Source organism: Phyllobates terribilis, unplaced genomic scaffold (genome assembly GCF_046119375.1).
Source record: "Phyllobates terribilis strain yellow unplaced genomic scaffold, ASM4611937v1 Scaffold_2253__1_contigs__length_149528, whole genome shotgun sequence".
NCBI classification, from domain to species: domain Eukaryota; kingdom Metazoa; phylum Chordata; class Amphibia; order Anura; family Dendrobatidae; genus Phyllobates; species Phyllobates terribilis.
Genome location: NW_027365011.1, coordinates 1 through 144,179, shown reverse-complemented (window position 1 = coordinate 144,179; position 144,179 = coordinate 1). Strand labels below are relative to the sequence as shown.

Genomic DNA, 144,179 nt, shown 5'->3' with positions numbered 1-144,179 from the left:
AGATAATAAATCTCCTCCTCAGCCTGGTGTCCTGTAGATAATAAATCTCCTCCTCAGCCTGGTGTCCTGTAGATAATAAATCTCCCCCTCAGCCAGGTGTCCTGTAGATAATAAATCTCCTCCTCAGCCTGGTGTCCTGTAGATAATAAATCTCCCCCTCAGCCTGGTGTCCTGTAGATAATAAATCTCCTCCTCAGCCTGGTGTCCTGTAGATAATAAATCTCCTCCTCAGCCTGGTGTCCTGTAGATAATAAATCTCCTCCTCAGCCTGGTGTCCTGTAGATAATAAATCTCCCCCTCAGCCTGGTGTCCTGTAGATAATAAATCTCCTCCTCAGCCTGGTGTCCTGTAGATAATAAATCTCCTCCTCAGCCTGGTGTCCTGTAGATAATAAATCTCCCCCTCAGCCAGGTGTCCTGTAGATAATAAATCTCCTCCTCAGCCTGGTGTCCTGTAGATAATAAATCTCCTCCTCAGCCTGGTGTCCTGTAGATAATAAATCTCCTCCTCAGCCTGGTGTCCTGTAGATAATAAATCTCCTCCTCAGCCTGGTGTCCTGTAGATAATAAATCTCCTCCTCAGCCTGGTGTCCTGTAGATAATAAATCTCCTCCTCAGCCTGGTGTCCTGTAGATAATAAATCTCCCCCTCAGCCTGGTGTCCTGTAGATAATAAATCTCCCCCTCAGCCTGGTGTCCTGTAGATAATAAATCTCCTCCTCAGCCAGGTGTCTTGTAGATAATAAATCTCCCCCTCAGCCTGGTGTCCTGTAGATAATAAATCTCCTCCTCAGCCAGGTGTCTTGTAGATAATAAATCTCCCCCTCAGCCTGGTGTCCTGTAGATAATAAATCTCCTCCTCAGCCTGGTGTCCTGTAGATAATAAATCTCCCCCTCAGCCTGGTGTCCTGTAGATAATAAATCTCCTCCTCAGCCTGGTGTCCTGTAGATAATAAATCTCCCCCTCAGCCTGGTGTCCTGTAGATAATAAATCTCCTCCTCAGCCAGGTGTCCTGTAGATAATAAATCTCCTCCTCAGCCTGGTGTCCTGTAGATAATAAATCTCCTCCTCAGCCAGGTGTCCTGTAGATAATAAATCTCCTCCTCAGCCTGGTGTCCTGTAGATAATAAATCTCCTCCTCAGCCAGGTGTCCTGTAGATAATAAATCTCCTCCTCAGCCAGGTGTCCTGTAGATAATAAATCTCCTCCTCAGCCTGGTGTCCTGTAGATAATAAATCTCCTCCTCAGCCTGGTGTCCTGTAGATAATAAATCTCCCCCTCAGCCTGGTGTCCTGTAGATAATAAATCTCCCCCTCAGCCAGGTGTCCTGTAGATAATAAATCTCCTCCTCAGCCAGGTGTCCTGTAGATAATAAATCTCCCCCTCAGCCAGGTGTCCTGTAGATAATAAATCTCCTCCTCAGCCAGGTGTCCTGTAGATAATAAATCTCCTCCTCAGCCTGGTGTCCTGTAGATAATAAATCTCCTCCTCAGCCAGGTGTCCTGTAGATAATAAATCTCCTCCTCAGCCAGGTGTCCTGTAGATAATAAATCTCCCCCTCAGCCAGGTGTCCTGTAGATAATAAATCTCCTCCTCAGCCTGGTGTCCTGTAGATAATAAATCTCCTCCTCAGCCTGGTGTCCTGTAGATAATAAATCTCCCCCTCAGCCTGGTGTCCTGTAGATAATAAATCTCCTCCTCAGCCAGGTGTCCTGTAGATAATAAATCTCCCCCTCAGCCAGGTGTCCTGTAGATAATAAATCTCCCCCTCAGCCTGGTGTCCTGTAGATAATAAATCTCCTCCTCAGCCAGGTGTCCTGTAGATAATAAATCTCCTCCTCAGCCTGGTGTCCTGTAGATAATAAATCTCCTCCTCAGCCTGGTGTCCTGTAGATAATAAATCTCCCCCTCAGCCTGGTGTCCTGTAGATAATAAATCTCCCCCTCAGCCAGGTGTCCTGTAGATAATAAATCTCCCCCTCAGCCTGGTGTCCTGTAGATAATAAATCTCCCCCTCAGCCAGGTGTCCTGTAGATAATAAATCTCCTCCTCAGCCTGGTGTCCTGTAGATAATAAATCTCCTCCTCAGCCTGGTGTCCTGTAGATAATAAATCTCCCCCTCAGCCAGGTGTCCTGTAGATAATAAATCTCCTCCTCAGCCAGGTGTCCTGTAGATAATAAATCTCCCCCTCAGCCTGGTGTCCTGTAGATAATAAATCTCCTCCTCAGCCTGGTGTCCTGTAGATAATAAATCTCCTCCTCAGCCTGGTGTCCTGTAGATAATAAATCTCCCCCTCAGCCTGGTGTCCTGTAGATAATAAATCTCCTCCTCAGCCTGGTGTCCTGTAGATAATAAATCTCCCCCTCAGCCTGGTGTCCTGTAGATAATAAATCTCCCCCTCAGCCTGGTGTCCTGTAGATAATAAATCTCCCCCTCAGCCTGGTGTTCTGTAGATAATAAATCTCCTCCTCAGCCAGGTGTCCTGTAGATAATAAATCTCCTCCTCAGCCTGGTGTCCTGTAGATAATAAATCTCCCCCTCAGCCTGGTGTCCTGTAGATAATAAATCTCCCCCTCAGCCAGGTGTCCTGTAGATAATAAATCTCCTCCTCAGCCTGGTGTCCTGTAGATAATAAATCTCCCCCTCAGTCTGGTGTCCTGTAGATAATAAATCTCCTCCTCAGCCTGGTGTCCTGTAGATAATAAATCTCCTCCTCAGCCAGGTGTCCTGTAGATAATAAATCTCCTCAGCCAGGTGTCCTGTAGATAATAAATCTCCTCCTCAGCCAGGTGTCCTGTAGATAATAAATCTCCTCCTCAGCCTGGTGTCCTGTAGATAATAAATCTCCCCCTCAGCCAGGTGTCCTGTAGATAATAAATCTCCCCCTCAGCCAGGTGTCCTGTAGATAATAAATCTCCTCCTCAGCCAGGTGTCCTGTAGATAATAAATCTCCTCCTCAGCCAGGTGTCCTGTAGATAATAAATCTCCTCCTCAGCCAGGTGTCCTGTAGATAATAAATCTCCCCCTCAGCCAGGTGTCCTGTAGATAATAAATCTCCTCCTCAGCCAGGTGTCCTGTAGATAATAAATCTCCCCCTCAGCCAGGTGTCCTGTAGATAATAAATCTCCCCCTCAGCCAGGTGTCCTGTAGATAATAAATCTCCCCTCAGCCTGGTGTCCTGTAGATAATAAATCTCCCCTCAGCCTGGTGTCCTGTAGATAATAAATCTCCCCTCAGCCTGGTGTCCTGTAGATAATAAATCTCCTCCTCAGCCTGGTGTCCTGTAGATAATAAATCTCCTCCTCAGCCTGGTGTCCTGTAGATAATAAATCTCCTCCTCAGCCTGGTGTCCTGTAGATAATAAATCTCCCCCTCAGCCTGGTGTCCTGTAGATAATAAATCTCCTCCTCAGCCAGGTGTCCTGTAGATAATAAATCTCCTCCTCAGCCAGGTGTCCTGTAGATAATAAATCTCCTCCTCAGCCAGGTGTCCTGTAGATAATAAATCTCCCCCTCAGCCTGGTGTCCTGTAGATAATAAATCTCCTCCTCAGCCAGGTGTCCTGTAGATAATAAATCTCCCCCTCAGCCAGGTGTCCTGTAGATAATAAATCTCCTCCTCAGCCAGGTGTCCTGTAGATAATAAATCTCCTCCTCAGCCTGGTGTCCTGTAGATAATAAATCTCCTCCTCAGCCTGGTGTCCTGTAGATAATAAATCTCCCCCTCAGCCAGGTGTCCTGTAGATAATAAATCTCCCCCTCAGCCTGGTGTCCTGTAGATAATAAATCTCCTCCTCAGCCTGGTGTCCTGTAGATAATAAATCTCCTCCTCAGCCTGGTGTCCTGTAGATAATAAATCTCCCCCTCAGCCTGGTGTCCTGTAGATAATAAATCTCCTCCTCAGCCTGGTGTCCTGTAGATAATAAATCTCCTCCTCAGCCAGGTGTCCTGTAGATAATAAATCTCCCCCTCAGCCTGGTGTCCTGTAGATAATAAATCTCCCCCTCAGCCTGGTGTCCTGTAGATAATAAATCTCCTCCTCAGCCAGGTGTCCTGTAGATAATAAATCTCCTCCTCAGCCAGGTGTCCTGTAGATAATAAATCTCCTCCTCAGCCAGGTGTCCTGTAGATAATAAATCTCCTCCTCAGCCAGGTGTCCTGTAGATAATAAATCTCCTCCTCAGCCAGGTGTCCTGTAGATAATAAATCTCCTCCTCAGCCAGGTGTCCTGTAGATAATAAATCTCCCCCTCAGCCAGGTGTCCTGTAGATAATAAATCTCCCCCTCAGCCTGGTGTCCTGTAGATAATAAATCTCCTCCTCAGCCAGGTGTCCTGTAGATAATAAATCTCCCCTTATATACACCACCCTATAAAGTGCCCCTGTGCCTCCTTACAGGTATACACCACCCTATAAAGTGCCCCCTGTGCCCCCTTACAGGTATACACCACACTATAAAGTGCCCCTGTGCCTCCTTACAGGTATACACCACACTATAAAGTGCCCCCTGTGCCCCCTTACAGGTATACACCACCCTATAAAATGTCCCCTGTGCCTCCTTACAGGTATACACCACCCTATAAAGTGCCTCTTTACAGTTATACACCACCCTATAAAGTGCCACCTGTGCCTCCTTACACGTATACACCACCCTACAAAGTGCCCCCTGTGCCTCCTTACAGGTATACACCACCCTATAAAGTGCCTCTTTACAGTTATACACCACCCTATAAAGTGCCCCTGTGCCTCCTTACAGGTATACACCACACTATAAAGTGCCCCCTGTGCCCCCTTACAGGTATACACCACCCTATAAAGTGCTCCCTGTGCCTCCTTACAGGTAAACACCACCCTATAAAGTGCCCGCTGTGCCTCCTTACAGGTAAACACCACCCTATAAAGTGCCCCCTGTGCCTCCTTACAGGTAAACACCACCCTATAAAGTGCCCCCTATGCCCTCTTACAGGTATACACCACCCTATAAAGTGCCCCCTATGCCCTCTTACAGGTATACACCACACTATAAAGTGCCCCCTGTGTCTCCTTACAGGTAAACACCACCCTATAAAGTGCCCCCTATGCCCTCTTACAGGTATACACCACCCTATAAAGTGCCCCTGTGCCTCCTTACAGGTATACACCACCCTATAAAGTGCCCCCTGTGCCTCCTTACAGGTAAACACCACCCTATAAAGTGCCCCCTATGCCCTCTTACAGGTATACACCACCCTATCAAGTGCTCCCTGTGCCTCCTTACAGGTATACACCACCCTATAAAGTGCCCCCTATGCCCTCTTACAGGTATACACCACCCTATAAAGTGCCCCCTGTGCCTCCTTACAGGTATACACCACCCTATCAAGTGCTCCTGTGCCCCCTTACAGGTATACACCACCCTATAAAGTGCCCCTGTGCCTCCTTACAGGTATACACCACCCTATCAAGTGCTCCTGTGCCCCCTTACAGGTATACACCACCCTATAAAGTGCCCCCTGTGCCCCCTTACATGTATACACCACCTTATAAAGTGCCCCCTTACAGGTATTCACCACCCTATAAAGTGCCCCCTGTGCCCCCTTACAGGTATACACCACCCTATAAAGTGCCCCCTGTGCCCCCTTACATGTATACACCACCTTATAAAGTACCCCATATGCCCCCTTACAGGTATACACCATCCTATAAAGTGCCCCCTGTGCCTCCTTTCAGGTATACACCACCCTATCAAGTGCTCCCTTTGCCCCTTTACAGGTATACACCACACTATAAAATGTCCCCTATGCCCCCTTTCAGGTATACACCACCCTATAAAGTGCTGCCTGTGCCCCTTTACAGGTTTACACCACCCTATAAAGTGCCCCCCTGTGCCTCCTTACAGGTATACACCACCCTATAAAGTGACGCCTGTGCCTCTTTACAGGTATACACCACCCTATAAAGTGCCCCCTGTGCCTCCTTACAGGTATACACCACCCTAAAAAGTGCCCCCTGTGCCCCCTTACAGGTATACACCACCCTATCAAGTGCTCCCTGTGCCCCTTTACAGGTATACACCACCCTATAAAGTGCCCCCCTGTGCCTCCTTACAGGTATACACCACCCTATAAAGTGACGCCTGTGCCTCTTTACAGGTATACACCACCCTATAAAGTGCACCCTGTGCCTCCTTACAGGTATACACCACCCTATAAAGTGCCCCCTGTGCCCTCTTACAGGTATACACCACCCTATCAAGTGCTCCCTGTGCCCCTTTACAGGTATACACCACCCTATAAAGTGCCCCCTGTGCCTCTTTACAGGTATACACCACCCTATCAAGTGCTCCCTGTGCCCCTTTACAGGTATACACCACCCTATAAAGTGCCCCTGTGCCTCCTTACAGGTATACACCACCCTATAAAGTGCTCCCTGTGCCTCCTTACAGGTATACACCACCCTATAAAGTGCCCCCTTACAGGTATTCACCACCCTATAAAGTGCTCCCTGTGCCTCCTTACAGGTATACACCACCCTATAAAGTGCCCCCTATGCCCTCTTACAGGTATACACCACCCTATCAAGTGCTCCTCTGCCCCCTTACAGGTATACACCACCCTATAAAGTGCCCCCTGTGCCCCCTTACATGTATACACCACCTTATAAAGTGCCCCCTTACAGGTATTCACCACCCTATAAAGTGCCCCCTGTGCCCCCTTACAGGTATACACCACCCTATAAAGTGCCCCCTGTTCCCCCTTACATGTATACACCACCTTATAAAGTACCCCATATGCCCCCTTACAGGTATACACCATCCTATAAAGTGCCCCCTGTGCCTCCTTTCAGGTATACACCACCCTATCAAGTGCTCCCTTTGCCCCTTTACAGGTATACACCACACTGTAAAATGTCCCCTATGCCCCCTTTCAGGTATACACCACCCTATAAAGTGCTGCCTGTGCCTCCTTTCAGGTATACATCACCCTATCAAGTGCTCCCTGTGCCCCTTTACAGGTTTACACCACCCTATAAAGTGCCCCCCTGTGCCTCCTTACAGGTATACACCACCCTATAAAGTGACGCCTGTGCCTCTTTACAGGTATACACCACCCTATAAAGTGCCCCCTGTGCCTCCTTACAGGTATACACCACCCTATAAAGTGCCCCCTGTGCCCCCTTACAGGTATACACCACCCTATCAAGTGCTCCCTGTGCCCCTTTACAGGTATACACCACCCTATAAAGTGCCCCCTGTGCCTCTTTACAGGTATACACCACCCTATCAAGTGCTCCCTGTGCCCCTTTACAGGTATACACCACCCTATAAAGTGCTCCCTGTGCCTCCTTACAGGTATACACCACCCTATAAAGTGCCCCCTTACAGGTATTCACCACCCTATAAAGTGCTCCCTGTGCCTCCTTACAGGTATACACCAACCTATAAAGTGCTCCCTGTGCCCCTTTACAGGTATACACCACCCTATAAAGTGCCCCCTGTGCCTCCTTACAGGTATACACCACCCTATAAAGTGCTCCCTGTGCCTCCTTACACGTATACACCACCCTATCAAGTGCTCCCTGTGCCCCTTTACAGGTATACACCACCCTATAAAGTGCTCCCTATGCCCCCTTACAGTTATACACCAACCTATAATGTGCCCCCTTACAAGTATACACCACCCTATAAATTGCCCTCTGTGCCTCCTTACAGGTATACACCACCCTATAAAGTGCCCCTTGTGCCCCCTTACAGGTATACACCACCCTATAAAGTGCTGCCTGTGCCTCCTTACAATTATACACCAACCTATAATGTGCCCCCTTACAGGTATACACCACCATATAAAGTGCCCTCTGTGCCTCCTTACAGGTATACACCACCATATAAAGTGCCCCCTGTGCCTCCTTACAGGTATACACCACCCTATAAAGTGCCCCCTGTGCCTCCTTACAGGTATACACCACCCTATAAAGTGCCCCCTGTGCCTCCTGACAAGTATATACCACCCTATAAAGTGCCCCCTGTGCCTCCTTACAGGTATACACCACCCTATAAAGTGCCCCCTGTGCCCCCTTACAGGTATATAACACCCTATAAAGTGCCCTTTGTGCCTCCTTACAGGTATACTCCACCCTATAAAATGCCCCCTGTGCTCCCTTATGACGCGCCCCCTGGGCCAGTGTTGTTTGGGGGATACCCGGAGCCGGATCAGATGGGGGTTGTAGTCTCCGAGTGGCGGTGACCCGGTCCGTGCCCAGGGTGTTAAGCTCAGTGTGTGGCAGTCCTACAGATGTTGCTGGATGTTCTTTCGTGTCGACTACGCCACCCGTTGATTTGCGGTCAATACGGCCGCTGCTGCAGCAGGGTCCGCTGAGGCTGGTGGTGTGTGTGCAGCTTCGGGTAGTATAACCCCCAACGGGAGGGGTATAGCCTCAGGGGGTCAGTTGTAGAGGGTGGTGGTTGTGGTGGTGCAGTGAGGGTGGTAATAAGACTCAGAGTCGGGCTGTGCAGTTCAGGGTCTTTACTTACTGCTGTTGTTCTGGTCACTCCGGCCTTGAGTGACTGCCCGAGCCGTGCTGCGTCCACCAGGTCCTGGACTCGGCCAACCCCCAGGTGATTCTGGAGCGTGTTCCTGAGCTCCCTTTCTGACTTGTCCTTCTCTCTGGCCTTCCCCACCAGGGATCCACCTAAGTCCGGCTCCCTCGGGCCTCTTGTTGGTAAAACCCTTGTCTCTGGGTTCCCTGACCCTATTCTTGGTTTGCCTTCCGGGTGGATTTAGTGGGTGGTCGTGGCAGATCCTGCCCACGACCTCCGGTCTCTGGCTAAGGATTAGTGCCCTCCACCAGCTTGGGATCCGGTACCCTTGTGCCAACTCTTCACCCTCTGGTCTAATTTTGGGTTCTTGGAGTTCCCTCTTCTCCCCCTCTGGGTCCTTCTTTTTTCCCTCTCTCTCTCTTGGCCTTGGAGCTGGCTGTTGACTTTCAGACCAAACCTCTACAAAAGACCCTGTTCTAAGATGGTTCCCACCTTATATACTCCCTCTATGTGTGAGCTCAGGTGACCAGCACCCAATGAGCTCCTAGCATTACCCAGACTGCTCCCCCTATCTGCCCCTACACTACTGGGATGTTCCACCCCCCCTCCCACTCCAGCCAGGGACAGACACTGTCATACCTGCACATTTCTCTAGTGGGAGTACCATTGGTCTGTCCCCCGGAAATGGGATGTGTGTAGTGCATGCAGCCTACTGAGCTCAGTTCCACACTCCATCCTTACCCGGGAGTGGAATACCACACCTCTGGCTGAGGTGCAATACCCCTGTAGCAGCCGAATCCTCAGGGTGCTACATTCCCCCCTGGTAAATCACAGCACGTCCTCGGGCTGTAAGATATAAAAAACATCCAAAACATACAATTTTTTTTTTTCATAAACATAAACATATAAAACATCACATATATCAGCATAAAACTTTTTCATATAAACATTCTTGTTCCTCCGGCCACGGTGCAACTTGTGACCGGGTAAAGTGCAACAGTCTCTTCAAGAAAAACAACAGTTTCCTATAAAACCGGTAGGGGGCGCCTTAGAAAGCGCAACTATATACAAGGGAAGGTATGGCCGCTCTCAGTCCTCGGCCAGGTAATGGGAATAGGGACACACGGGTTAACAGTTCACTCTTGTCCCAACGGGGACATATTTAAAACAGCAACAGTTCACTGTACCCCGATGGGTAACTATTTACAGTCTCTTTACCGTACTTTAACGACGGCGTCCTCCTGCTCCTTCTTTGGATTCAGACCCGTCCGGGTCCTCCTGCTCCTCCTCACACCGCAGCTCCTCCTCCGTCAGGCGATGTACATGGAGGGCGTAGGGTCCTTTGGCACACTTGTGCCGGGTGAAGGTGACCTCGTCCCCTACATACAGGTCACGACCTCTGTGTCCCTCCGGCAGATGGCTCTCTACGTCTCTGCGGGTGACAAAGACGTCGCCGGGGGTGTGGTGGTCTCTTATGAAGCCCCACCCATGCTGCAGGTTGAATTTAATCACAGTCCCGGTGGTACGGGGACCATGAGCTGCACGGGGGTTCCTCCTGGTCCGGCTCTTCTGCCCTGCGCTCTGTTCTTGCAGCCGCTGCTCTCGGACCCGCCTCTCTCTCCGTTCTCGCTCGAAGTCTGCCAACTGCTGGCGGCAGCACTCCACTCGCTCTGCTGCGGCTGCCCGCGTTTCTTGAGTGAACCCCATGAGATCTCCTCCGGTGGGGTCCCACTCGAATTGTGCTTCTTCTAGCGGGAGCGGGGTTCTCCTGACGGGCTTCGGAACCGGAATCAGGGGCTCATCTAGGGGTCTTTCTTTCCGGAGTCGGGGATGGTGAAACTCCGGTGGCCACACAAAGGGCTGCCCATCCGGGCACGTATGCTGGGCGAACAGGTCCTCACCCAGGTGCGGTACTTTAGGTGTTATGGGCGCTGTGGTGGTAGCGGCGCCCGGGTTGACCAGGCCTTGCGACCAGGCTTGGGGCTCCGCGGAGGTAGGGGGCGCTGTTGGAATGGCGGCGCCCGGGTGTACTAGGCCTTGCGACCAGGCCGATGGTATTTCCTGCTTTGCCGCGCTCAGAGTCGAAGCGCGTGACGTCACAGGGGGTCGCGGCCGCGGTTTCCGGTTGAGGCCTAGTCTGCGGCGGTGACGATGCAGCGACGGGCACGGCAGGGGGAATTTCGGGCTCTGCGACGGGGAGCTGGGGCAGGCACGCGGTTTCCCGGCTCGGGGTAGAGACGTCCCCTTTACCTGCCTCCATTTGTTCAGCTCCCTTCTCGGCGCCGTCTCCGGCCTTGAGTCCTCCTGCACCATCCTCAGAGGCGGTCTGTCTCCTCGTCTCGGGTGGCGTGCTCCGCTGACGGGTTTCGGTCCGCTGGGCCATCTCTCGGCTCCACTCCGCCAACGTCTCTCGCTGCACCTGGGCCATCCTCCGTGCGAGGCCCTCCAGCGCAGTCTGTGCACACTCCCGGTCTCGGGGGAGCTGTGCCAGGACCTCCACTAGGCCTAGTGGGGTTGTGGCTTGTAGCAGGCTCCTGACCACTGGGTCGGTGCTGCCTGCCTCTCCCTCCATCTCCGGGTAGGCTTTCTCTGGACTCCTCTCCAGACTTCTTGTCTCCGGGTGCGCTCTCTCCAGACTCCTCCAGGCGACACCCATCTTTGCTCTCTTGTTCTGTCTCCGCCCACACTTAGGGTGGTCCCGGGGCAACTTTGTGATTGTTAGTTCCAGGGGCAGTTCTCTCACGCTGATGGACACTTCCAGCATCACAGTCTCTGTTGGTGGGCGCGGTTTCCGCTTTTGGCGCCATTCTTCGACCTGGCCCACGATGGGAGGTGGCCTCTTGCCACCCTCTGGCACGCCCATAATGGCGTCCGCTCTTCCAAGGCGGGAAATCTTTGGAAATGGCGGGAATCGTCTCCCAGTGGCGGGAAACTCCATGGATGGCGAGAAAAAGCTGCAAATGGCGGACAACCGGCGGGAAACGACCTGTGATGGGGTCCGTTGGCGGGGACCCTCCGGAACCGGCGGGAGACTTCTTTTTGAGGTAACGGTGAACTTTTCTTCAGGCACGCAGTACCCGGTTGTTGCGGGCACGTTATCCTGCCGACTACGCCAAAGTTGACGCGCCCCCTGGGCCAGTGTTGTTTGGGGGATACCCGGAGCCGGATCAGATGGGGGTTGTAGTCTCCGAGTGGCGGTGACCCGGTCCGTGCCCAGGGTGTTAAGCTCAGTGTGTGGCAGTCCTACAGATGTTGCTGGATGTTCTTTCGTTTCGACTACGCCACCCGTTGATTTGCGGTCAATACGGCCGCCGCTGCAGCAGGGTCCGCTGAGGCTGGTGGTGTGTGTGCAGCTTCGGGTAGTATAACCCCCAACGGGAGGGGTATAGCCTCAGGGGGTCAGTTGTAGAGGGTGGTGGTTGTGGTGGTGCAGTGAGGGTGGTAATAAGACTCAGAGTCGGGCTGTGCAGTTCAGGGTCTTTACTTACTGCTGTTGTTCTGGTCACTCCGGCCTTGAGTGACCGCCCGAGCCGTGCTGCGTCCACCAGGTCCTGGACTCGGCCAACCCCCAGGTGATTCTGGAGCGTGTTCCTGAGCTCCCTTTCTGACTTGTCCTTCTCTCTGGCCTTCCCCACCAGGGATCCACCTAAGTCCGGCTCCCTCGGGCCTCTTGTTGGTAAAACCCTTGTCTCTGGGTTCCCTGACCCTATTCTTGGTTTGCCTTCCGGGTGGATTTAGTGGGTGGTCGTGGCAGATCCTGCCCACGACCTCCGGTCTCTGGCTGAGGATTAGTGCCCTCCACCAGCTTGGGATCCGGTACCCTTGTGCCAACTCTTCACCCTCTGGTCTAATTTTGGGTTCTTGGAGTTCCCTCTTCTCCCCCTCTGGGTCCTTCTTTTTTCCCTCTCTCTCTCTTGGCCTTGGAGCTGGCTGTTGACTTTCAGACCAAACCTCTACAAAAGATCCTGTTCTAAGATGGTTCCCACCTTATATACTCCCTCTATGTGTGAGCTCAGGTGACCAGCACCCAATGAGCTCCTAGCATTACCCAGACTGCTCCCCCTATCTGCCCCTACACTACTGGGATGTTCCACCCCCCCTCCCACTCCAGCCAGGGACAGACACTGTCGTACCTGCACATTTCTCTAGTGGGAGTACCATTGGTCTGTCCCCCGGAAATGGGATGTATGTAGTGCATGCAGCCTACTGAGCTCAGTTCCACACTCCATCCTTACCCGGGAGTGGAATACCACACCTCTGGCTTGAGGTGTAATACCCCTGTAGCAGCCGAATCCTCAGGGTGCTACACCTTACAGATATACACCACCCTATAGAGTGCCCTCTGTGCCTCCTTACAGGTATACAACCCCCTATAAAGTGCCCCCTGTGCCTCCTTACAGGTATACACCACCCTATAAAGTGCCCCCTGACAGGTATACACCACACTATAAAGTGCCCCTGTGCCTCCTTACAGGTATACACCACCCTATAAAGTGCCCCCTGACAGGTATACACCACACTATAAAGTGCCCCTGTGCCTCCTTACAGGTATACACCACCCTATAAAGTGCCCCCTTACAGGTATACACCACCCTATAAAGTGCCCCATGTGCCCCCTTACAGGTATACACCACCCTATAAAGTGCCCCCTGTGCTCCCTTACAGGTATACTCCACCCTATAAAGTGCCCCCTGTGCTCCCTTACAGATATACACCACCCTATAGAGCGCCCTCTGTGCCTCCTTACAGGTATACAACCCCCTATAAAGTGCCATCTGTGCCCCCTTACTGATATACACCACCCTATAAAGTGCCTCCTTACAGATATACACCAATCTATAAAGTGCCGCCTGTGCCTCCTTACACGTATACACCACCCTATAAAGTGCCTCCTTACAGATATACACCAATCTATAAAGTGCCCCCTGTGCCTCCTTACAGGTATACACCACCTTATAAAATGTCCCCTGTGCCTCCTTACAGGTATACAACCCCCTATAAAGTGCCCCCTGTGCCTCCTTACAGGTATGCACCACCCTATAAAGTACCCCCTGTGCCTCCTTACAGGTATACACCACCCTATAAAGTGCCCCCTGTGCCTCCTTACAGGTATACACCACCCTTTAAAGTGCCCCCTGTGCCTCCTTACTCATATACACCACCCTATAAAGTGCTCCTGTGCCTCCTTACAGGTATACAACCCCCTATAAAGTGCCCCTGTGCCTCCTTACAGGTATACACCACCCTATAAAGTGCCCCTGTGCCTCCTTACAGGTATACACCACCCTATAAAGTGCCCCTGTGCCTCCTTACAGGTATACACCACCCTATAAAGTGCCCCCTGACAGGTATACACCACACTATAAAGTGCCCCCTGTGCCCCCTTACAGGTATACACCACCCTATAAAGTGTCCCTATGCCTCCTTACAGATATACACCACCCTATAAAGTGCCCCCCTGTGCCTCCTTACAGGTATACACCACCCTATAAAGTGTCCCTGTGCCTCCTTACAGATATACACCACCCTATAAAGTGCCCCCCTGTGCCTCCTTACAGGTATACACCACCCTATAAAGTACCCCCTGTGCCTCCTTACAGGTATACACCACCCTATAAAGTGCCCCCTGTGCCACCTTACAGGTATACACCACCCTTTAAAGTGCCCCCTGTGCCTCCTTACAGATATACACCACCCTATAAAGTGCTCCCTGTGCCTCCTTACAGGTATACACCACCCTTTAAAGTGCCCCCTGTGCCTCCTTACAGATATACACCACCCTATAAAGTGCCCCCCTGTGCCTCCTTACAGGTATACACCTCCCTATAAAGTGCCCCCTGTGCCTCCTTACAGGTATACACCTCCCTATAAAGTGCCCCCTGTGCCTCCTTACTGGTATACACCACCCTATATAGTGCCCCCTGTGCCTCCTTAGAGGTATACACCACCCTATAAAGTGCCCCCTACAGGTATTCACCACCCTATAAAGTGCCCCCTGTGCTTCTTTACAGGTATATACCACCTTATAAAGTGCCCCCTTTGCCTCCTTACAGGTATACACCACCTTATAAAGTGCTCCCTGTTTCTCCTTACAGGTATACACCACCCTATAAAGTGCCCCCTATGCCCTCTTACAGGTATACACCACCCTATCAAGTGCTCCCTTTGCCCCTTTACAGGTATACACCACACTATAAAGTGCCCCCTGTGCCTCCTTACAGGTATACACCACACTATAAAGTGCCCCCTGTGCCTCCTTACAGGTATACACCACCCTATAAAGTGCCCCCTGTGCCACCTTACAGGTATACACCACCCTATAAAGTGCCCCTGTGCCTCCTTACAGATATACACCACCCTATAAAGTGCCCCCTGTGCCTCCTTACAGATATACACCACCTTATAAAGTGCCCCCTGTGCCTCCTTACAGATATACACCACCTTATAAAGTGCCCCTGTGCTTCCTTACAGATATACACCACCCTATAAAGTGCCCCCTGTGCCTACTTAAAGATATACACCACCTTATAAAGTGCCCCTGTGCCTCCTTACAGATATACACCACCTTATAAAGTGCCCCTGCGCCTCCTTACAGTTATACACCATCCTACAAAGTGCCCCCTGTGTCCCCTTTCAGATATACACCACCCTATAAAGTGCCCCCTGTGCCTCCTTACAGGTATACACCACCCTATAAAGTGCCCCCTGTGTCCCCTTTCAGGTATACACCACCCTATACAGTGCCCCCTGTGCCCACTTACAGGTATACACCACCTTATAAAGTGTCCCTGTGCCTCCTTACACGTATACACCACACTATAAAGTGCCCCCTGTGCCTCCTTACACGTATACACCACCCTATAAAGTGCCCCTGTGCCTTCTTACAGGTATACACCACCCTATAAAGTGCCCCTGTGCCCTCTTACAGGTTTAGACCACCCTATAAAGTGCCCCCTTACAGGTATACACCACCTTATAAAGTGCCCCCTTTGCCTCCTTACAGGTATACACCACCCTATAAAGTGCTGCCTGTGCCTCCTTACACGTATACACCACCCTATAAAGTGCCCCCTGTGCCTCCTTACAGGTATACACCACCCTATAAAGTGCCCCCTTACAGGTATTCACCACCCTATAAAGTGCCCCTGTTCCTCCTTACAGGTATACACCACCCTATAAAGTGCTGCCTGTGCCTCCTTACACGTATACACCACCCTATAAAGTGCCCCCTGTGCCTCCTTACAGGTATACACCACCCTATAAAGTGCCCCCTTACAGGTATACACCACCCTATAAAGTGCCCCCTGTGCCTCCTTACACGTATACACCACCCTATAAAGTGCCCCCTTACACGTATCCACCACCCTATAAAGTGCCCCTGTTCCTCCTTACTCATATACACCACCCTATAAAGTGCCGCCTGTGCCTCCTTACACGTATACACCACCCTATCAAGTGCTCCCTGTGCCTCCTTAATCGTATACACCACCCTATAAAGTGACCCCTGTGCCTCCTTACAGGTATACACCACCCTATAAAGTGCCCCCTGTGTCCCCTTTCAGGTATACACCACCCTATACAGTGCCCCCTGTGCCCACTTACAGGTATACACCACCTTATAAAGTGTCCCTGTGCCTCCTTACACGTATACAGCACACTATAAAGTGCCCCTGTGCCCTCTTACAGGTTTAGACCACCCTATAAAGTGCCCCTGTGCCCTCTTACAGGTTTAGACCACCCTATAAAGTGCCCCCTTACAGGTATACACCACCTTATAAAGTGCCCCCTTTGCCTCCTTACAGGTATACACCACCCTATAAAGTGCTCCCTGTGTCTCCTTACAGGTATACACCACCCTATAAAGTGCTCCCTGTGTCTCCTTACAGGTATACACCACCCTATAAAGTGCCCCCTTACAGGTATACACCACCCTATAAAGTGCCCCCTGTGCCCCCTTACAGGTATACACCACCCTATAAAGTGCCCCCTTACAGGTATTCACCACCGTATAAAGTGCCCCCTGTGCCTCCTTACACGTATACACCACCCTATAAAGTGCCCCCTATGCCTCCTTACACGTATACACCACTCTATAAAGTGTCCCCTGTGCCTCCTTACAGGTATTCACCACCCTATAAAGTGCTCCCTGTGCCTCCTTACACGTATACACCACTCTATAAAGTGTCCCCTGTGCCTCCTTACAGGTATTCACCACCCTATAAAGTGCTCCCTGTGCCTCCTTACACGTATACACCACTCTATAAAGTGCCCCCTGTGCCTCCTTACACGTATACACCACTCTATAAAGTGTCCCCTGTGCCTCCTTACACGTATACACCACCCTATAAAGTGCTGCCTGTGCCTCCTTACACGTATACACCACCCTATAAAGTGCCCCCTTACAGGTATACACCACACTATAAAGTGCCCCTGTGCCTCCTTACACGTATACACCACACTATAAAGTGCCCCCTGTGCCTCCTTACACGTATACACCACTCTATAAAGTGCCCCCTGTGCCTCCTTACACGTATACACCACTCTATAAAGTGTCCCCTGTGCCTCCTTACACGTATACACCACACTATAAAGTGCCCCTGTGCCTCCTTACACGTATACACCACCCTATAAAGTGCTCCCTGTGTCTCCTTACAGGTATACACCACCCTATAAAGTGCCCCCTGTGCCCCGTTACTCGTATACACCACTCTATAAAGTGCCCCCTGTGCCCCCTTACACGTATACACCACCCTATAAAGTTCCACCTGTGCCTCCTTACTCGTATACACCACTCTATAAAGTGCCCCCTTACACGTATACACCACCCTATAAAGTGTCCCCTGTGCCTCCTTACAGATATACACCACCCTATAAAGTGCCCCCCTCTGCCCCCTTACAGGTATACACCACCCTATAAAGTGCTCCCTGTGTCTCCTTACAGGTATACACCACCCTATAAAGTGCCCCCTGTGCCTCCTTACAGGTATACACCACCCTATAAAGTGCCCCCTGTGCCTCCTTACAGGTATACAACCCCCTATAAAGTGCCCCCTTACAGGTATATGACGCGCCCCTGGGCCTGCTGTGTCGCGCAGCGTCTCGCGCACGGGGCTTACCCGGAACCGGATCAGATGAGGGTTGTAGTCTCCGAGTGGCGGGGACCCGGTCCGTGCCCAGGGAGTCAAACTCAGTGTGTGGCAGTCTTGATAGATGTTATTTGAGTGTCGACTACGCCACCCGTTGATTTGCAGCTATGGAGCTGCCGCTGCAGGGCAGACCGCTGAGGCCGGTGTAGAATTGTGCAGCGTGATAGTATAACCCCCAACGGGAGGGGTATGGCCTCAGGGCAGCCGACGTGGAAGATGGGGGTAGCAGGAACCACTCAGAGACGGTGCGGTGTAATTCAGGGTCTTTACTGGTAACAACGATAGACCCTCCCGGAGTACTTGCTAGCGAACGGGGCCTGGTCAGTCCTTGAGCAGATGGGATCTCCCCTGGCCAGGCGGAGTTGTAGTCCTCCCAAACTGACTGTACTCTTCTGGCTACCTTGCTAGAAGCGGATATAAGTAGCCCACGTCCCTGAGTGTACCGTGTGGTGCTCACCCGTATGGCCGGTGACTCGGGGCCTTCTAGTAGCTTCCGCTCCACGACGGCGGTGCTGGTCCCATGCGTGTGACCGTGCCTTCGGGTTTCTTGGCCAGAGGACCTGAAATTCCCTGCCTGACGGATTCTGCTGCTGGGTAGGAGTTAGTCCCCACAGCCTCGGACTCCGGGTCCGGTAAGAAATCTTCTCAGTCAGGGCGAGCTCTGCAGCTGCCAGCCCCTGACTCTTTGTAACACTGCTCCCACAGAGCTCCTGTTGTTTCTTCCTATGCTGCTTCTCTTCTCTACTTCTGGCATGGCCCAGGAGCTGGGCCCGGCCGGAGCCACAGCTCCCTGTCAGCCCTCCTGGCTGAACTCTCCCTCTCAACTCTCTAACCCTGCCTCAGCCCCAGGTTTATACAGGGGAAGTTCTTCCCCTCCCAGGACTGGGCAGGAGGTGTGGCATGCATAGGATTCCTGACCAAGAGACCTCCCACCTGCTCTCAGACATAACATTGCTGTTACTGTGGAAACCAGACCCCTGGGGTGCCACATTCCCCCCTAGTGAAATTTAGTACTCCGGAACTAAACATATTTTTAAACATAACAAGGTATAAACAATAATAGTATAATAAGAAAAACACATAAAGATGGTTACGGCGTGTCCGCAACCGGGCGCAGTCTTTGAAGAAAAGCAAGGTGTCCATTTCACCAAAACAGGGAGACGTAACCAGGTAGGGGTCTGTCCTGCCCCGAGTCCTTAACAGTCTTTAGTCCGTCCTGGGTTACGCTCCAACTATGTACAAAGGATTCCCGGCAAATCCACCAAAGACTCCCATAAATTACTAGAAACACATAATTATTTACAGGATATGGCCGCTCTCAGTCCTCGGCCAGTGGGGATAAGGAATGGCTGCTCACAGTCCTCAGCCTGGTTTAAGATAGGGGCACATGGGGAACAATTCACTAATCCCAACGGGGACCATATTTTAATTAGAAGCAGTCCTTGTACCCTTACGGGTAACTATTTACAGCTCTTTATTCACGCTACTTCCCTTCAGTAGCTATGTCCTCTTTGTGCTCCCTCCTGAGGGTAGTCCTCAGACCCGTCCGGGTCCTCTTGGCTTTCCTCGTATTGGTAGTACTGCAGCTCCTCCTCGGTTAGCTGGGTTAGTATCTCTGCGACAGTCCTCCTCCCAGGTGGCCAGGACTTTACCTCCCTTTGGGCTGCCCCGGTTAATTGGGCCACCAGGATGCTCACTTTTGCTCCTCTGTGAGGGGGTACACCTGGAAGAGGCTATCCAGCTTTTCTCTAAAGTCATGCAGGGTATGTGACTCCCCTGAGTACTGGGGTAGCCAAGCTGCTCCCGGGATATAGGGCATGGTGAAGGGCATAACTGCAGCAGCGGTGGCGCTGGCGGGGGTTGAGGCAGTGAAGCTCTCCTCCGCATCCGACATCTTCCTCCCCCCTAGTGGACCGTGGCCTACCTTGCGATGATCCTGTTCCGTAGGCCGCGGCTCCGCAGTAGATCGTCAGGGTTGAGGACCTTCCGTCGCGCTCCGGTGACGTCGGCGTCTGCTGGGCTCCTTCCAGGACCTTACGCAACGTCCGGACGTGAGGCGGGGCTTCAGTTCTCGCGCGCTTTCGGAGTCCACGCCCCTCTTCTTCCCGCGCGGCGTCCTCAAGATGGCGTCCAATGGCGGGAAAACTCCACGGATGGCGGGAAGAAGGCCGAAGATGACGCCGGATGGCGGGAAAACTTCGCGGATGGCGGGAAGAAGGCAGAAGATGGCGCCGGATGGCGGGAAACCTCACCACTGGTAAGTTTGAACAGTCTTTGCTTTTCAGGCACGCAGTACCCGGTGGTTGCGGGCACGAGATCCTGCCGACTACGCCAAAAGTTGACGCGCCCCTGGGCCTGCTGTGTCGTGCAGCGTCTCGCGCACGGGGCTTACCCGGAACCGGATCAGATGAGGGTTGTAGTCTCCGAGTGGCGGGGACCCGGTCCGTGCCCAGGGAGTCAAACTCAGTGTGTGGCAGTCTTGATAGATGTTATTTGAGTGTCGACTACGCCACCCGTTGATTTGCAGCTATGGAGCTGCCGCTGCAGGGCAGACCGCTGAGGCCGGTGTAGAATTGTGCAGCGTGATAGTATAACCCCCAACGGGAGGGGTATGGCCTCAGGGCAGCCGACGTGGAAGATGGGGGTAGCAGGAACCACTCAGAGACGGTGCGGTGTAATTCAGGGTCTTTACTGGTAACAACGATAGACCCTCCCGGAGTACTTGCTAGCGAACGGGGCCTGGTCAGTCCTTGAGCAGATGGGATCTCCCCTGGCCAGGCGGAGTTGTAGGCCTCCCAAACTGACTGTACTCTTCTGGCTACCTTGCTAGAAGCGGATATAAGTAGCCCACGTCCCTGAGTGTACCGTGTGGTGCTCACCCGTATGGCCGGTGACTCGGGGCCTTCTAGTAGCTTCCGCTCCACGACGGCGGTGCTGGTCCCATGCGTGTGACCGTGCCTTCGGGTTTCTTGGCCAGAGGACCTGAAATCCCCTGCCTGACGGATTCTGCTGCTGGGTAGGAGTTAGTCCCCACAGCCTCGGACTCCGGGTCCGGTAAGAAATCTTCTCAGTCAGGGCGAGCTCTGCAGCTGCCAGCCCCTGACTCTTTGTAACACTGCTCCCACAGAGCTCCTGTTGTTTCTTCCTATGCTGCTTCTCTTCTCTACTTCTGGCATGGCCCAGGAGCTGGGCCCGGCCGGAGCCACAGCTCCCTGTCAGCCCTCCTGGCTGAACTCTCCCTCTCAACTCTCTAACCCTGCCTCAGCCCCAGGTTTATACAGGGGAAGTTCTTCCCCTCCCAGGACTGGGCAGGAGGTGTGGCATGCATAGGATTCCTGACCAAGAGACCTCCCACCTGCTCTCAGACATAACATTGCTGTTACTGTGGAAACCAGACACCTGGGGTGCCACATATACACCACCCTATAAAGTGCCCCCTTTGCCTCCTTACTCGTATACACCACTCTATAAAGTGCCCCCTTTGCCTCCTTACAGGTATACACCACTCTATAAAGTGCCCCCTGTGCCTCCTTACAGGTATACTCCACCCTATAAAGTGCCCCCTGTGCCCCGTTACTCGTATACACCACTCTATAAAGTGCCCCCTTACATGTATACACCACCCTATAAAGTGCACACTGTGCCTCCTTACACGTATACACCACCTTATAAAGTGCCCCCTTACAGGTATACACCACCCTATAAAGTGCCCCTGTTCCTCCTTACACGTATACACCACCCTATAAAGTTCCACCTGTGTCTCCTTACTCATATACACCACCCTATAAAGTGCCCCCTTACAGGTATACACCACCCTATCAAGTGCCCCCTTACAGGTATACACCACACTATAAAGTGCCCCCTGTGCCTCCTTACTCATATACACCACCCTATAAAGTGCCCCCTTACAGGTATACACCACCCTATCAAGTGCCCCCTTACAGGTATACACCACACTATAAAGTGCCACCTGTGCCTCCTTACTCATATACACCACCCTATAAAGTGCCCCCTGTGCCTCCTTACAGGTATACACCACCCTATAAAGTGTCCCTGTGCCTCCTTACACGTATACACCACCCTATAAAGTGCCCCCTGTGCCTCCTTACACGTATACACCACCCTATAAAGTGCTGCCTGTGCCTCCTTACAGGTATTCACCACCCTATAAAGTGCCCCCTGTGCCTCCTTACACGTATACACCACCCTATAAAGTGCCCCCTGTGCCTCCTTACACGTATACACCACACTATAAAGTGCCACCTGTGCCTCCTTACTCATATACACCACCCTATAAAGTGCCCCCTGTGCCTCCTTACAGGTATACACCACCCTATAAAGTGTCCCTGTGCCTCCTTACACGTATACACCACCCTATAAAGTGCCCCCTGTGCCTCCTTACACGTATACACCACCCTATAAAGTGCCCCCTGTGCCTCCTTACAGGTATACGCCACACTATAAAGTGCCCCCGTGCCTCCTTACACGTATACACCACCCTATAAAGTGCTCCCTGTACCTCCTTACAGGTATACACCACCCTATAAAGTGCCCCTGTGCCTCCTTACAGGTATACACCACCCTATAAAGTGCCCCCTGTGCCACCTTACAGGTATACACCACCCTATAAAGTGCCCCTGTGCCTCCTTACACGTATACACCACACTATAAAGTGCACCCTGTGCCTCCTTACAGGTATACACCACCCTATAAAGTGCTCCCTGTGCCTCCTTACAAGTATACACCACCCTATAAAGTGCCCCCTGTGCCACCTTACAGGTATGCACCACCCTATAAAGTGCACCCTGTGCCTCCTTACAGGTATACACCACCCTATAAAGTGCCCCCTGTGCCTCCTTACAGGTATACACCACCCTATAAAGTGCTCCCTGTGCCTCCTTACAGGTATACACCACCCTATAAAGTGCCCCCTGTGCCACCTTACAGGTATACACCACCCTATAAAGTGCCCCTGTGCCTCCTTACAGGTATACACCACCCTATAAAGTGCACCCTGTGCCTCCTTACAGGTATACACCACCCTATAAAGTGCCCCCTGTGCCTCCTTACAGGTATACACCACCCTATAAAGTGCTCCCTGTGCCTCCTTACAGGTATACACCACCCTATAAAGTGCCCCCTGTGCCTCCTTACAGGTATACACCACCCTATAAAGTGCCCCTGTGCCTCCTTACAGGTATACACCACACTATAAAGTGCCCCTGTGCCTCCTTACACGTATACACCACACTATAAAGTGCCCCCTGTGCCCCCTTACAGGTATACACCACCCTATAAAGTGCCCCTGTGCCTCCTTACAGGTATACACCACACTATAAAGTGCCCCTGTGCCTCCTTACAGGTATACACCACCCTATAAAGTGCACCCTGTGCCCCCTTACAGGTATACACCACACTATAAAGTGCACCCTGTGCCTCCTTACAGGTATACACCACCCTATAAAGTGCTCCCTGTGCCTCCTTACAGGTATACACCACACTAGAAAGTGCACCCTGTGCCTCCTTACAGGTATACACCACCCTATAAAGTGCCACCTGTGCCTCCTTACAGGTATACACCACCCTATAAAGTGCCCCCTGTGCCTCCTTACAGGTATACACCACACTATAAAGTGCACCCTGTGCCTCCTTACAGGTATACACCACCCTATAAAGTGCCCCCTGTGCCTCCTTACCGGTATACACCACCCTATAAAGTGCCCCTGTGCCTCCTTACACGTATACACCACCCTATAAAGTGCACCCTGACAGGTATACACCACACTATAAAGTGCCCCTGTGTCTCCTTACAGGTATACACCACCCTATAAAGTGCACCCTGTGCCTCCTTACACGTATACACCACCCTATAAAGTGCCCCCCTGTGCCTCCTTACAGGTATACACCACACTATAAAGTGCACCCTGTGCCTCCTTACACGTATACACCACCCTATAAAGTGCCCCCCTGTGCCTCCTTACAGGTATACACCACCCTATAAAGTGCCCCTGTGCTTCCTTACAGGTATACACCACACTATAAAGTGCCCCCTGTGCCTCCTTACACGTATACACCACCCTATAAAGTGCCGCCTGTACCTCCTTACACGTATACACCACCCTATAAAGTGCCCCCTGTGCCTCCTTACAGGTATACACCACCCTATAAAGTGCCGCCTGTACCTCCTTACACGTATACACCACCCTATAAAGTGCCCCCTGTGCCTCCTTACAGGTATACACCACCCTATAAAGTGCCCCTGTGCCTCCTTACAGATATACACCAATCTATAAAGTGCCCCCTGTGCCTCCTTACAGGTATACACCACCCTATAAAGTGCCCCCTGTGCCACCTTACAGGTATACACCACCCTATAAAGTGCCCCTGTGCCTCCTTACAGGTATACACCACACTATAAAGTGCACCCTGTGCCTCCTTACAGGTATACACCACCCTATAAAGTGCCCCTGTGCTTCCTTACACGTATACACCACCCTATAAAGTGCCCCTGTGCCTCCTTACAGATATACACCAATCTATAAAGTGCCCCCTGTGCCTCCTTACAGGTATACACCACCCTATAAAGTGCCCCCTGTGCCACCTTACAGGTATACACCACCCTATAAAGTGCCCCTGTGCCTCCTTACAGGTATACACCACACTATAAAGTGCACCCTGTGCCTCCTTACAGGTGTACACCACCCTATAAAGTGCCCCTGTGCTTCCTTACACGTATACACCACCCTATAAAGTGTCCCCTGTGCCTCCTTACAGGTATACACCACCCTATAAAGTGCCCCCTGTGCCACCTTACAGGTATACACCACCCTATAAAGTGCTCCTGTGCCCCCTTACAGGTATACACCACCCTATAAAGTGCCCCCTGTGCTTCCTTACAGATATACACCAATCTATAAAGTGCCCCCTGTGCCTCCTTACAGGTATACACCACCCTATAAAGTGCCCCCTGTGCCACCTTACAGGTATACACCACCTTATAAAGTGCACCCTGTGCCTCCTTACAGGTATACACCACCCTATAAAGTGTCCCTGTGCCTCCTTACAGGTATACACCACCCTATAAAGTGCACCCTGTGCCTCCTTACAGGTATACACCACCCTATAAAGTGCCCCCTGTGCCTCCTTACAGGTATACACCACCCTATAAAGTGCCCCCTTACAGGTATACACCACCCTATAAAGTGCCGCCTGTACCTCCTTACAGGTATACACCACCCTATAAAGTGTCCCCTGTGCCTCCTTACAGGTATACACCACCCTATAAAGTGCACCCTGTGCCTCCTTACAGGTATACACCACCCTATAAAGTGCCCCCTCACAGGTATACACCACCCTATAAAGTGCCCCCTGTGCCTCCTTACAGGTATACACCACCCTATAAAGTGCCCCCTTACAGGTATACACCACCCTATAAAGTGCACCCTGTGCCTCCTTACAGGTATACACCACCCTATAAAGTGCCGCCTGTACCTCCTTACTCGTATACACCACCCTATAAAGTGCTCCCTGTGCCTCCTTACAGGTATACACCACCCTATAAAGTGCCCCCTGTGCCTCCTTACAGGTATACACCACCCTATAAAGTGCCCCCTGTGCCTCCTTACAGGTATACACCACCCTATAAAGTGCCCCCTTACAGGTATACACCACCCTATAAAGTGCACCCTGTGCCTCCTTACAGGTATACACCACCCTATAAAGTGACGCCTGTACCTCCTTACTCGTATACACCACCCTATAAAGTGCTCCCTGTGCCTCCTTACAGGTATACACCACCCTATAAAGTGCTCCTGAGCCACAAATGCAATGCAGCAGAGGAAGGGGAACACTGTCAATGTTCTGGGACAGTTTTTTCAGACCCTCCCATCGCACATTCTCTGAGGTGAGGGGTACTCTCTCAAGGAGTGCAAAGTTTTGTCCTCCGTGATTCCTCTGTGCCTTATAATTATTGGGTATCCAAGCTGGACACGTGGCATGAACTGGGTCTCTACGCCTTGGAGGTCCTGGCCTGCCCTGCCGCCAGCGTTTTATCAGAGCGGGTTTTTAGTGCCGCTGGTGGAATTATAACCGACAGGCGCATCCGTCTGTCATCTGAGAATGCTGACAGGCTGATTCTTCTAAAAATGAAGAAGGGCTGGATTGGGCCAGACTTCTCAACACCACCGAATGATAACAGGGTAACATAAACTCAGATCCAGTGTCTTTTTTTTGGTAGGTCTAACTCTATTCCCATGCACCCCTTCACACCCACACATGGGTATATGTAGCACCCTGAGGATTCGGCTGCTACAGGGGTATTGCACCTCAACCCAGAGGTGTGATATTCCACTCCCGGGTAAGGAAGGAGTGTGGAACTGAGCTCAGATAGACTGCATGCACTACATACATCCCATTCCAGAGGAGCAGGCCGACGGTACTCCCACTTAGAAATGTGCAGGTACAACCGAGCCTGTTCCTGGCTGGAGTGGGAGGGGGGTGGTACATCCCATGTAGTGTAGGGGCAGATAGGGGGAGCAGTCTGGGTAGTGATAGGAGCTCATTGGGTGCTGGTCACCTGAGCTCACACATAGAGGGATATATAAGGAGGGCACCAACTTAGATCAGGGTCAGACGCTGAGAACAAGTAGAGAGAAGGAAACAGCAGCCCTGGAGAGAGAGAGAGGAGAAAGAAAGAGAAAGACCCAGAGGGGGAAGACTGAAGGGACCCAAGAACCCAAAATTAGAGCACCGGGTGAGGAGTCAGCAAGAGGGTACCGGAACCCAAGCTGGTGGGGGCAAAGACATTCCCCAGCCAGAGACCGGAGACCGTGGGCAGTGTCTGTCACGGTCACCCACCACATTCACCCCGAAGGCACACCACATGGAGGGTCAGGGAACCCAGGGCCAAGGGTGTCCCAAAAGAAGGCCCGAGGGAGCTGGACCTAGGTGAATCACTGGTGGGGACGGCTGAAGAAAGGACAGAGGGAGAGCTCAGGGCCACGCTCCGGACTTGTTTGGGGGTTGGCTGGATCCAGGACCTGGTGGACGCAGCACGGCTCGGGTGGTCACTAACAGCTGGAGTGACCGAAACATCAGCAGTAAGTAAACTCCCTTAACTGCATAACCCGAGTCTGTCTTCATTGCCGGCTGCACTGCACCACCACAACCCCCATCCTCTGCGCCTGTCCCCTCTGAGGCTATACCCCTCCCGTTGGGGGTTATCCCACCAAGCTGCACATCCACCATCAGCCTCAGCGGACCCTGCTGCAGCGGCGGCCACAGTGACCGCATCACAACGGGTGGCGTAGTCGACACAAAAGAACTTTTATAACATCTGTAGGACTGCCACATAACACTTAGCTTGACGCCCTGGGCACGGGACCGGGTCACAGCCGCTCGGAGACTACAACCCCCCATCTGATCCGGTACCGGGTATTCCCCTCAAAAAGGAATATGTCCCAGGGGGCGCGTCAACTTTGGCGTAGTCGGCAGGATTACGTGCCCGCAACACCCGGGTACTGCGTGCTTGAAGAAAAGTGCAAGTTTACCTCAGAAAGAAGTCTCCCGCCGGTTCCGGAGGGTCCACGCCATCGGACTCCATCACCAGTCGTTTCCCGCCGATTGTCCGCCATTTCCAGCTTGTTCCCGCCATCTGCAGAGTTTCCCGCCACTGGGCGACGCTTCCCGCCAAAACCGCAGATTTCCCGCCTTGGAAGAGCAGCGGACGCCATTATGGGCGTGCCAAAGGAGAGCAAGAGGCCACATCCCATCGTGGGCCAGGACAGAAAATGGCGCCAAAAGTGGAAACCGCCCCCACCAACAGAGACTGTGATGCTGGAGGTGTCTGTCAGCGTGAAAGAACTCCCCCTGGAGCTGACAGTCACCGAGTTGCCCCGGGACCGCCCTCGAAGTGGGAGGAGACGAAAGGGAAGAGAGAAGATGGGTGTCGCTTGGAGCAGTCTAGAACGAGCGCACCCGGAGGCAAGGTGTCCAGAGCGAGAGCACCCGGAGTCGAGGAGAGGAAGAGTAGACCCGGGAATGGAGCGGCAGCAGCGCAGCACCGGCCCGCTGGCCAGGAGCCTGCAAAAGGAAGAAAGAGGAGAGCAGAGCAGCACCGACCCGATGGTCAGGAGCCTGCTGGAGTCAACAACCCCGCTAGGCTTAGCGGAGATCCTGGCGCAGCTTCCCCGAGATCGGGAGTGCGCGCGGAGTGCCCTGGAGGGCCTCGCGGGAAGGATGGCCCGAGTGCAGAGGGAGATCCTGGCGGAGTGGGGCCGGGAGATGGCCCAGCAAGCTGGAACCCGTCCACGGAACCCGCTCCCTTGGAAGAAGACACCGACTGCCTCTGCGGATGACGCGGGAGGACCCAAGGCCGGAGACGGCGCAGAAGAGGGAGCGAGACGCATGGCAGCAGGTAAGGGGGACGCCTATACCCCATACCGGAAGACCGCTTATCTGCCCCAGCTCCCCGTCGCAGAGCCCGAAGGTCCCCCGGCCGTACCCGAGACCGCCATGACACCGCCACCGACTAGGCCCCGACCGGAAGCCGCCGTCGCGACCCCGGTGACGTCACGCGTCGTGACCCGGAGCGTGGCGAAGGAAGAGGAGCCTCCGGCCTGGTCGCAGGGCCTAGCGTTTCCGGGCGCCGCATCCCCAGCCGAGCCATCTACCTCCGCGGAGCCTCCGGCCTGGTCGCAAGGCCAGGTAGCCCAGGGCGCCGCCGTGTTAACAGTTCCATTTACCTTCCAGATGCCCCCGGCCTGGCCGCAAGGCCTGGGTAACCTGGGCGCCCCCACCATGGCGCCCGCACCCGAAACACCAAGGGTGCCATATCTGGGAGAGGACCCCTTCAGCCAGCTAGCGTGGCCGGACGGGCGGCCTTTCATCTGGCCCGAAGAATTCTTGGAACTGGAGCGACAAAAGAAGTTAGGTTCCCTGTGTGAGCCCCTGATCCCGGCTCCAAAGCCCGTGACTCGGGTCTCGCCTCCTCTAGCAGAAGCCCAATTCGTGTGGGACCCCACGGGAGAAGATTTGATGGGGTTCACCGGAGAGACTCGGGCAGCTGCAGCTGAACGCACAGAGTGTTGCCGTCAACAGCTGGCAGAGTTTAAGAGAGAACGGGAGGAGAGGCGGGTCAGAGAGAAATGGACCCAGACCCGCAGCGCGGAGCAAAAGAGTCGGACCAGAAGGGACCCCTGTGCAGCAAATCGTCCCCGTACCATCGGGACGGTAATAAAGTTTAATGCGCAGCATGGGTGGGGCTTCATAAAGGACCGGAACACCATGGGTGACGTCTTCGTTACCCGACGGGATGTCGAGTCCCACCTGCCGGAGGGTCACAAAGGCCGTGACCTCTACGTCGGTGACGAGGTAACGTTCACCCGGCACAAGTGTGCCAAGGGACCTTACGCCCTCCACGTGCATCGCCTGACAGAGGAGGAGTTGCGGTGTAGGGAGGAGGAGCCAGAAGACCCGGACGGGTTCAAGGCTAGAAGGTACTATGACTGAGATAGTACAAAGGACTGTATATAGTTACCTGTCGGGGTACCCAAGTAACCGTGGCTGCTTTAAAGTTTAGTCCCCGTTGGGACCAGTGAACAGTTTAACCCGTGTGTCCCCTACCCAAACCAGGCTGAGGACTGTGAGCAGCCATCCCTTTCCCTTTACTTGGCCGGGGACTGAGAACGGCCAAATTCCCCTGTACATAGTTGCGCTTTCTAGGGCGCCCCCTACCGGTTTTATAAGAAAACCAGATTTTTCTAAGAGACTGTCGCACTTTTCCCGGACACACGTTGCACAGTGTCCGGAGGAGGAACCAGAAACAAGAGACGACGAGAATGTTATTTATATATATATATTTACTGTTTTATATAATGTTTTATATGGTTATGTTTATGAAAAAAAAAAATTTGTTTGTTTTTGGTGTTTTATGTCTTACAGCCCGAGGACGTGCTGTGATTTACCAGGGGGGAATGTAGCACCCTGAGGATTCGGCTGCTACAGGGGTATTGCACCTCAACCCAGAGGTGTGATATTCCACTCCCGGGTAAGGAAGGAGTGTGGAACTGAGCTCAGATAGACTGCATGCACTACATACATCCCATTCCAGAGGAGCAGGCCGACGGTACTCCCACTTAGAAATGTGCAGGTACAACCGAGCCTGTTCCTGGCTGGAGTGGGAGGGGGGTGGTACATCCCATGTAGTGTAGGGGCAGATAGGGGGAGCAGTCTGGGTAGTGATAGGAGCTCATTGGGTGCTGGTCACCTGAGCTCACACATAGAGGGATATATAAGGAGGGCACCAACTTAGATCAGGGTCAGACGCTGAGAACAAGTAGAGAGAAGGAAACAGCAGCCCTGGAGAGAGAGAGAGGAGAAAGAAAGAGAAAGACCCAGAGGGGGAAGACTGAAGGGACCCAAGAACCCAAAATTAGAGCACCGGGTGAGGAGTCAGCAAGAGGGTACCGGAACCCAAGCTGGTGGGGGCAAAGACATTCCCCAGCCAGAGACCGGAGACCGTGGGCAGTGTCTGTCACGGTCACCCACCACATTCACCCCGAAGGCACACCACATGGAGGGTCAGGGAACCCAGGGCCAAGGGTGTCCCAAAAGAAGGCCCGAGGGAGCTGGACCTAGGTGAATCACTGGTGGGGACGGCTGAAGAAAGGACAGAGGGAGAGCTCAGGGCCACGCTCCGGACTTGTTTGGGGGTTGGCTGGATCCAGGACCTGGTGGACGCAGCACGGCTCGGGTGGTCACTAACAGCTGGAGTGACCGAAACATCAGCAGTAAGTAAACTCCCTTAACTGCATAACCCGAGTCTGTCTTCATTGCCGGCTGCACTGCACCACCACAACCCCCATCCTCTGCGCCTGTCCCCTCTGAGGCTATACCCCTCCCGTTGGGGGTTATCCCACCAAGCTGCACATCCACCATCAGCCTCAGCGGACCCTGCTGCAGCGGCGGCCACAGTGACCGCATCACAACGGGTGGCGTAGTCGACACAAAAGAACTTTTATAACATCTGTAGGACTGCCACATAACACTTAGCTTGACGCCCTGGGCACGGGACCGGGTCACAGCCGCTCGGAGACTACAACCCCCCATCTGATCCGGTACCGGGTATTCCCCTCAAAAAGGAATATGTCCCAGGGGGCGCGTCATATACGCTTCCTGATTTTGTCTATTTGCTCTTGCCCACCCTCTTCTCCGCATTCCCATCATTCATCACCATATCAGCATATCACCACCATATGTACCATATCAGCGTATCTATGTCTCTTGCAAGAGGCATTGGAGTTCCTGCAAATTTTTCGCAGTCGTTGCTTCACTGCATAGGCAAACAGTATGGGAGACCCACTTCCTATTAATGGGAACATTGTTTTTAGGAGTCTTTCTGACCTCTACGTCTCTTGCAAGCGGCATTGGAGTGCCTCCAAATTTTTGGTAGCCCTTGCAGTCACTGCATATGCAATAACAGTATAGGAGACCCACTCGTTAATAATGGGAACAACAAAGCATAGCCGGCTGATGGCTCTATAACAACAGCGAGGGCCGACTGATGGCCCTTTAAGAACCGTAAGTGCCGCCTGATGGCCCTATAAAAATAGGCTTTGTGACTTTCAGAGTCACTCCATCATAAATGAAACATGTCTGATGATGTGTCACACACCACATGGCCAGATAAGGTTGTAAAATGTTAAAATGAGATTTCCCACTGAATGCATTTGTCTTAAAAAATAACGTAAAAAAAACACAGTAGGATCTTTGTTTAGTATAAAAACCAGAGTCGCCAATGTAACCGCCCGAAAAATGCTCAAGTTTCCCATAGACTTCCCATAGAGTTCCCCACAGCCCTCATATAGTATGATGGTCCCCCACGGTCCTCATGTAGTATGATGGCCCCCACAGCCCTCATATAGTATGATGGTCTCCCACAGCCCTCATATAGTATGATGGTCCCCCACAGTCCCATATAGTATGATGGTCCCCCACAGTCCCATATAGTATGATGTTCCCCCACATCCCCCATATGGTCCTCCATATTCCCCATCTAGTGTAATGATCCCCCACAGCCCCCATTTTGTATGATGGTCCCCCATATACCCAATATAGCATGATGGTCCCCCACAGCCTTCATATAGTATGATGGCCCCCCACAGCCCTCATATAGTATGATGGTCCCCCACAGCCTTCATATAGTATGATGGCCCTCCACAGCCCTCATATAGTATGATGGTCCCCCACAGCCCTCATATAGTATGATGGCCTCCCACAGCCCTCATATAGTATGATGGTCCCCCACAGTCCCATATAGTATGATGGTCCTCCATATTCCCCATCTACTGTAATGATCCCCCACAGCCCCCATTTAGTATGATGGTCCCCCATATTCCCAATATAGTATGATGGTCCCCCACAGCCCTCATATAGTGTGATGGCCCCCCACAGCCCTCATATAGTATGATGGTCCCCCACAGCCCTCATATAGTATGATGGTCCCCCACAATCAGCCCCCATATAGTATGATGGTCCCCCACAAACAGCCTCCATATAGTATGATGGTCCCCCACAACCAGCCCCCATATAGTATGATGGTCCCCCACAGCCCTCATATAGTATGATGGTCCCCCACAATCAGCCCCCATATAGTATGATGGTCCCCCACAATCAGCCCCAATATAGTATGATGGTCCCCCACAACCAGCCCCCATATAGTATGAAGGTCCCCCACAGCCCTCATATAGTATGATGGTCCCCTACAGCCCTCATATAGTATGATGGTCCCCCACAGCCCTCATATAGTATGATGCCCCCCCACAGCCCTCATATAGTATGATGGTCCCCCACAGCCCTCATATAGTATGATGGTCCCTTACAGCCCCCATATAGTATGATGGTCCCCAACAGCCCTCATATAGTATGATGGCCCCCCACATCCCTCCTTTAGTATTCTGCGACCTGCCAGAGTAAGGGATGGAGCACGGGGCTGATATGGCCCATGGCTGGACCGGCCCATCCGGTATTTGCCATATTTACCCGATGGCCAGTCCAGCCCTTCTGACTGATGGATCCTGGTGTGTCCTATCCCTTGTTCCATTTCACATCCGTACATCACAACGTGTCTCGCAGCCGGTGATGCTGTGGTCACAGGTGTGGAGCAGAAGATGTTCTCCTATCTCCGTTGGTCCAGTCCATGTTAAACAGAAATAAATTCAATTTTGCTTTTTACAAGAGAGAATGAAGGAGGACTCTGCTTCCAGCGATGTCAGGACCTCTGTGGGTGGCATCTGCGTCCGTACTCCGGTCAGCGAGGGCTTTATACTGTCTTCCATAATAATGAGAGCCCTCGCTGCCGCCTGTCTTGATGGAGATATTAATGGTTTCTCAGCGTGGGCTGTTGGTGGTTGGAACTTAAGTGTTGGATAAGCAGGGCCCTCTGGCGCCGCTCATCTCCATGCTTTTCTAATTTAGTAATCAGTGCACATGATCCAGTGCAATCGTTTAATGCGGGGTGAGAGGATCGGGCGCTTGTCGTAGGCCTCATGGACCTCCAAATGATCTGGGGATTATGTCTTCATCCGCAGGTGATGGATTCAGGAGACCAGGAATCGGTCATGACACATCGTTCCACAGAACACGGTAACGTACCACAGCAGATACTGATGTGTTACAAATAAGGGGGCGCTAATGATTGGGTGGGGTACCCAGTGCTCCGAGTAGCACCCTGAGATCTGTACGTAGACGCTCACTGCATTATTCAGAATGGAAGCTTCTGTTTTAGGACCTCCTGTGCCCCCCATCCTTGGTGGGCAGAATCTTCGTCAGGTTGTTTCAGCGGCTGCCCTGCCACCTGGTGAATGCAAAGAAATGCCAAAACTGGGAGAGCTGAAGATTGAGGGCCACCAGCAGAGGGCGCATTACCTCCCCCAGAACTTCCAGTGTCTGCCCCACATGCTCCACATGGACGGCTCTATCCAGGAGGCTCAAGAGAAGCTGCAGAGACTGCTCGAGGTGAGAAAGAGGGCTCACAAAAGCATCATGTTCAAGAGAGACTGCTGAGAGCAACTGAGCATTAGAGGAAGAGGCTGCAGGGACAGTGTGTGGTCAGGAGAGGCTGCATGGACAGTGTGTGGTCAGGAGAGGCTGCAGGGACAGTGTGTGGTCAGGAGAGGCTGCAGGGACAGTGTGTGGTCAGGAGAGGCTGCAGGGACAGTGTGTGGTCAGGAGAGGCTGCAGGGACAGTGTGTGGTCAGGAGAGGCTGCATGGACAGTGTGTGGTCAGGAGAGGCTGCAGGGACAGTGTGTGGTCAGGAGAGGCTGCAGGGACAGTGTGTGGTCAGGAGAGGCTGCAGGGACAGTGTGTGGTCAGGAGAGGCTGCAGGGACAGTGTGTGGTCAGGAGAGGCTGCAGGGACAGTGTGTGGTCAGGAGAGGCTGCAGGGACAGTGTGTGGTCAGGAGAGGCTGCAGGGACAGTGTGTGGTCAGGAGAGGCTGCAGGGACAGTGTGTGGTCAGGAGAGGCTGCAGGGACAGTGAGTGGTCAGGAGAGGCTGCAGGGACAGTGTGTGGTCAGGAGAGGCTGCAGGGACAGTGTGTGGTCAGGAGAGGCTGCAGGGACAGTGTGTGGTCAGGAGAGGCTGCAGGGACAGTGAGTGGTCAGGAGAGGCTGCAGGGACAGTGTGTGGTCAGGAGAGGCTGCAGGGACAGTGTGTGGTCAGGAGACGCTGCAGGGACAGTGTGTGGTCAGGAGAGGCTGCAGGGACAGTGTGTGGTCAGGAGAGGCTGCAGGGACAGTATGTGTGGTCAGGAGAGGCTGCAGGGACAGTGTGTGGTCAGGAGAGGCTGCAGGGACAGTGTGTGGTCAGGAGAGGCTGCAGGGACAGTGTGTGGTCAGGAGACGCTGCAGGGACAGTGTGTGGTCAGGAGAGGCTGCAGGGACAGTGTGTGGTCAGGAGAGGCTGCAGGGACAGTATGTGTGGTCAGGAGAGGCTGCAGGGACAGTGTGTGGTCAGGAGAGGCTGCAGGGACAGTGAGTGGTCAGGAGAGGCTGCGGGGACAGTGTGTGGTCAGGAGAGGCTGCAGGGACAGTGTGTGGTCAGGAGAGGCTGCAGGGACAGTGAGTGGTCAGGAGAGGCTGCAGGGACAGTGTGTGGTCAGGAGAGGCTGCAGGGACAGTGTGTGGTCAGGAGAGGCTGCCGGGACAGTCTGTGGTCAGGAGATGCTGCAGGGACAGTGTGTGGTCAGGAGAGGCTGCAGGGACAGTGTGTGGTCAGGAGAGGCTGCAGGGACAGTGTGTGGTCAGGAGAGGCTGCAGGGACAGTGTGTGGTCAGGAGAGGCTGCAGGGACAGTGTGTGGTCAGGAGAGGCTGCAGGGACAGTGTGTGGTCAGGAGAGGCTGCAGGGACAGTCTGTGGTCAGGAGAGGCTGCAGGGACAGTGTGTGGTCAGGAGAGGCTGCAGGGACAGTGTGTGGTCAGGAGAGGCTGCAGGGACAGTGAGTGGTCAGGAGAGGCTGCAGGGACAGTGTGTGGTCAGGAGAGGCTGCAGGGACACTATGTGTGGTCAGGAGAGGCTGCAGGGACAGTGTGTGGTTAGGTGAGGCTGCAGGGACAGTGTGTGGTCAGGAGAGGCTGCAGGGACACTATGTGTGGTCAGGAGAGGCTGCAGGGACAGTGTGTGGTTAGGAGAGGCTGCAGGGACAGTGTGTGGTCAGGAGAGGCTGCAGGGACAGTATGTGTGGTCAGGAGAGGCTGCAGGGACAGTGTGTGGTCAGGAGAGGCTGCAGGGACAGTATGTGTGGTCAGGAGATGCTGCAGGGACAGTGTGTGGTCAGGAGAGGCTGCAGGGACAGTGTGTGGTCAGGAGAGGCTGCGGGGACAGTGAGTGGTCAGGAGAGGCTGCGGGGACAGTGAGTGGTCAGGAGAGGCTGCGGGGACAGTGTGTGGTCAGGAGAGGCTGCAGGGACAGTGTGTGGTCAGGAGAGGCTGCAGGGACAGTGAGTGGTCAGGAGAGGCTGCGGGGACAGTGTGTGGTCAGGAGAGGCTTCGGGGACAGTGAGTGGTCAGGAGACGCTGCAGGGACAGTGTGTGGTCAGGAGACGCTGCAGGGACAGTGTGTGGTCAGGAGACGCTGCAGGGACAGTGTGTGGTCAGGAGACGCTGCAGGGACAGTGTGTGGTCAGGAGACGCTGCAGGGACAGTGAGTGGTCAGGAGATGCTGCAGGGACAGTATGTGTGGTCAGGAGAGGCTGCAGGGACAGTGTGTGGTCAGGAGAGGCTGCGGGGACAGTGAGTGGTCAGGAGAGGCTGCGGGGACAGTGTGTGGTCAGGAGAGGCTGCAGGGACAGTGTGTGGTCAGGAGAGGCTGCGGGGACAGTGAGTGGTCAGGAGAGGCTGCGGGGACAGTGTGTGGTCAGGAGAGGCTGCAGGGACAGTGTGTGGTCAGGAGAGGCTGCAGGGACAGTGTGTGGTCAGGAGAGGCTGCAGGGACAGTGTGTGGTCAGGAGAGGCTGCAGGGACAGTGTGTGGTCAGGACAGGCTGCAGGGACAGTGTGTGGTCAGGAGAGGCTGCAGGGACAGTGTGTGGTCAGGAGAGGCTGCAGGGACAGTCTGTGGTCAGGAGAGGCTGCAGGGACAGTGTGTGGTCAGGAGAGGCTGCGGGGACAGTGAGTGGTCAGGAGAGGCTGCGGGGACAGTGTGTGGTCAGGAGAGGCTGCAGGGACAGTGTGTGGTCAGGAGAGGCTGCAGGGACAGTGAGTGGTCAGGAGAGGCTGCGGGGACAGTGTGTGGTCAGGAGAGGCTTCGGGGACAGTGAGTGGTCAGGAGACGCTGCAGGGACAGTGTGTGGTCAGGAGACGCTGCAGGGACAGTGTGTGGTCAGGAGACGCTGCAGGGACAGTGTGTGGTCAGGAGACGCTGCAGGGACAGTGTGTGGTCAGGAGACGCTGCAGGGACAGTGAGTGGTCAGGAGATGCTGCAGGGACAGTATGTGTGGTCAGGAGAGGCTGCAGGGACAGTGTGTGGTCAGGAGAGGCTGCGGGGACAGTGAGTGGTCAGGAGAGGCTGCGGGGACAGTGTGTGGTCAGGAGAGGCTGCAGGGACAGTGTGTGGTCAGGAGAGGCTGCAGGGACAGTGAGTGGTCAGGAGAGGCTGCGGGGACAGTGTGTGGTCAGGAGAGGCTGCAGGGACAGTGAGTGGTCAGGAGAGGCTGCGGGGACAGTGAGTGGTCAGGAGAGGCTGCAGGGACAGTGAGTGGTCAGGAGAGGCTGCGGGGACAGTGTGTGGTCAGGAGAGGCTGCAGGGACAGTGTGTGGTCAGGAGAGGCTGCAGGGACAGTGAGTGGTCAGGAGAGGCTGCGGGGACAGTGAGTGGTCAGGAGAGGCTGCGGGGACAGTGAGTGGTCAGGAGAGGCTGCAGGGACAGTGAGTGGTCAGGAGAGGCTGCAGGGACAGTGTGTGGTCAGGAGAGGCTGCAGTCACCTGTGTTCACACATGGGCATGAGAGGCTGCTCACAGAGGGTTTACTCAGGGACCTCCTTGCCTGGTGGGTTTCAGCTCTTGGCCTCCCGATATCTCTTTTTCTGCAGGACTCTCTTCTAGAGGTCAGGGCGTTTTGTGAGGAGCACTCCTGGCTGTCTGACATCCACCGCTATGTCAAGTCCTGGTCTCCTCACATTCTGGAGAATCTACGAGGAAGTTCTTCTCGAGATTATGAAGACCTGATTCTTAAACTTCAGCAGTGGGAACGACAAGTCCATGGACTGAAGGATTATGTTACCACAGCCATGATGAAAGTCAGCTGCGAGCTCCTCCACACACTGACTGGTAAGAAGGATGATCGCTGCTCAGACAGATCAGAGGACACTCATACATGGGGTAGAAAGAACCCACCGAGAATTTGTAGTGACACCATATCTGTCAGGTCCAGGCCTGGCTATCATATTACAGGATATCCTGGTCTTCCTGACCTCAGAGGTGGATGACAAGTCTCATTCCCTGATCTACGACCTAGCACAAGCTCTGGAGATCTTCAGAGGGGTCTCCACTGAAATCTCATCATTTTCTACATGTGCACACAAGGTAAGATATCAGAAGCCAAGGGTAACAGCACCGGGGTCAGCAACATTTGAGGAGAATGATAGAGGCCTCAGGAAGAGATATCTGTATGGTGCGGTATGAGAATGACGTTTGTGTGTGTGTATATGTTACGCACCTGGTAGTGGAAGCACTGTGCCACAGTCTGGGGAGAGCCTGGAGGGGCTTAACTAAGTGACCACCTGGTTCTTCACTAGAGCCCCTGATGGTGAAGTTAGGCTTGAACCCAGGTAGATGCCAGGTGCTACTCCAGGATAGACTCCGGAGCCGATTCAGCTGTCCCCCAAAGGGGCAGGCAAGCAGAACCGGCCAGGAACTGGTTAACAGGAGGAAGTGCAGCTGGTAAACAGAACAGATTCCGGGTCAGGACTGCCCGGCTGGCAGACAGGACAGGTACTGGGTCAGGAATGGACAGGATAAGTTCAGGAACACAGGATGGACTAGAGTACAGGATCACAGGTGTAGGTTCAGACTGGACTAGTGAGAGTAGCGGTATAGATGCAGACAAGATGGATTAGGTCCTGAACGTCGTACGACGAACAGGATCAGGTTCACACAGGGCAGGCAGGACGGACAGGATCAGGTTCAGACAGGGCAGGACGACCAGGATCAGGTTCAGACAGGGCAGGTAGGACGGACAGGATCAGGTTCAGACAGGGCAGGCAGGACGGACAGGATCAGGTTTAGACAGGGCAGGACGACCAGGATCAGGTTCAGACAGGGCAGGCAGGACGGACAGGATCAGGTTCATACAGGGCAGGACGACCAGGATCAGGTTCAGACAGGGCAGGCAGGACGACCAGGATCAGGTTCAGACAGGGCAGGCAGGACAGACAGGATCAGGTTCTGACAGGGCAGGCAGGACGGACAGGATCAGGTTCAGACAGGGCAGGCAGGACGGACAGGATCTGGTTCAGACAGGACGAACAGGATCAGGTTCAGACAGGGCAGGTAGGACGGACAGGATCAGGTTCAGACAGGGCAGGCAGGACAGGATCAGGTTCAGACAGGGCAGACAGGATGGACAGGATCAGGTTTAGACAGGGCAGGCTGGTTGGACAGGATCAGATTCAGACAGGGCAGGCAGAACGGACAGAATAAGGTTCAGACAGGGCAGGCAGGACGGATAGAATAAAGTTCAGACAGGGCAGGTAGGACGGACAGAATAAAGTTCAGACAAGGCAGGCAGGACGCACAGGATCAGGTTCAGACAGGGCAGGTCAGATGGTCAGGATGAGGATGAGGTTCAGGAAACACAGGTACCGGGACCTTACAACTAGGTAGCAGGAAACAAACTGATTACTAAAATTGCTAAGGCACCTCTCAATAGGGGATGGTGCCTTAAATATCAGACTTCTCCCAGGCATTGGCTGGGGATGTTTAAAGAAGGGCATGCACTGCCCCATTAAGAGGCAGGCAGTGTGCCCTAAACACAGTCCCAGGAGACCTGCATGCCGTGCACAGGTCCTGGGAGGAAACAAATGCCGAGGGAGCGGGGGCGGGTAAGTGAACACGCCGGCATCCCTGCTGGGAGGATGAAGGGGACTCGTGCAGGGTCACCGCCGCTGTTCTAACATTGTATATATATATATAAATTTTAGGGTTTGTACTCACTCCGCTGCTTTTAGGTAGGTGCAGGAAGCGATTTCATTAGCATGTTCAAGCAGATTTATTAAGACTGCAGAAATCGCTCAGGAAACCAAACAAAAAAAACAGCAGTTCCCGGCATAATTTCCATACAATATTGCGGGTTCACCTGCTCAGGTCAGTGTCCAGTTCTAGGTCCTTAGCACAGACCAACATACTGGAGATCTACACGGCTCCAGACACACACACTGAATGAGACACTTGGTCTCCATTTTCTCTGCCAAACCACGCCCCTGGGGTGGGGATATGTGAGCAGCCACTGCCACCCATCTCTATGACTGCTCGTAAAACCCAGCCCTGATACAGCCTCTTAGCCCTCTCAGCACTATATGTGCTGGAGCATGCTTTCTCAGGCTTACATCACTGAAGCTGACCTCTATGATACTTATCTCCACTCAAGGACAATATCTACTGTATATACATCAGGTGAAATAAAGTATTGAACGTGTCACCAATTCTCAAATTAGATCCACGACGAGGTGCTCCCCACAAGATTTCACAATAAACCGACCGCGGCCAGGTGCTTCCCGCAAAATGTCACAATAAACTGGCCACAGCCAGGTGCTCACCGCAAAATTTCACCATATACTAGCCATGACCAGGTGCTCCCTGCAAGATTTCACAATAAACTGGCCACGGCCAGGTGCTCACTGTAAGATTTCACCATATACCAGCCACGTATAGGTACTCACCACAAGATTTCACCATATACCGGCCATGACCGGGTGCTCCCAGCAAGATTTCACCATAAACCTGCTACGGCCAGGTGCTCCCAGCAAAATTTCACTATAAACCGGCCATGACCAGGTGCTCCCTGCAAGATTTCACCATAAACCGGCAACGGCCAGGTGCTTCCCGCAAGATTTCACCATAAACCAGCCACAGCCAAGTGCTCACCACAAGCTTTCACCATAAACCGGCCACGACCAGGTACTCACCGCAAGATTTCACCATAAACCAGCCACGACCAGGTGCTCCCAGCATGATTTCATCATAAACCGGCAATGACCAGGTGCTCCCCGCAAGATTTCACTATAAACTGTCCACGGCCAGGTGCTGTCACGCACACTCTATGGAAAGGGGGGAGTGGAGACCTCCTAGCTGATAGAATATCAACCTGTCTCCCCTAACGTCCCTATATTGTCTCTTCACCAATTGCCGCACGCATTCCTCGCCCTGTCTTTCCCTAGCATTTTGCCCTGGCTAGGGAAGGAAGAAGATGAGCACTAGTCAATCCCCACTGAACACTAAAGACAACAAGGGAGGACAAACAAGGGAAAATTGCTTAGCTTTAGACAACTCCAGACAAATGCGCATACGTCCTCAAGCACCAGAGAGGAAGTGCTGCTCTCTCAAGCCTTCACAAGGAGTAATGAATATCGCCGCACCTCCCTCTGACACACAGCAGGTATTTATACACCCAGGCCAGGATGTTAATTAGCCAGAGGAAGGTAGCTGCTGGGTCCTAGAGACAGCCTCTAAGAGGGTGTCTGTACTGTAATGCCAAACGTAGAGATCTCCTGCAACCAACTGCAGGACGACTCTCACTTCTGACACACCCGTGACATTACCCCCCCCCCCCCCCTCTACAAGTGGCCTCCGGACACTCAGGACCGGGTTTCTCAGGATAAGAGGTGTGGAATGAACAAACCAACCTGGGAGCGTTCACCTCTGATGCTGAAACCCACATCCTCTCCTCTGGACCATAGCCTTTCCAGTGCACCAAGTATTGTAGAGAATGACGTTGGAGACGAGAATCTACAATCCTCGAAATCGGCAACTCCAGATTACCATCAACCATTACTGGGGGCGGTGGTAGAGGTGATGGCTCAAGAGGTTCCACATACTTCTTGAGTAAGGACCTGTAGAACACATTGTGGACCTTAAGAGCCTGAGGAAGTTCAAGATGAAACGCTGCTGGGTTAATGATGGCGGTTATTTTATAGGGACAAATAAACCTAGGTCCCAGCTTCCAAGAAAGAACTTTCAATCTTATATTCCTGGTAGACAACAACACAAAGTCATTCACATTCAGGTCCGGACCTGGCAAGCGTTTTCTGTCAGCCATACGTTTATACCTGTCTCCGATGATCTTTAAATTACTCAGAACACCCCCGCCACACCGAGGAGAGCGACGAAGCAAAACGTTCCTCCTCAGGAACTCATGAAGCTTCTCCCCCACTAAAGGTACCAAACTGTGGGTAATAACCGTATGCACCGAAGAACGATGACCTGCCAGTGGATTCTTGACGATGATTATTAATTGCAAATTCTGCCAGTGGTAAGTAGGATGCCCAATCCTCCTGATTTTCGGAGACGAAACACCTGAGGTAGGTCTCCAAATTCTAATTGACACGCTCAGGCTGTCCATTCAACTGAAGGTGGAAGGCAGAGGAAAAGGACAGCTGCACCCCCAGGCGAGAACAGAATGCCTTCCAGAACTTGGAAAATAACTGGAACCTCGTGAAGCTTCACAATCTCATTTATGAACACCTGTGCCTTGGCATTTGGAAGTGCAGGTAATGCGACGAAATGAAAAATTTTACTGAACCTATCTACTACCACCAAAACCACCGTTTTGCCTGCAGAAACCGGTAGGTCAGTAATAAAATCCATGGACAAGTGTGTACATGGCCTACTAGGGATAGGTAGCGGAAGAAGAGTACCAGACGGACGGGTATGCGACACCTTAGAACGCGCGCAAATACTACAAGCAGCTACATGTTCAATCACATCCCGATGCAACCCCGGCTGCCAAAAATGATGAGCGATGAGAGATGAGACCCCTTCTTAGTCATGTCAGTAAGAGGTTTCACCGTTACAGAGTAATTTTGGATGAATTTCCTGTAAAAATTAGTAAAGCCCAGAAAACATTGTAGAGCCTTCAGATTCTTGGGACGGTCCCAATCAAGGACTGCACGGATCTTCTCTGGATCCATCCAAAAACCCGAAGATGACAACAAGTACCCCAAAAACTGTACCTCCTGAACAGCGAAAAACACATTTTTCCAGTTTGGCATAAAGTTTCTTATCCCTTAATATCTGGAGAACCTGCTTAACATGCCCCCGATGTGTCTCAAAATCAGATGAGTAAACCAAAATATCGTCCAGATAGACCAGGGTTCCCCAACTCCAGTCCTCAAGGCCCACCAACAGGTCATGTTTTCAGGATTTCCTTAGTATTGCACAGGTGATGGAATTATTGCCTGTGCAGGTGATGGAATTATCACCTGTGTAATACTAAGGAAATCCTGAAAACATGACCTGTTGGTGGGCCTTGAGGACTGGAGTTGGGGAACCCTGAGATAGACCACCACAAACCTCCCCACTAAATGGTGGAAAATATAATTTATGAAATGCTGGAATACCGCAGGTGCATTGGTCAAACCAAAAGGCATAACCAGACTCTCGAAATGTCCTTCCGGGGTATTGAACACTGTTTTCCATTCATCTGATTCTAACCAGGTTGTAGGCTCCCCTTAAATCCAACTTGGCGAATACCTTAGCGCCTACAACCTGGCTGAACAAATCAGGAATCAGAGAAAGAGGGTATGGATCACGGATGGTAATTTGATTTAATTCCCAGAAATCTAAACAGGAACATAGACCAACATCTTTTTTCTTCACAAAGAAGAACCCTGCCGCCATGGGCGAAGATGAGGTTCTGATATGTCCCTTCTCCAGACTTTCCACAATGAAATCCTTCATGGCTTGTCTCTCAGGGCCAGAAAGATTATTCAGTCTGGACTTCGTTGGATTAGCTCCGGGGGTCAGGTTAATAGGATAGCCATAAGCACGATGAGGAGGCAAATCCTGACCCCCCCTCTCAGAAAAAACATCCTCAAAATCAGACAGAAAAGCAGGTAATATTTCCGTAGAGACAGTAGCAAGGGAAATATCTAAACAGTTCTCATGGCAGAAATCTCCCCATTCAATAATCTCCCCGGTTTGCCAATCCACCAATGTATTATGTTTAACAAGCCAAGGAATACCCAAAACAATCGGTGTGGGAAGATTGTCCAGGACATATCAAGGGATTATTTCACAATGAACTGACCCCACCCTCAGTTTTACATTATGTTCAATCTGAGTTAATGCTTTCTGTGCAAGTGGCGCCGAGACGATATTGAAGGACGGGTCCCAACAAAATGTCCCTTTTTCCCACAAAAACATACGCCTTTTCTCTTGCGAATCTCCAGGGAGATATATGATGGAGCGACACCCCCTAACTGCGTGGGTTCCTCCACCTCCCCCAGTACTTACTCACCCCCAGACCGCTCCCCCAGCAGAGGTACTCGACCCCGACAAGAAGGCCCAGGAGAAGGTGGTCTCACCCGTCTATCCCAAAGGCGTCTATCAAGACGTATGGCCAACGACATGGCAGCCTCCAAGGACTGAGGGGTTTCATATACTGCCAATGCATCTTTCAACCTTTCAGTAAGACCCTCATAAAATTGACTGCTAATGGCTGAGTCATTCCATTTGGAATCTGTTGCCCATCTACTTAATTCTGAACTGTACGTCTCCACTGACCGATTCCCCTGCTGAAGGCGACATAGCCTAGACTTAGCCAAGGCAACTCGGTCAGGGTTATCATAGATGAGTGCCAGAGCCCCGAAAAACCCCTCCACAGACTGGAGACAAACCAAGTCCTGTGTTAAAGAAAATGCCCATGACTGAGGATCTCCCTGCAGTAGAGAGATCACAATTCCAACCCGTTGCTCTTCATATCTGAAGGAGTAAGGACGAAGCTTAAAATACAATTTGCAGGCCTCCTTGAAAGCAAAAAACTTGTCCCAACCTCCTGAAAACCTGTCCGGGAGGGCAACCTTTGGTTCAGGCTGGACAGGCCTACCTGCAGACCCCCACATTGGCGACTTGTAGCCGCTGATGCTGCGGCTGAACCTCACAGCGGAGGTCATTTACCTCCAGAGACAGGCGGCAAACTGCTCTGCAACTGAGCTCATACCAAGGAGAAAGGAAAAAAAAATGTCGAAGCCCAAAAACACACAGAGAAAAAAAAAAAAAGTGTCAGTTTTTTTATCCCTTTTCAAAATGTGCTTGGCCGGCGATAATGTCATGCAAGGTGTTGGAAAGACTTAAGTCAACACAAAGGGAAGAGAGAAAGGGAGCCCAGACTCTAGGGAAAGGGGGGAGTGGAGACCTCCTGGATGATAGAATTGCACCCTGTCTCCCCTAACATCCCAGTATTTTCTCTTCACCTATCGCCGCACACGTTCCTCGCCCTGTCTTTCCCTGGCGTTTGGCCCTGGCTAGGGAAGGAAGTGGATGAGCACTAGTCGATCCCCACTGAACACTAAAGACAACAAGGGAGGACAAGCAAGGGAAAATTGCTTAGCTTTAGACGACTCCAGACAAATGCGCATACGTCCTCAAGCACCAGAGAGGAAGTGCTGCTCTCACTCAAACCTTCACAAGGAGTAATGAATATCGCCGCACCTCCCTCTGACACACAGCAGGTATTGATACACCCAGGCCAGATGTTAATTAGCCAGAGGAAGGTATCCGCTGGGTCCTAGAAACAGCCTCTAAGAATGTGTCTGTAATTCCGAACATAGAGATCTCCTGCAACCAACTGCAGGGCGACTGTCTGTCACTTCTGACACACCTGTGGCAGGTGCTGCCAGCAAAATGTCACCATAAACCAGCCACAACCTGGTGCTCCCCACAAGATTTTGCCATAAACCGGCCACGACCAGGTGCTACCCGCAAGATTTCACCATAAACCGGTCACGACCAGGTACTCCCCACAAAATTTCACCATAAACCGGCCATGGTCAGGTGCTCACCGCAAGATTTCACCATAAACTGGCCACGGCCAGGTGCTTTCTGCAAGATTTCACCATAAACTGGCCACGGCCAGGTGCTTTCTGCAAGATTTCACCATAAACTGGCCACGGCCAGTTGCTCACCGCAAGATTTCACCATAAACTGGCCACGACCAGGTGCTCCCTGCAAGATTTAACAATAAACTTGCCACGGCCAGTTGCTTACCACAAGATTTCACCATAAACTGGCCATGGCCAGGTGCTTTCTGCAAGATTTCACCATAAACTGGCCACGACCAGGTGCTCCCTGAAAGATTTAACAATAAACCGGCCACGACCAGGTGTTCCCCGCAAGATTTCACCATAAACCGGACACAGCCAGTTGCTCACCGCAAGATTTCACCATAAACCGGCTTCGGGCAGGTGCTCACCACAACATTTAACCATATACCAGCCACGACCAGGTGCTCCCCGCAAGATTTCACCATTTACCGGCCACGGCCAAGAATTTACCACAAGATTTCATCATAAATCAGCCATGACCAGGTGCTCCTCGCAAGATTTCACCATAAACCAGCCACGACCTGGTGCTCCCCGCATGATTTCACCATAAACCGGCCACGGCCAGTTGCTCCCCGCAAGATTTCACCTTAAACCGGCTACGGGCAGGTGCTCACCGCAACATTTAACCATATACCAGCCACGACCAGGTGCTCCCCGCAAGATTTCACCATATACCGGCCACGGCCTGGTATTTACCGCAAGATTTCACCATAAATCAGCCACGACCAGGTGCTCCCCGCATGATTTCACTATAAACCGGCCATGACCAGGTGCTCCCCGCAAGATTTCACCATAAACCGGCCACGGCCAGGTGCTCCATTCAAGATTTCACAGTAACCTGGCCACGGCCAGGAGCTCACCGCAAGAATTAACTATATTCCAGCCACGACCAGGTGCTCCCCGCAAGATTTCACCATATACTGGCCACGACCAGGTACTCACTGCAAGATTTCACCATAAACCGGCCACGACCAGGTGCTCCCCGCAAAATTTCACCATAAACCGGCCACGGCCAGGTGCTCCCAGCAAGATTTCACCATAAACCGGCCACAACCTGGTGCTCCCCGCAAGATTTCACCATAAACCGGCCTCGACCAGAAGCTCCCCACAAGATTTCACTATAAACTGGCCACGGCCAGGTGCTCCCTGCAAGATATCGCCATAAACTGGCCACAGCTAGGTGCTCATCGCAAGATTTCACCATAAACTAGCCATGGCCAGGTTCTCTCTGCAAGATTTCACCATAAACCGGCCATGACCAGGTGCTCACCGCAAGATTTCACCATAAACCGACCACGCCCAGGTGCTCCCCGCAAGATATCACCATAAACTGGCCACAGCCAGGTGCTCATCGCAAAATTTCAACATAAACCGACCATGACCAGGTGATTTCTGCAAGATTTCACCATAAACTGGCCACAACCAGGTGCTCCCCGCAAAATTTCACCATAAACCGGCCACAGCCAGGTGCTCCTAGCAAGATTTCACCATAAACCGGCCACAACCTGGTGCTCCTCGCAAGATTTCACCATAAACCGGCCACGACCAGGAGCTCCCCGCAAGATCTCACAATAAACCGGCCACGGCCAGTTGCTCCCCGCAAGATTTCACCATAAACTGGCTACGGGCAGGTGCTCACCGCAACATTTAACCATATACCAGCCACGACCAGGTGCTCCCCGCAAGATTTCACCATATACCTGCCACGGCCAGGTATTTACCGCAAGATTTCACCATAAATCAGCCACGACCAGGTGCTCCCCGCAAGATTTCACAATAAACCAGCCACGACCAGGTGCTCCCCGCATGATTTCACCATAAACCGGCCATGACCAGGTGCTCCCCGCATGATTTCACCATAAACCGGCCATGGCCAGGTGCTCCATTCAAGATTTCACAGTAACCTGACCATGGCCAGGAGCTCACCGCAAGAATTAACTACTGTATATTCCAGCCACGGCCAGGAGCTCACCGCAAGAATTAACTATATTCCAGTCACGACCAGGTGCTCCCCGCAAGATTTCACCATATACTGGCCACGACCAGGTACTCACCGCAAGATTTCACCATAAACCGGCCACGACCAGGTGCTCCCCGCAAAATTTCACCATAAACCGGCCACGGCCAGGTGCTCCCCGCAAGATTTCACCATAAACCGGCCTCGACCAGGAGCTCCCCACAAGATTTCACTATAAACTGGCCACGGCCAGGTGCTCCCCGCAAGATATCACCATAAACTGGCCACAGCCAGGTGCTCATCGCAAGATTTCACCATAAACCAGCCATGGCCAGGTTCTCTCTGCAAGATTTCACCATAAACCGGCCATGACCAGGTGCTCACCGCAAGATTTCACCATAAACCGACCACGCCCAGGTGGTCCCCCCAAGATATCACCATAAACTGGCCACAGCCAGGTGCTCATCGCAAGATTTCACCATAAACCGACCATGACCAGGTGATTTCTGCAAGATTTCACCGTAAACTGGCCACGACCAGGTGCTCCCCGCAAAATTTCACCATAAACTGGCCACAGCCAGGTGCTCCCAGCAAGATTTCACCATAAACCGGCCACGACCAGGAGCTCTCCGCAAGATCTCACAATAAACCGGCCACGGCCAGGTGCTCCAAGCAAGATTTCACCATAAACCGGCCACGCCCATGTGCTCTCTGTACGATTTCACCATAAACCGGCCACGGCCATGTGCTCTCTGTATGATTTCACCATAAACTGGCCACGGCCAGGTGCTCTCAGCAAGATTTCACCATAATCCAGCCACAACCTGGTGGTCCCCCCAAGATTTCACCATAAACCGGCCACGCCCATGTGCTCTCTGTACGATTTCACCATAAACCGACCACGGCCAGGTGCTCTCAGCAAGATTTCACCATAATCCAGCCACAACCTGGTGCTCCCCGCAAGATTTCACCATAAACCAGCCACGATCAGGAGCTCCCCGCAAGATTTCACCATAAACCAGCCATGACCAGGTGCTCCCCGCAAGATATTGTGAAGCCCAGCTGTGCTTGGTATCACAACTCCTAGAAGGGTGTATTGAAGGATTCCTCCACAAGAGGCCCCCATAACTATTCACACATCTCCACCTTCTACCTCAGACCACCAGAGGGAGCCCGTTAGGGAGATATAAAAGGGAAGGTGGAGCCAGGCAGCAGTCAGTCTATTCTGGTATAGCAGTGAGTCCATTACAGCCTGATTGGAGTTACCTCAGAGGACAAAAGCCTGTTCCAGCTCCTGCAATTGCTATCCTGCAGTGGAGCTTATCCAGATCAAGACTCGGCGCAGCTCAGTGAGGTGAGCTTTGGGTGTGCCGGCGCCATAAGATCGGTGAAGAGTGGCACGCTGCCGTTAGTGTGAGTAGCCTATTGAGGGTCCGAGTAGGCCGTTGGCGAAAGAGTAGAGAGAGTTAGTTCATAGGGGGCAGAGGAGCTTAACTATCTCACCCCGAAGAAGTAGTTACCGGGCACCGGGTCCGAAGCTTGCCGGGATCTCCACGACCCAGTAAGATAAACCGGAATCCCTGGAGAACTACAGGTCCCAGGATCGCTAAAGTGCTGATACGTACCAGAGCCAGGAGACACATAGGCCCCGTAGGTCGGGAGCGTGCACTCCAAGACAAGGCCCTACCACAAGGTCAGCCAGCGCAGGACAGAGACAAAGTTATGCCTAGCTCCAGGCAGGTCAGAAACTTACTACGCAGAGGCAAGTAACAGGAGGCCCAGAACCCGCTCATTGGGGCGGATCCGGACATGCACCCTTCACCCTACAGTGTTCCGGGGAGTGCCTGAATTTCCATCAGTAAAAGGTACTGAAGTGACTACCGTGTCCGTCCCTGTTCTTGCTCCGACTCGGCTGGGTCTCGCCTGTCCTGCATCCCCGTTCTTATACTGCCCTGAGGCCTAGCTCCACCTGTGGGGAGCCATACCATCAAGCTGCCTTATCACCGGCCTCAGTGGACTGCGCAGCGCTGGTGATCCTCACCAGAAGCCACAGGTGGCGTCACAAACTTTTTAATAAAACTTAACATCTATCAACGCCTTTTTAAAGAGAGACCCCAGAGTACGGGCCCGGGAGCCGACCACCGCGACCCCCTTACGGCTAAAGGCCCGGGTAACCGAGTCATCCCCATCCCCTGGCCTTGTCACTGGGCACGGAACGGGTCCTGGCCATGACTGCCTCCCCCAACATCTGACCCGGCTCCGAGTACCCCCAATTCCCAGGGAGGGCTATGAGCGTCACACACTCACACCTGGCTTGACTCTCTGTGTTGCACTCACACCTGGCATGACACCAACGCCAAGTACAATGCAACAACAGTCTCAGACTAAGTCTTCAAATCCAGCAGGGTGGCAAGACATCACAATCCCACGTGGCAACTGATCTCCAATGTCCAATAGCCCAATGGATCTCCAATAATCCATACACGTCACTAGGATCTGTCCTCAGCACAGGTCCTAGCCCTTCACACAGCACAGCACCAACTAACTAAAAAACATGTGTCTTATTAGAATCATAGAATCATAGAATGGTAGAGTTGGAAGGGACCTCCTGGGTCATCTGGTCCAACCCCCTGCTCAAAGCAGGATTCACTAAATCATCTCAGACAGATGTCTGTCCAGCCTCTGTTTGAAGACGTCCATTGAAGGGGAACTCACCACCTCTCGTGGCAGCCTGTTCCACTCATTAATCACCCTAACTGTCAAAAAGTGTCTTCTAATATCTAATCTGTGTCTCCTCCCATTTAGTTTCATCCCATTGCTTCTAGTCTTTCCTTGTGCAAATGAGAATAAAGATGATCCTTCTACAATGTGACAGCCCTTGACATATTTGTAGACAGCTATTAAGTCTCCTCTCAGTCTTCTTTTTTGCAGCTAAACATTCCCAAATCCTGTAACCGTTCCTCATAGGACATGGTTTGCAGACCGGTCACCATTCTGGTCGCTCTTCTCTGAACTTGCTCCAGTTTGTCTATGTCTTTTTTAAAATGTGGTGCCCAAAACTGTACACAGTATTCCAGATGAGGTCTGACCAAAGAGGAGTAAAGTCCGATAATGACTTCACGTGATCTAGACTGTATGCTTCTGTTACTACATCCCAGAATTGTATTTGCCTTTTTTGCTGCTGCATCACACTGTTGACTCATGTTCAGTCTATGATCTATTAGTATACCTAAGTCTTTTTCACATGTACTGTTGCTTAGCTCTATTCCTCCCATTCTGTATATGCTTTTTTCATTTTTATTGCCCAGATGTAGGACTTTGCATTTTTCCCTATTAAAAACCATTCTGTTGGTTGCTGCCCACTCCTCCAGTTTATTTAGGTCTTTTTGAAGCCTCTCTCTCTCTTCTCTAGTATTAGCTATCCCTCCTAGCTTTGTGTCATCAGCAAATTTAATCAGTTTACCCTCAATTCCTTCATCTAAATCATTGATAAAGATGTTGAACAATACAGGTCCCAGGACGGAGCCCTGTGGTACCCCACTTGAGACATTCATCCAGCTGGATGTGAAGCCATTTACAACCACCCTTTGAGTCCGATCACTAAGCCAGTTATGAATCCACCTAACAGTTGCCTGGTCCATTGCATACTTGGTTATTTTTTCAATAAGGATGGTGTGAGATACTTTGTCAAATGCTTTGCTGAAGTCAAGATATACTATATCTACAGCATTTCCCTGATCCACCCAGTCAATGATTCTGTCATAGAAGGAAATTAAGTTAGTCTGACATGACTTGTTAGTTACAAACCCATGCTGACTCTGGTTAATCACGTCATTCTTATCCAGGTACTTACATACATGTTGTTTAATAATTTGTTCAAAGATCTTTCCTGGTATAGAAGTCAGACTCACCGGCCTATAGTTCCCTGGGTCCACCTTCTTCCCCTTTTTGAAGATAGGAACAACATTTGCTCTTCTCCAGTCTTCTGGGACTTCTCCTGTTCTCCAAGAATTTTCAAAGATTATGGAGAGTGGTTCTAAAATTTCTTCTACAATCTCCTTCAGTACTCTGGGGTGTAATTCATCTGGACCTGGAGACTTGAACTCATTTATGTTAGCTAAATATTCCCTCACAATCTTTCTGTTTACCGATAACTTGGATTCCTCTATTCCTTTAAAAGGACAGTGAAGATCAGTTGATGTTACATTTTCTTTCTGAGAGAAAAGAGATGCAAAATAGGAATTAAAAAGTTCGGCCTTCTCAACATCCTCTCTTACCATTTTTCCATTTTCATCCTGTAAAAATCCTATAGCATCTTTGACTTTTCTTTTACTTTTGACATACCCCCAAAATCCTTTTTTATTGCTTTTGACATCTCTTGCAAGCCTTAATTCATTGTCAGCTTTAGCTAACCTGATACGTGCCCTGCAGGATCTGCAGACTGCATTATAATCTTCTTTAGATATGCCTCCCTCTTTCCATTTAATAAACATTTCTTTCTTTCTTTTTAGCATGTGTTTAAGTTCTGTGTTCATCCATCCTGGTTTCCTTAAATGCTTCCCATTCTTCCTACTTTTCGGGATTGTTAACGATTGTGCTTTGAGAATCTCATTTTTAAAAATTTCCCATCCTTCCTGGACATTTTTGTCCTTAAGGACATCCAGCCATTGGATCCCTCCTATTCTCTTTCTGAGTCTCTTAAAATCTGCCTTTCTAAAATCTAACCTTGAAGTTTGAGTCTTCACATGTCTTCCTCCTCTAGTTATCCAAAATTCTATAATAGCATGATCGCTGCCTCCTAGGGTCCCAGCCACCTTTACCTCCTCAACCATTTCCTCCCTGTTTATAAGGATTAGATCCAAAGTAGCAGATCCCCTTGTTTTCTCCCCTACCTTTTGGAAGATAAAGTTGTCAGCAAGAGAGGATAAGAATTTGCTTGACCTGTTAGTTTTACTTGAGAGAGATTCCCAACAAATGTCTGGATAGTTGAAATCTTCCATGACCACTACGTCATATTTTTTGGAGAACTTGGTCATTTGATACATAAAGAGCTCATCCATATCTTCAGCTTGCCCAGGTGGCCTGTAGTAAATGCCTACAATGGTGTCCTTTCCGTTGTTCTCTCCTTGTATTCTTACCCAAACAGTTTCCACAGATCTCCCAGTCTCTGAAGCTTCAATCTCTGTGCAGATATTCGCTTTTCTAACATACAATGCGACACCTCCTCCTCGTTTATCAAGTCTGTTTCTTGCAGATAAGTTGTATCCTTTTAGCCTTTTATTCCAATCATGTGTATCGTCCCACCAAGTTTCAGTGATTCCAATGACATCATATTTCTTTTCCTGCGTTAGTAGTTCCAATTCTCCTTGTTTGTTGCCCATGCTTTGTGCATTTGTATAAAAACATTTTAGTTTGTGATTGGTTTCTCTTCCTCCCATATTTTTATTATTTAGATTTTTTTGTCTTTGTTCTTCCTTTCCACTTCCAGTAGCAGAGATCTCAATAGTATTTGTCAGCTGTATGGCTTTTTCTGGTCTTTTGTTTCCCTTCCCACATTGTTCTGGTATAAAGCTCTTCTGATGAGTGTAGCAAGGCGACTTCCAAATACATGTTTTCCAGTCTTCGTAAGGTGCACCCCATCTCTAGCAAGTAGTCCATCGTATAGGTAATTCATTCCGTGATCCAGAAATCCAAATCCTTGTTGACGGCACCATCGACGTAGCCAGTTGTTCACCTGTAGAATCTTATTCCACCTCATTGTTCCATGGCCATCCACTGGGAGGATGGATGAGAAGACCACCTGCGCTCCCAATTCTTTCACTTTCTTGCCTAAGTCTTCAAAGTCACTGCAGATGGTTTCCAGGTCCTTTCTTGCGGTGTCATTTGTCCCCACATGTATTAGCAGGAATGGGTAGTGATCTGTAGGTCTGAAGAGTCTTGATATCCTGTCAGACACATCTGTAATTTTTGCTCCTGGAAGACAGCACATTTCTCTTGAGGTTATGTCTGGTCTGCAGATAGCGGCCTCTGTTCCTCTTAACAGGGAATCCCCCATGACCACCACTCTCCGTTTTTTCTTCACAACATTCTTCTTTCTCCATCCAGGAGGATTCTGAGGGCTTACAAGGTTCTTCATTGCTGGCAAAGTCTTATCTTGCTGTATTTCTTCATGGTTCTCCTGCGTGAGAGCCTGGTACTGGTTCCTGAGCAGTATGGGTGCTGACTGCCTCTCGATCCTCCGGCTTCTCTGGGTCACAGGCTTCCATTCCTCTGTTTCCTCAGGTGCAGAGAGAATTTCTTCTCTTTCTGAATCATGAAGAGATAATTCTGCTCTGTCTAAGAACTCTTCACCTTCCTTAATGATTTTCAAGGTAGTTATTATTATTCTCCTTCTCTTGGGATCAGCCCCCTGGTTGGGCAGAGATACCCACACCCCACACCCCTTAAACATGTACTTCCGGTAACTCTAAGGCTGTGTGCCCACGATGCGTTTTCCAAGCGTTTATGCTGCGGATCTTTGAGCACAGCATAAACGCTTGGGAAACGCTTGGTAAACCTTCCCCCATGGTCTCCAATGTCAATGCCCATGCTGTGTATATTTCCGCAGCGCTTATGCTGTGCTCAAAGATCCGCAGCACGTCCATTAATTTTGCGGAAGCGCAGCGTAATCGCCGCCATTGACTTGCATTAGAACGCATGAAAAGCGCATCACTGAATCTGTACATGCAGAATCCATGCGTTCTAATGTGCGGATGGTACCGGGGTGTGGAGGACAGGAGACTCATCCAGACCCGGGGACCATAGAACCTGTAAAAAAAAGAATAAAATAAAGATTATATTCACCTTCCGACGGCCCCCGGACTCCTTCTCTTCGCTTGCCTACAGATCGCGCAGGACTGAAGGACCTGCGCTGCCGTCATAGTCATGTGACGACAGGTCTTTGAGTAACGCGTACCGCGATCTGCCGGCAGCCAGGACAGGAGCGCAGCAAGACACCCCGGGCCATCAGAAGGTAAGTATAGCTTTATTTTTTACCATTCTCTCGGTCACACTATATATGCCGGTTGCCGGTTGTCGGTTGCATGGATTTATATTGTGTGAACAAGTTGTCAAGAACTTTCCAGGTGATGCTAAAATCACAACCCGCATGCGGAAATGCAAGGAAAAACGCATGTACAATCCGCACGTACAATCCACATGTACAATCCGCATGTACAATCCACACGTACAATCAGCACGTACAATCAGCACGTACAATCCGCATGTACAATCCACACGTACAATCCGCATGTACGATCCGCATGTACAATCCGCACATACAATCCACACGTACAATCCGCATGTACAATCCGCACGTACAATCCGCACGTACAATCCGCATGTACAATCAGCACGTACAATCCGCACGTACAATCCACACGTACGATCCGCATGTACGATCCGCATGTACAATCCACACGTACAATCCACACGTACAATCCGCATGTACAATCCGCACGTACAATCCACACGTACAATCCGCATGTACAATCCGCACGTACAATCCGCACGTACAATCCGCATGTACAATTCGCATGTACAATCCGCACGTACAATTAGCACGTACAATCCGCACGTACAATCCGCACGTACAATCCGCACGTACAATCCGCACGTACAATCCGCACGTACAATTCGCATGTACAATCCGCACGTACAATCAGCACGTACAATCCGCACGTACAATCCGCACGTACAATCCGCACGTACAATCTGCACGTACAATCCGCACGTACAATCCGCACGTACGATTCGCACGTACAATCCGCATGTACAATCAGCACGTACAATCCGCACGTACAATCCGCATGTACGATCCGCATGTACGATTCGCACGTACAATCCGCACGTACAATCAGCACGTACAATCCGCACGTACAATCCGCATGTACGATCCGCATGTACAATCCGCACGTACGATCCGCATGTACGATCCGCATGTACAATCAGCACGTACAATCCGCATGCACAATCCACATGTACAATCCGCATGTACGATCCGCATGTACAATCCGCACGTACAATCCGCATGTACGATCCGCATGTACGATTCGCACGTACAATCCGCACGTACAATCAGCACGTACAATCCGCATGTACAATCCGCACGTACGATCCGCATGTACGATCCGCATGTACAATCCGCATGTACAATCCGCACGCACAATCCACATGTACAATCCGCATGTACAATCCACATGTCCAATCCGCATGTACAATCCGCATGTACAATCCGTACAGACAATCCGCACGTACAATCCACATGTCCAATCCGCACGTACAATCCGCATGTACAATCCGCATGTACGATTCGCATGTCCAATCCGCATGTACAATCAGCACGTACGATTCGCATGTCCAATCCGCATGTACAATCCGCATGTACAATCCGCACGCACAATCCACATGTACAATCCACATGTCCAATCCGCATGTACAATCCGCATGTACAATCCGCATGTACAATCCGTACAGACAATCCGCACGTACAATCCGCATGTACAATCCGCATGTACGATTCGCATGTCCAATCCGCATGTACAATCCGCACGTACGATTCGCATGTCCAATCCGCATGTACAATCCGCATGTACAATCCGCATGTACAATCCGCATGTACAACCCGTACAGACAATCCGCACGTACAATCCACACGTACAATTCGCACGCACAATCCGCATGTACAATCAGCACGTACAATCCGCATGTACAATCAGCACGTACAATCCGCATGTACGATCCGCATGTACAATCCGCATGTACAATCCACATGTACAATCCGCATGTACAATCCGTACAGACAATCCGCATGTACAATCAGCACGTACGATCCGCATGTACGATCCGCATGTACGATCCGCATGTACAATCCGCATGTACAATCCGCATGTACAATCCGCATGTCCAATCCACATGTACAATCCGCATGTACAATCAGCACGTACAATCCGCATGTACGATCCGCATGTACGATTCGCATGTACAATCCGTACAGACAATCCGCATGTACAATCAGCACGTACGATCCGCATGTACGATCCGCATGTACAATCCGCATGTACAATCCGCATGTACAATCCGCATGTCCAATCCACATGTACAATCCGCATGTACAATCCGCATGTACAATCCGCACGTACAATCCGCACGTACAATCCGCACGTACGATTCGCATGTACAATCCGCACGTACGATCCGCATGTACAATCCGCACGTACAATCCGCACGTACAATCCGCACGTACAATCCGCATGTACAATCCGCATGTACGATTCGCATGTCCAATCCGCATGTACAATCAGCACGTACAATCCGCATGTACAATCCGCATGTACAATCAGCACGTACAATCCGCATGTACAATCCGCACGTACGATCCGCATGTACAATCCGCATGTACAATCCTCATGTACAATCCGCATGTACAATTCGCACGTACAATCCGCACGCACAATCCACACGTACAATCCGCACGCACAATCCGCACGCACAATCCACATGTACAATCCGCATGTACAATCCACATGTACAATCCGCATGTACAATCCGCATGCGTTTTTTCGGCCAGGAAGATGCAGAAATGCTCAGGAAAAAATCCTGAGCATTTCTGCATCGTGGGCACATCGCCTTAGAATAAGGAATCTTGTAGAGCTCCAGTCTCCAGCCGGTCTGCAGAGTTGTGTATTTAAGGGAAGCCTCATGCAGAGAGGAAAAAAGACCCCCAGGCCCCCATTAGATGCAGGACAGAAAATGCTGATATAGGCCTGAGTCCAGTATGGTCCATGAAAACAGGCTGAGGTGGGGGGGCACTCTGTTAAACCTTCCAACTCTAACATTCTAGGATTCTGTGATTCTATGATGCAGAAATGAGTACACCCCCCATTAGTAACTCCTCCATTTAGTGTTATATGTGACCTCCATGATGTGTAAGGACAGCACTGAGTCTTCTAGGCCTGAAAGGAACAAGGTGGTGACATATTACAGCGACCATCTTTCTCCATCTCCAGAACGAGCTCTAGAACCTGGATGCCGGATGGCGAGTGGTGACAACTTGTCTCCAGAACTCCTCATAGGCGTCACTGTCACATCAAGGTCTCACTGTGGGCACCAGACCTGGTGGTGTCCACGTCCTTATGTTGGGCACATGAGCTGCTGGTGTCGGGGGGCACATGAGCTGCTGGTGTGGGAGGGCACATGAGCTGCTGGCGTCGGGGGGCACTTGAGCTGCTGGTGTCGGGGGGCACATGAGCTGCTGGTGTGGGAGGGCACATGAGCTGCTGGCGTCGGGGGGCACTTGAGCTGCTGGTGTCGGGGGGCACATGAGCTGCTGGCGTCGGGGGCACATGACCTGCCGGTGTCGGGGGCACATGAGCTACTGGTGTCAGGGCCAATTGAGCTGCTGGTGTCCTGGGGCACATGAGCAGCTGGTGTTGGGGGAGCACAGGAGCTGCTGGTGTCAAGGGGGCACAGGAGCTGCTGGTGTCAAGGGGGCACAGGAGCTGCTGGTGTCGGGGGGCACATGAGCTGCTGGTGTCCAGGGGCACATGAGCTACTGGTGTCGGAGGGCTACATGTCATTGATGGGATCATGAAGTCACAGATGTCCTGCTCTATAGTGACAGAGAAGATGCCGCCATCACTTCGGCCCTCGGTAGACGGCATTTTTCCTGCATGACAATGATACGAAACATCTGCTGCATTTCTGGAGAAGGTCAGGTGACAGTGACTCAGTGGCCAAGTGTCTCCTGACAACCGGACACCTATGAGGAGTTCTGGAGATAAGTTGTCAACACTCTCCATCCGGCATCCAAGTTCTAGAGCTCGTTCTGGAGATGAGATGTCACCACTCGCCATCCGGCATCCAGGTTCTAGAGCTCGTTCTGGAGATGGAGAAAGATGGAATATATCGCCACCTTGTTCCTTCCAGGCCTAGAGGCCTTGGTGCCGTCCTTACACATCATGGAGGTCAGACACAATACTAGATGGAGGAGTTATTGATGGAGGGTGTACTGATTTTTGCATCAACTAATTTGTCTAACAGTGAAGCTTTTGTAGAGAGTTATATTATAACCTCACTGTCCTGTTATGGGGGAAAATGTTCTATGAAACTCAATTGTCAGAAAGTGGAAACTGTTCTCGTGTCCAGTGAGATATTGTTTAAAATGTTACTTTTCACAGGGGGTGTACTGATTTATACTGAGCACTGTATATGTGGTGCGGCATGAGAATGATGTGCATGTAAGGAGTGACGCTTTTAAGAAGTCAAGAAGCTGTCTCCATATTTCCATGACCCTCTTACCATCCTGCCACTCATACTTAATGGCCTCATTCACGCCATATCTTGTGTGTGCTTTCTGGGGGGTTTCTTTATGTGGTTTACTTGAGATTTCTTCACGTGGTCTCTGGGGGGTTTCTTTCATGTGACCTCTTGAGGTTTCTTAACATGGCCTCTTGGGGTGTCTTCATGTGGTCTCTAGGGGTTTCCTTCGTGGTCTCTGGTTGGTTCTTCACATGCTGTCTCAGGGTTTCTTTCACGTTGTCTCTGGGGGTTATTCACATGATCTCTTGGGGGTCTTCACATAGCCTCTGGGGGTTCTTCACATGGGCCTGAAGGTTTCTTTTACATTGTGTTTGGGGATTTCTTTCATGTGGCCTCTGGAGGTTTCTTAACATGGCCTCTTGGGGTATCTTCATGTGGTCTCTAGGGGTTTCCTTCGGGGTCTCTGGTTGGTTCTTCACATGCTGTCTCAAGGTTTCTTTCACGTTGTCTCTGGGGGTTCTTCACATGATCTCTTGGGGGTCTTCACATAGCCTCTGGGGGTTCTTCACATGGTGCCTGAAGGTTTCTTTTACATTGTGTTTGGGGATTTCTTTCATGTGGCCTCTGGAGGTTTCTTAACATGGCCTCTTGGGGTATCTTCATGTGGTCTCTAGGGGTTTCCTTCGTGGTCTCTGGTTGGTTCTTCACGTGCTGTCTCAGAGTTTCTTTCACGTTGTCTCTGGGGGTTCTTCACATGATCTCTTGGGGGTCTTCACATAGCCTCTGGGGGTTCTTCATGTGGTGCCTGAAGGTTTCTTTTACATTGTGTTTGGGGATTTCTTTTATGTGGCCTCTGGAGGTTTCTTAAGATGGCCTCTTGGGATATCTTCATGTGGTCTATAGGGGTTTCCTTCAAGTTGTCTGTTGGGTTCCCTCATGCAGTTGGGCTGCTTTGTCACATCTGTATCACACTTAATTTTATACGTTTAGTCATCATATTATTTCTTAGGTTGCTGAGTGCAAAATGAAAAAACGTGAATTAGATGAACGACTAGAACATGTACGCTCCCTCCATGAGGTCATCCGCATGAACTACCGGCAACAAACAGCAAAAGAGCAGGAAGTCAGCAACAAGGTAGATATCAATAATGCATCCCCATGTACCAGCCACAGTAATGGAGATCTTGTGTAGGCAGTGACCTGTGAAACTGATGGAAGCCTCATGTGGACGGCGACCTGTGTCATTGGTGGATGGTTTGTGTACGCGGTGACCTGTGTCATTGGTGGAAATCTTGTGTAGGTGGTGACCTGTATTACTGGTGAAGACCTTATGTAGACAGCGACCTGTGTCATTGGTGGATGGCTTGTGTACGCGGTGACCTGTGAAACTGATGGAAGCCTCATGTGGTCGGCGACCTGTGTCATTGGTGGATGGCTTGTGTACACGGTGACCTGGGTCAGTGATGGAAATCTTGTGTAGGTGGTGACCTATATTACTGGTGAAGACCTTATGTAGACGGCGACCTGTGTCATTGGTGGATGGTTTGTGTACGCGGTGACCTGTGTCATTGGTGGAAATCTTCTGTAGGTGGTGACCTGTATTACTGGTGAAGACCTTATGTAGACGGCGACCTGTGTCATTGGTGGATGGCTTGTGTACGCGGTGACCTGTGAAACTGATGGAAGCCTCATGTGGTCGGCGACCTGTGTCATTGGTGGATGGCTTGTGTACACAGTGACCTGGGTCAGTGATGGAAATCTTGTGTAGGTGGTGACCTATATTACTGGTGAAGACCTTATGTAGACGGCGACCTGTGTCATTGGTGGATGACTTGTGTACGCGGTGACCTGTGTCATTGGTGGAAATCTTGTGTAGGTGGTGACCTGTATTACTGGTGGAGATCTTATGTAGACGGCGACCTGTGTCACTAGTGGAAGCCTCTCTTGTGAGTGTGGTCAATTTACTCAAGAACTTTCTTCCATGACTTCTCTTTAGCTGACAGAAACCTGGGACATGTACCAGCATTTTCTGAAGACATCATCTGAGTTCCTCAGGGGTCACCTCCCATCCATGTCTGGCAACTTGGAACAGTCATTCCAGGCTTGTTATAAAGAGGCTGAAAATCTGATTGCAGCCTCTTCCACCTCACATTTTCGAGATCCCAACCAGAATGTGGCCCTAATTCTGAGCAATCTGGGAACACTACATCACAAGTTGTGTTCTTCTCTGTCTCAGCTGCGAGACTTCAGTCAGTTACGCCAAGTCTTACAAGGTAATAACAAAATGTTCCCTTGTTTTAATGTCCCATTTTCTTTGTGCTCCACTCTCTCCATGTCTAGTCCTCCAGTCTACATGCCGCCACCAAATTCTCCAGGTTGCATGTTCTCCACCACATGTTCTCCAGGTTGCATGTTCTCCACCATGTGTTCCCCAGGTTGCATGTTCTCCAGCACGTGTTCCTCAGGTTGCATGATCTCCACCACGCGTTCTCCAGGTTTCATGTTTTCCACCACATGTTCCCCAAGTTGCATTTTATCCACCATGTGTTCCTCAGGTTGCATGTTCTCCACCACAAGTCCTTCAGGTTGCATGTTCTTCACCTCGCATTCCGTAGATTGCATGTTCTCCACCACATGTTCCCCAGGTTGCATGTTCTCCACCACATGTTCCCCAAGTTGCATTTTATCCATCATGTATTCCTCACGTTGCATGTTCTTCACCACAAGTCCTTCAGGTTGCATGTTCTTCACCTCACGTTCCGTAGATTGCATGTTCTCCACCACGTGTTCCCCATGTTGCCTGTTCTCCACCACATGTTCCCCAGGTTGCATTTTATCCATCATGTATTCCTCAGGTTGCATGTTCTCCAGCACAAGTCCTTCAGGTTGCATGTTCTTCACCTCGCATTCTGTAGATTGCATGTTTTATTCCACGTGTTCTCCAGGTTACATAATCTCCACCATGTGTCCTCCCGGTTGCATGCTCTCCGCTATATGTCTTCCAGGATGCATTTTCTCCACCACGTGTCCTCCAGGTTGTCTGGTCTGCACCACGTGTCTCCAGGTTGCATGTTCTCCATCATGTGTCCTCCAGGATGCATTCTCTACACCATGTGTTCCCAGGTTGCATATCCTCCACTTCTTGTTCTCCAGGTTGCATGTTCTCCACCACGTGTTCTCAAGGTTGCCTGATCTCCAAAACAGCTGCTTCTTATCTGTCCTGACATGTTTTCAGTCTTTCAGGCTAGTGGACAGTTAACTAATTTGTCTATTTTTAGGAAAAAGCTTCGACTTCTCTGTGATTTCTCTTGGGGAACAGTTAATTCAGGCACAACAAGACTCATGGAAGCTGCTGACCAGATGCCGGGAGCAGATTGCTGCCTGGAAGCTCAAACCCCTCATGATGGTAATTTAGACACTTATGCCCCAGACACGGTGTCCCCCGAGATGAATACCCCCCTGTGCTCACCCACCTAATGATTACTCGTCTATAGGTGAAGGAGAACATAAAGCAGGTGGGAGTGAAGCTGCAGCAGTGGGAGAAGAGTCTGCAGGACCTGCTGCTGATCCTCCCGGACGAAGACCCCGTCCTACAAGCTGTCAAGGGCGACCTTCAGGATTTCTCCCAGCACCTTCCCCTGCTCCAGGCACTTCTGGACCCCGCTGTGGAGCACAAACACTGGGTGGCCATCTTTGCTGGTAACTTCAGGGGTGGAGTGCCTGTGTCATAGCTCTCACTGCTGACTATTAACCAGATCATGTCATTTTAGCTGTAGGGAAGGTCTCTGACGGGCCAGAAACGCTGACGCTGGAGGAGCTGCTGTCCTTCCCCCTATATAGAGAGCAGGAAGACATCCAGAAGGTGAAGGGGACAGGGTACTGCTGGAGATACTCCACTCACCTCCAGAGCTGCACTCACTATTCTGCTGTTACATCGTGTCTATCCTCCAGTCACCTCCAGAGCTGCACTCACTATTCTGCTAAGACATCATCTCTAATCCTCCAGTCACCTCCAGAGCTGCGCTCACTATTCTGCAGTTATATCGTGTCTTATCCTCCAGTCACCTCCAGAGCTGCACTCACTATTCTGCTAAGACATCATCTCTAATCCTCCAGTCACCTCCAGAGCTGCAGTCACTATTCTGCTGTTACATCATGTCTTATCCTCCAGTCACCTCCAGAGCTGCAGTCACTATTCTGCTGTTACATCATGTCTTATCCTCCAGTCACCTCCAGAGCTGCAGTCACTATTCAGGTTACATCATGTCTTATCCTCCAGTCACCTCCAGAGCTGCAGTCACTATTCTGCTGTTACATCATGTCTTATCCTCCAGTCACCTCCAGAGCTGCAGTCACTATTCTGCTGTTACATCATGTCTTATCCTCCACTCACCTCCAGAGCTGCACTCACTATTCTGCAATTATATAGTGTCTTATCCTCCAGTCACCTCCAGAGCTGCAGTCACTATTCTGCTAAGACATCATCTCTAATCCTCCAGTCACCTCCAGAGCTGCACTCACTATTCTGCTAATACATCATCTCTTATCCTCCAGTCACCTGCAGAGCTACACTCACTATTCTGCAGTTATATCGTGTCTTATCCTCCAGTCACCTCCAGAGCTGCACTCACTATTCTGCTAAGACATCATCTCTAATCCTCCAGTCACCTCCAGAGCTGCAGTCACTATTCTGCTGTTACATCATGTCTTATCCTCCAGTCACCTCCAGAGCTGCACTCACTATTCTGGTTACATCATGTCTTATCCTCCAGTCACCTCCAGAGCTGCAGTCACTATTCAGGTTACATCATGTCTTATCCTCCAGTCACCTCCAGAGCTGCAGTCACTATTCTGCTGTTACATCATGTCTTATCCTCCAGTCACCTCCAGAGCTGCGGTCACTATTCTGGTTACATCATGTATTATCCTCCAGTCACCTCCAGAGCTGCAGTCACTATTCTAGTTACATCATGCCTTATCCTCCAGTCACCTCCAGAGCTGCACTCACTATTCTGGTTACATCATGTCTTATCCTCCAGTCACCTCCAGAGCTGCACTCACTATTCTGCTGTTACATCGTGTCTTATCCTCCAGTCACCTCCAGAGCTGCACTCACTATTCTGGTTACATCATGTATTATCCTCCAGTCACCTCCAGAGCTGCACTCATTATTCTGCTGTTACATCATGTCTTATCCTCCAGTCACCTCCAGAGCTGCAGACACTATTCTTCTGTTACATCATGTATTATCCTCCAGTCACCTCCAGAGCTGCACTCACTATTCTGCTGTTACATCATGTCTTATCCTTCAGTCACCTCCAGAGCTGCAGTCACTATTCTGCTGTTACATCATGTCTTATCCTCCAGTCACCTCCAGAGCTGCACTCACTATTCTGGTTACATCATGTATTATCCTCCAGTCACCTCCAGAGCTGCACTCATTATTCTGCTGTTACATCATGTCTTATCCTCCAGTCACCTCCAGAGCTGCAGACACTATTCTTCTGTTACATCATGTATTATCCTCCAGTCACCTCCAGAGCTGCAGTCACTATTCTGCTCTTACATCGTGTCTTATCCTCCGGTCACCTCCGGAGCTGCAGTCACTTTTCTGCTGTCACATCGTGTCTCATCCTCCGGTCACCTCCGGAGCTGCAGTCACTATTCTGCTGTTACATCATGTCTTATCCTCCAGTCACCTCCAGAGCTGCACTCACTATTCTGGTTACATCATGTCTTATCCTCCAGTCACCTTCAGAGCTGCAGTCACTATTCTGGTTACATCATGTCTTATCCTCCAGTCACCTCCAGAGCTGCAGTCACTATTCTGCTGTTACATCGTGTCTTATACTCCAATCACCTCCAGAGTTGCAGTCACTATTCTGCTGTTACATCATGTCTTATCCTCCAGTCACCTCCAGAGCTGTACTCACTATTCTGGTTGCATCATGTCTTATCCTCCAGTCACCTCCAGAGCTGCACTCTTTATTCTGCTGTTACATCATGTCTTATCCTCCAGTCACCTCCAGAGCTGCACACACTATCCTTCTGTTACATCATGTATTATTCTCCAGTCACCTCCAGAGCTGCAGTCACTATTCTGCAGTTACATCATGTCTTATCCTCCAGTCACCTCCAGAGCTGCAATCACTATTCTGCTGTTACATCATGTCTTATCCTCCAGTCACCTCCAGAGCTGCACTCACTATTCTGCTGTTACATCATGTCTTATCCTCCAGTCACCTCCAGAGCTGCGGTCACTATTCTGCTGTTACATCGTGTCTTATCCTCCAGTCACCTCCAGAGCTGCAATCACTATTCTGCTGTTACATCATGTCTTATCCTCCAGTCACCTCCAGAGCTGCAGTCACTATTCTGCAGTTACATCATGTCTTATCCTCCAGTCGCCTCCAGAGCTGCAGTCACTATTCTGCTGTTACATCATGTCTTATCCTCCAGTCACCTCCAGAGCTGCAGTCACTATTCTGCTGTTACATCATGTCTTATCCTCCAGTCACCTCCAGAGCTGCAGTCACTATTCTGCAGTTACATCATGTCTTATCCTCCAGTCACCTCCAGAGCTGCAATCACTATTCTGCTGTTACATCATGTCTTATCCTCCAGTCACCTCCAGAGCTGCAGTCACTATTCTGCTGTTACATCATGTCTTATCCTCCAGTCACCTCCAGAGCTGCGCACACTATTCTGGTTACATCATGTCTTATCCTCCAGTCACCTCCAGAGCTGCACTCACTATTCTGCAGTTACATCGTGTCTTATCCTCCAGTCACCTCCAGAGCTGCAGTCACTATTCTGCAGTTACATCATGTCTTATCCTCTAGTCACCTCCAGAGCTGCAGTCACTATTCTGCTGTTACATCATGTCTTATCCTCCAGTCACCTCCAGAGCTGCAGTCACTATTCTGCTGTTACATCGTGTCTTATCCTCCAGTCACCTCCAGAGCTGCAGTCACTATTCTGCTCTTACATCATGTCTTATCCTCCAGTCACCTCCAGAGCTGCAGTCACTATTCTGCTGTTACATCATGTCTTATCCTCCAGTCACCTCCAGAGCTGCAGTCACTATTCTGCTCTTACATCATGTCTTATCCTCCAGTCACCTCCAGAGCTGCAGTCACTATTCTGCTGTTACATCATGTCTTATCCTCCAGTCACCTCCATAGCTGCAGTCACTATTCTGCAGTTACATCATGTCTTATCCTCCAGTCGCCTCCAGAGCTATAATCACTATTCTGCTGTTACATCATGTCTTATCCTCCAGTCACCTCCAGAGCTGCAGTCACTATTCTGCGGTTACATGGTGTCTTATCCTCCAGTCACCTCCAGAGCTGCAGTCACTATTCTGCTGTTACATCATGTCTTATCCTCCAGTCACCTCCAGAGCTGCAGTCACTATTCTGCTCTTACATCATGTCTTATCCTCCAGTCACCTCCAGAGCTGCAGTCACTATTCTGCTGTTACATCATGTCTTATCCTCCAGTCACCTCCAGAGCTGCAGTCACTGTTCTGCTGTTACATCATGTCTTATCCTCCAGTCACCTCCAGAGCTGCAGTCACTATTCTGCTGTTACATCATGTCTTATCCTCCAGTCACCTCCAGAGCTGCAGTCACTATTCTGCAGTTACATCATGTCTAATCCTCCAGTCACCTCCAGAGCTGCAGTCACTATTCTGCAGTTACATCATGTCTTATCCTCCAGTCACCTCCAGAGCTGCAGTCACTATTCTGCAGTTACATCATGTCTTATCCTCCAGTCACCTCTAGAGCTGCAGTCACTATTCTGCTGTTACATCATGTCTTATCCTCCAATCACCTCCAGAGCTGCAGTCACTATTCTGCTGTTACATCATGTCTTATCCTCCAGTCACCTCCAGAGCTGCAGTCACTATTCTGCAGTTACATCATGTCTTATCCTCCAGTCACCTCCAGAGCTGCAGTCACTATTCTGCTGTTACATCATGTCTTATCCTCCAGTCACCTCCAGAGCTGCAGTCACTATTCTGCAGTTACGTCATGTCTTATCCTCCAGTCACCTCCAAAGCTGCAGTCACTATTCTGCTGTTACATCATGTCTTATCCTGCAGTCACCTCCACAGCTGCAGTCACTATTCTACTGTTACATCGAGTCTTATCCTCCAGTCACCTCCGGAGCTGCAGTCACTATTCTGCAGTTACATCATGTCTTATCCTCCTGTCACCTCTAGAGCTGCAGTCACTATTCTGCTGTTACATCATGTCTTATCCTCCAGTCACCTCCAGAGCTGCAATCACTATTCTGCAGTTACATCATGTCTTATCCTCCAGTCACCTCCAGAGCTGCAGTCACTATTCTGCAGTTACATCATGTCTTATCCTCCAGTCACCTCTAGAGCTGCAATCACTATTCTGCTGTTACATCATGTCTTATCCTCCAGTCACCTCCAGAGCTGCAGTCACTATTCTGCTGTTACATCATGTCTTATCCTCCAGTCACCTCCAGAGCTGCAATCACTATTCTGCAGTTACATCATGTCTTATCCTCCAGTCACCTCCAGAGCTGCAGTCACTATTCTGCTGTTACATCATGTCTTATCCTCCAGTCACCTCCAGAGCTGCAGTCACTATTAGCTGTTACATCATGTCTTATCCTTCAGTCACCTCCAGAGCTGCAGTCACTATTCTGCTGTTACATCATGTCTTATCCTCCAGTCACCTCCAGAGCTGCAGTCACTATTCTGCTGTTACATCATGTCTTATCCTCCAGTCACCTCCAGAGCTGCACTCATTATTCTGCTGTTACATCATGTCTTATCCTCCAGTTACCTCCAGAGCTGCAATCACTATTCTGCAGTTACATCATGTCTTATCCTCCAGTCACCTCCAGAGCTGCAGTCACTATTCTGCAGTTACATCATGTCTTATCCTCCAGTCACCTCCAGAGCTGCAATCACTATTCTGCTGTTACATCATGTCTTATCCTCCAGTCGCCTCCAGAGCTGCAATCACTATTCTGCTGTTACATCATGTCTTATCCTCCAGCCACCTCCAGAGCTGCAGTCACTATTCTGCAGTTACATCATGTCTTATCCTCCAGTCACCTCCAGAGCTGCAATCACTATTCTGCTGTTACATCATGTCTAATCCTCCAGTCACTATTCTGCAGTTACATCATGTCTTATCCTCCAGTCACCTCCAGAGCTGCAGTCACTATTCTGCAGTTACATCATGTCTTATCCTACAGTCACCTCCAGAGCTGCAGTCACTATTCTGCTGTTACATCATGTCTTATCCTCCAGTCACCTCCAGAGCTGCAGTCACTATTCTGCTATTACATCATGTCTTATCCTCCAGTCACCTCCAGAGCTGCAATCACTATTCTGATGTTACATCATGTCTAATCCTCCAGTCACCTCCAGAGCTGCAGTCACTATTCTGCAGTTACATCATGTCTTATCCTCCAGTCACCTCCAGAGCAGCAGTCACTATTCTGCAGTTACATCATGTCTTATCCTCCAGTCGCCTCCAGAGCTGCAGTCACTATTCTGCTGTTACATCATGTCTTATCCTCCAGTCGCCTCCAGAGCTGCAATCACTATTCTGCTGTTACATTGTGTCTTATCCTCCAGTCACCTCCAGAGCTGCACTCACTATTCTGCTGTTACATCATGTCTTATCCTCCAGTCACCTCCAGAGCTGCAGTCACTATTCTGCTCTTACATCATGTCTTATCCTCCAGTCACCTCCAGAGCTGCAGTCACTATTCTGCTCTTACATCGTGTCTTATCCTCCAGTCGCCTCCAGAGCTGCAGTCACTATTCTGCTGTTACATCATGTCTTATCCTCCAGTCGCCTCCAGAGCTGCACTCACTATTCTGCTGTTACATCACGTCTTATCCTCCAGTCACCTCCAGAGCTGCACTCACTATTCTGCTGTTACATCATGTCTTATCCTCCAGTCGCCTCCAGAGCTGCACTCACTATTCTGCTCTTACATCATGTCTTATCCTCCAGTCACCTCCAGAGCTGCAGTCACTATTCTGCTGTTACATCATGTCTTATCCTCCAGTCGCCTCCAGAGCTGCACTCACTATTCTGCTCTTACATCATGTCTTATCCTCCAGTCACCTCCAGAGCTGCAGTCACTATTCTGCTGTTACATCATGTCTTATCCTCCAGTCACCTCCAGAGCTGCAGTCACTATTCTGCTGTTACATCATGTCTTATCCTCCAGTCACCTCCAGAGCTGCAGTCACTATTCTGCTGTTACATCATGTCTTATCCTCCAGTCGCCTCCAGAGCTGCACTCACTATTCTGCTGTTACATCATGTCTTATCCTCCAGTCGCCTCCAGAGCTGCAGTCACTATTCTGCTGTTACATCATGTCTTATCCTCCAGTCGCCTCCAGAGCTGCAGTCACTATTCTGCTGTTACATCATGTCTTATCCTCCAGTCGCCTCCAGAGCTGCAGTCACTATTCTGCTGTTACATCATGTCTTATCCTCCAGTCACCTCCAGAGCTGCAGTCACTATTCTGCTGTTACATCATGTCTTATCCTCCAGTAGCCTCCAGAGCTGCACTCACTATTCTGCTGTTACATCATGTCTTATCCTCCAGTCGCCTCCAGAGCTGCAGTCACTATTCTGCTGTTACATCATGTCTTATCCTCCAGTCGCCTCCAGAGCTGCACTCACTATTCTGCTGTTACATCATGTCTTATCCTCCAGTCACCTCCAGAGCTGCAGTCACTATTCTGCTGTTACATCATGTCTTATCCTCCAGTCGCCTCCAGAGCTGCACTCACTATTCTGCTGTTACATCGTGTCTTATCCTCCAGTCGCCTCCAGAGCTGCACTCACTATTCTGCTGTTACATCATGTCTTATCCTCCAGTCGCCTCCAGAGCTGCACTCACTATTCTGCAGTTACATCATGTCTTATCCTCCAGTCGCCTCCAGAGCTGCACTCACTATTCTGCTGTTACATCATGTCTTATCCTCCAGTCGCCTCCAGAGCTGCACTCACTATTCTGCTGTTACATCATGTCTTATCCTCCAGTCGCCTCCAGAGCTGCAGTCACTATTCTGCTGTTACATCATGTCTTATCCTCCAGTCGCCTCCAGAGCTGCACTCACTATTCTGCTGTTACATCATGTCTTATCCTCCAGTCACCTCCAGAGCTGCAGTCACTATTCTGCTGTTACATCATGTCTTATCCTCCAGTCGCCTCCAGAGCTGCACTCACTATTCTGCTGTTACATCATGTCTTATCCTCCAGTCGCCTCCAGAGCTGCAGTCACTATTCTGCTGTTACATCATGTCTTATCCTCCAGTCGCCTCCAGAGCTGCACTCACTATTCTGCTGTTACATCATGTCTTATCCTCCAGTCACCTCCAGAGCTGCAGTCACTATTCTGCTGTTACATCATGTCTTATCCTCCAGTCGCCTCCAGAGCTGCACTCACTATTCTGCTGTTACATCGTGTCTTATCCTCCAGTCGCCTCCAGAGCTGCACTCACTATTCTGCTGTTACATCGTGTCTTATCCTCCAGTCGCCTCCAGAGCTGCACTCACTATTCTGCAGTTACATCATGTCTTATCCTCCAGTCGCCTCCAGAGCTGCACTCACTATTCTGCTGTTACATCATGTCTTATCCTCCAGTCGCCTCCAGAGCTGCACTCACTATTCTGCTGTTACATCATGTCTTATCCTCCAGTCGCCTCCAGAGCTGCACTCACTATTCTGCTGTTACATCGTGTCTTATCCTCCAGTCGCCTCCAGAGCTGCAGTCACTATTCTGCTGTTACATCACGTCTTATCCTCCAGTCGCCTCCAGAGCTGCACTCACTATTCTGCTGTTACATCATGTCTTATCCTCCAGTCGCCTCCAGAGCTGCACTCACTATTCTGCAGTTACATCATGTCTTATCCTCCAGTCGCCTCCAGAGCTGCACTCACTATTCTGCTGTTACATCATGTCTTATCCTCCAGTCGCCTCCAGAGCTGCACTCACTATTCTGCTGTTACATCATGTCTTATCCTCCAGTCGCCTCCAGAGCTCCGCTTGGTGCATTCGGTCTCACAGTCACACTTTCTTCGGTCAGGTGCTGCTCGGGGCTCGTGCAGAATTTTCCATCTTGCAGGAATTTCAGAAGATTCAGACGTTCTGGAGACAGAGGGAATTCCGTCTGGTCAGATTGTTCTTTTGTGTCTCCAGAGAAGATCCTACATGTGATGCATCCAAGAGGCCGACGAGCGGCAAATCCAGGGACAACGCCAAAGGGCTGAGCAGCCCGGAGAGCAGCACCTTCCTCCTGACCGGTGAGAGGACACGAGCACAGCTGTATCCTGCTCTACATCTCATCTGCCTTCTCCTCCTCTTCCATGATGTGACCCGGCTGGTGATGTCCTGACAGTCTTCCGCCACATTTCCTGCTGGTGCATCCTCATCTCTTTCATCTCTTCTCTCCTCTAGAATGGCGTTCTCTCTGCGGTCTCATTGATGACAGTCTGCTGTCTCTTCAGACCATCAGGAGCTCTCCATATTCTGCTGTTCAGCAAGATGAAATCTCCGCATGGATCCAAAAACTTCGCAGTCTTGGTAAAAATAATATGACCCACTGCATAAGATGAAACCTCATTTCCTGCCGCTGTGTTCCTCCGGTGATAGGAGGACGTGGAGCATCTGTCACCAGGTTTCTCCGGTGATAGGAGGACGTGGAGCGTCTGTCACCAGGTTTCTCCAGTGATAGGAGGACGTGGAGCGTCTGTCACCAGGTTTCTCCAGTGATAGGAGGACGTGGAGCGTCTGTCACCAGGTTTCTCCAGTGATAGGAGGACGTGGAGCGTCTGTCACCAGGTTTCTCCAGTGATAGGAGGACGTGGAGCGTCTGTCACCAGGTTTCTCCAGTGATAGGAGGACGTGGAGCATCTGTCACCAGGTTTCTCCAGTGATAGGAGGACGTGGAGCATCTGTCACCAGGTTTCTCCGGTGATAGGAGGACGTGGAGCGTCTGTCACCAGGTTTCTCCAGTGATAGGAGGACGTGGAGCGTCTGTCACCAGGTTTCTCCGGTGATAGGAGGACGTGGAGCGTCTGTCACCAGGTTTCTCCAGTGATAGGAGGACGTGGAGCGTCTGTCACCAGGTTTCTCCAGTGATAGGAGGACGTGGAGCGTCTGTCACCAGGTTTCTCCAGTGATAGGAAGACGTGGATATTCTGCCTCCACGTTCCTCCGGCGATGGGAGGACATGGAGCACCTGCTACCGTGTTCCTCTGGTGATAGGAGGATGTGGAGCGCCTGTCGCTGCGTTTCTCCGGTGATAGAAGTACATGAAGTTTCTGCCGTGTTCCTCCGGTTATAGCAGGATGTGGAGCTTCTGCCGCCATGTTCCTCCGATGATAGAGGAATGTGGCACATCTGTCGCCAGGTTTCTCTGGTGATAGGAAGACATGAAGCACCTGCTGCCATGTTCCTTTGGTGATAAGAGGATGTGGAGCACCTGCTGCCATGATCCTCCTGTGATAAGAGGACGTGGAGCGTCTGTCACCACGTTTCTCCAGTGATAGGAAGACGTGGAGCGTCTGCCGCCATTGTTCTCTGGTGATAGGAAGACGTGAAGCGCCTGCCGCCGTTTTTCTCTGGTGATAGGGGGACATGGAGTGTCTGTCTCTCTGTTCCTCTGGTGATAGAAGGATGTGTAGCGCCTGCTGCCATGTTCCTCAGATCATACGAGGACGTGTAGCACCTACAGTCATGTTCCTCAGGTGATAAGAGGACGTGGAGCGCCTGCTGCCGCAATCCTCAGGTCATAGTAGTACGCTGAGTGCCTGCTGCCATGTTCCTCAGGTCACAGGAGGATGTAGAGCACCTGCCGCTATGTTCCTCCAGTGATAGGAGGACGTGGAGCGCCTGCTGCCATGATCCTCCTGTGATAAGAGGACGTGGAGCGTCTGTCACCAAGTTTCTCCAGTGATAGGAAGACGTGGAGCATCTGCTGCCATTGTTCTCTGGTGATAGGAAGACATGAAGCGCTTGCAGCCATTTTTCTCTGGTGATAGGGGGACATGGAGTGTCTGCCGCTGTGTTCCTCTGGTGATAGAAGGATGTGTAGCGCCTGCTGCCATGTTCCTCAGGTGAGATAAGAGGACATGTAGTACCTACAGCCATGTTCCTCAGGTGATAAGAGGACGTGGAGCGCCTGCTGCCGCAATCCTCAGGTCATAGTAGTACGCTGAGTGCCTGCTGCCACGTTCCTCAGGTCACAGGAGGATGTAGAGCACCTGCCGCTGTGTTCCTCCAGTGATAGGAGGACGTGGAGCGTCTGTCACCAGGTTTCTCCAGTGATAGGAAGACGTGGAACATCTGCTGCCATTGTTCTCTGGTGATAGGAAGACGTGAAGCGCTTGCAGCCATTTTTCTCTGGTGATAGGGGAACATGGAGTGCCTGCCGCTGTGTTCCTCTGGTGATAGAAGGATGTGTAGCGCCTGCTGCCATGTTCCTCAGATCATACGAGGACGTGTAGCACCTACAGCCATGTTCCTCAGGTGATAAGAGGACGTGGAGCGCCTGCTGCCGCAATCCTCAGGTCATAGTAGTACGCTGAGTGCCTGCTGCCATGTTCCACCTGTGATAGGATGTGGAGCGCCTGCTGTCATGTTCCTCAGGAGATATGAGGATATGGAGCACCTACGGCCATTTCCTTCTGGTGATAAGAGGACATGGAGCGCCTACCACTGCGTTCCTCAGATCATATGAGAACGCTGAGTGCCTGCTGTCATGTTCCACTGGTCATAGGAGGACGTGGAGCACCTGCTGCCGTGTTCCTCAGGTCATAGGAGGATGTGGAGTGCCTGCTGCCGTGTTCCTCTAGTGATAAGAGGATGTGGAGCACCTGCTGCCGCGTTCCTCAGGTCATAGAGGATGTGGAGCACCTGCTGCCGCGTTCCTCAGGTCATAGAGGATGTGGAGCACCTGCTGCCGCGTTCCTCAGGTCATAGAGGATGTGGAGTGCCTTCTGCCGTGTTCCTCTAGTGATAAGAGGACGTGGAGCACCTGCTGCAGTTTTTCTCAGGTCATAAGAGGACGTGGAGCACATGCTGCCGTGTTCCTCAGTTTATAGGAGGACGTGGAGCACATGCTGCCGTGTTCCTCGGGTCATAGGAGGATGTGGAGCACCTGCTGCCGTGTTCCTCGGGTCATAGGAGGATGTGGAGCACCTGCTGCCGTGTTCCTCGGGTCATAGGAGGATGTGGAGCACCTGCTGCCGTGTTCCTCGGGTCATAGGAGGATGTGGAGCACATGCTGCCGTGTTCCTCGGGTCATAGGAGGATGTGGAGCGCCTGCCGCGTTCCTCTAGTGATAAGAGGATGTGAAGCACCTGCTGCAGCCTTCCTCAGTTTATAGGAGGACGTGGAGCACATGCTGCCGTGTTCCTCTAGTGATAAGAGGATGTGGAGCACATGCTGCCATGTTCCCCGGGTCATAGGAGGATGTGGAGCACCTGCTGCCGCGTTCCTCTAATGATAAGAGGATGTGGAGCACCTGCTGCAGCCTTCCTCAGTTTATAGGAGGACGTGGAGCACATGCTGCCGTGTTCCTCTAGTGATAAGAGGATGTGGAGCACATGCTGCCGTGTTCCCCGGGTCATAGGAGGATGTGGAGCACCTGCTGCCATGTTCCCCGGGTCATAGGAGGATGTGGAGCACCTGCTGCCATGTTCCCCGGGTCATAGGAGGATGTGGAGCACCTGCTGCCGCGTTCCTCGGGTCATGGAGGATGTGGAGCGCCTGCTGCCGTGTTCCTCCAGTGATAGGAGGACTTGGAGCGCCTGCTGCAGACTTCCTCAGTTTATAGGAGGACATGGAGCACATGCTGCCGCGTTCCTCAGGTCATAGAGGATGTGGTGCGCCTGCCGCTTTGTTCCTCCAGTGATAGGAGGACTTGGAGCGCCTGCTTTTGCCTTCCTCAGTTTATAGGAGGACGTGGAGCACCTGCTGCAGTTTTTCTCAGGTCATAAGAGGACGTGGAGCACCTGCTGCAGTTTTTCTCAGGTCATAAGAGGACGTGGAGCACATGCTGCCGTGTTCCTCGGGTCATGGAGGATGTGGAGTGCCTGCTGCTGTGTTCCTCTAGTGATAAGAGGATGTGGAGCACCTGCTGCAGTTTTTCTCAGGTCATAAGAGGACGTGGAGCACATGCTGCCGTGTTCCTCAGTTTATAGGAGGACGTGGAGCACATGCTGCCGTGTTCCTCGGGTCATAGGAGGATGTGGAGCACCTGCTGCCGTGTTCCTCGGGTCATAGGAGGATGTGGAGCACCTGCTGCCGTGTTCCTCGGGTCATAGGAGGATGTGGAGCACCTGCTGCCGTGTTCCTCGGGTCATAGGAGGATGTGGAGCACATGCTGCCGTGTTCCTCGGGTCATAGGAGGATGTGGAGCGCCTGCCGCGTTCCTCTAGTGATAAGAGGATGTGAAGCACCTGCTGCAGCCTTCCTCAGTTTATAGGAGGACGTGGAGCACATGCTGCCGTGTTCCTCTAGTGATAAGAGGATGTGGAGCACATGCTGCCATGTTCCCCGGGTCATAGGAGGATGTGGAGCACCTGCTGCCGCGTTCCTCTAATGATAAGAGGATGTGGAGCACCTGCTGCAGCCTTCCTCAGTTTATAGGAGGACGTGGAGCACATGCTGCCGTGTTCCTCTAGTGATAAGAGGATGTGGAGCACATGCTGCCGTGTTCCCCGGGTCATAGGAGGATGTGGAGCACCTGCTGCCATGTTCCCCGGGTCATAGGAGGATGTGGAGCACCTGCTGCCATGTTCCCCGGGTCATAGGAGGATGTGGAGCACCTGCTGCCGCGTTCCTCGGGTCATGGAGGATGTGGAGCGCCTGCTGCCGTGTTCCTCCAGTGATAGGAGGACTTGGAGCGCCTGCTGCAGACTTCCTCAGTTTATAGGAGGACATGGAGCACATGCTGCCGCGTTCCTCAGGTCATAGAGGATGTGGTGCGCCTGCCGCTTTGTTCCTCCAGTGATAGGAGGACTTGGAGCGCCTGCTTTTGCCTTCCTCAGTTTATAGGAGGACGTGGAGCACCTGCTGCAGTTTTTCTCAGGTCATAAGAGGACGTGGAGCACCTGCTGCAGTTTTTCTCAGGTCATAAGAGGACGTGGAGCACATGCTGCCGTGTTCCTCGGGTCATGGAGGATGTGGAGTGCCTGCTGCTGTGTTCCTCTAGTGATAAGAGGATGTGGAGCACCTGCTGCAGTTTTTCTCAGGTAATAAGAGGATGTGGAGCACCTGCTGCCGTGTTCCTCTAGTGATAAGAGGATGTGGAGCGCCTGCCGCCGCGTTCCTCGGGTCATAGGAGAATGTGGAGCGCATGCTGCCGCGTTCCTCGGGTCATAGGAGGATGTGGAGCACATGCTGCCGCGTTCCTCAGGTCATAGGAGGATGTGGAGCACCTGCTGCCGCGTTCCTCGGGTCATAGGAGGATGTGGAGCACATGCTGCCGCGTTCCTCAGGTCATAGGAGGATGTGGAGCACCTGCCGCCGCGTTCCTCGGGTCATAGGAGAATGTGGAGCGCCTGCCGCCGCGTTCCTCGGGTCATAGGAGGATGTGGAGCACCTGCTGCCGCGTTCCTCGGGTCATAGGAGGATGTGGAGCACATGCTGCCGCGTTCCTCGGGTCATGGAGGATGTGGAGCACCTGCTGCCGCGTTCCTCAGGTCATAGGAGGATGTGGAGCGCCTGCTGCCGTGTTCCTCGGGTCATGGAGGATGTGGAGCACATGCTGCCGTGTTCCTCGGGTCATGGAGGATGTGGAGTGCCTGCTGCTGTGTTCCTCTAGTGATAAAAGGATGTGGAGCGCCTGCCGCCGCGTTCCTCGGGTCATAGGAGGATGTGGAGCACCTGCTGCCGTGTTCCTCTAGTGATAAGAGGATGTGGAGCGCCTGCTGCCGTGTTCCTCGGGTCATAGGAGGATGTGGAGCACATGCTGCCGTGTTCCTCGGGTCATGGAGGATGTGGAGCACCTGCTGCCGCGTTCCTCGGGTCATGGAGGATGTAGAGCACCTGCTGCCATGTTCCTCTAGTGATAAGAGGACGTGGAGCACCTGCTGCCGCGTTCCTCGGGTCATAGGAGGATGTGGAGTGCCTGCTGCTGTGTTCCTCTAGTGATAAGAGGATGTGGAGCACCTGCTGCCGCGTTCCTCGGGTCATAGGAGGATGTGGAGCACCTGCTGCCGTGTTCCTCTAGTGATAAGAGGACGTGGAGCACCTGCTGCCGCGTTCCTCGGGTCATAGGAGGATGTGGAGCGCCTGCTGCCGCGTTCCTCGGGTCATAGGAGGATGTGGAGCGCCTGCTGCCATGTTCCTCGGGTCATAGGAGGATGTGGAGCGCCTGCTGCCGCGTTCCTCGGGTCATAGAGGATGTGGAGCACCTGCTGCCGCGTTCCTCGGGTCATAGGAGGATGTGGAGCACATGCTGCCGCGTTCCTCGGGTCATGGAGGATGTGGAGTGCCTGCTGCTGTGTTCCTCTAGTGATAAGAGGATGTGGAGCACCTGCTGCCAGTTTCTTTGGAGCTTTTCATTTATTCTCTGTCTCTTCTCTCATTTTCAGGCCATGTTCTGGATCTGTGGGTAACTTTTCAGAGATTCTGGGTTTTCCTGACTAGCGTTCAGCATGAGCTGGAGATGTCCGTACTGCAGTCTGAGACGGTGAGTGCTGGTCTTACAGTCTGTATACTCTTAACATGGTGACCACCTCCGCACTGACCTCCTTGTGTTGTTCTCAGGTCTCGGGATTCCAGTCTGTGGACCGGAGTTATCGCTCCTTCCTGGAAGTAACGCTCCTCGATCCCCTGGTATTGTCTGTCCTGACCCCCAGCCAGAGGCGAGAGTGGCAGTTCTATGGTGATTCTTTGTGCTCTGACCTTCAAAGGGGCATCATTGTCATGGAGGAGATGATGGAGATGACGGGGGCGGTGCTGAGCGCCTCCCGTCGGGACTTCCCGCGACTCTTCTTTCTCAGTGATCAGGACGTGGTTGATGTCCTCGCTGCCTCTCCTGATGCTCCTGATCGGCTGTCCAGCGCTCTTCTCTGCTTTCCACAGTTAACTGATGTTCTCTTCCTCACTGAGTCCACTGAATCTTCCCCCTTTCCGCTTATTGGCAGCCATGTAACTATGGCCGTGATCGGGAAATATGGAGAGGCCCTGGAATTAACAGCGCCCATCCCCTGGAACCCAAGGACGGTCTCGTGGCTGATAGAACTGGAGCACAGAGTTGGAGAAAGTCTTAAAGAAGAGCTGACATCATGTCTGACTGATGGCCGGCAGAGTGGCCTCCACCGGGCTGCTGACAACGAAGACCTGAGGCGGTGGATACTACACGGCAGGTCCTATCACCTCCAGTGCCTGATGGTAACAGAGGAGGTGGTGTGGTGTGAAGATATGGAGAAGATGATTCTCACTGACCAGAGGTCACAGCTCAGAGACCGGCAAAGTATGAAGGTGGAGATCCTGACACAGTCGCTAAGAGAAGGGGATAGGACGAGGCCTCAGGAGCAGACCTTCTTATCTACATGGATCAGCCTGGCCATTCTGCAGCGGGACAGGACATCGTTCCTGCTGGATTCGGGGATACAGACACTGGATTCCTTCTCTTGGGCCAAGCTGCTGAAGTACCGGGTGCCAGACAAGCAGGGAGATGTCAGTGAGACACAACCTACAGCCAACACAGAAGATTTGGTGGTGTCTGCATCTCCCCTGTGTGTTGTGGATGTATTGGGGCTTCTATTACCATATGAATATGAGTATGTCGGGTTAGACATGAAGGTCGTGGACACGGCGGTCTCGGACAGGACATCTCTGGGTGTGATCCTGGCACTAGAGTCCTATCAGTGTGGAGCTGTGATTGGGCATGATGAAGGCCTCATGACCAATACGCTGCTGTCTCTCGGCAGTGCCCTTGGGCGTCAGGTCGTGGTGCTGAAGTGCTGGGCTGGGCTGAATATTGATCGACTGGTGCTTCATCTGCAGGGCGCCCTTCAGGCCGGTGCTTGGCTTGTTCTGGACAATGCCCACAAGCTGAAAGGCCAAGTTCTTGCATCACTGGGGCAAACACTGGGTGACATCCAGACATCTTGCCAAGCTTTGATGAAGGAAGAAGGCTGTTCAGGGCATATCAGCAGAGGAGTGGAGAGACTAGGACACATCCAGATAGAGGATACACCATGGTCAGTGATGAGGGGCTATGGCTGCTTTATGACTCTTCCTCACATAGACTCTTCTCTTGCCCTACCGGGTAACCTCCGTCTTCTTCTCAGACCAGTATCGTTCTGCCCTCTGGACCTGCAGAACGTCGCAGAACTTGCTCTTCTGTCTGCAGGTTTCCAAGAACCTTTGGTTTTGGCCAAGAAGTTGTCCTGCTTCCTCAGACTAGCCCAGGAATCAGGAACAGTAACTGCGGCGAGCACCCTTCCTCTCCTGAACAGCATAGTCCAGAAAGCCATTGTGTCACTAAGGTCAGATGGCGGATCCACAAGAGCGGCCAGAGACTCGGGCCAGCGACCATCACCCCCAGACTTGGATTCTGATGGCAGCAAATGGAGTGCCGGTGTCCGGGAGGAGTCGAGTGTGGTGAGCTCTCTCCTGGCCTCAGCCCGTTGGTCCAGACATCTGATGGACATTCTGAGACTTGTGTTCCCTGTGTCCGTGTCCTCACTTCCCTGCAGTCAGACCACGGCTGAGCTGTCCCACGCAGTGCAGCTTCACCTTCACGAGTCTGGGCTGGAAGGTCACACAGAACTCAGTCATAGCATTAGCAGGCTTTATTGGGCCATACAGCAGAGTCCAGGAGTCCTCCTGACCGGTCCTCCAGGCAGTGGTAAGACAACATGCTGGAAGGCTCTGCAGCAGGCCCTCAACCATCTGACTGACAGTGGAGCGGGCACAAGAGCAGCAGTGAATGCGGCCGTCGGCCCATCCTACCAATCTGTGCACTGCGTTCATCTCTTCCCTAATAGTCTAAGTCCCACTGAATTCCTCGGAGGAGGGACAGACCGGGATGGTGTGATCACCAGAATCCTGCACAGATCCAACTCTGCAGTCCAGAAGTGGGTAATACTGGATGGGGCTGCCGCCCTCGAGTGGGTGGAGCCCATTTCTTGCCTGTTTGGCCCACAGCCCGTTTTAACATTGGCCAGTGGTCAGCGACTACACCTTAGTGACAGAATTAGGTTGATTTTCGAGATGACCGATACCTCTGCCCTTAGTCCTGCTCTCTCCTCACTCTGCAGCATTGTGCACTGTGGGGGGCAAGAAACATGGCGGGCAATACTGTCGGCCTCGCTGTCCGGCGTGTGCATGAGATACGGCGTCACACGCAGCACTCAGCACAAGCTGCGATCTCTGAGTGACTACCTGATACCCAGAACCCTCCGCTTCCTGGAGGAACATGGCGCCTCGGTCCTGTCTCCTCACCACAGTGCACATAGAGTCCACCACGTCTCCTCCTTCTGCTCCATCCTGCAAGCTCTACTGGACCAACATCTCCGTCGGGACAACTCCCACCGTGTGCCAGAGCCGACAGATCCCGAGGCAGATGGTGAGGATCCGCAGGGAACACACGGATCTGAAGGTAGATTGGTGCAGTAGAAATAATGGCCGACGACCTGGGTGCAGGGTTCATTCATCTACTCTGTCTATCTGCAGGTGGAGCGTGTTCTCCGTCCAAAGTATCGTCGCTCCCTGACAACGACCAGAGCGTCCGGTCTGACAACCACCAGCGGGCACAGACCTGCTTCCTCTACGCCTTCATCTGGGCTTTTGGGGGTCACCTCAATCTGAGGTAAGAGAACAGTGCCACAAGTATATATAGTATGTCGATATGCTCATGTGAATGGGGGAGCGGCAGTTAAGGGGATTGTACAGGTGTGACATAAATGTCTGCAGTGACTTTATGTGACTGCAGACCTCTGAATCCTTACAGCTCGCACACCGCACACTGTCAGGATTCTTCAGTGCCGGAGGTGAGAGCGGGCGGTTGTGTGACTTCAGCCCCGCAATTTCCATACTTCCAGCCCCATTCCGACTAGACGGACGCAGCCTCTCTCATTACAAGTGAACTGAGCGAGGTCCAGCACTTCTAGTCGGCAGGTGACTACATGCATGCAAATCACATACCTGCGGTCACATGACTGCTTGCTCTCACCATCGGCATCGGAGAATCCTGACAGTGTGCAGTGTGCGAGCTGTAAGGATTCAGTGGTCTGCAGTCCCATAGAGCGACTGCAGACTTTCATCCTACACCTGGATAACCCCTTTAATGCTCATTTACATGGACTCATGCCGCTCACCATCACGGATCGTAAATATTCTAGTATCGACAGCAGATAGCCCATGTGTACAGCTGTATAGTGGCAGTGAGATCGTGCTGCACGGGGACGGAGCCGTCCTGTTACCCCTCATTCTGTCCGGGCTCATGTCATGGAGCGCTGATTGACTTGTCTGTGGCGGATCAGCTCTTGTGATGGAAGATGTCGCCCGTGTGAACGGGCCTTTACTTTGTGGGTTTATCTCTTGGTGCGGCCACTCCTGGGCCGCAGGCTCTGGATCCATCACTCTCCCAGGTACCTGCTCGGTATGGACCAGGACCATCATCAGGATGGCAGTCGCTCATCAGGGAGACCTGGAACAGCCGGACCTGACACGGGCGGCACCACCAGAAGGCTCCGGACATTTCTGTTTCCTCTTATCAGCCACCCCCTCCTGTCATTCTGTATTCCCACAGATTCTCGCCGCCCGCACCGTTCTAGCAATGGCTGATGTCCCGGGACTTGCAGGACATTGTTATGCCATGTGAGCGATGCAGCCAATCAGCTATGGAGAAAACTTGGTCATAGCTAGAACAGCGCCGATGCGGGAGGGGACTGGTATTTGTATTTTACGCCAGGGAATACGGTATGTTATTATACTCACTTATATAGCGCCATCATATTCCACAGCGTTGTACAGACATCGCTGTCCCTATTGGGGCCACAATCTTCATTCCCTATCAGTCCTTGGGGTGCGGGAGGAACCGGAGGAAACCCACGAGCTACAGAGAGAACGTACAAACCCTGTGTCCTCGGTGGGATCTGAACCAAGGACCCCAGTGCTATCCACTGAGCCATATGTGCTAACCACTGAGCCACAATAGAATCCTAACCACTAAGCCACTGTGTGCTAACCATTGGGCACCGTGTTCTTACCACTGAGCTCCATGTGCTAACTACTGAGCTACCGTGTGTTAATCACTGAGTCACCATACAATCTTAACCACTGAGCCCCACGTGTCAGCCACTGTGTGTTAACCTCTTAGTCACCATACGAACTTAACCACTGAGACACCATTTGTTAACCACTGAGTCATTACACAATCTTAATCACTGAGCGATTGTGTGTTAACCACTGACCTACCATACAATCCTAACTACTGAATCACCTGTGATAACCGCTGAGCCACTGTGTGCTAACTACTGAGTTTTATGTGCTAACCACTGAGCCACCATACAGTATTTACCCCCTTCCAGACATACGGGTCTTGTATGCAGGCTCAGGATCTCAGCCCGCCCTATTCACCTGCTGATGGCTGATCTCCACCCGCTGCTGTTAACCTCTTCCTGACTGATCTCCACCCGCTGCTGTTAACCTCTTCCTGACTGATCTCCACCTGCTGCTGTTAACCTCTTCCTGACTGATCTCCTCCCGCTGCTGTTAGCCTCTTCCTGACTGATCTCCACCTGCTGCTGTTAACCTCTTCCTGACTGATCTCCACCCGCTGCTGTTAACCTCTTCCTGACTGATCTCCACCCGCTGCTGTTAACCTCTTCCTGACTGATCTCCACCCGCTGCTGTTAACCTCTTCCTGACTGATCTCCACCCGCTGCTGTTAACCTCTTCCTGACTGATCTCCACCTGCTGCTGTTAACCTCTTCCTGACTGATCTCCACCTGCTGCTTTTAACCTCTTCCTGACTGATCTCCACCCGCTGCTGTTAACCTCTTCCTGACTGATCTCCACCCGCTGCTGTTAACCTCTTCCTGACTGATCTCCACCTGCTGCTGTTAACCTCTTCCTGACTGATCTCCACCCGCTGCTGTCAACCTCTTCCTGACTGATCTCCACCTGCTGCTTTTAACCTCTTCCTGACTGATCTCCACCCGCTGCTGTTAACCTCTTCCTGACTGATCTCCACCTGCTGCTGTTAACCTCTTCCTGACTGATCTCCACCTGCTGCTTTTAACCTCTTCCTGACTGATCTCCACCCGCTGCTGTTAACCTCTTCCTGACTGATCTCCACCCGCTGCTGTTAACCTCTTCCTGACTGATCTCCACCCGCTGCTGTTAACCTCTTCCTGACTGATCTCCACCCGCTGCTGTCAACCTCTTCCTGACAGGGACAATTTCCATTTTTGTGTTTTCGTTTTTTCCTCCCCTTCTTGTCAAGAGCCAGAATTATTTTATCTGCCTGCCGCATAGATGTAGGGGCTTGGTTTCTGCAGGATGAGTTGAACTTTTGATTGACATCATTTGTTTGATCACACAGTGGACAGGCAAACAGGAAAAAATGAAACCTGCATCAAAATTGGTGGTAGAAAGGCAATTCTGACGGCGTTCATTGTGCGGTGAAAATGCCCCGGCCATAGGACCCTCCTCGTTAGTCAGTTTACGATGACGCCAAACCTGTGCAGCGCCTTTAGTTTATTATAGTGGTGAAAAGAAAATCTAACAGAATTAGGGGATAGGACGGGTGAGTAAGGGGGTGAGAAAAGGTTCCCACCCCAAAAACTGGTCGATTGTCAGCGCCGTGTTGTCAGGATGAAGCAGCCGATCCCCCGATCGCCTCCGGTGGTTCTTTCCTCTGTGCCTCACAAAATCGCTCCAACACCGGCAGATAGTAATGTCCGTTCACTGTGGGGCCCTGAGGAACAAAGTCAATCAAGACACAAACCATCAAGGATGTCAAATGGGATTTCACTGGCCGGGCTGTTTTTGGTCGGGTGATGGCGCCGTCTTCCTCTGGCTAGACTGCTGTTATGATTCAGGATCATAGACGTAACACCAAGATTCATCCCCTGTTATGACTTTTGACAAAAAAAATCAGGGTCACCGCCCCTTACTCACCCGACCTAGCCACCCTGCAACGTCCTCTTATTCCCAAAAATTAAGAAAAACCTAAAGGGAAAGCATTTTCAGAATGTAGACGAGGTTACGAAAAAATCACTGAAGGCATTTAGCATTAGTTCAGAAGAATATAAAAACTGTTTCCAACAATGGAAAAACCATTGGGACAAGAGCAAATCACCTAATGGACGGGACTGTGAAGGGGGTTCATGTCCTCAAGACGTTATCTTGAATAAAAAAAATCTAAATAAGTAATTCTCATCTTTGAGGTACCCCTTGTAGATACATATATTCCATGCGTTGGAATTGGAGATGTACAGTTGTGCTGGAAAGTTTACATACCTCGGCAGAGTTTTTCCTTTCTTGGTCTTGTTTCAGAGAATATGAATGATAACAAAAAACTTTTTCTCCACTCATGGTTATTGGTTGGGTGAAGCCATTTATTGTCAAACTCCTGTGTTTTCTCTTTTTAAATCTTAATGACAACCAAAAACATCCAAATGACCCTGATCAGAAGTTCCCATACCCCAGTTCTTAATACAGTGTATTGCCCCCTCTAACATCAATGACCGCTTGAAGTCTTTTGTGGTAGTTGTGGATGAGGTTCTTTATTTTCTCAGACGGTAAAGCCGCCCATTCTTCTTGGCAAAAAGCCTCCAGTTCCTGTAAATTCCTGGGCTGTCTAGCTTGAGCTGCACGCTTGAGCGCAGTATGGGTGAGCGAGGGTTACTGCAGGCTGTACGCATGTCGCAAGAGGTGGGTCTTCAGGTGCTTTTTGAAGGTTTCAACAGTAGGTGAGAGTCAGAAATGGTGGGGTAGAGAGTTCTAGAGTAGGGGGGATGCACGGGAGAAATCTTGTATGCGATTGTGGGAAGAGGAGATAAGAGGGGAGAAGGAGATCTCGTGAGGATCGGAGGCTGCGTGCAGGTATGTACCGGGAGACTAGGTCACAGATGTATGGGGAAGACAGGTTGTGGATGGCTTTGTATGCCATGGTTAGAGTTTTGAACTGGAGTCTCTGGGTAATGGGGAGCCAGTGAAGGGATTGACAGAGAGCAGAGGCCGGGGAATAGCGGGGGGACAAGTGAATTAGGATAGATTGGAATAATGCGAGAGTGTTAGAGGGGAGGCCACAGAGCTGGAGGTTACAGTAGTCGAGGCGGGAGATGATGAGTGCGTGCACCAGTGTTTTTGCAGATTCATGGTTGAGGAATATGCGGATCCAGGAGATTTTTTTTTACTTGGGGTCGTCATCTTCCTCACCCTGATCCTCCTTCCTCTCACCATTCCGAGTGCCCTGAGGCAACTGATCCCACACTTGGACACTCCTAAGAGCTGTTTTGTTCATCTTTCCATTTGTAGATTCTGGCCTCTCGCTCGGTCCGCTCAGAAGTGGAAAGAGCTTGGATATGTGGTTTGAAGGAGAGATTAGACTCCTGGGTTACCCAAGAGCTGTTCACTTTTCCATCGATAAATTCGGTCCTCTCAACCTGCCAGCTTCGAGCAGGGAAACAGAAGATCACGTGTAGCGATTTGAGCAGCCATGGTCACCCGAAGGTGACGGTGGGAAAGTGCAATTACTGTCGCAAGCGGTGGATAATGATGAGACATAATGGAAAGAAAGTCAGGAGGAGGTCCAGGGTGGGGAAGCGGAAAACGAAGCGGTGGACGATGAAGTCACCAACCTCATCTCCAGGCCTCCCGCCTTGCACCTGTTGTTGCAGACTTGCAACCATCACCGTCCATGTCCTTGTCCCTTTGCAGCGTTCAGAGTCCTTGGAATGCAATTGTAAATATGCCGCCAACCATGCACCCACAGGCCGCAATACTAAACTGTCACATTTCTGGACTGCTTGCACTTGAAATGTTGCCTTTTAGGCTCGTGGAGGCAGAAGCTTTCCACAACCTGATGGCGGCGGCCGAGTGTCCATACTCGGTCCCCAGCCGCCAATTTTTCTCCCGGTATCATCTCCGCCTTCTACAAACGCTGGACCCAGAACATTACCCGTGCCCTCCCCAGTGGACTTAGTGGGAAGGACCGCCGAACCACAAACATGTGGACAGGTGAATGTGGCCAGGGACGGTACGGAGCCAGTCCACAGTAAAACAACAGCCATAGAGTGTCCGGGAACCCTCAAACACACTTTTCTTAGCCAGGGCTGCTTCTCGGCAGGGTTGGACCGGCCCACCAGAGAATCCTCCGATGGGCCCTGGCTTCTCCTTCAAGAGAGTTCATAGGGCAAACCTTTCAGGTTGTGATGATGATGAGTCCATCCATCTCCTTAGTTTTCTGTTATTTGGAATGCAAGTGTGCAGCCAGCCACTCACCCACAGGCCACAATACGAAACTGCCACATTTCTGGACTGCTTGCACTTGAAATGTTGCCTTTTAGGCTCATGGAGGCGGAAGCTTTCCAAAACCTCATGGTGGCGGCGGCTGGGTGTCCATACTCGGTCCCCAGCCGCCACTATTTATCCTGGTATCATCTCCACCTTCCACAAGCACGGGTCCCAGAACATTACCCGTGCCCTCCCCAGTGCACTTAAGTGGCAAGTACCGCCTAAGCACAAACACGTGGACAAGTGAATGTGACCGGGGACGGTTCATCTTGCTGACGCATTCCACTGGGTTAATATTGGACTCAGAGGATTGTGGGCCCTGGGTCAATCAGGGTTACCCCTACATTTTACTGCTCCTGCACCACCTCCTCCTCCTCCTCTTCAGCCTCCATATCTTGATTCATTTTTTCAGGACTTATTCCAGATTATTTACTTAAACTTCGTGTGTGCCAATAACATTAATCAGGACTGTATGCTTAGGCGACAAACCGCACACCGTTGCAGAGTTGTTGAAAGCTGTATCAGAGAACCTGCTGGTGGCTCTGAAGCCAGGCAAGCTCACACATGTACCATGCCTGGCACATTTGCTCAACTTAATGGTTCTGTGGCTTCTCAAAATGTACATGTATCTCCCAGAGCAGCTTGTGAAAGTACGCCGCGTGTGTGCCCATTTCAGAAAGTCAGCTACAGCTTCTGCCGCCCTGGCAGGGCTTCAGTAGTGTTTGCGGCTACCAGCTCACCGACTGGTGTGCGATGTGACTACGCTTTGGAAATCAACATTGCAGATGTTTGGAATAATTTTGAGCAGCAGAGAGCAGTTGTTGAGTTCCAGCTTCAACTTGTCCGTCTGCATTCAGGTCAGCCTCCGCACATAAGAGCAGAGATGTCTGACATCTGTGCCCTCCTCCAAAACTTTGAGGACTCCACCAAGGTGGTGAGCGGCAATGACGCCATAATTAGCATCACCATCCCGCTTCCCTGTCTACTGAAACGCTCTCTGCTCACAATTAAAGAGGATGCATTGCAGGAGGAGCACAATGAGATGGAGCAAGGAACAATACAGGGTGATTACGCACAGCCCAGCCTCATCTCATCACAACACGAATTGGGTGATAATGAGCAGGAAGGAGAGAACATAGACAGTCATACTCTTGGTGAGAACAGGGAAGTCTTGGCTGTTGGCAGTCTGGCACACAAGGCCGACTTTATGAGGGATGAGATATAGGCCGGTGCAGAACTGTGGAGAGCTTGGTGGGTGAGAGAGATGAGTTCTTATTGTATTCTATAGTGATTGTTTAACCTAACCTGTGCAATGACTGGCACAGGGTAGTGGCGTCGGTGAAGCTGCTTGATAGAAATACGACCCTGGCTGCTGCATTCAGAAGAAATTGGAGAGGAGACAGTTTGTTTAGAGGGAAACCGATTAGAAGAGAGTTTCAGTAGTGAATAAGAGCGACAGTAAGAGTTTTTGCAGTATCAAAGGCGAGAAAAGGTCGAATTCTGGAGGTTACATGGGCGAGTGAGTGATTTTACACATTGAATAAAGGAAAGTTGTGTGTCAAATATGACTCCAAGACACCAGGCGTGCCGAGTGGGAGTTATGGTGGCACCACCTAAGGGAAATTTCAAAGTCAGGTATAGGTAGGTTAGTAGAGGGAGGAAACCAAAGGAGTTAATTTTTGGAGATATTAAGTTCAGGCTCTTGTTGAAGATAGAATTATAACAAACCAAAAAATTCCCATCTGACAACACTGGTGGCAGAGGTCACAGTTCATTGGACAACCAAGGAGTACAAGCGAAGGAGACACAAACCAGATGCGGCAGAGGCAGAGGAACGCTGTCAAAGGTCTGGGACAGTTTTCTCAGACCCTCCCAGCACCCAGGCCCTGATGCGTGGGGTACGCTGACAAGGAGGGAAAAGTTTTGGAAGATGCTGAAGGAGTACCTTGGCGACCATACCAGCATCCTCCATGATTCCTCTCTGTGCCTTACAACTGCTGGGTACCCAAGCCGGACATGTGGCATGAACTGGCTCTCTACGCCTTGGAGGTCCTAGCCGCTAGCGTTTTGTCAGAGCTGGTTTTTAGTAACAGGAGCATTATAACTTATGTGAACTGAAAATGCTGACAGGCTGACTCTTATCAAAATGAACAAGGGCTGGATTGGGCCAGACTTCTCAACACCACCAGATGATAGCAGCGTAACATAAACTCAAATCCAGTGGTTATTTTTTTGGGGGGTCTATTCCCATACACCCCTTCACACCCAGACATGGGTATACGCTTCAGGAATTGTTCTATTTTCTGTTGTCCTTCTCCTTCTCCTCATCCTCCACCACCATATCACTAAGGTGACTGTGATGCAACACCCTCATAAGTTTTTTGTAAGGGTGTTTATGATGCCCGAAGGAAATTTTTTTACAGGCCTACCTCTAACATTCTGTATGTTATACAGTATGTTCATGTATACCCCCAGGGGTAAATGTAAATGTCTTTCAGCCCATGCACTTACTGCATGAGCATTACCAGTATAGGAGACCCACTCCTTAACAATGGTAACAATCATGCCATGCCCACATCATTTTCTTAAGGGTGTTTCTGATTAGAGACGAGCGAATATTTCAATATTCGTTTCGGATTACAATCGCCGTTTTTGCAATATTCGCCAATGTAATTGTGAAATATTCGCCGAACATTGCCTAACGCCATTGCATTCAATGGGTGACAAAACCAAACGCATACACAACACCTTCAAACTGGACCAAAAGCTGCCAAAACACATCAATTTAGGGGCAGACACCAGGAAAGTGCCATCAATTGACCCAGAGTACAAGTACTATAATTATTATTATTTATTATTATAGCGCCATTTATTCCATTGCGCTTTACATGTGAACAAAGTCACTGACTGGTACAAACAGTCTATAAGGGATGGGTGAGGATACAGTAGGTGAGGGTACAGCTGGTCGTGCAGCGGTATGGTGGAGCGAGGACCCGGCCCGCGAGGGCTCTCAGTCTACAAGGGATGGGTGAGGATACAGTAGGTGAGGGTAGAGCTGGTCGTGCAGCTGTATGGTGGAGCGAGGACCCTGCCCGCGAGGGCTCACAGTCTACAGGGGATGGGTGAGGATACAGTAGGTGAGGGTAGAGCTGGTCGTGCAGCGGTATGGTGGAGCGAGGACCCTGCCCACGAGGGCTCACAGTCTACAGGGGATGGGTGAGGATACAGTAGGTGAGGGTAGAGCTGGTCGTGCAGTGGTATGGAGGAGCGAGGACCCTGCCCGCGAGGGCTCACAGTCTATAAGGGATGGGTGAGGATACAGTAGGTGAGGGTACAGCTGGTCGTGCAGCGGTATGGTGGAGCGAGGACCCGGCCCGCGAGGGCTCTCAGTCTACAAGGGATGGGTGAGGATACAGTAGGTGAGGGTAGAGCTGGTCGTGCAGCGGTATGGTGGAGCGAGGACCCTGCCCGCGAGGGCTCACAGTCTACAGGGGATGGGTGAGGATACAGTAGGTGAGGGTAGAGCTGGTCGTGCAGCGGTATGGTGGAGTGAGGACCCTGCCCACGAGGGCTCACAGTCTACAGGGGATGGGTGAGGATACAGTAGGTGAGGGTAGAGCTGGTCGTGCAGTGGTATGGAGGAGCGAGGACCCTGCCCGCGAGGGCTCACAGTCTATAAGGGATGGGTGAGGATACAGTAGGTGAGGGTACAGCTGGTCGTGCAGCGGTATGGTGGAGCGAGGACCCGGCCCGCGAGGGCTCTCAGTCTACAAGGGATGGGTGAGGATACAGTAGGTGAGGGTAGAGCTGGTCGTGCAGCGGTATGGTGGAGCGAGGACCCTGCCCGCGAGCGCTCACAGTCTACAAGGGAAGGGTGAGGATACAGTAGGTGAGGGTACAGCTGGTCGTGCAGCGGTATGGTGGAGCGAGGACCCGGCCCGCGAGGGCTCTCAGTCTACAAGGGATGCGTGAGGATACAGTAGGTGAGGGTAGAGCTGGTCGTGCAGCGGTATGGTTGGGATGCGGACCCTGCCCGCGAGGGCTCTCAGTCTACAAGGGATGGGTGAGGATACAGTAGGTGAGGGTACAGCTGGTCGTGCAGCGGTATGGTGGGGCGAGGGTTACTGCAGGTTGTAGGCTTGTCGGAAGAGGTGGGTCTTCAGCTTCCTTTTAAAGGTTTGAACAGTAGGCGAGAGTCTGATATGTTGGGGTACAGCGTTCCAGAGTAGGGGGGAAGCACGGGAGAAATCTTGTAGGCGATTGTGGGAAGAGGAGAGAAGACGGGAGTAGAGAAGGAGATCTTGTGAGGATCGGAGGTTGCGTGCAGGTATGTACCGGGAGGCTAGGTCACAGATATATAGAGCAGGCAGGTTGTGGATGGCTTTGCATGTCATGGTTACGGTTTTGAACTGAAGTCTCTGGCCAATGGGGAGCCAGTGAAGGGATCATAGATTGCAATCTTATAGATTGCTGGAGCCAGTCCACAGTAAAAAAGCAGCCATAGAGTTTCCGGGAACCTTCCCACAGACTTTTCTTAGCCAGGACTGCTTCTCTGCTTCTCGGCAGGGTTGGACGGACCCACCTGAGAACCGGAGACTCCTCCAGTGGGCTCCGGCTTCTCCTTCAGGAGAGCTCATAGTGCCGAGGTCCTGATGATGATAGAGGTCTTGATGATGATAGAGGCCACCATCTCCTTAGGTTGCTGCTGGTACTTTTCTATGGGAATCAACTTGGCTCCAACTAGTCTGGAATATTTCCAGTGAACTATGGCATGATGCCATGGTATTAGCACTGCCCCCAGTACCAGTAGCGAAGCCATCCACAATTTCCTTTTCTTCTGCCCAAATACATTAGTTTCTCACAAAGGAGCTGAAGATAGAGTGGCAGTAGGTGCAAGTTTCTCCAGCCTGTTACACATCAGAGGGAGAACAGAGAGGGCAGCACAGTGGCTCAGTGGTTAGCACTGAAGCCTTGCAGTGCTGGGGTCCAGGGTTTAAATCCCTCAAGGGCAACATCTGCAGAGATTTTGTATGTTCTTCCCATGTTTGCGTGGGTTTCCCCCTCAGTAAATAAACAGCCATAGAGTGTCCACGAACTTTCCTACAGACTTTTGTTAGCCATGGCTGCTTCTCGGCAGGGTTGGATGGTCCCCTTGCTTCTCCATCACGAGAGTTCATGATAGCACAAACTTTGCAGCTGCTATGGGGCTTTTGAGCGGGGGAGAAAGGTGGGCCCTCAGAATCAAATCCTCTGGTGGGCAGAATGTTTTTCAGTCTGACCCTGTTTCTCGGTGAGAGTTGTATTTCACCACAACCATATTCTTTAGCTTGGTGTAAGGACTGGCATAGAGGGAAAACATATCTACTCCGGCTGTCATTTCTCCGCCACCAGGTTCTGCCCATTGTCACACACGACCATGCCTGGCTGTATGTTCAGCGGTGAGAGCCACAGATCAGGCTGCTGTGTTACAACTTTCAACAACTCTGCAGCGCTGGGCGGTTTGTCACCTAAGCATTAAGCATATTTTCTTCAGCACAGCCTGTTGCCGCTAGGTCAAGGCAGTGCTGCAGTGCTGTCAGCTTGTGACTGATGTCGTCATTTCGGAGATGGAGGCCGAACTGGAGGAAGAGGAGGTGCTGGAGTTGAATAATGTGATTACACTGAGGTTACATTGGCGAGTCTGGTTTTTATTCTAAAGAAAGATCCTACTGTGTTTTTATTATTATTTTTTTACATCTCTTCAAATGTGTGTTGGAGTTTGTTCTAATTTTTAGCAGCCCTTGAAATTGCTGCATATGCAATAACAGTATAGGAGACCCACTCCTTAATAATGGGAAGGACAATTCAAATAGATTCTATATTCTAGAATACTAACTGTCTATTAACTGTCTTATCTGAAATTCTTTTACGGATGAGGTATGGCAGTTTGGATAGCATATTACACTGATCCAGCCAGGTATTATTGCCTTATACTGAGTACTGCCCAAAAAATGTAAAATCTATTCTATTCCCTATTTATAATTCTGTCAGATGCATTTACAATAGGAACAGGTGCTGCTGCTAGGTGGTATCCTCACCAGCTACAGATGAGTGTTCATTCTGGTCGCATAAATGTCTTCCACAGTCCATAACTTAATTTTTGTTTTATTTCTTTGGCCTTATATACAAGTCATTAATCTGGAAAGAATGTTTCTTAACATTTTTTCCATTTTAGCTTGCTTTTTGTATGTTTTTTTTGTCAGTGCACAAAATTGGCATCATACTCTGATAACATTGTTCACAGATATGCTATTTGTCAGCGGCCAACTGAAAATAGGTTTGAACCCACAACTGCAGTACTTTAAATGGAGTTTAATATTTGACACGCTCACAATAATTGCTGGATTATTAGGGCAGTCATATGGGATCACATCTGATGGCCACGGTTTCAGGCAGTCGCCTAATAGTATGGTATTTGTCAGCGACCAAGTGTCAATTGGATCAACAAAACACAGGTGGCTGACTTTAAATGGCGTGGAATATTTGGCACGCTCCACAAAACTTCTGTATTATTACGGCAGTCATATGGATCACGTTCGTCTGATCACGGAAAAAAGTTCTTCTGCTTCCACAATACAGTAATTATTATTATTTATTATTATAGCGCCATTTATTCCATGGCGCTTTACATGTGAAAAAGGGGGTATACATAGCAAAAACACTTACAATAATCTTAACAAAACTAGTCAGCGACTGGTACAGGAGGCGAGGACCCTTCCCGCGAGGGCTCACAATCTACAAGGGATGGGTGAGGATACAGTAGGTGAGGGTAGAGGAGGTCATGCAGCGGCATGGTGGAGCGAGGGTTACTGTAGGTTGTAGGCTTGTCGGAAGAGGTGGGTCTTCAGGTTTTTTTTTAAGGTTTCCGTGGTAGGCGAGAGTCTGATGTGTTGGGGTAAAGAGTTCCAGCGTACGGGGGAAGCACGGCAGTAATGTTGTATGCGATTGTGGGATTAGGAGATAAGAGGGGAGCAGAGAAGACGGATCTTGTGAGGATCGAAGGTTGCGTACAGGTAAGTATCGGGAGACTAGGTCACAGATGTATGGAGGAGACAGGTTGTGGATGGCTTTGTATGTCATGGTTAGGGTTTTGAACTGGAGTCTCTGGGCAATTGGGAGCCAGTGAAGGGATTGACAGAGGGGAGAGGCCGGGGAATAGCGGGGGGAAAGGTTGATTAGTTGGGCAGCAGAGTTTAAGATAGATTGGAGGAGTGCGAGAGTGTTAGAATGGAGGCCACAGAGCAAGAGGTTGCAGTAGTCGAGGTGGGAGATGATGAGGGCATGCACTAGTGTTTTTGCAGAGTCTATGCTGAGGAATGCTCGGATGTGGGAGATGTTTTTGAGTTGGAGTCGGCAGGAAGTGGAAAGGGCTTGGATATGTGGTTTGAAGGAGAGTTCAGAGTCCAGGGTTACCACGAGGCAGCGAGCTTGCGGGTTAGATAGGTCGATTGGGGAGATGAATGAGATGGAGGAAAGATGATGAATTCTGTTTTTATCCATGTTAAGTTTTAGAAATCTGTCAGAGAACAAGGATGAGATAACGGACAGACATTGTAGGATTTTGGTTAGTAAGGAGGTGATATCAGGTCCAGAGAGGTAGACCTGTGTGTCATCAGCATAGAGGTGATAATGAAAGCCGTGAGACTCTGAGTTGTCCCAGGCCGAAGGTGTAGATGGAGAAGAGCAGAGGACCAAGAACTGAACCTTGGGGGACACCGACAGATAGGGGGTGAGATGAGGAGGTGGTGTGTGAGTGGGAGACACTGAATGTCCGGTCTGTTAGGTATGAGGAGATCCAAGATAGGGCCAAGTCTGTGATGCCGAGAGATGAGAGAATCTGTAGTAAGAGGGAATGGTCCACTGTGTAGAAGGCAGATGACAGGTCCAGGAGGAGGAGGACGAAATAGTGTCGCTTGGATTTGGCGGTTAGTAGGTCATTGGTGACTTTGGTCTGGGCAGTTTCAGTCGAGTGATGCAGTCAGAAGCCAGATTGTAAGCAGTCGAAGAGGGAGCATGAGGAGAGGTTGGAGAACAGTTCAAGGTGGATGTGTTGTTCCAGTAATCTTGAGGCAAAGGGGAGGAGTGATATGGGGCGATAGCTAGTCAGAGAGGATGGGTCAAGGGAGGGCTTTTTGAGGATGGGTGTGATTGAGGCGTGTTTGAAACATGAGGGGAAGACACCAGTTGTTAGTGAAAGGTTGAAGAGGTGGGCTAGGGTTGGAATGAAGACTGTGGTAAGGTTAGGGATGAGGTGGGACAGGATTGAATATACAGTAATATGAATAAAACTAAAAATATCTGGCTGTATTCTGCGAACAAGCAAATGGAGCTGTAAAATGGTGTACACTGACACACTGCTACAATCTATAAATGGAGGGCAGTATTTTCCACGTTCACTACAAATGGCTGGATTTGAACCCCAGTTATATGTGATACGTCTGACAGAGAACCACGGTTTTAAATAGCGGGCCTGTAGTTTACTAATATTATTCTACACAGAGACCTAGTGTGAATAGCTTGACCGACACACTGCAACAGAATGAAAATGGAAGAAATGGCTGATTTTGGAACAGTCTTATAGGTGATATGTCTGACAGAGAACCACGGTTTTAAATAGCTGGCCTGTAATTTACTTATATTATTCTACATTGAGACACAGTGTGAATAGCTTCACCGACACACTTAAACAAAATGAAAATGGAGGCCAATATCTTCCACGTTCAGTTCAAATTTCTGGATTTTTATCACTGAAATATGGAACAGATCTGTCTGTATTCTACAGTGAGAACAAGCAAATGGAGCAGAAAAATGGGGTACTCTGGATTGCTTTTTAAGCAAGTAACCAGGATTAAGATAAAAAATAAATTTGCCCCAGCCCCTGATATCTGGGGCTATGTCTAGAAATATCTGTAATTATTACAGCAGCAGCAGACAGGACGTTCAATGGACCCTCCTGTGCTGCATCATACACTGCAGTCTGCCACATACACTGCCTGCCTGCCTGCCTGCCTGCCTAACTCCTGCTATCACCACTGAATATATGCAGCTGGATTAGTCCTTAGAAGGACTCTTAGTTCAGATGGATATATATATATATATATATATATATATATATATATATATATAGTGGAATACGTACACTAACTATAAACAAGGAAATCTCTCCCTAGCTCAGCAGCAGCTCTCCCTACTCTGCCTGATCCGGAGTGACTGTGACGAGCATGGCGGCGCCAGGTCTGATATAGACCTGATGACGCTGTGCGGCCAGCCAATCACTGTAATGCCACAACCAACATGGCTACGGCATTACAATGAGTGACAGGCAATCCCTGCATGTTCATTGGCTCTGTAAAGAGCGCCAAACATGCAGTGTGGGCACCCGAGTTCCTGACCTAACAACCTGGAAATACTCTGCGAGCTTGTCAAGCACCGTGATGCTCGGGCGAGTAGCAAGCAGTAGCGAGCACGTTCGCTCATCACTACTCGTCGCTCAATTGTGTAATTGTCCTGAAAATTACTGGAAGCAGCGGAGTTGTGTACCCCTGACAAACTGGTGGCAGCAGTGGGCTCTGCATGATCTCTCCAGTGTTCGCCTTGACACCAACATAACCATGTCCCAACGTAACCACATCCCGACTTATCCGCTTCCTGATATCCCAACGTAACTGCGTCCCAACGTAACCGCGTCCCGACATCCCGATGTAACATGCCCTAGTTTGCAGGAGATGGAGGTGGTGATGACGCGATGACAGTCCCCACCACTCCACCTTCTGTGACAGAAGTCCTCTGTAACAGAACCCCTGATGAAGCTCTGAATGTGTAGAGGGGAAACGCGCTGGGTGAGATATTATTGTGGAGCCCTGTTAATGAGCATATCGGCTGAGTGTACGGAGGCAGAGGGGCGTCCTGTAGTGTTTATGAAGCAGCTTCTATTGACCGGCGATGGGACACCACTGCTCACTGCCGTACATCCTGATGACTGGTCATAGACGCAGACCGTCCTGGATATTTTCTCCATCACTGAGTATCATCCTGCATGTACTCTAAGATGGCTGACCAGGGAAAGGTGCAGACGGCAGAGGACGTGGAGGGGGGCCCAACTGCACATCTGGTTATATCTGGGCGATCATCTCTGGCAGCTCTTATCCCCCCAGTATACCGCTCAGCATATCACATTGCTCTTTAGGATGCAGATACATACATGTCCCACGCTTGCTCAGATACAGTCAATAATTCAATGATTTTGGTTCCATTAATGAAGATTTTTATACATAATAATAAAACATAAACTTTAAAGGGTTCTTTTCATAGGGGTTTAAAACCTTATAGAGATGATATTCTCTCCTTCCCACAGACTTCGTGATAAATTTGATGTATTTTTGAGGAAATCTCTTGGACAGTGTGTCCTGCAGGCTGAAATTCCACAAGACACTTCTTTTTTTGAGCTCAGCCCGGCACATGATGGTCTGACTCTCACAGCAAATCCTGGAGCGGGACGGCCACAGGTAGGTGGTGAGTGTTCTTCCCACTCACCTGTGTCCCCTCTGCTTGCCTGTGTCCCCTCCGCTTGCATGTGTCCCCCTTCGCTCGCCTGTGTCCCCTTCGCTCGCCTGTGTCTGTTTTCTGCTCGCTTTGTCCTCTGGGCTTGCATGTGTCCCCTTCGCTCGCCTGTGTCCCCTTCGCTCGCCTGTGTCTGTTTTCTGCTCGCTTTGTCCTCTGGGCTTGCATGTGTCTATCTTCCTCTGACCTGGGTCCCCTCTGCTTGCCTGTGTTTCTCCTCTGCTCACCTGTGTTTGTCTTCTCAGCTGTGTCCCCCTCTGCACGCCTTTGTCCCCTCCGCTCGCCTGTGTTTCTCTTACACTCACCTCTCTCTTCTGCTCGCCTGCATCCCCTCCACTTGCCTGTGTCCCCTCTCCTCTCCTCTTTCCCCTCCTCTCGCCTGTGTCAGCTCCTCTTGCCTGTGTTTCTCTTACACTCACCTCTCTATTCTACTCCCCTGCATCCCCTACACTTTCCTGCGTCCCCTACGCTCGCCTCTGTCCCCCTCCGCTTGACTGTGTCCCCTCCGCTCGCCTGTGTTTCTCTTACACTCACCTCTCTCTTCTGCTCGCCTGCATCCACTCCACTTGCCTGTGTCCCCTCCGCTCGCCTGCATTCCTCCCACTCTCCTGTGTCCCCTCTGCTCGCCTGTGCCCCTTCCACTCACCCGCAGCTCTTCCACTTGCCCGTGTCTCTGTTCCGCTCGCCTGTGTCTCTCTCCTGCTTGCTCGTGTCTTTCTTCCACTTGTCAGTCTCCCATCCACTCAACTAGGTCCCATCTGCTCACAATCTGTCTCCCCTCCGCTCGCCGGTGACTCTCTTCCTCTCGTCAGTCCCCCATCCACTCACCTGTGTCCACTCGGTCGTGTTTCTATTCCGCTTTCCCGTGTCTCCCTTTCCCTTGCTTGTGTCTCTTCCACTTGTCAGTTTCCCTTCCACTCACCTGTGTTCCCTCACCTGTGTCTGTCTTCCACTCACCTATGTCCCCTCACCTGTGTCTCTCTTCAACTCACCTGTGTCTCTCTTGCACTCACCTGTGTCCCCTCACCTGTGTCTCTCTTCCACTCACCTGTGTCCCCTCACCTGTGTCTCTCTTCAACTCACCTGTGTCCCCTCACCTGTATCTCTCTTCCACTCACCTGTGTCCCCTCACCTGTGTCTCTCTTTCACTCACCTGTGTCCCCTCACCTGTGTCTCTCTTCCACTCATCTGTGTCCCCTCACCTGTGGTTCTCTTCCACTCACCTGTGTCCCCTCACCTGTGTCTCTCTTCCACTCACCTATGTCCCCTCACCTGTGTCTCTCTTCCACTCTCCTGTGTCTCTCTTCCACTCACCTATGTCCCCTCACCTGTGTCTCTCTTCCACTCACCTGTGTCTCTCTTCCACTCACCTGTGTCCCCTCACCTGTGTCTCTCTTCCACTCACCTGTGTCTCTCTTCCACTCACCTGTGTCCCCTCACCTGTGTCTCTCTTCCGCTCACCTGTGTCCCTCTTCCACTCACCTGTGTCCCCTCACCTGTGTCCCTCTTCCACTCACCTGTGTCCCCTCACCTGTGTCTCTCTTCCACTCACCTGTGTCTCTCTTCCACTCACCTGTGTCCCCTCACCTGTGTCTCTCTTCCGCTCACCTGTGTCCCTCTTCCACTCACCTGTGTCCCCTCACCTGTGTCTCTCTTCCACTCACCTGTGTCCCCTCACCTGTGTCTCTCTTCCACTCACCTGTGTCCCCTCACCTGTGTCCCCTCACCTGTGGCTCTGTTCTGCTCCCTCTATCCCCTCCGCACGCCAGTTTCCCATCCACTCACCTATGTCCCTCCGCTTGCCTCTGTTTTCTCTATACCCCCACTTACTTTTTTATTTCTCCTCCTATATCCAACCATAATCCACTCCCCTGTAAATATTTCAGAGTGAAGGTCTCCTCTATGCTGCTCGATCCATTGTCCAGTCTGGACGACCATTATTATTAGTAGGGTCTCCTGGTAGTGGAAAGACCACCCTGGCCGAATCATTGGTCCCTCCTGGAGCCACATCTACCCGAATTCCAGTTAATTCATTGCTACAAGCCACACATCTCCGACAAATTTTGAAAACCCAACATGAAGCTCCTTACACCATCGAGCTGACAAGAGTAAGGGCTCTTCGTGGGAGACGACTCTTCTTACTGGATGATCTGCACGAAGCCCATGCTGGTAGGTCAGATATTTGTGTAGGTTGGTTAATTTTGATGGTCAGTAGGTCAGATAGTTGTTTTGGCTTGTAAGTGGGATAAGTGTGCAGGCTGAGAGGTGGGATAAGCGTGCAGGCTGAGAGGTGGGATAAGCGTGCAGGCTTAGAGGTGGGATAAGCGTGCAGGCTGAGAGGTGGGATAAGGGTGCAGGCTGAGAGGTGGGATAAGCGTGCAGGCTGAGAGGTGGGATAAGCGTGCAGGCTGAGAGGTGGGATAAGCGTGCAGGCTGAGAGGTGGGATAAGCGTGCAGGCTGATTGGTGGGATAAGCGTGCAGGCTGAGAGATACTCTCCTTCACCCTCTCCTTCAGCTTCTCCTTCACCCTCTCCTTCAGCTTCTCCTTCACTGTCTCCTTCACCCTCTCCTTCAGCTTCTCCTTCAGCTTCTCCTTCACTGTCTCCTTCAGCTTCTCCTTCACCCTCTCCTTCACTGTCTCCTTCACCCTCTCCTTCACCCTCTCCTTCATCCTCTCCTTCACCTTCTCCTTCACTGTCTCCTTCACCCTATCCTTCACCCTCTCCTTCACCCTCTCCTTCACCCTCTCCTTCAGCTTCTCCTTCACTGTCTCCTTCACCCTCTCCTTCACCCTCTCCTTCAGCTTCTCCTTCACTGTCTCCTTCACCCTCTCCTTCAGCTTCTCCTTCACCCTCTCCGTCACCCTCTCCTTCACCCTCTCCGTCACCCTCTCCTTCACCCTCTCCTTCAGCTTCTCCTTCACCCTCTCCTTCACCCTCTCCTTCAGCTTCTCCTTCACCCTCTCCTTCACCCTCTCCGTCACCCTCTCCTTCAGCCTCTCCTTCATCCTCTCCTTCACTATCTTCTTCAGCTTCTCCTTCACCCTCTCCTTCAGCTTCTCCTTCACTGTCTGCTTCACCCTCTCCTTCACCCTCTCCTTCACTGTCTCCTTCACCCTCTCCTTCAGCTTCTCCTTCACTGTCTCCTTCACCCTCTCCTTCACCCTCTCCTTCAGCTTCTCCTTCACCGTCTCCTTCACCCTCTCCTTCACCCTCTCCTTCAGCTTCTCCTTCACCCTCACCTTCACCCTCTCCTTCACCCTCTCCGTCACACTCTCCTTCAGCCTCTCCTTCATCCTCTCCTTCACTATCTTCTTCAGCTTCTCCTTCACCCTCTCCTTCACCCTCTCCTTCACCCTCTCCTTCACCCTCTCCGTCACCCTCTCCTTCAGCCTCTCCTTCATCCTCTCCTTCACTATCTTCTTCACCCTCTCCTTCACCCTCTCCGTCACCCTCTCCTTCAGCCTCTCCTTCATCCTCTCCTTCACTATCTTCTTCAGCTTCTCCTTCACCCTCTCCTTCAGCTTCTCCTTCACCCTCTCCTTCACCCTCTCCGTCACCCTCTCCTTCAGCCTCTCCTTCATCCTCTCATTCACTATCTTCTTCACCCTCTCCTTCACCCTCTCCGTCACCCTCTCCTTCAGCCTCTCCTTCATCCTCTCCTTCACTATCTTCTTCAGCTTCTCCTTCACCCTCTCCTTCAGCTTCTCCTTCACTGTCTCTTTCACCCTCTCCTTCACCCTCCACCCACACCATTTACCGCTATGTATTTCCCCATTTCCCATCTCATTCACCATTATTCTCTCCCTCACATTCTTTGTAACGTAGGTAGAATAAAGACCTCGGTCCATCCAGTTCAGCCTTTCTCCCCCAGTTCTCCTCCCTACACTAACACTACAATAACTTACTGTTATTACTAAACTCCCTATATCTAAATCTGTTGATCCAGAAGAAGGCAAAAACCCCATGTATCTAAATCCCATTCCACCATCTGATACATTAGATACATCAGACCTCATTATTACACTCATTCACCATACACATAGTATTTCATTTATTCACAACAATATAATCACATATTACAACAGGATTTAACACTTACACTCTTTGGAAAGGTTCATGCCTTTTCTATACATTAACTCATCAATAGCCATCTTAACACCGTGGTTTTGGAGGAACCACCCACATTTATCTTGACCGCCACACCACGCCCCTTTTGTACAACTCCACGTCTGTATGTAGACGCCTCTGACTCATACACTGATGTCCGGACTATGCGCATGTGTGATTTGCCGCCATCCTTACCTTCCCGTCATGCGTTCCACACATGCGTTCCACCGCAGCTGGCTGGAAGTTATCTCTGACATAGAGGCTAACGTGGCAGGCGCTGAGACCGCCGGTCGTCATCACACCGGACCCTATCACACAGGGGCCTGACCCCATCACCCCAGGGGCCTGACCCCATCACCCCAGGGGCCTGACCCCATAACCCCAGGGGCCAGACCCCATCATCACACGGGCCAGACCCCATCACCACAGGGGCATGACCCCATCACCACAGGGTCCAGACCCCATCATCACACGGGCCAGATCCCATAACCCCAGGGGCATGACCCCATCACCACAGGGTCCAGACCCCATCATCACACGGGCCAGACCCCATAACCCCAGGGGCCTGACCCCATCGCCACAGGGGCTTGACCCCACCCAGGGGCCAGACCCCATCACCGCAGGGGCTGTGAGATTTAGGAAGTACCGGGACACAGTTGGGTTGTGCTCCTTGGAAAAAGCTGAGACGAATCGGCGGCGTGGGGTGGCAGCCCAGACAGCCATAGGTCCGCAGCAACTGGAGGTAAAACCTTTAACAACTAGATTTATTAATTTTTTGTCATTTTGTCTCATTTAAAGTATTGAGTATATTTCCATCAGGATGAGACAGAATGTATAAGGAGCTTGTGGAAATCCTGATAGATCACCGGCACTTTATGTAGAAACTAACTATTCCCACCTCCAAACTGGAAACCGGCACGTGCACTTTATGTAGAAGCTAACTATTCCCACCTCCAAACTGGAAACCAGCACGTGCATTTTATGTGGAAGCTAACTATTCCCACCTCCAAACTGGAAACTGGCACGTGCACTTTATGTAGAAACTAACTATTCCCACCTCCAAACTGGAAACCAGCACGTGCACTTTATGTAGAAGCTAACTATTCCCACCTCCAAACTGGAAACCAGCACGTGCACTTTATGTAGAAACTAACTATTCCCACCTCCAAACTGGAAACTGGCACGTGCACTTTATGTAGAAACTAACTATTCCCACCTCCAAACTGGAAACCAGCACGTGCACTTTATGTAGAAGCTAACTATTCCCACCTCCAAACTGGAAACCAGCACGTGCACTTTATGTAGAAACTAACTATTCCCACCTCCAAACTGGAAACCGGCACGTGCACTTTATGTAGAAGCTAACTATTCCCACCTCCAAACTGGAAACCAGCACGTGCACTTTATGCAGAAACTAACTATTCCCACCTCCAAACTGGAAACCAGCACGTGCACTTTATGTAGAAGCTAACTATTCCCACCTCCAAACTGGAAACCAGCACGTGCACTTTATGTAGAAACTAACTATTCCCACCTCCAAACTGAAAACCGGCACGTGCACTTTATGTAGAAGCTAACTATTTCCACCTCCAAACTGGAAACCAGCACGTGCACTTTATGCAGAAACTAACTATTCCCACCTCCAAACTGGAAACCAGCACGTGCACTTTATGTGGAAGCTAACTATTCCCACCTCCAAACTGGAAACCGGCACGTGCACTTTATGTAGAAACTAACTATTCCCACCTCCAAACTGGAAACCAGCACGTGCACTTTATGTAGAAGCTAACTATTCCCACCTCCAAACTGGAAACCAGCACGTGCACTTTATGTAGAAACTAACTATTCCCACCCCCAAACTGGAAACCGGCACGTGCACTTTATGTAGAAGCTAACTATTCCCACCTCCAAACTGGAAACCAGCACGTGCACTTTATGCAGAAACTAACTATTCCCACCTTCAAACTGGAAGCCAACACGTGCACTTTATGTAGAAGCTAACTATTGCCACCTCCAAACTGGAAACCAGCACGTGCACTTTATGTAGAAGCTAACTATTGCCACCTCCAAACTGGAAACCAGCACGTGCACTTTATGTAGAAACTAACTATTCCCACCTCCAAACTGGAAACCGGCACGTGCACTTTATGTAGAAGCTAACTATTCCCACCTCCAAACTGGAAACCAGCACGTGCACTTTATGCAGAAACTAACTATTCCCACCTTCAAACTGGAAGCCAACACGTGCACTTTATGTAGAAGCTAACTATTGCCACCTCCAAACTGGAAACCAGCACGTGCACTTTATGTAGAAGCTAACTATTGCCACCTCCAAACTGGAAACCAGCACGTGCACTTTATGTAGAAACTAACTATTCCCACCTCCAAACTGGAAACCGGCACGTGCACTTTATGTAGAAGCTAACTATTCCCACCTCCAACCTGTAAACCAGCACGTGCACTTTATGTCTAAACCTCAATCCTAAATCCCGCACTTTACAGATAAACGACTTCATCATAATATTGACTACCTCACAATAATGTAAAGGGGATGGAGCCGTGATAACTTTATTGGATTATGTTGGTGTCTGTTTCGATTGATGCTTAATTTTAACAAGGATTTTTTATATTTATTACACCAAGAAAAATCTAAGATTTTAAGACCCTTTTTTGTGCTTCTTTTGCAGAGATGAGCGATTCTCTGGTGGTGTTGTATCCATTATTATTATGGATTTATTTGTTATCACTTAATATTGATTAGCATTGAGTCTGGTGCTTCGCTGCTAATACACGTTACCGGGGGGCTTACTGTACCCTGTATTCTTATCTTATCGAATCAGCAGCAGATAATGTGCTGCTTCTTATCAATTTATAAATCATCTCCTGTTAATCACTTAGATCAACAGCCCCCAATACAGTGTGAAGCCCCCAAATTCCCCATACATATTATAAGGTCACCAATTGGCCCCTCAGACAGTATTATGTCCCCACACGGTGCCTTGCACAGTATTGTGTCACTCACCTTCCTCCTCCTCTATAGATTAGCACTCACCATCCTCCTCTTCTATAGATTAGCACTCACCATCCTCCTCCTCTATAGATTAGCACTCACCGTCCTCCTCCTCTGTAGATTAACACTCACCTTCCTCCTCCTCTGTAGATTAGCACTCACCTTCCTCCTCCTCTGTAGATTAGCACTCACTGTCCTACTCCTCTGTAGATTAGCACTCACCGTCCTCCTCCTCTGTAGATTAGCACTCACCGTCCTCCTCCTCTGTAGATTAGCACTCACCTTCCTCCTCCTCTGTAGATTAGCACTCACTGTCCTACTCCTCTGTAGATTAGCACTCACTGTCCTACTCCTCTGTAGATTAGCACTCACCATCCTCCTCCTCTATAGATTAGCACTCACCGTCCTCCTCCTCTGTAGATTAGCACTCACCGTCCTCCTCCTCTGTAGATTAGCACTCACCGTCCTACTCCTCTGTAGATTAGCACTCACCGTCCTACTCCTCTGTAGATTAGCACTCACCGTCCTCCTCCTCTGTAGATTAGCACTCACCGCTCTCCTCCTCTGTAGATTAGCACTCACCGTCCTCCTCCTCTGTAGATTAGCACTCACCGTCCTCCTCCTCTGTAGATTAGCACTCACATTCCTCCTCCTCTGTAGATTAGCACTCACCATCCTCCTCCTCTGTAGATTAGCACTCACCGTCCTCCTCCTCTATAGATTAGCACTCACATTCCTCCTCCTCTGTAGATTAGCACTCAACATCCTCCTCCTCTGTAGATTAGCACTCACCGTCCTCCTCCTCTGTAGATTAGCACTCACCGTCCTCTTCTTCTGTAGATTAGCACTCACCGTCCTCCTCCTCTGTAGATTAGCACTCACCATCCTCCTCCTCTGTAGATTAGCACTCACCGTCCTCCTCCTCTGTAGATTAGCACTCACCGTCCTCCTCCTCTGTAGATTAGCACTCACCGTCCTCCTCCTCTGTAGATTAGCACTCACCGTCCTCCTCCTCTGTAGATTAGCACTCACGTTCCTCCTCCTCTGTAGATTAGCACTCATCGTCCTCCTCCTCTATAGATTAGCACTCACCGCCCTCCTCCTCTGTAGATTAGCACTCACCGTCCTCCTCCTCTGTAGATTAGCACTCACCGTCCTCCTCCTCTGCAGATTAGCACTCACCGTCCTCCTCCTCTGTAGATTAGTACTCACCGTCCTCCTCCTCTGTAGATTAGCACTCACCGTCCTCCTCCTCTGTAGATTAGTACTCACCGTCCTCCTCCTCTGTAGATTAGCACTCACCGCCCTCCTCCTCTGTAGATTGTCACTCACCGTCCTCCTCCTCTGTAGATTAGCACTCACCGCTCTCCTCCTCTGTAGATTGTCACTCACCTTCCTCCTCCTCTGTAGATTAGTACTCACCACCCTCCTCCTCTGTAGATTAGCACTCCCCTTCCTCCTCCTCTGTAGATTAGCACTCACTGTCCTCCTCCTCTGTAGATTAGCACTCACCGTCCTCCTCCTCTGTAGATTAGCACTCACCGTTCTCCTCTGTAGATTAGCACTCACCGTCCTCCTCCTCTGTAGATTAGCACTCACCGTCCTCCTCCTCTGTAGATTAGCACTCACCGTCCTCTTCTTCTGTAGATTAGCACTCACCGTCCTCCTCCTCTGTAGATTAGCACTCACCGTCCTCCTCCTCTGTAGATTAGCACTCACCGTCCTCCTCCTCTGTAGATTAGCACTCACCGTCCTCCTCCTCTGTAGATTAGCACTCATTGTCCTACTCCTCTGTAGATTAGCACTCACCGTCCTCCTCCTCTGTAGATTAGCACTCACCGTCCTCCTCCTCTGTAGATTTGCACTCACCTTCCTCCTCCTCTGTAGATTAGCACTCATCGTCCTCCTCCTCTATAGATTAGCACTCACCGTCCTCCTCCTCTGTAGATTAGCACTCACCGCCCTCCTCCTCTGTAGATTGTCACTCACCGTCCTCCTCCTCTGTAGATTAGCACTCACCGCTCTCCTCCTCTGTAGATTGTCACTCACCTTCCTCCTCCTCTGTAGATTAGTACTCACCACCCTCCTCCTCTATAGATTAGCACTCCCCTTCCTCCTCCTCTGTAGATTAGCACTCACTGTCCTCCTCCTCTGTAGATTAGCACTCACCGTCCTCCTCCTCTGTAGATTAGCACTCACCGTCCTCCTCCTCTGTAGATTAGCACTCACCGTCCTCCTCCTCTGTAGATTAGCACTCACCGTCCTCCTCCTCTGTAGATTAGCACTCACTGTCCTACTCCTCTGTAGATTAGCACTCACCATTCTCCTCCTCTGTAGATTAGCACTCACCTTCCTCCTCCTCTGTAGATTACCACTCATCGTCCTCCTCCTCTGTAGATTAGCACTCACCGTCCTCCTCCTCTGTAGATTAGCACTCACCGTCCTCCTCCTCTGTAGATTAGCACTCACCGTTCTCCTCCTCTGTAGATTAGCACTCACCGTCCTCCTCCTCTGTAGATTAGCACTCACCGTCCTCCTCCTCTGTAGATTAGTACTCACCATCCTCCTCCTCTGTAGATTAGCACTCACCGTCCTCCTCCTCTGTAGATTAGCACTCACCGCCCTCCTCCTCTGTAGATTAGCGCTCACCTTCCTCCTCCTCTATAGATTAGCACTCAATGCCCTCCTCCTCTGTAGATTAGCACTCACCATCCTCCTCCTCTGTAGATTAGCACTCAACATCCTCCTCCTCTGTAGATTAGCACTCACCATCCTCCTCCTCTGTAGATTAGCACTCACCTTCCTCCTCCTCTATAGATTAGCACCCAACTTCCTCCTACTCTGTAGATTAGCACTCACCTTCCTCCTCCTCTATAGATTAGCACCCAACTTCCTCCTCCTCTGTAGATTAGCACTCACTGCCCTCCTCCTCTGTAGATTAGAACTCACCATCCTCCTCCTCTGTAGATTAGCACTCAACATCCTCCTCCTCTGTAGATTAGCACTCGCCTTCCTCCTCCTCTGTAGATTAGCACTCACCTTCCTCCTCCTCTGTAGATTAGCACTCACCTTCCTCCTCCTCTATAGATTAGCACTCACCTTCCTCCTCCTCTATAGATTAGCACCCAACTTCCTCCTCCTCTGTAGATTAGCACTCGCCTTCCTCCTCTTCTGTAGATTAGCACTCGCCTTCCTCCTCCTCTATAGATTAGCACTCACCTTCCTCCTCCTCTGTAGATTAGCACTCGCCTTCTTCCTCCTCTGTAGATTAGCACTCACCTTCCTCCTCCTCTGTAGATTAGCACTCGCCTTCTTCCTCCTCTGTAGATTAGCACTCACCATCCTCCTCCTCTGTAGATTGGCACTTACCGTCATCCTCCTCAGTAGATTGTCATATACCGTCATCCTCCTCAGTAGATTGTCACTCACCGTCCTCCTCCTCAGTAGATTGTCACTCACCGTCATCCTCCTCAGTAGATTGTCATATACCGTCATCCTCCTCAGTAGATTGGCACTCACCGTCATCCTCCTCAGTAGATTGTCACATACCGTCATCCTCCTCAGTAGATTGTCACATACCGTCATCCTCCTCAGTAGATTGTCACATACCGTCATCCTCCTCAGTAGATTGTCATATACCGTCATCCTCCTCAGTAGATTGTCATATACCGTCATCCTCCTCAGTAGATTGTCACATACCGTCATCCTCCTCAGTAGATTGTCACATACTGTCATCCTCCTCAGTAGATTGTCACATACCGTCATCCCCCTCAGTAGATTGTCACATACCGTCATCCTCCTCAGTAGATTGTCATATACCGTCATCCTCCTCAGTAGATTGTCACATACCGTCATCCTCCTCAGTAGATTGTCACATACCGTCATCCTCCTCAGTAGATTGTCACATACCGTCATCCTCCTCAGTAGATTGTCATATACCGTTATCCCCCTCCGTAGATTGTCACATACCATCATCCTCCTCAGTAGATTGTCATATACCGTCATCCTCCTCAGTAGATTGTCACATGCCGTCATCCTCCTCAGTAGATTGTCACATACTGTCATCCTCCTCAGTAGATTGTCACATACCGTCATCCTCCTCAGTAGATTGTCATATACCGTCATCCTCCTCAGTAGATTGTCATATACCGTCATCCTCCTCAGTAGATTGTCATATACTGTCATCCCCCTCAGTAGATTGTCATATACCATCATCCTCCTCAGTAGATTGTCACATACTGTCATCCTCCTCAGTAGATTGTCATATACCGTCATCCTCCTCAGTAGATTGTCACATACTGTCATCCTCCTCTGTAGATTGTCATATACCATCATCCTCCTCAGTATATTGTCACATACCGTCATCACCCTCAGTAGATTGTCATATACCATCATCCTCCTCAGTAGATTGTCACATACCGTCATCCTCCTCAGTAGATTGTCACATACTGTCATCCTCCTCTGTAGATTGTCATATACCATCATCCTCCTCAGTAGATTGTCACATACTGTCATCCTCCTCAGTAGATTGTCATATACTGTCATCCTCCTCAGTAGATTGTCACATACCGTCATCACCCTCAGTAGATTGTCACATACCGTCATCCTCCTCAGTAGATTGTCATATACCGTCATCCTCCTCAGTAGATTGTCACATACCGTCATCCCCCTCAGTAGATTGTCACATACCGTCATCCTCCTCAGTAGATTGTCATATACCGTCATCCCCCTCAGTAGATTGTCACATACCGTCATCCCCCTCAGTAGATTGTCACATACCGTCATCCCCCTCAGTAGATTGTCACATACCGTCATCCTCCTCAGTAACTTGTCATATACCATCATCCTCCTCAGTAGATTGTCATATACCGTCATCCCCCTCAGTAGATTGTCACATACCGTCATCCTCCTCAGTAGATTGTCATATACCGTCATCCTCCTCAGTAGATTGGCACTCACCGTCATCCTCCTCAGTAGATTGTCACATACCGTCATCCTCCTCAGTAGATTGTCACATACCGTCATCCTCCTCAGTAGATTGTCACATACCGTCATCCTCCTCAGTAGATTGTCATATACCGTCATCCTCCTCAGTAGATTGTCATATACCGTCATCCTCCTCAGTAGATTGTCACATACCGTCATCCTCCTCAGTAGATTGTCACATACTGTCATCCTCCTCAGTAGATTGTCACATACCGTCATCCCCCTCAGTAGATTGTCACATACCGTCATCCTCCTCAGTAGATTGTCATATACCGTCATCCTCCTCAGTAGATTGTCACATACCGTCATCCTCCTCAGTAGATTGTCACATACCGTCATCCTCCTCAGTAGATTGTCACATACCGTCATCCTCCTCAGTAGATTGTCATATACCGTTATCCCCCTCCGTAGATTGTCACATACCATCATCCTCCTCAGTAGATTGTCATATACCGTCATCCTCCTCAGTAGATTGTCACATGCCGTCATCCTCCTCAGTAGATTGTCACATACTGTCATCCTCCTCAGTAGATTGTCACATACCGTCATCCTCCTCAGTAGATTGTCATATACCGTCATCCTCCTCAGTAGATTGTCATATACCGTCATCCTCCTCAGTAGATTGTCATATACTGTCATCCCCCTCAGTAGATTGTCATATACCATCATCCTCCTCAGTAGATTGTCACATACTGTCATCCTCCTCAGTAGATTGTCATATACCGTCATCCTCCTCAGTAGATTGTCACATACTGTCATCCTCCTCTGTAGATTGTCATATACCATCATCCTCCTCAGTATATTGTCACATACCGTCATCACCCTCAGTAGATTGTCATATACCATCATCCTCCTCAGTAGATTGTCACATACCGTCATCCTCCTCAGTAGATTGTCACATACTGTCATCCTCCTCTGTAGATTGTCATATACCATCATCCTCCTCAGTAGATTGTCACATACTGTCATCCTCCTCAGTAGATTGTCATATACTGTCATCCTCCTCAGTAGATTGTCACATACCGTCATCACCCTCAGTAGATTGTCACATACCGTCATCCTCCTCAGTAGATTGTCATATACCGTCATCCTCCTCAGTAGATTGTCACATACCGTCATCCCCCTCAGTAGATTGTCACATACCGTCATCCTCCTCAGTAGATTGTCATATACCGTCATCCCCCTCAGTAGATTGTCACATACCGTCATCCCCCTCAGTAGATTGTCACATACCGTCATCCCCCTCAGTAGATTGTCACATACCGTCATCCTCCTCAGTAACTTGTCATATACCATCATCCTCCTCAGTAGATTGTCATATACCGTCATCCCCCTCAGTAGATTGTCACATACCGTCATCCTCCTCAGTAGCTTGTCATATACCATCATCCTCCTCAGTAGCTTGTCATATACCGTCATCCTCCTCAGTAGATTGTCATATACCGTCATCCCCCTCAGTAGATTGTCATATACCATCATCCTCCTCAGTAGATTGTCACATACTGTCACCCCCCTCAGTAGCTTGTCATATACCATCATCCTCCTCAGTAGATTGTCACATACCGTCATCCCCCTCAGTAGCTTGTCATATACCATCATCCTCCTCAGTAGATTGTCACATACTGTCACCCCCCTCAGTAGCTTGTCATATACCGTCATCCTCCTCAGTATATTGTCACATACCGTCATCCCACTCAGTAGCTTGTCATATACCATCATCCTCCTCAGTAGATTGTCACATACCGTCATCCCCCTCAGTAGCGTGTCATATACCGTCATCCTCCTCAGTAGATTGTCACATACCGTCATCCCCCTCAGTAGCTTGTCATATACCATCATCCTCCTCAGTAGATTGTCATATACCGTCATCCTCCTCAGTAGATTGTCACATACCGTCATCCTCCTCAGTAGATTGTCACATACTGTCATCCTCCTCTGTAGATTGTCATATACCATCATCCTCCTCAGTATATTGTCACATACCGTCATCACCCTCAGTAGATTGTCATATACCGTCATCCTCCTCAGTAGATTGTCACATACCGTCATCCTCCTCAGTAGATTGTCACATACTGTCATCCTCCTCTGTAGATTGTCATATACCATCATCCTCGTCAGTATATTGTCACATACCGTCATCACCCTCAGTAGATTGTCATATACCATCATCCTCCTCAGTAGATTGTCACATACTGTCATCCTCCTCTGTAGATTGTCATATACCATCATCCTCCTCAGTAGATTGTCACATAACGTCATCCCCCTCAGTAGCTTGTCATATACCGTCATCCTCCTCAGTAGATTGTCACATACCGTCATCCCCCTCAGTAGCTTGTCATATACCATCATCCTCCTCAGTAGATTGTCACATACCATCATCCTCCTCAGTAGATTGTCACATAACGTCATCACCCTCAGTAGATTGTCACATACCGTCATCCTCCTCAGTAGATTGTCATATACCGTCATCCCCCTCAGTAGATTGTCATATACCGTCATCCTCCTCAGTAGATTGTGACATACCGTCATCCTCCTCAGTAGATTGTCACATACCGTCATCCTCCTCAGTAGATTGTCATATACCGTCATCCCCCTCAGTAGATTGTCACATACCATCATCCCCCTCAGTAGATTGTCAAATACCATCATCCCCCTCAGTAGATTGTCACATACCGTCATCCTCCTCAGTAGCTTGTCATATACCATCATCCTCCTCAGTAGCTTGTCATATACCGTCATCCTCCTCAGTAGATTGTCATATACCATCATCATCCTCAGTAGATTGTCATATACCGTCATCCCCCTCAGTAGCTTGTCATATACCATCATCCTCCTCAGTAGATTGTCACATACCGTCATCCCCCTCAGTAGATTGTCACATACCGTCATCCCCCTCAGTAGATTGTCACATACCATCATCCCCCTCAGTAGATTGTCAAATACCATCATCCTCCTCAGTAGCTTGTCATATACCATCATCCTCCTCAGTAGCTTGTCATATACCATCATCCTCCTCAGTAGATTGTCACATACCGTCATCCTCCTCAGTAGATTGTCATATACCGTCATCCCCCTCAGTAGCTTGTCATATACCATCATCCTCCTCAGTAGATTGTCATATACCATCCTCCTCCTCAGTAGATTGTCACATACCGTCATCCCCCTCAGTAGCTTGTCATATACCATCATCCTCCTCAGTAGATTGTCATATACCGTCCTCCTCCTCAGTAGATTGTCATATACCGTCCTCCTCCTCAGTAGATTGTCACATACCGTCATCCTCCTCAATAGCTTGTCATATACCGTCATCCCCCTCAGTAGCTTGTCATATACCGTCATCCTCCTCAGTAGATTATCACATACCGTCATCCTCCTCAGTAGATTGTCATATACCATCATCCTCCTCAGTAGATTGTCACATACCGTCATCCCCCTCAGTAGATTGTCCTATACCATCATCCTCCTCAGTAGATTGTCACATACCGTCATCCTCCTCAGTAGATTGTCACATACTGTCATCCTCCTCAGTAGATTGTCATATACCATCATCCTTCTCAGTAGATTGTCACATACTGTCATCCTCCTCAGTAGATTGTCACATACTGTCATCCTCCTCAGTAGATTGTCACATACCGTCATCCTCCTCAGTAGACTGTCACTCACCGTCCTCCTCCTCAGTAGATTGTCACATACTGTCCTCCTCCTCAGTAGATTGTCACATACCGTCATCCTCCTCAGTAGATTGTCACATACTGTCATCCTCCTCAGTAGATTGTCATATACCATCATCCTTCTCAGTAGATTGTCACATACCGTCATCCTCCTCAGTAGATTGTCACATACCGTCATCCTCCTCAGTAGATTGTCATATACCATCATCCTTCTCGGTAGATTGTCACATACCGTCATCCTCCTCAGTATTTTGTCACACACCGTCATCCCCCTCAGTAGCTTGTCATATACCATCATCCTCCTCAGTAGATTGTCATATACCATCATCCTCCTCAGTAGATTGTCACATACCGTCATCCTCCTCAGTAGATTGTCACATACCGTCATCCCCCTCAGTAGCTTGTCATATACCATCATCCTCCTCAGTAGATTGTCACATACCGTCATCCTCCTCAGTAGATTGTCACATACCGTCATTGTTATGTTCTGCTACCAAAGCTAAGGAAAGAGAGGAGATCTGTCCCTACTATAGGACTCAGCTGAATCCCTACGATGTAACAGGGAACCTGATCCTGCGATCAGACCTGCTAAAGTCCTAATCTAGTCTGTACGGAGACCTATAGATGTGGGGAGGGAATCCCTACAAGTACTAAGGACTGGAAGGAATATGGGACACCTCCTAACAGAAATAGTAGCAGACAGACGAACAAACAAAATAGATAGAACATAGAGGTCCGTAGACCAAGCAAACTAACAGAGATAGATACAGAGCACAGGCTAGCTAGAAAGTAGATATACAATGAAGTCCAGCAAAGCCAGAAGGGCGGAGCAGGATTAAATAGGCCAACAAGGTCATGTGACCAGCAAAGGAAAAAAAACCTAACAGCAAGGTTCTAACAGTACCCCCCCTTCTAAGAGGATCCTCCGGATCCCCTAGGACCAGGCTTATCAGGAAATCTCCTGTGAAATGCTCTGATAAGTCTGGACGCGGAAACATCATCTGACCTCACCCAAGAGTTATCCTCGGGTCCGAAACCTTTCCAGGCCACAAGATACTGCAAACTACCTCTATACCGTCTAGAGTCAAGGATGCGAGAAATTTCATATTCCCCGTCCTCCACCACCGGAGGAACAGAGGCAGAGGCGTCACCATCCGACACAACAGCTTTTTTTAACAGAGAGACATGAAAGACCGGATTAATTCTCCAGGAGGTAGGAACCTCCAACCTAACAGCAGATTGGTTGACAACCTGAAGCACCTTAAAGGGCCCTACAAACTTGGGACCCAATTTCTTAGAAGGAATCCTCAACCGCAGATTCCTAGAGGACAACCAAACCATGTCACCAACAGCGAACAAAACCTCCTGTCGTTTCCTATCAAAGTAGTCTTTAGATTTTCTGTTGGCCTCCTGAAGATTACCACGCACATCCGTCCAAACTCTTTCCAAATCACCGGAAAAATTCTCCTCCTCAGGCACGGCAGATCCCAACTTGGAGAACGACCCAAACGACGGATGTCTCCCAGAACAACAAAAAAAAGGCGAACAACCAGCAGAAGAAGATGTATGATTGTTCAGAGCAAATTCGGCAAGTGGCAGAAACTCAGACCACCCCTCTTGATTGTCTGCCACAAAGCAACGCAAGAACTGCTCAACATCCTGGTTTTTCCTTTCTGTCTGGCCATTAGATTCAGGATGATATCCGGACGAAAACGACAAATGAATTCCCAACCTGTCACAAAAGGCACGCCAAAAACGAGCCACGAACTGAGGACCCCTATCAGAAACAATGTCAGTAGGAACGCCATGAAGTCTGACAATTTCTTTGACAAAGGTCTTAGCGAGAGTTTTAGCGCAGGGCAGTTTGACGAAGGGAACCAAGTGACACATCTTGCTAAAACGATCCACGACCACCCAGATGACAGTAAAACCCTCAGAGGGGGGAAGGTCAGTTATAAAGTCCATAGCCAAATGTGTCCAAGGAGCACTGGGGACCTCCAAAGGACAAAGCAACCCCGCAGCAGGAGTATGTGAGGACTTAGATCTAGCACATATAGTACATTGGCGCACCCACTTAATGACTTCCTTCTGCCATCCAGGCCACCAAAAACTGCGACCCACCAGTCTCTTGGTCTCAGAGATTCCGGGATGACCTGCCAACCGAGATTCGTGACACTCAACAAACAAATCTCTCCTAAAGGTCCCAGGCACAAACAACCTCCCATGAGGAGTGTTAGATGGGGCATTCTCCTGAGCTTTAAGAATCTCATCTTCCAAAACGGAGTCTAAAGCAGCTATCACAACACCTTCTTGTAAAATGTTTTCCTCTTTCTCAGCACCGACTATGGGAGAAAAACTGCGAGACAAGGCATCCGCCTTAACATTCTTAGTACCAGGGATGTAAGTAACGGAGAAATTAAACCGCGAGAAAAACAGTGCCCACCTAGCCTGACGGGCATTCAGGCGCTTGGCAGCATCAAGATATATCAGATTTTTATGATCCGTAAGAACCTGAACGGGAAATTCCGCACCTTCCAAGAAGTGGCGCCAGTGTTCAAATGCGAGTTTAATAGCCAATAATTCCCGATTACCAACATCGTAATTCAATTCAGTCTCCGAAAATTTTTTTGAAAAAAAGGCACAGGGATGTAATCCATCCCCGTTATCCTGAGACAATACTGCGCCAACCCCCACAGAGGAAGCATCAACCTCAACCAAAAACGGCCTAGTAACATCAGGCTGCATAAGGATGGGAGCAGAGGTGAACCTCTCCTTGAGATACACAAAAGCTTCAATGGCCTCAGAAGACCACTGAACCGCATCAGCACCTTTCCTGGTGAGATCGGTCAGAGGTTTGACAATACTTGAAACATTTTTTATGAATTTTCTATAGTAATTGGCGAAACCCAAAAACCTCTGTATCGATTTCAAACCAATAGGCCTAGGCCATTCCTGCACAGCCTGAACCTTAACCGGATCCATCTCAAAACCTTTGCTGGAGATAATGTAACCCAAAAAACTAATTCTCTGTACAGCGAACTCACATTTCTCCAGCTTAGCAAAAAGCGAATTGTCCATTAATAACTGTAATACCTCACGCACGCTCCGCCAATGAGACTCCAGATCTGGCGAATAAATCAAAATGTCATCCAAATACACAACCACATTTTTACCGATCAAAGGTCTAAGGATGTCATTAATAAGATTCTGAAAAAATGCTGGAGCATTAGTAAGACCAAAAGGCATAACCAGATTCTCAAAATGACCCACAGGAGTGTTAAAAGCAGTCTTCCATTCATCACCCTCCTTCATGCGCAACAGATTGTATGCCCCCTTAAGGTCAATTTTAGAGAACCACTTGGCCCCCAATAACTGGTTAAACAGATCAGGAATCAATGGCAGTGGGTAAGGATTGCGTACCGTAATTTTGTTAATCTCACGAAAATCCAGACAAGGACGTAAACCGCCGTCCTTTTTTTTTACAAAAAAAAATCCAACCGCCACAGGAGACTTAGAGGGCCTAATGTGACCGGCGGCCAAACTTGTCTGTATGTATTCCTCCAAAGCCTTCCTCTCAGGAATAGTAAGGTTAAATAAACGACTTTTAGGAAGAGTCGCTCCAGGGACAAATTCAATGGTACAATCATAGTCTCTATGGGGAGGCAAAACCTGCGACTCCTCCTCAGAAAAAACTCTCCAAAAATCCTGAATAGGAACAGGCAATTCTCCCCTATCCAAAGCTGCAATACGCCCGTTACAACACTTGTCATAACATTTATGGCTCCAGGATTTAATTTCACTGGTAGACCAATCCAGTACAGGATTGTGAAATTTTAACCAGGGCAATCCCAATATTACTGGAGAAGGCAAGTTATTCAAAACTACCAAATCCAATTTCTCATGGTGAACACCATTAATAGTGAGAGGAAATTCACTGACCTTGAGAGTAATATTCTTCAAAGGGGAACCATCCACAGAAACCACAGCAATGGGGGATGACAAAGGTTCGGGTTTTAAATTGAGTTTTTCCACGAATCCCCCATCAATTACATTCAGTGTAGACCCACAATCAACAAACACCCGAAATTCCATTAATTTTTTCTGAGCAATCGTGGAAGCAGCTAAAAATACACCCTTGGAATTTAAACAGGCAATACGGGCGTGACTGACCATTTTTTTTTCTTTCTTCATACGAAGCTCACAGCCTTTAATCAAATGACCAGATTTTCCGCAATAGAAACACAAGCCTTCCGAAAATCGACGGTCTTTTTCTTGAGAGCGAGGTGCCACCGATCCAATCTCCATCGGTTCACCACTGTTAGTACACACATTATCATAACCAGAAACTGACATAGCAGAGGATTTGCTCTCATTAACCCTAGCACGCAGTCTTCTATCCACCCGTATAGCTAATTGCATAGCCTGTTGCAAATCCTCAGGTGTAGGATAAGCAATTAGCAGGTCTTTAACCCTTTCACTGAGCCCAGCAAGAAATAGACTTTTCAGAGCAGAATCGTTCCACCCTGTTTGAGTGGACCAACGACGAAAATGAGTACAATATTTTTCCACATTACCTGATCCTTGCTTTAAACGTCTCAACTCAGTCTCAGCTGATGCCACACGGTCAGGATCATCATATAATAGTCCTAAAGCAGAAAAAAAAACTATCCACTGATCTGAAGCATGTATCACTAGGTTGCAAAGAAAAGGCCCACTCCTGAGGCTCTTTGCGCAAAAGTGACATTATGAACCCTACGCGCTGGGATTCATCCCCAGAGGACTTGGGTCTCAAATGAAAATACAATAAGCAAGCATTTTTAAATGAAAAAAATTCTCGATGTTCACCAAAAAATAAATCCGGCAAACATACCTTAGGCTCCAAGAAATATGCTCCAGGACAGTTACTCACGTGCTGACGGAGCTCGGCCACTTCCAGAGAGAGTCCCTGCAGGCGATGAGCCAAATCCTGAACCGACACCATGATGGAACAGAAAAATCTTTCCTTAGAGAATTTGCAGGCTGGACTTACTGTTATGTTCTGCTACCAGAGCTAAGGAAAGAGAGGAGATCTGTCCCTACTATAGGACTCAGCTGAATCCCTACGATGTAACAGGGAACCTGATCCTGCGATCAGACCTGCTAAATTCCTAATCTAGTCTGTACGGAGACCTATAGATGTGGGGAGGGAATCCCTACAAGTACTAAGGACTGGAAGGAATATGGGACACCTCCTAACAGAAATAGTAGCAGACAGACGAACAAACAAAATAGATAGAACATAGAGGTCCGTAGACCAAGCAAACTAACAGAGATAGATACAGAGCACAGGCTAGCTAGAAAGTAGATATACAATGAAGTCCAGCAAAGCCAGAAGGGCGGAGCAGGATTAAATAGGCCAACAAGGTCATGTGACCAGCAAAGGAAAAAAACCTAACAGCAAGGTTCTAACAGTCATCCTCCTCTGTAGATTGTCATATACCATCATCCTCCTCAGTATATTGTCACATACCATCATCCTCCTCAGTAGATTGTCACATACCGTCATCCCCCTCAGTAGATTGTCACATACCGTCATCCTCCTCAGTAGATTGTCACATACCGTCATCCTCCTCAGTAGATTGTCATATACCATCATCCTCCTCAGTAGATTGTCACATACCGTCATCCTCCTCAGTAGATTGTCATATACCATCATCCTCCTCAGTAGATTGTCACATACCGTCATCCTCCTCAGTAGATTGTCACATTTCATCATCCTCCTCAGTAGATTGTCATATACCGTCATCCCCCTCTGTAGATTGTCACATACCGTCATCCTCCTCAGTAGATTGTCACATACCATCATCCTCCTCAGTAGATTGTCACATACCGTCATCCTCCTCAGTAGACTGTCACTCACCGTCCTCCTCCTCAGTAGATTGTCACATACTGTCCTCCTCCTCAGTAGATTGTCACATACTGTCCTCCTCCTCAGTAGATTGTCACATACTGTCCTCCTCCTCAGTAGATTGTCACTCACCGTCCTCCTCCTCAGTAGATTGTCACATACTGTCATCCTCCTCAGTAGATTGTCACTCACCGTCCTCCTCCTCAGTAGATTGTCACATACTGTCATCCTCCTCAGTAGATTGTCATATACCGTCCTCCTCCTCAGTAGATTGTCACTGTCCTCATCCTCAGTAGATTGTCACATACTGTCCTCCTCCTCTGTAGATTTCACTCACCGTCCTCCTCAGTAGATTGTCATATACCGTCATCCCCCTCAGTAGATTGTCACTTACCGTCCTCCTCCTCAGTAGATTGTCACATACCGTCATCCTCCTCAGTAGATTGTCACATACTGTCCTCCTCCTCTGTAGATTTCACTCACCGTCCTCCTCCTCAGTAGATTGTCATATACCATCATCCTCCTCAGTAGATTGTCACATACCGTCATCCCCCTCAGTAGATTGTCACATACCGTCATCCTCCTCAGTAGATTGTCACATACCGTCATCCCCCTCAGTAGATTGTCACATACCGTCATCCTCCTCAGTAGATTGTCACATACTGTCCTCCTCCTCTGTAGATTTCACTCACCGTCCTCCTCCTCAGTAGATTGTCATATACCGTCATCCTCCTCTGTAGATTGTCACTCACCGTCCTCCTCCTCAGTAGATTGTCATATACCATCATCCTCCTCAGTAGATTGTCATATACCGTCATCCTCCTCTGTAGATTGTCACTCACCGTCCTCCTCCTCAGTAGATTGTCATATACCATCATCCTCCTCAGTAGATTGTCACATACCGTCATCCTCCTCAGTAGATTGTCACATACCATCATCCCCCTCTGTAGATTGTCATATACCATCATCCTCCTCAGTAGATTGTCACATACTGTCCTCCTCCTCAGTAGATTGTCACATACCGTCATCCTCCTCTGTAGATTGTCACTTACCGTCCTCCTCAGTAGCTTGTCATAGACCATCATCCTCCTGTGTAGATTGTCACATACTGTCCTCCTCCTCAGTAGATTGTCACATACTGTCCTCCTCCTCTGTAGATTGTCACATACCATCATCCTCCTCTGTAGATTGTCACATACCATCATCCTCCTCAGTAGATTGTCACATACCGTCCTCCTACTCAGTAGATTGTCACTCACCGTCCTGCTCCTCAGTAGATTGTCACATACTGTCATCCTCCTCTGTAGTTTGGCACTCACCGCCATCCTCTGTAAATTGTCACTTAGCATCGTTGTCATGGGGTTACCACCACAGTTTGGAGCCAGGAGACCTCGGCGTCGGATGGCTCCTACTCCCTCTCAGAGAAGAAGCTCTTCTCCGTCATTTTAAATGTGTGTTTATTTCTTCTGGCAGAACAGGGGTTAAGCGGTCCTGTTGGAGTTCCCTGTGCTCACAGCTGAGCTTGGTTATCCACTCCTTCTCCCTATATAACCTGGGCTCTGATACGAATCCTGGTCAGAGATAGCTTTTGCTGCATTACTAAGGAGGGAGTAGAGTGTCTAATGCGAAGGAGTTTGGGAGGAATAACTTGTGACTGGTGTCTGGTTTGTAGGTGTGGTTATTCCTTATCCTTCTCCATTTTGGTTTATTCCCCCACCTTCACACCCCGGTGATTCCCTCTGTTATATGTGAGTGAATATTTCATGTGCTTGGAGTTTTCTGTTAACCCCTGTCCGTGTTGCCCTGTTTGTCGGGTTGTTGTTCTACGGTGCACAGTAGCGCCCTCTTCCCCATGTGGGGAGGAGAACAGACGGAGGGTTAACGCAAGAGTTAGGGCGAGGGCGGAGGCCCAGGCACCCTCACCTTCAGAGGTAATCTGGGGAATAGGGCGAACTAGGGTGCCCCCTAGTGTTAGGGTCAGGGTAGGAGCCCCTGATTCCTGATCACCCAAGAGCTGTGTTGTGACCTTATCTCTGACCAGAACCGTTTCTGCTCCATTATGGATCCTATCACTGCTCTGATGGGGCAATTGCAGCAGCTCAGTCTGAAGGTGGCGGATTTACGCATAGTGGTCTTGCAGCCCCTTAATACATCTAGTGTGGGTGTCTTGTCTCTCAGACAAACCTTAGTGGAGCCCAAGGTTGGATTGCCTGACAGGTTCTCTGGGGGGCGAGACAAATTTGTGGTCTTCAGAGAGACCTGTAAACTGTACTTCAGGCTACGTCCCGTTTCCTCAAGTTCAGAGGAGCAACGTGTGGGCAGAATAATCTCACTCCTTGAGGGGGGTCCCCAAGCGTGGGCGTTTTCTCTCCTGTCTGACTCACAGTCGCTCCAGATGGTGGAGGGGTTTTGCGGGCTCTGGGCCTTATATATGATGACCCTGATCGTGTCTCCTTAGCGGAGTCCACACTGCGCCAACTTCAGCAAGGAGACCGGCTGGTGGAGGAATATTGCTCCGAGTATCGGAGGTGGGCCACGGATACCATGTGGAATGACCCCGCATTCCGTAGTATCTTATGTGAGGGGCTTTCAGTAAGGGTGAAGGATGCCTTGACCCTGCATGAGACTCCTGACTCCCTGGAGACAGCTATGTATCTGGCGGTCCTGGTTGATCGTCGTCTTCGCCAGAGACATAGGGAGTCACCTCCGTGTGTGGGGGGGTCCGGGGTCAAGGGAGGTCAGCGTTGAGCCATCTGTGGAACTTACACAGGTGGGAGTGGCATCTTCCTCTGGTAAATTGTGGGTAGTTCGGCGTAATGGCGGAGAAGCTTGATAACCTGGGTTGCGGGGAGGTTAGCAACCCGGGTGTATTTATCACCTCTGTGGGAAGGACACAATTTTTGCTACCAGCCGCAGTTCATGTGGGTGGAGTTAATGCGAGGTGTCAGCATTTCTGGACAGTGGGGCGGAGTTAAATTTGATGGACTCTAGGTTTGTCCAGGTCCAAGCCCTCATCCCACATCCACTGTCCAGACTCATACCCATTGTCGCCGTCGACTACACCCCCTTGAGAGAACGGCACTTTACTCAAGTCTTCCATGACATGCGGCTTCCGTTGGGGGCTATGCACACTGAGGTGTTAGACTGCTACGTGCTAGAGGGTCTGCCCTCACCTGTAGTACTGTGACTCCCTTGGCTCACTCTGCACAATCCTGTGGTCGATTGGCAGACTCAGGAGATTGTTAAATGGAGTGGGTATTGTCAGGAGCACTGCTTGGGTACCCGGTTAGCAAGGGTTGATATCCGGTCTGTGCCTAATTACCTGTCAGATTTTGGGGATGTGTTCTCAGAGCAGAGATGCCAAGAACTCCCTTCCCATCGTCCTTATGTTTGCGCCATAAATCTCGTTCCGTGGGCCAAGCTGCCAACGAGCAGACTCTATAACATATCTGGTCCGAAGAGGCAGGCCATGAAGGACTACATCACGGAAACCTGGCTAAGGGTCATACCAGGCCATCCTCTTCCCCCATTGCTGCTGATTTCTTTTTTATAAAGAAAAAAGATGGGGGGTTGCGCCCTTGCCTGGATTTCCGTGAACTTTATGCGATCCCTGTCCGTGATCCTTATCCGCTTCCTCTCATTCCTGACCATTTCAATCAAATTGTAGGAGCAAAATGGTTCTCTAAGATGGACCTTGGGGGGGTATAATCTCGTCCGCATTAAAGAGGGGGATGAGTGGAGAACAGCGTTTAACACGCCTGAGGGACACTATGAGAATCTGGTGATGCCTTTTGGGTTGACAAACGCACCCGCTGTCTTTCAACACTTCATAAATGACATTTTTAGTCACCTGATAGGCAGATTCGTGGTTATCTGGATGACATACTAATTTTTTCACCTGACCTTGAGTCACACCAGGTACACGTCAGGCAGGTTTTAGATATTCTTCGAGACAATAAATTATATGTTAAGCCTGAGAAGTTTATGTTCTCGGTCGAGGAGATCCCTTTCCTAGGATACGTGTTGTCCTCCACATGGATCCAGCGAAAGTCCGGGCAGTATTGGATTGGGATCATCCGGAGAATTTGAAAGCGTTACAAAGGTTTTTCGATTTCATAAAGAATTTTTCGGTGTTAGCCAAACCTCTTATGGATATGACCAGGAAGGGGACGGACTTCTCTAGGTGGTCCAGTCCGGCCAGGAAGGCATTCGACACATTGAAAAGGTGTTTTGCCTCTGCGCCGATTCTAATACAGCCTGACGTCTCTCAGCCTTTTATCGTTGAGGTCGATGCGTCTGAGGTGGGAGTGGGGGGCTGTATTGTCGCAGGGTGCGTCTCCTGGTAAATGGCAACCTTGTGCTGATTTCTCTAAAAAATTGTCACCTGCTGAGAAAAATTATGACATTGGTAACAGGGAACTCTTAGCAATCAAATGAGCTTTTGAATAGTGGCATCATTTTTTGGACGGAGCAATCCACCATGTTATGATAATCACGGATCATAAGAATCTTGTTTACTTGGAGTCAGCGAAACGTCTAACACCTCGTCAGGCAATATGGGCATTGTTTTTTTTACCAGTTTTAACTTTTTTTTCACATATAGGCCGGTGAACAAAAATATTAAGGCAGATGCTTTATTGCTTTGCTTTCCTTGGGGAGGAGATAAGTGTGAACCGGTACTTATTCTTCAAAAGGGGGTAGTTATGGTGTCTATATGCTCCAATCTGGAAAGAGAGGTTGTTGACGCTCGGGGGGACGCCCCTGCTTCCTGTCCACTTGGTAAATTGTTTGTTCCTGTAAATCTCCGTCTTAGAATCCTCAGCGAACATCACGATGCGGTGTTGGCGGGACTTCCTGGTAGTAAGGCCACCGTGGATCTGCTTACTGAGTTTTTGGTGGCCAGGTGCTCATAAGGATGTTCGAGAGTATGTAACTGCCTTAAGTGTCTGTGCGCTTTCTAAGACCCCTCATACACGTTCGTCTGGGGCTCTCCAATCATTGGAGATTCCCAGTAGACCTCGGACTCACTTATCTGTCGATTTTATCACTGATCTACCGGTATCGGCAGGGAATACTGTTATCCTTGTAGTGGTTGATAGATTCAGTAAAATGTCTCATTTTGTTGCATTACCAGCGTTACCTAATGCCAAATCCTTGGTGCAAATTTTCATCAGGGAAATAATTAGAGGTGTTTTGTGTCTGATAGTCAGGAGGCCTGGGTTACTTATTTACCAAATTCGCTGTAAATAATCGTTGTCGGGAATCGACTGGTAAGTCCCCTTTTCTCGGGCGTATGGGTTCCTTCCTCAGTTTTTTCATTTAATGGTAATCGCCCTTCTGGATTACCAGAGGAGGAACGTTTTTCATCTTCTATTTCCCCCATTTGGCAGGGAGTTATCAACAATTTGAGGAAGATGGAATCCAAATTTAAGAGTGTGGCTGATCGGAGACACTTGGTGGGACCGGACTTGTGTGTGGGTGTCTTGGTGTGGTTGTCCTCTAGGAACAGTAAGTTGAAAGTTCCGTCTTGGAAACTGGGTCCCAGGTTTATCGGTCGTTATAGAATCATAGCCGTCATCAATCCTGTAGCATGTCGCCTTGCTCTACTGTCTACCTTTAGGATCCATAATGTTTTTCATCGGTCTCTTCTCAAAAAATGTGTTGTATCTTCGGTACCATCACCTCTACCCCCATCACCTGTCATTGTCAATGGGAATTTGGAGTTTCAGATTGCTAAAATCTTGGATTCTCGTCTTATTCATTGGGCACTTCAGTATCTGGTACATTGGAGGGGTTACGGTCCTGAGGAGAGGATGTGGGTACCAGCCTCTGAGATTCATGCGGCCAGACTGGTCCGGGCTTTTCATGCAGCTCACCGCAATAGGTTTGGTCCTGACGTTCTGGAGGTCCCTCGTAGAAGAGGGGGTACTGTCATGGGGTTACAACGATAGTTTGGAGCCAGGAGACCTCAGCGTCAGATGGCTCCTACTCCGGCTCCGAGAAGAAGCACTACCTTGTCATCTTAAATGTGTGTATTTTTTCTGGCAGAACAGGGGTTAAGCAGCCGTGTTGGATTTCCCTCTTCTTACAGCTAAGCTCTGTTATCCACTCCCTTTCCCTTTATAATCTGGGCTCTGATACTAATCCTTGTCAGAGATAGCTTTTGCTGTATTACAAAGGAAGGAATGGAGGTTCTAATGAAAAGGAGTTTGGGAGGAATAACTTGTGACTGGTGTCTGGTTTGTATGCATGGTTATTCCTTATCCTTCTCCATTTTGGTTTATTCCCCCTGCCTTCTCACCCCAGAGAACAGACGGCAGGCTAACGCAGCAGTTAGGACGAGGGTGGAGGCCCCGGCATCCTCACCTTCAGAGGTAATCCCGGGAATAGGGCGAGCTAGGGCGCCCCCTAGTGTTAGGGTCAGGGTAGGAGCACCTGATTCCTGGTCACCCGACAGCTGTGTCATGACATTCGTCCTATTTTGTAGAGTGGCACTCATCATTGTTCCCTCCTGTAGATTGACACTTGCCATTATTCTCCTCTGGAGATTGGCACTTACCGTCCCCCCTCTCTGTATATTATCACTTACTGTCATCTCCTCCTGTAGATTGACACTTGCCGTCATCATCCTTTGTAGATTGGCACTTATCGTCATCCTCCTCTGTAGATTGGTATTTGCCATCCTTCTCAGGAGATTGGCACTTATCGTCATCCTCCTCCTTAGTGGATTGTCACTTCATCCTATCACGAGTGTGTCACGTCATCCTGGAAGATCTGGGGTTAGAAAATCATTATATATTGTGAATCGCAGGTCTTCCATTTAGCCTGGGTGTTTCGTGTCCCATATTTAATGGATTTTGTTTCCTTTGGTGCTGAAGAGGTTAACAACCCTTTCTATGCTGGTTTGAAACATGCAGCTCCATCTCACAGCTGTTCCTGATCTGGTTATTTCCTCTCTCTATAAAATCTGGCCAGGCCATCTCTTCCTCGCCGGTGAAAGTTTACCTCCAGGTTCCCTGCAGTTGCTGTGCTGAGTTGGAGATCGTTGTTGCATGCTGTTTTTGGGTCTATGCTTTTCTCATTGTCCTATTCCCATTTGGTTTGTACATTCCCTTCCCTTTCTACCTTTGGTGAGTGTTTTGTATGTTAGTTGCTTTTTGTTATCCCTGTTTGTCTTACGTGTTTATACACTAGCATTTCTGTCCCAGGCCCCCTGGGGGAGAGGACGGCTTAGAGTATAACAGGAGAACAGTAAGGCACATGGCCCAAACCTCCTCACCATCAGAGGTACCTTAGGAGATAGTTAGGGCCCCAGTCCAAGAAACAGTGTAGGGCCCCTTTCCCTAATCACGTACAGTCACAGCGTGACATATCCTCCTCTGTAGATTGGTACTTACCGTTGTCCTTTCTCAGTAGATTGTCACATACGATCATCCTTCTCTGTAGATTGGCACACACCGCCATCCTCTTCTGTAGGTTGTCAATTAGCATCATCCTCCTTTGTAGAGTGGCACTCATTATCCCCTCCTATAGATTGACACTTGCCATTATTCTCCTCTGTAGATTGGTACTTGCCATTATTCTCCTTTGTAGATTGGCACTTACCGTCGTACTCATCTGTAGATTGGTACCCATCATCGATCCCTTCTGTAGATTGGCACTTGCCGTCATCCTCCTGTGTAGATTGGCACTTATCATCGTCCTTTTCTGTAGATTGGCACTTGCTGTCGTCCACCTCTGTAGATTGGCACTTGCCGTTGTCTCCTCCTGTAGATTGGCACTCACCGCCGTCCTCTGTAGATTGACACTTGCCATTATTCTCCTCTGTAGATTGGTACTCACCATCGTCCTTTTCTGTAGATTGGCACTTGCCGTCATCCTCCTCTGTAGGTTGCCACTTGACGTTATCTCTTACTGTAGATTAGCACTCACCGTCCTCCTCCTGTAGATTGGCACTTATCGCCATTCTCCTCTGTAGATTGTCACTTAGCTGCGTCCTCCTTTGTAGACTGGCACTCATCATCATCCCCTCCTATAGATTGACACTTGCCATTGTCCTCCTCCTGTAGATTGGAGCTTGCCGTCGTCCTCTATTTAAGAACTTCTTGTCTTCACAGATCCTGGGAGCGGGACACAGTCGACTCTGGAGGTCGTACGTCAGATTGTGTCAGACGGTGATTCTGGACCACAATGCAGTTTCTTGGCCACCACGTCTCCTCCTAAAGACGGTTATGGACCACTGTGCCCAAGACTCAGTCGTCTGTTTTTTGTGCTTGAGATGACCCCCTCCAGTGCAGAAGTTTTTCTCAGTCTATTCAGTTTGCGCTTAATGGTTTGGTTGAAAAAGTCGATATCTTTCCAGCAGCCGAAAGAGTTCAGTGAAGCCTTGGCTGCAGCTTCCGTTTGTCTTTACCACCAAGTCACCAAAGCTTTTCCATCAAAATACTGCTTTTCACTTCATCACCTGCACAGATTGCTCCAGAGCATGACCTTTCTGTGCCCATCCCCGGGGGCCAATGTTCTTACAATACCCCATAACAGTATCTCAGTGGCAGACCTCACACGATGTGGCATTGTGCGGCTTTGGTTGCATGAAGCTTTGCGCACGTTTGGAGATGATCTTGAGACTTATGAAGAGAAGAGTATTTTCAGGGATCTCTTACGAGGTTGTGTTATGAGAACATTCAGCAGACGGCACACCTCGGAGAGTGCAGCAGATGTTACCGAGATGGCAGATTCAGTATGCAGCGATGAAGATGGAAAGAGTCAACTTCAGCCAAAGGCTACAATCATGGAGACAGACCTGATCATCATTGAAGATGTGCGATCAGAACCAGACATTAATTCATGTGACATAAGCCAGTCACCCAGCAAATCTCTCCTTCCCCCTGAGCTGCTGGGGAGTGATGACGATCTGCAGGTCCTCAGTTTCTTCCATGACTACAGCCATGGACTTCAAGCGAGATCTGACTCCTATAGAGAGAGACCAGGTGATGCTTTAAGCAGCATACAGACTGACCACCACCTGACCCTAAGTCCTGAAGATTGCCACCATCTTTCCCATTTGACTCGTGTTCTCCGCTTTCCGAGGGGGCACATTTTACTCCTATCAAAGCATCCTGGAAATGGGAGGAGAAGTCTGGCACGACTAGCTGCTCAGCTCACCCAGTGTGCCCTGCTGGAGCTCAGTGGCAAGGAGACCACAGAAGAACGTCACAGTGTGATCCGGGAGGCCTGCCTGAGAGCTGGTGTGCACGGTTCTTCTGCAGCTCTTCTGTCAGGAGAAGGAACCTCTCAAAGTGCTCAGAAAGAGCTGGAAGCTCTAATACGAGAGGGAACGTTTCCAGGACTGTACAGTGCAGAACAGGAGGAGACTGTCCTGCAGGACCTGCTGCACATGAATGTCAAGAGTGGTAATAAGAATGCCAGCAATAAGTCTCTGAGGGAGAGGTGAGAAGATGGGGAGCAATCCAGCAATAGAAGTACCATGTGTGACCACGAAATGGGGTCAACACGTCACACAACACACGACAAGAAGGGTGACGGGGCACACAACACGGGGCAGAAGATGGGGGTGACAGGGCACGTGACATAGAGTAGAAGGTAGGGATGACGTAGCATACAACACGGGGCAGAAGATGGGGGTGACGGGACACACAACATGGGAGAAAAGGTGGGGGTGATGTGGCACACAGCAAGGAGGAAAAGGTGGGGATGATGGGGCACACAGCACGGGACAGAAGGTAAGGTTGACTGAGCTCACAACCTGGGGCTGACTGGGCACACAACAGGCGGCAAAAGGTGTGGGGTGATGGGACACACAACACGCGGCAGAAAGTGGGTGTGACGGGGCGCACAACACGTGGCAGAAGGTAGGGGTGACAGGGCACACAACTTGGGGCAGAAGGTAGGGATGACGGGGCACACAACATGCGGCAGAAGGTGGGGGTGGTGGGTCACACAAAACGCTACAGAAGGTGGGGGTGACTGAGCACCCAACACGCAACAGAAGGTGGGGGTAATGGGGCACAAAACACAAAGCAAGAAGAGTGACTGAGCACACAACAAGGGGAAAAGGTAGGGGTAACATTGTACTTAATATGAGACAGAATGTAGTGATAATGGGCACACAACACTCGAAAAGAAGAAGAGTGATGGTGCACACAACATGGGGGTGATGGGGAGCACAACCATGGGCAGATCATGGGGGTGACAGGGATAATGGGACGCATAATGTATGGCTGTAACTAGGGATGAGGAGACACAATATATGGGATATACTACCCCGCTATCATAGACTGCGATTGTGGATGGAGGAGCTACCAGGAGTCATTTTGTGATTCTGCCAATACAGGACACAAGATCTACTGATCCCTGCTTGTCTTCTCCTAGGTACAATACTCAGGTGCGCAGTAACCTTCATGTGATACTCCTTCAGAAGATCAGAGCCGGGCCGCCACTGCTGCTGCGATTAACCTTCACAGATGTGTATCACCCATGGAGCCTCCCGTCTCTCCAGCGGGTTTCAGAGAAGGTTTTGGAGCATTACCAGATACGAGGTGAGAACGCCGCGCTCGTGGACTGGGGAACATAAATGATCCATGTCCGGTAGAGATCACTGAGGATAATGTCCGCACATATTATCATATTAGTTGCCAAGATCACGGACACATCAGGACTTATCTAGAGAGTCGATGTATGTGACTGATTTTCCATTCAGTGCTCAATCTGTGGTGGGTAATAGCTAGTGGTTTTATCAAGCGTTGTCTCACTGGGTTTAAGAACCACATTGGGTCTACAGGACAGCGGCCCACCCTGGGTCTACAGGACAACATCTCACCCTGGGTCCATGGGATGACGTCCTGCCCTGGGTCCACGTGACGACATCTCACCCTGGGTCCATGGGACAACGTCCTGCCTTTGGTCCACGTGACGACATCTCACCCTGGGTCCATGGGACAACGTCCTGCCCTGGGTCCACGTGACGACATCTCACCCTTGATCCATGGGACAATGTCCTCCCATGGATCCACTTGACAACATCCCATCCTGGGTCCATGGGACGATGTCCTGCCCTGGGTCCACGTGACGATATCTCACCCTGGGTCCACGGGATGACGTCCTGCCCTCGGTCAGTAGGACTGCTTCCATCATGCTGCATTGTGTTCAAATGTCCTCGCTTTCATGTATATTTTCTCTTACCAGGTTCTCCAGCCTCCAGCATTTCCAGGCTAATGTCCTTCATCCATCTCCTGGCCCAGGATTATTGTCATCGGCAGTGGCCACATCTCCCACTGACCTCCCCGAGGGCCTTCATCAGCTTCATACACACTTATATGAAAATCTTCTCAGAACTACAGGAAACCATAGACAAGGAGGAGGCGAGGTGAGGACGAAGGAGGAACACACAGAGAATGACCACCTAGACCAGCCCCACACCTCCGAGCACAGGGCAGATAGACTATACCAAATGGAGAGAGAAGTTCCTGGTGAAATCTGTTTGGGCCATTGTAGTAGTGATACATCACACCAGGGGTGTTACTAGAGACCAAGTCCAAAAGTACGTCCCCAATACTACCCCACACCTACTGCATATACTCATCGTTCACCACTGTTCCTGCTTTGCCAGGGCTAAATATCACCTACAATGCCTTGTGAAAGTATTTGGCCCCTTGAACTTTTCTACCTTTTGCCACATTTCTGGCTTCAAACATAAAGATATAAAATTCTATTTTTTGGGGGAAGAGTCAACAACAAGTGGGACACAATCGTGAAGTGAAACAATTGGATATTTTAAACTTTTTTAACAAATTAAAAACTGAATAGTGGGGCGTGCAATATTATTCGGCCCTTTACTTTCAGTGCAGAAGTTCAGTGCGGATCTCTGAAGGATCCAATGTTGCAGACTGACAGAACTTCTGCTTTTATAGAGGTGAATCGGCCATGTGAGGGTGTACATACTTTCTCCTACAGAGCTTCTGTATTTTGGGGTAACTTTTGGTAAATAATGTGTCATGTCGGGTTCTTCATCTGGGCCAGGTGGACCTGGTTGTGCTCCTTCTCGTCTCCCTGTTATGTTCCTCGCTCCGGTATATGTTGGCTCTTCTGTATGATGATGTTTGTCGCTCCAGGCTCCGCCGCGCTGTGTATCGGGTGCAGCATGTCAGTGATGTGCAAGACCAGTGCACAATGAAGACGGAGACGTGTGCCCGCCAACTCCAGTGCGCCGAGGAGGTCTGTATATGTAAGATGGAGGCCAGAGGAGGCGGGAGGACAGGTCGAGGGGTGTTATAACAGTATATATACCCCCTGTATTAGCAGCATATACATAGTGTTTTGAAAAAGTATTCATACCCCGTGAACTTTTCCACATTTTTAAATTTGCACCCATAAGCTTAAATGTATTTTTCATAGAAAATACTGAAGATCTCTCTCTCCTTCCAAACCCCTCTTCCCACCTCCCCTATACTATTTGTCACAGAAGATGAGCTAGCAATCTAGACAAACTACTTCTATAAAAATGCAGTACACACAAGAGGTGGCAAACACAATTATCCAGGCTAATTACCATATGAATGTAGCACCTAGTAGAATAGACCTGTGATGAGTAGACACCTGGCTAAATAGGAAACCGCTCATTAAGAATCAAAGGAAAACTACCTCACCCCACACACACAAGAGCCAGGACATCCCCATTTGCATATGTGTTCAATCTGCAGTCTCACAGGCACTGACACGAAATATGGAATATCGGGAGTTCTATAATTCCGATTTATGATGGGACACACATTTTTAGTGGCAGGGTTAGCTAAGGAACAATACACATTTTTCCGTATCTGTATGCCCTGAAGGTGAGCTATAACGCAAAAGTACAAAAATAACGGACAGCAGCAAGGTCATGTCTGGTCTCTAAAGAAAGGTAAATTCGTAATAAAAAATATGGCGATCAACCAGCGAGAAGTTATCGCAGAAGTTAGAGATTTAATACAAACCATGAAGGCCGGAGACCAGCCCACGAGAGGTCATCACAGGGGAGTGTGTTGGCAGGGGTCCCCTTCGACATAAAAGATCCAGCTGAATATGGATCTATACTCATGCTGGGAGGTATATATTCTATAAGCAGGGGTCCCGTTCGATAACAGTCTGCTGAAGCGCCTTCCTCCAGCTAAACTGAATCGTCTCTGCGATTGGTCTAGTAAGCTTATTCTGTTAATCCCTTTTTATTTTGTGTTACTGTATATTCTGTATTGTATTGTCCCCCTTTGAAAAATCTTGTATATTTTTTATAAACTCTGTCTCAATTTTGTATTAAATATAAAATGTAATAGTCCTGCTTCTTCTGTACTGTAATTGTTCTTTCCAAAGCCACACGCTACCAGAAAGCTGGCGTCCAATCAGGCCTGTATTACATTTTAAAACTGATCGGTGGTGGCAGTGAATAATCGAATTTGGTCATCGTGAAAACTGGCAGTGATCGTACGGGGGTGTATACACATATTTCATGCGTTGGAATTCGGGGGGGTGTACGCCATACGCTCACTGCTCGCTTGTCAATAGCTATGTAGTGAGTAATCGGGATCGTGTGTGTGCCAAATCCCTGACAAATTGTTGGCAGCGGTGGGATATTGTATGATCCTGCCGGTGGTCCTAACAGTATTTTATTAAGATTTTATGTGACATCAACACTAAGGCTATGTTCACACATATTTTCAGCTGCGTCTTGCAGTACCAGCAAAGTCTATGAGAAACCAGAAGTCTCTGTTCACACATGTAGCTTTTTGTTTGCTACGTACTTTCTGCCTTGCTTGCGTTTTTCGAAAATAGAGCATGTCACTTCTTTCAGAATTTTTTCAACCATAGGAAGTAATGAGTGGTGAAAAAACACATCAAAAACACATCAAAAGCACATCAAATACACAGCTAAATATTTTTTCAGCGTTTTTGATGTCAAAATATGATTTCTATTTTGTGGTTAACCATCTTGTCTTGGTCACTGAGATGGTTGTTGGTATTAGTACAATGTAATTAAATTAGTGATGTGTACAGAGTAAAGATTGGCTGAGCTACCTGTGAGATTGAACAATACCTGTGCAACTGAATGGCAGACCCCATAGTGTGAAAGCCACTAGTGTCATACAAACTCAATGCACTGCCAGTGTCTAAACTATTCCTGAACTATTCACCACCCCCACTATGCCAAAAACAGAACTTTATGTACATGTAAGAATAGAGACAGAAGGACAGTGAAAAAAAACGCTGCAGCAAAACACAAAGAAACACAACGTGTGTGAACATAGCCTAAGTAACAAGTATTAGTGATGTGTGAAGAAATGATACGAGGTCACTAAATATTGTAAAAAGACAAATCTTAAAATTGTTCTGTGCATTAGTATTCAGCCCCCCTGAGTGAATACTTTGGAGGCCACCTTTCTCTGCTGCAGTCTTTTGGGGTCTGTCTCTCCAGCTTTCTCTGCAGTCTTTTGGGGTCTGTCTCTCCACCTTTCTCTGCTGCATTCTTTTGGGGTCTGTCTCTCCACCTTTCTCTGCTGCAGTCTTTTGGGGTCTGTCTCTCCCCCTTTCTCTGCTGCATTCTTTTGGGGTCTGTCTCTCCACCTTTCTCTGCTGCCGTCTTTTGGGGTCTGTCTCTCCACCTTTCTCTGCTGCAGTCTTTTGGGGTCTGTCCACCTTTCTCTGCTGCAGTCTTTTGGGGTCTTGTCTCTCCACCTTTCTCTGCTGCAGTCTTTTGGGGTCTGTCTCTCCAGCTTTCTCTGCAGTCTTTTGGGGTCTGTCTCTCCACCTTTCTCTGCTGTAGTCTTTTGGGGTCTGTCTGTCCACCTTTCTCTGCAGTCTTTTGGGGTCTGTCTCTCCAGCTTTCTCTGCTGCAGTCTTTTGGGGTCTGTCTCTCCAGCTTTCTCTGCTGCAGTCTTTTGGGGTCTGTCCACCTTTCTCTGCAGTCTTTTGGGGTCTGTCTCTCCCACCTTTCTCTGCTGCAGTCTTTTGGGGTCTGTCTCTCCAGCTTTCTCTGCAGTCTTTTGGGGTCTGTCTCTCCACCTTTCTCTGCTGTAGTCTTTTGGGGTCTGTCTCTCCAGCTTTCTCTGTAGTCTTTTGGGGTCTGTCTCTCCACCTTTCTCTGCTGCAGTCTTTTGGGGTCTGTCCACCTTTCTCTGCAGTCTTTTGGGGTCTGTCTCTCCCACCTTTCTCTGCTGCAGTCTTTTGGGGTCTGTCTCTCCAGCTTTCTCTGCAGTCTTTTGGGGTCTATCTCTCCACCTTTCTCTGCTGCAGTCTTTTGGGGTCTGTCTGTCCACCTTTCTCTGCAGTCTTTTGGGGTCTGTCTCTCCAGCTTTCTCTGCAGTCTTTTGGGGTCTGACTCTCCACCTTTCTCTGCTGCAGTCTTTTGGGGTCTGTCTGTCCACCTTTCTCTGCAGTCTTTTGGGGTCTGTCTCTCCAGCTTTCTCTGCAGTCTTTTGGGGTCTGTCTCTCCACCTTTCTCTGCTGCAGTCTTTTGGGGTCTGTCCCTCCACCTTTCTCTGCTGTAGTCTTTTGGGGGTCTGTCTCTCCACCTTTCTCTGCAGTCTTTTGGGGGTCTGTCTCTCCACCTTTCTCTGCAGTCTTTTGGGGTCTGTCTCTCCACCTTTCTCTGCTGCAGTCTTTTGGGGTCTGTCTCTCCACCTTTCTCTGCTGTAGTCTTTTGGGGTCTGTCTCTCCCACCTTTCTCTGCTGCAGTCTTTTGGGGTCTGTCTCTCCACCTTTCTCTGCAGTCTTTTGGGGTCTGTCTCTTCCACCTTTCTCTGCAGTCTTTTGGGGTCTGTCTCTCCACCTTTCTCTGCAGTCTTTTGGGGTCTGTCTCTCCACCTTTCTCTGCTGTAGTCTTTTGGGGTCTGTCTCTCCACCTTTCTCTGCTGTAGTCTTTTTGGGGTCTGTCTCTCCACCTTTCTCTGCAGTCTTTTGGGGTCTGTCCCTCCACCTTTCTCTGCTGTAGTCTTTTGGGGGTCTGTCTCTCCACCTTTCTCTGCTGTAGTCTTTTGGGGTCTGTCTGTCCACCTTTCTCTGCAGTCTTTTGGAGTCTGTCTCTCCAGCTTTCTCTGCTGTCTTTTGGGGTCTGTCTCTCCAGCTTTCTCTGCAGTCTTTTGGGGTCTGTCTGTCCACCTTTCTCTGCTGTAGTCTTTTGGGGTCTGTCTCTCCACCTTTCTCTGCAGTCTTTTCGGGTCTGTCTCTCCACCTTTCTCTGCTGCAGTCTTTTGGGGTCTGTCTCTCCAGCTTTCTCTGCAGTCTTTTGGGGTCTATCTCTCCACCTTTCTCTGCTGCAGTCTTTTGGGGTCTGTCTGTCCACCTTTCTCTGCAGTCTTTTGGGGTCTGTCCACCTTTCTCTGCAGTCTTTTGGGGTCTGTCTCTCCCACCTTTCTCTGCTGCAGTCTTTTGGGGTCTGTCTCTCCAGCTTTCTCTGCAGTCTTTTGGGGTCTATCTCTCCACCTTTCTCTGCTGCAGTCTTTTGGGGTCTGTCTGTCCACCTTTCTCTGCAGTCTTTTGGGGTCTGTCTCTCCAGCTTTCTCTGCAGTCTTTTGGGGTCTTACTCTCCACCTTTCTCTGCTGCAGTCTTTTGGGGTCTGTCTGTCCACCTTTCTCTGCAGTCTTTTGGGGTCTGTCTCTCCAGCTTTCTCTGCAGTCTTTTGGGGTCTGTCTCTCCACCTTTCTCTGCTGCAGTCTTTTGGGGTCTGTCCCTCCACCTTTCTCTGCTGTAGTCTTTTGGGGGTCTGTCTCTCCACCTTTCTCTGCAGTCTTTTGGGGGTCTGTCTCTCCACCTTTCTCTGCAGTCTTTTGGGGTCTGTCTCTCCACCTTTCTCTGCTGCAGTCTTTTGGGGTCTGTCTCTCCACCTTTCTCTGCTGTAGTCTTTTGGGGTCTGTCTCTCCCACCTTTCTCTGCTGCAGTCTTTTGGGGTCTGTCTCTCCACCTTTCTCTGCAGTCTTTTGGGGTCTGTCTCTTCCACCTTTCTCTGCAGTCTTTTGGGGTCTGTCTCTCCACCTTTCTCTGCTGTAGTCTTTTGGGGTCTGTCTCTCCACCTTTCTCTGCTGTAGTCTTTTTGGGGTCTGTCTCTCCACCTTTCTCTGCAGTCTTTTGGGGTCTGTCCCTCCACCTTTCTCTGCTGTAGTCTTTTGGGGGTCTGTCTCTCCACCTTTCTCTGCTGTAGTCTTTTGGGGTCTGTCTGTCCACCTTTCTCTGCTGTAGTCTTTTGGGGTCTGTCTGTCCACCTTTCTCTGCAGTCTTTTGGAGTCTGTCTCTCCAGCTTTCTCTGCTGTCTTTTGGGGTCTGTCTCTCCAGCTTTCTCTGCAGTCTTTTGGGGTCTGTCTGTCCACCTTTCTCTGCAGTCTTTTGGGGTCTGTCTCTCCACCTTTCTCTGCAGTCTTTTGGGGTCTGTCTCTCCACCTTTCTCTGCAGTCTTTTGGGGTCTGTCTCTCCACCTTTCTCTGCTGTAGTCTTTTGGGGTCTGTCTCTCCACCTTTCTCTGCTGTAGTCTTTTTGGGGTCTGTCTCTCCACCTTTCTCTGCAGTCTTTTGGGGTCTGTCCCTCCACCTTTCTCTGCTGTAGTCTTTTGGGGGTCTGTCTCTCCACCTTTCTCTGCTGTAGTCTTTTGGGGTCTGTCTCTCCACCTTTCTCTGCAGTCTTTTGGGGTCTGTCTCTCCACCTTTCTCTGCAGTCTTTTGGAGTCTGTCTCTCCAGCTTTCTCTGCAGTCTTTTGGGGTCTGTCTCTCCACCTTTCTCTGCAGTCTTTTGGGGTCTGTCTCTCCACCTTTCTCTGCAGTCTTTTGGAGTCTGTCTCTCCAGCTTTCTCTGCAGTCTTTTGGGGTCTGTCTCTCCAGCTTTGCACTCTCTCTCTCTCAGTGATTGGATGGAGACGTCTGTGATCGGTGATTTTCGCGTCTGGTCACAGATTCTCTGGGATTTGGGTCTGGACGGTGACTGCTCCGATCACACAGGAATCTGCCCTGAACCCTCCATTGGATCCAGTTGGATGAACATGTGATGATGATGATGATGATTGATGACGATGACGAACGCTGTACCGGCATCATTATCAAGTGAAAGAACCAAATGTGCAAAGCATGACAGCGGATGGGTCTTTAAAGGCCCACGCTGGATACCAATCACGTAGGCACCACCCACAGGAACACATAACCAATGGGGGCGTCAGGACGGGGCGGACCCTCAGCTGGAAATTTCAAATTGATTAAAGGAAAAAAATCAAACTTATTACTGATAAAATGTAAAGAGATGAACGATTGCAATGTAGGAGAAGCGGGATAAGACCCCGGGATAAGACCCCATGATGGGGCAGCGAATAGAAGCCAGAGGGGCAATAACAGGAGCCGCCCGGGCAGAGGAGAGGACGGGGACTAAGGAAGAAGGGACCGTACATCTCAATGACACCACAAAGGACAAGTTGTTGGGGAGAAGCGATTGGAGAGTAGGAGAAGTGGGATTAGATCCTGGGATGGGGCCGTGGATGGACGGCAGAAGGGCCACTGATAACAGAGGAGCCATCTAGGTGGAGGAGGGAAACACGTCGTGAGTAAAAGGCCTTTTCATCATCATCATCATCATCATCATCATCTCTGAAGAATTGATTTACTCCAGCACCACAGCCACTTACGTGTTCATCCACCTGGATCCGATATCTCCTGAGGATTCATCCACCGGCCTCGGGGTGGCAGCAGCTGTCTTCCTTCATGCCTCCATAGGAGTTGTGCCTGTCACATCTCAATCAAGTGAGTGTGACCAGCACTCTCCTACTCTCCCTCCATAGGGTATCACCCTATTGTGCGCTCTGTACCCCACATTCCCATATTTAGATTTACACTGAACCCTCCATTGTAGCTCTGCAGGATGTTGAGGGTCGTTGTCCAGCTGGAAGGTGAACCTACGCTCCAGTCTCAGGTCTTCTGCAGCCTCTTACAGGTTTTCCTCCAGGATTGCTCTGTATTTAGCTCCACCCATCTTCCCATCATCTCTGACCAGCTGCCCTGCCACTGCTGAAGAAAAGCCCCCCACAGCAGGATGCTGCCTCCACCATGTGTGACGGTGGGCATGGTGTTTTTGGGGTGATGTGCAGTGTTAGTTTTCCGTCACACATAGCGTTTTGTATTTAGCCTCAAAAGTTCTCCTTTGGTCCCATCTGACCAGAGCCTCTTCTTCCATCTGCTCCTTGTGTCCCTACATAGAACTTCTTATGATTTCACAAATAGCTTTCTTCTTGCCACTCTTTCATAAAGGCCAGATTTGTGAATTGTGCGACTAATACTTGTCCTGTAGACAGATTCTCCCCCCTGAGTGACCATGGGCCTCTTGGCTGCTTCTCTCATTAGTGCTCTCCTTCCTTGGTATGTCAGTTTAGGTGGACGGACATTTCTTGTAGGGTTTGCAGTTGTGCCATACTCCTTCCATTTTTGGATGGTGCATTGAACGGTGCTCTGTGAGATGTTCAGAGCTTGGGCTATTTTTTAGAACCTAACCCTGCTTTCCTCTTCTCCATCACTTTATCCCTGACCTGTCTGGTGGGCTCCTTGCTTTTCACGATGCTGTTTGATCCCCAATATGGATTTTTAACCCAATAAAGATGGACTGATTTTCAGCATTTCTACCAGAAGCTGGCACTCCCTGTTTTTTCTTCTCAATTATTGCGCGTCTGGTCAGAACCTTGTTCCTTGCACACTGGATCATTCTCTTCAGTGGTGAGCTGGCGCTCCCTTCATATCACGTGAATGCAAATGCACAATGTCCCAATTGTCAGATTTATATTTCTAAAATCATTAGATTAAACCTCGTATAATAATAATAATCTTTATTTTTATATAGCGCCAACATATTCCGCAGCGCTTTACATACATTAACATCGCTGTCCCCATCGGGGCTCACAATCTACATTCCCTATCAGTCTTTGTAGGGTGGGAGGAAACTGGTGAACCCAGAGGAAACCCACATAAACACGGGGAGAACGTACAAACTCCTTGCAGATGTTGTCCTTGGTGGGATTTTAACCCAGGACTCCAGCGCTGCAAAGTGCTAACCACTGAGCCACTGTGCTAACCACTGAGCCATCATGCTAACCACTCGGTCACCATGCTGCTCTTGTATCATTTCCTTTACACTTCACAAATATTTTCTCCTTCGTGTTGTATCACAGAAAATCCCAATAAAATACATTTAAGTTTGTGAGTGTAATGTGCAAAAATGTAGAATAGTTCATGGGGTGTGAAGACTTTTTCAAGGCACTGTATATATGTGTGTAATATATATTACACCCTCTGTGTCATCACACTTTGCAGAATATAAAGATTTTTATTTATTTTTGACAGGAGACAAAACATTGGAGGAATGAACTTGGGATGATTGAAGAAGATGAGAGACGAGTGCAGCTGGAGTGTGAGGAGCTGGAAAGAGCCAAAGAGAGAGTGAGGGCCCGGGTGAGGAGACTGCAGGGCCGGAGACGGGGTGACCTGGAGCAGGTAAGAGGGGGCCTCACTTCACAGCGGAGCATTATGGGTAGTGTACCTCATGTTTGTAGAACTGTCATTGACATTGTACCCTCCATCACAAATCGGTCCCCCCCATCTGAACACCATGGTCCACATCCCCGTCACTGTGCACCCACACATTTCCCCGTCTAAGCCCATTGCTCTTGTGTGTCCCCCGTCCCAGGCTCGTCTCCAGTGGGCTGCTGTCCAGAAAGAACTGAGAATCTTGGATGTGGAGGAAATCCGGAGCTACCGCATCCCCCCGGCCCCTATCGTGATGGTCACTGATGTCCTCTGTACAGTATTTGGACGAGAACAAGGGTGGGAAAATGCCAAACTGCTCATCGGAAAAGACAATTTTTATCAGGTCAGAATATGGGGAACAGAGGGGGCTTAGATGTGAAACAGAGGGGGCTTAGATGTGGAACAGAGGGGCTTAGACGTGGAGATGTAGCTGAAACAGCAAGCAACGACACTCTACGCCCGTGTGTGACCTGCAGTGAGCTCTACATATAGTCACCGACTGTAGGACTGGCGCGAGGCAGGAACGGTCTGGTGTCTCACCGACTGTAGGACTGTAGGACTGAGGCGAGGCAGAAAGTCCGGTGATGGAATCCGCCAAACCATATTTACAATGAAAAGAGAGCGAGTATCAAAGAATCTTCACTGTATATAAAAAACATTTATTGAACAATTCATTAAAAAAGGTAATAACCATTCAATAGAGAAAATGAGTGAGATAAGGAGGAATAGAGAGGTTAGGGGGCTGCTAACATAATCCCACAGCAATGCCATAAAGCAACACACAGTGTGCAGGGGAACCTGCATAAAGAGTCTCACAGAAGTATGATAGTAGAAATCACAAAACTGCCAATAGAATTAAGCGAGACAAAGAAAAATGATTAAACAGCAGGTATGCTTACCCATAGTGCAGGGGATGAATTGAGCCCGCCAACAGCTGCCCCGACGCGCGTTCTGCGTATAGCTTTATCAATGAGGAGGTGTCAGACAGTAGTGTCCATTCCCACTATTTGTAGTCAGAGTCAGCTCACAGGTGCCAGGTAAAAAGGAGTAAAGATGACACAAAGTAGCAAAAGTGACACATCATAAAAAATATGAATGCTCTAGCGACAGAAGTAAACATAGTATAAAGAACTGTGATATGCTACATGATTAGAGAATGGAAGACATACAGAAATAATTCTACTGTCTTAAGGGTCTTTATAAAAGAGCAAAAAAGACAAAATTCCTCCATTGTTAAAACATTGTAACCTAACAACCCTCCCCGCCGAAAAAAATAAATAAATCACAAAAGCCACTAAAAACAAAGATAAAAGCGCCTGTTAATCATATCAAAAAGTCATCAAGTGATCATTTAGGATAGGGGTCAATCTCCAGATCCCATGTAGAAGGTAGTTCACACAAGTTGGTGGAAATTCTCTCAGAGATGGTTAAGGCATCAAACACTGTAGACAATGGATGATCAAAGAGCAAGATGACAATGGATGATCGAAGAGCAAGATGACAATGGATGATCGAAGAGCAAGATGACAATGGATGATCGAAGAGCAAGGTGACAATGGATGATCGAAGAGCAAGATGACAATGGATGATCGAAGAGCAAGATGACAATAGATGATCGAAGAGCAAGATGACAATGGATGATCGAAGAGCAAGATGACAATGGATGATCGAAGAGCAAGATGACAATGGATGATCGAAGAGCAAGATGACAATGGATGATCGAAGAGCAAGATGACAATACTAAAAAAACAGGACACACGACACAGGGGTAAATATTTAAGTTAATTGCAAGCGAAATATATATATATATACATTAAAGGACCACATGAAAGCTGGTCAAACAGGGCCAAAATTGCTTTATAGGAAAGTGGCAAAACATATTTTTTCATTAAGCCCCATTGGTGATAGAGTATTTAATCGGCAAGTCCAGCGACACACTCATTGAGCCAGAATCTGCTCGGCATTCCCCCCTCTGATACCACATGTGACCTTTTCAATACCCCGTATCTTCAAACCTCGGGGATCACATCCATGGGACACCTTGAAGAGCTCAGGCACGGTTTTCAGGAGTGACAAATCGGATAGCCCTTTTGCAGCCACAATGTCCCTCCTAACATGCTCTCTGATGCGCATCTTTAATTCTCGTGATGAAAGCCCTACATAAATCTTATGACATGGCAGGTGGCCTAGTATATCACAATGGCGGTATTACACGAGATATGGTGTTTACGCCATCAGAGGCCAAGAAGGATGTAGATCTCACCATGTTTGGACATTCTACACAGTTGCCACATGGGTAGAAACCAAGGATAGGACTCCCACGCCAAATGGATTTGGAGTTTTTGCCACATAATGGCTAAGTGCAAGAAAGTCCTTCAGGTTTCTACCCCTGCGTGGTGTCATTCTCGGTGTTGATGGCAAACTCCTAACCAACACACTGACTGCAAAACAGAAAAACAGGCCAGTGTCGAGTCAGGATCCCACAAATTGATTCCCAATGGCAATTGGAAGTTGATATAAAACTAGTGTCAAAATCCTTTTTTCCAATTCTGTGGGATTTAGAAAGTAAATCCTCACGCGACGTTCTTTTGTCTCTCCTGTAACCATATTTAATGGTCCTGTTACTACATCCTCTGGATGCAAATCTATCCCTGAGTATGGTAGACTATTGATCATTCATCGAGCAAATACGTCGGGCCCTTAGGAATTAACCAACTGGGATGACCTTGATGTCAGGATAGAAATGTGCCAATGAGGCATGAAGTAAGGAATTCACCGATGTTTCTTTACAACACAAATCGGTTTGTATGGAGCTATCATCATCGACACACAATTGAATATCTAAGAACTCAATCCTCGTTTTGTGCCATTTATAGGTGAACCGCAGGTTAAGTTCATTCTCGTTCAAAGTATGCATGAACCGAGTCAACTAGCTCACTGAGCCCTGCCATATCATCAGAACATCATCGATGTAACGGAACCAACCTGCCATTGGGTCGGCGGCGCGCGCCCCGTCGCCATGAAAAATCTGCCTCTCCCAGAATCCAAGAAACATGTTCGCATAGGACGGAACGCATGCCGTGCCATTGACGTTCCTTGTTTCTGCAAGTAAAACCTATCTTTGAACACAAGAAAAAGTTATGCGTGAGGATGAATTCAAGCCGTTCCAATGGAAACTCACACAAATGGCCATCCCAGGTTTTCATTCCCAGAAAAAATTGCCCATAGTCCATCATGGTGGCTTATAGAGGTATAGAGTGATTCTATATTGATCGTGACTAAGATCATATTTGGTTCCAGGTAGATGCCGTTTACTTTTGTGAGGACGTCTGAGGGGTCTCTGACATAGGAGGGCAACGATTCGCCCTCTGGTTTGAAATAGTGGTCAATGACTTTACATGCCATATCGCATAGCCCTCCTATGCCAGAGACAATCAGACGTCCAGGTGGATTCCGGAGGTCCTTGTGGACCTTCGGAAGAAGATAGAACGTCCGTATCTTAGGAAATTTGGTTAAAAGACCATCAAGAATTTTTTTAGGAATGACACCAGCGTCAAAAGCTCCCATTAGAATTTTTTCTAACTTGGTGGAGAAGGTTGGCATGGGATTGTGGGAAAGTATCTGATATGTATCATGATTTTTTAACTGGTGGAATGTCTCCTTCTCATGCTTATCCACAGGCCAGATCACGACGTTGCCCCTTTGTTCGTTGCCTTAATGACAACATTCTCCAAAGATTGTAATTCTTTTAAAGCCTTTCTCTTTGTTGAAGTTATGTTGTCAGTATGGATGCCCCTGGGGATCCTCTTAAGGTCTTCAGTGACCAATCTACAGAAAATCTCCACCTGTGGGCAGTGGGACAAGGGGGGGGACATCGATGACCATGGAATCACTGACTGTGGGAATGTACCTCCAAAATCAGGTTGTTGTTCCCTCAATAACTCCTCCAGGGTAGCTAATTCTTGACGCTCAACTTCACTGTTCAAACCTGCATCCGAATGATGTTGATTATGGAGTTTTTTAAGGATCAGCTTACGACAAAACAGATGTGTATCCTTTAGGGCTGTAAAGAAATCAAAACCATTATTTGGTACAAAGGTTAAGCCAAGTCGTAAAAGGTCACATGGTGCCTTGGAAAAGAAATGGAAGTTGCAGTAGTCCAGACGAGAGCGAATAAGAGCGACAGTAAGAGGTTTCGCAGTATCAAAGGTGAGAAAAGGTCGGATTCTGGAGATGTTTTTAAGATGCAGGTGACAGGAGCGAGTGAGTGATCGGATATAGGGAGTAAAGGAAAGGTTAGTGTCGAATATGACCCCAAGGCAGCGGGCGTGCTGCTTGGGAGTTATGGTGGCACCACCCAAGGAAATGGAAAAGTCAGGTATAGATAGGTTAGTAGAGGGGGGAAACACAAGGAGTTCAGTTTTGGAGAGATTCAGTTTATGATAGAGGGAGGACATGATGTTAGAGACAGCGGACAGACAGTCCTTGGTGTTTTGTATTAGGGTAGGGGTGATGTCAGGGGAAGAAGTGTATAATTGGTGTCACCAGCATAGAGATGGTACTGGAACCCAAATCTGCTGATTGTTTGTCCAATAGGGGCAGTGTATAGAGAGAAGAGGAGGGGGCCTAGGACTGAGCCCTGCGGACCCCGATAGTAAGGGAACGAGGAGAGGAAGAGGAGCCGGCAAAAGATACAGTGAAGGAGTGGTCAGAGAGATAGGAGGAGAACCAGGAGAGAACGGTGTCCTATAGAGCGGAGCATAGTGAGGAGGAGCTGGTGATCCACAGTGGTGAATGCTGCAGAGAGATCCAGGAGATCAGCAGGGAGCAGTGACCATTAGATTTAGCTGTTAGTAGATCACTAATATGGCCGTTGGGATACACACGAAAATGGCAACTTACTATGGACTTTGGAAAAATGGTTGCCAGTGTGCGGATGCGCGTTGTGCTCCCTTACTGCATTGTTATGTCCGGCCATCTATTCTGTTTCAATGATTTTTATTGAGTATTAATTTTTATATGGGGAAGGGAAAGCGGAAAACGGGAAAAAATGGAAACAAGGGAAGAGAAATATTTATTAAGGAGGGGCAACAAGGAAAGAGAAGGAGGGTAAATAAGGGGAGAACAAAGATTGCATAGCCATATTTGTACAATTTTATAGCAGAAATACAAGAAAACAACAATAACCTAAAAGCACAATATTACGCAATTCACAGAAGTTAAAATTAGAGAAACAAATTAAGTACCTGAGGGAGACAAATTAAGGGAATATTTGACTCCAAGGATACCATTTTCAAACATATTATTTTTAATGGCAAATTCACATTCATATGTTTAATGTATTGATATTTTCTCAATAATGTAATAATG

General features: G+C 49.9%; 1 protein-coding gene across 1 annotated transcript; it reads left to right on the top strand.

Annotated features, from left to right (window-relative positions):
- Positions 1 to 33,202: 33,202 nt before the first annotated feature.
- LOC141245901 (dynein heavy chain domain-containing protein 1-like) lies at positions 33,203 to 139,182 on the top strand. Its single transcript, XM_073669095.1, has 22 exons — positions 33,203 to 33,299; positions 33,442 to 33,671; positions 37,243 to 37,480; positions 37,578 to 37,735; positions 59,514 to 59,639; positions 60,501 to 60,777; positions 61,783 to 61,910; positions 61,999 to 62,203; positions 62,275 to 62,366; positions 70,611 to 70,827; positions 70,982 to 71,107; positions 77,128 to 77,225; positions 77,303 to 80,147; positions 80,222 to 80,357; positions 96,408 to 96,558; positions 98,500 to 98,782; positions 126,395 to 127,727; positions 128,670 to 128,836; positions 129,483 to 129,663; positions 130,409 to 130,511; positions 138,627 to 138,776; positions 138,970 to 139,182. The coding sequence occupies exons 1-22, from the start codon at positions 33,203 to 33,205 to the stop codon at positions 139,180 to 139,182; spliced, it is 7,554 nt and encodes a 2,517-aa protein (XP_073525196.1).
- The last annotated feature ends 4,997 nt before the right edge of the window (positions 139,183 to 144,179 follow it).

What these genes read in the sequence shown, in the direction of transcription:
- LOC141245901 (XM_073669095.1), top strand. Translation starts at nt 33,203, where the DNA reads ATGGACCTCCAAATGATCTGGGGATTATGTCTTCATCCGCAGGTGATG. An exon ending in ACATCGTTCCACAGAACACG is followed by an intron (nt 33,300 to 33,441) that starts GTAACGTACCAC and finishes CTTCTGTTTTAG; the next exon opens with GACCTCCTGTGCCCCCCATC. An exon ending in ATAGACAAGGAGGAGGCGAG is followed by an intron (nt 129,664 to 130,408) that starts GTGAGGACGAAG and finishes TTGTCGCTCCAG; the next exon opens with GCTCCGCCGCGCTGTGTATC.